Source organism: Oryx dammah, unplaced genomic scaffold, assembly GCF_014754425.2.
Source record: "Oryx dammah isolate SB20612 unplaced genomic scaffold, SCBI_Odam_1.1 HiC_scaffold_27, whole genome shotgun sequence".
In the NCBI taxonomy this organism is placed as follows: domain Eukaryota; kingdom Metazoa; phylum Chordata; class Mammalia; order Artiodactyla; family Bovidae; genus Oryx; species Oryx dammah.
The window spans coordinates 40306133-40450311 of NW_024070211.1; the positions used below are offsets into that span (position 1 = coordinate 40306133).

Below are 144179 nucleotides of genomic sequence, written 5' to 3' on the forward strand. Positions count from 1 at the left end.
ACTGCAGATGGTGACTGCAGCCATGAAATTAAAAGACACTTACTCTTTGGAAGAAAAGTTATGACCAACCTAGATAGCATATTAAAAACCAGAGACATTACTTTGTCAACAAAGGTCCGTCTAGTCAAGGCTATGGTTTTTCCAGTGTTCATGTATGGATATGAGAGTTGGACTGTGAAGAAAGCTGAGTGCAGAAGAATTGATGCTTTTGAACTGTGGTGTTGGAGAAGACTCTTGAGAGTCCCTTGGACTGCAAGGAGATCCAACCAGTCTATCCTAAAGGAGATCAGTCCTGGGTGTTCATTGGAAGGACTGATGTTGAAGCTGAAACTCCAATATTTTGGCCACCTGATGTGAAGAGCTGACTCATTTGAAAAGACCCTGATGTTGGGAAAGATTGAGGGTAGGAAGAGAAGGGGACAACAGAGGATAAGATGGTTGGAAGGTATCACCGACTCAATGGACATGGGTTTGGGTGGACTCCGGGAGTTCGTGATGGACAGGGAGGCCTGGCATGCTGTGGTTCGTGGGCTTGTAAAGAGTCAGACACAACTGAGCGACTGAACTGAACTGAAGTGGACTTAACTTAGAGGGCAGTCTTTACATTGTTCAGCATTCTAATCTTGTCTGTTTTAAATTGCCCTGAGATTTAAAGGGACAAACCATAGGGTAATGACTAAGCATGCAGAATTTGGGTTCAGATTTGGCCTATCAATTAGGAGCTGTGTGGCCCAGGGTTGGCTATTTTAATCTCTCCAAGCCTCAGTTGTTGTTTTTTTTTTGTTGTTATTTTGTTTTGTATAATGGGTATACAATTAGTACCTAATTCAGGGTATTATTATGAGCATGAAATAATACAAGTAAACCACCCAGAACAGTGCTGAGCATAAGGGAAGCTACATATATGTTATTATTGGGCCTAACCAATTTGTAGGTGACATGGAATTGAGAGGGACAGCAAATGTGTTAGATTATGAAATCAAGAACATTTTAGATTTAGATTTTTGGACAGAAAGGAAACTTGAGCTGAATACAACAAAATTTTCCAATGAATATTCCATCAGTACCATTTTGCTATAGTTGTTTTGTTACACATCTATCTAAATATCATCTTTAAGTAGCTCAAGGTACATTAAAAATTTATTGTGATATTGTCTTTAACCTATAGGATGTTTACTAGTTTATTTCTTAATTTCCAAACACATGGGGTCTTTACAGTTATCTTTAGCTATTGATTTCTGGCTTAATTTCAACTATGGTAAAATAATCTATTCTGCATAATTTCACTCTTTGGAGTTTGCTGAGATTTGTGTATGGCACAACATATGGCCTATTTTTGTAAATGTTCCACATATTTATGTTTTCTATAGGCATTAAGGGCCATACTCTATATTTGACAATTAGGTAGACATTTTGTTGATAAAATTCTTTCTCTCTTTACTTTTTTTTTTTTGTTCTATCAGTTACCAAACAAAATTAAACTCAAAAATTAAAAAAAATTAAAAAATTAAACTCAGTATGATTACAAATTTTTCTACTTTTATTCTTCTATTTTATCATTTTGAGGCTAAATTAATAGTCTTAGAAGTGTTCTCTCTTTTTGGTGGACTCATAAGCTACCCTTTTTATGCCTAATTTATTAACATAGGGTCTAATTTGTCTAATAATCTTAGATCTGATTTGTTTTGGTTACATATGTGAGATTTATCATTTTTCTTTCTTTCACGCTCAACCTTTTTTATTCCTTTAAGCAGCATATATTTCTGGTTGAAAAATTTCAAATGGTCAATATTATACCACTTCTGATCTGCAAAAATAGAAATTTCATTGTACTTGAGTTTTGCCTTTTGTTTGACACTGCCTTTTAATTGGGCAGTTTAGCTGTTTTCAGTTACTGAAATAAACTGATATACGTGGGTCTAAAGCTACCATCTTACTATTTGCTTTCTATTTGTACCAACTATTCTATTTTTTTTCCCTCTCCTTTCCTAGATTAATAATTTTAATTAATAATTTTTAATTAATAAAGGCTTAATTAATAATTTTAATTAATAATTTCCCTCTCCTTTCCTAGATTAATAATTTTACTCCTCCTCCTTTATTAGCTTGTTATCTGATATCCTTAAATTACTCTTTTGATGGTTACCTTAGAAATCATAGCATTTCTCTTTGATTTGTTAAAGTCTGATATACATTTGAACTTTTTACATGTCCTGGGGCCATGCAAAGATATGAGAATATTTTAACCCTACTTACTTCCCTACTTTTGTGCTATTTTAATTCCACATAATTTAAAATCTCATAGACCTTATTATTATTGTTTTATAGGGTCACTTACCTACAGCCAGACATCCTGGAATGTGAAGTTAAGTGGGCCTTAGGAAGCATTACTACGAACAAAACTAGTGGAAGTGATGCAATTCCAGCTGAGCTATTTCCAGTCCTAAAAAATGACGCTGTTAAAGTTGTGCACTCATGTGCCAGTAAATCTGGAAAACTCAGCAATGGCCACAAGACTGGAAAAGGTCAGTTTTCATTCCAATCCCAAAGAAAGGCAATGCCAAAGAATACTCAAATTACCATACAATTGCACTCATTTCACATGTTAGCAAGATTACACTCAAAATCCTTCAAGCTAAGCTTCCGCAGTATGTGAACTGAGAACTTCCAGATGTTCAAGCTGGATTTAGGAAAGGCAGAGGAACCAGAGATCAAATTTCCAACATGCACCGGATCACAGCAAAAGCAAGGAAATTCCAGTAAAACATCTACTTCTGCTTCATTGACTAGGCCAAAGCCTTTGACTGTGTGGATCACAACAAACTGTGGAAAATTCTGAAAGAGATGGGAATACCAGACCACCTTATCTACCTCCTGAGAAACGTGTATGCAGAGCAAGAAGCAACAGTTAGAACCAGACATGGAACAACGGACCGGTTCCAAATTGGGAAAGGAGTATGCCAAGGCTATATATTGTCACCCTGCTTGTTTAACTTATATGCAGAGTACATCATGTGAAATGCCAGGGTGGATGAATCACAAGCTGGAATCAAGATTTCTGGGAGAAATAATGACAACCTTAGATATACAGATGATATCACTTTAATGGCAGAAAGTGAAGAGGAACTAAAGAGCCTCTTCAAGAAGGTGAAAGAGGAGAGTGAAAAAGCTGACTTAAAACTCAACATTCAAAAAACAAAGATCATGGCATCTGGTCCCATTACTTCTTGGCAAATAGATGGGGAAAAAGTGGAAACAGTGACAGATTTTATTTTCTTGGGCTCCAAAATCACTGTGGACAGTGACTGCAGCCATGAAATTAAAAAACGCTTGCTCCTTGGAAGAAAAGCTATGACAAACCTAGACAGCATATTCAAAAGCAGAGACATCACTTTGCCGACAAAGTTCCATATAGTCAAAGCTATGGTTTTTCCAATAGTCACGTATGGATGTGAGAGCTGGAACATAAAGAAGGCTGACGGCTGAAGAATTGATGCTTTCAAATTGTGGTGTTGGAGAAGGCTTGTGAGTCCTTTGGACAGCAAGGATATAAAACCAGTCAATTGTAAAGGATTGACTAATATTCGTTGGAAAGACTGATGGTGAAGCTAAAGTGCCAATACTTTGGCCACCAGATGTGAACAGCTGACTCACTGGAAAAGACCCTGATGCTGGGGAAATATCGAGGGCCAGAGGAGAAGGGCACGACCGAGGATGAGATGGATGGATGGCATTGCTGGACATGAGTTTGAGAAAGCTCCACAAGATGGTTAAGGACAGGAAAGCTTGGCATGCTGCAGTTTACTGCAAAGAGTCAGACACAACTGAGCAACAACAATATATCTGTGTGTGTATATATCTTGTCATTTAATTTCTTGATTATATTAATGACAGTTATTTTAAAGTGTCAAGGGAACTGTGAACAATATGAAAAGACAACCCACAGAATGGGAGAAAATATTTGCAACCAAAGTGACCAAAAAGGGATTAATCCCCAAAATCTACGAACAACTCATGCCGCTGTTTGTCAAAAAATAAAAATAAAAAATGAAGCCAGGACATAGAAGCAACCTAGATGTCCATCAGCAGACGAATGGAAAAGAAAGCTGTGGTACATATACACAATGGAATATTACTCAGTCATTAAAGAAATTTGAATCAGTTCTAATGAGGTGGATGAAACTGGAGCCTATTAGAGTGAAGTAAGCCACCAATATAGTATACTAATGCATATATATGGAACTTAGAAAGATGGTAACGATAACCCTGTATGCAAGACAGCAAAAGAGACACAGATGTACTGAACAGTCTTTTGGACTCTGTGGGAGAGGGCGAGGGTGGGATGATATGGGAGAATGGCATTGAAATATGTATATTATCATTATGTGAAATGAATCACCAGTCCAGGTTTGATGCATGATACAGGGTGCTTGGGGCTGGTGCACTAGGATGACCCAGAGGGATGGGATGGGGAGGGAGTTGGGATGGGGGTTCAGGATGGGGAACACATGTACACCCATGGCAGATTCAAGTCAATGTATGGCAAAACCAATACAATATTGTAAAGTAAAATAAATAAATAAATAAATTGAAAAAAAAAATGAGCAGAAGATCCAAATAGATATTTTCCCAAAGAAGACAGACAGATGGCCAAGAGGCACATGAAAAGATCCTCAGTATCACTAATTATCAAAGAAATGCAAATCAAAACTACAGTGAGGCATCACCTCATATCAGTCACAATGCCCATCATCAAAAAGTCTACAAATAATAAATGCTGGAGAGGGTGTGGAGAAAAGGGAACTCTCTTACACTGTTCGTGAGAATGTAAATTGGTCAACCACTATGGAGAACAGTGTGGAGTTTCCTTAAAAAACTTCAAATAGAACTACCATATGATCCAGCAATCCCACTCCTGGGCATGTATCTGGACAAAAATATAATTTAAAAAGATACACGCATCCCAATGTTCATTGCAGCACTATTTACAATAGCCAAGACATGGAAGAAACCTAAATGTCCATTGAGAGAGGAATAGATACAGATAATGGGGCACATATGTATAATGGAATATTACTCAGCCGTAAAAAGAAAGGAATAATGCCATTTACAGCAATATGGATGGACTTGGAGATTATCATATTAAGTGAAACAAGTCAGACAGAGAAAGAGAAATATATGCTATCACTCATATGTGGGATCTAATGTTTAAAATGAGACAAATGAAGTTATTTACAAAATAGAAACAGACTCAGAGGTTTTGAAAATAAGCCTAAGGAGAAGTATGGGGTGAAAGGGATAAATTAGGAGCTTTGAATTAACATACACATGCTACTATATATAAAATAGATAATCAACTAGGACCTACTGTATAGCACAGGGAATGCTACTCAATATTCTGTAATAATCTATACGGATAAAGAATCTGAAAAAGAATGCATATATGTATATGTATAGCTGAATCACTTTACTATACATCTAACACAATATTGTAACGCAATATTGTAACTCAACTATACTCCAATAAAATTTAAAAAAATAAAGTGTATGTCTGAAAACGACAATGTCTGGATCTCTTATGGGTCTATTTCTACTATCCAATTTTCAAAATCCTGGCTTCAGGGAAATTTTGCCTTTTTATAACTCTTTGTTTTTAAACGAGTGCATGTGTGCATTCTCAGTGGCTAAGTCATGTTCAACTCTTTTGTGATCCCATGTACTGTGGCCTGCCAGGCTCCTCTGTCTGGGATTCTCTAACAAGAATACTAGAGTGGATTGCCATTCCTCCTTCAGGGGATCGTCCCAACCCAGGGATCGAAACTGGATGTCCTATATCTCCTACATTGGCAGGTAGATTCTTTACCACTGAACCACCTGGGCAGCTGGATATTAAAAAAATTTTTTAATGTAGATTAGTTCAAGGTTTTGGATTATCTTTTTGGCAGAGGTGATTTCCTCTTTTCTTCTGAAGACAGCTTGACTAGGGGCAGACTACTTTACTCCAATCAAGTATTGTGATATATCAAAGCCAGACTTTAGCCCTGGTAAAGTATTGTCTTTTTCTGCCCTCTACACCTGCCCTCCCTTAACCTCTGAGTCAACTCTGAACTGTAATATTCATACTCCCAGCCTTTTGAATTTACTGAATCCTCTGTTCACCTTCCTTTTCAGTTGTGTTTTCTGCTCAGCTTCAGAGTCTCTCAGCTTTCTCTCTGGTAATTACTTCCACTGGGATAAAACTATGCTGATTTTTTGGTCTATTGCTTTTTGTTTCCTTTCTCTCCAGGATCTAGGCATAGTGAGTTATTGCTGCATTGTTACTTCATCATGTAATTTTTATCTTTTGTCTAGATTTTCTAGTTGTTCTCGGGATAGAGAAGGGCCGGGTTTGACCAATACCAGCTAGTTGACCTTTGCTGGAAGCACACATGACAATTTTTAAGCTCTTGCTAATATACAGCCAGTGCTGAGACTATTGAGTTTAGAAGTGCTCACAGCCAGCAGCGATGTTGAATCCCACTTTTGGTTAGATTTTAGCTCAATAATTCCTTATTATCTTGTCATCTCATCAAGACTTATACCCTAGTACTTTGGTTGTTTTTACATAAAAGGAGTCTGGTCCAATAATCTAGTCTGTCATATTACTCATGCTACTTTTTATTTAAATCTCTTTTCACTTAACATCCTAGTTCCAGAAGGACGAGAATTGTGTTTCACTTAAACTTTTAGTCCCTTTCCCCATCCAGTGCTTGACAAAATAGGTGCTCAATAATTGCTGAGTAAATGAAATGATGAAGCTTTAAATGAGACCCTCTGGGCACATCTTAGTGGGTCCACCAGAAGTGAAACATATGAAGTTCAGTTTTGCCAGCTTAAAAACCAAATGACTATGTTCACAGAGACAAGATTCTGTGCATTAGCTCAGACTAGGCAAATTTACAAGGAACTAGTTTATAAATAAATCTTGATCACCGCTTAATAGGAGCTACAGCTGGATTGATAATGAAGTGAAGTGAAAGTCGCTCGGTTGTTTCTGACTCTTTGCGACCCTATGGACTATACAGTCCATGCAATTATCCAGGCCAGAATACTGGAGTGGGTAGCCTATCCCTTCTCCAGGGGATCCTCCCAATCCAGGGATTGAATCCAGGTCTCCCGCATTGCGGGCAGATTCTTTACCAGCTGAGCCATGAAAGAAGCCCAAGAATACTGGAGTGGATAGCCTGTTCCTTCTCCAGGGAATCTTCCCAACCCAGGAATCGAAACAGGGTCTCTCTCCTACATTGCAGATGGATTCTTCACCAACTGAGCTATCTCCTTCTTCCCTGATACTTTGGTACTTAACTTCTGTCTTTTCTTTAATGCTAATAGTTTTCTGTATTATATTTCCTGTGTTTTAATATCTTTATTCATACTTCCCCTCTGGAAGTAGAAGAAATAATAAAAAGTAGGTAAATAAATAACATTGATACCATATGTTAACAAACAGCAATCTTATATGTTAGTCCACTCAGAAGACCAAATTACAGATCACAAGGTTGCCATGGTAAAGACAAGTCAGAAAGGGGAAATTCAAGGTTGACAAATCACTTACTTTCAAGCTGCTAAAGTAGATCTCTTTCTAAGTGATCTTTAAAGGTCATTTAGCATCAAGGCATCCTCTACCCCAGGTCAGTATACAAGAAACTCAAATTTAACAAATTCCTATTCTCCAGCTTTCTTTCTGCTAAGCTGTTACTAGTTCCCAGAAAAGTCCATTATTTCAGACATAGTCCACTTTGTGAAATGTTACAATAGTCAAGATTACAGTCTCTCTTAAAATGTAACAAATGTAACTGGCTGTTTCCTGATAGACCAGGTAGAACCTTGTTTTCAAGTATACTTTATCTCTGTATACCATATTTTTTTTTTTCTTTCTGAGTTACTTCACTCTGTATATTAACATTATATATGGAATCCAGAAAAATGGTATTGATGAACCTATTTGCAGAGAAATAATGGAGATGCAGAAGTAGAGAATGGACTTCTGGACACAGCTGAGGAGGGAGAGTGGGACAAATGGCGAATGTAGCATCAACATATATATACTATCATGTGCAAAGTGGATAGCTTATAGAAGTTACTGTATAACACAGGGAGCTCAGCCTAGTGCTCTGTGATGACCAAGAAGGGTGGGGTGGGATGGAGGGGAGGGAGGCTCAAGAGGGAGAGGATATATATATATATAATTACAGCTGATTGGAGTTGTTGTACAGTAGAAACCAACACAAACTGTAAAAATTAAAAAAGTTACCCCTCAAAAAATACATTATCTCTGAATCACCCTGTAAAGTGGGTTCTTTGACAATATATCTCATACACTTTATGCAGATTTTGGTATTTTAATTACAGAGAATTTTGCCAGGAGCCTGAGACCTTCCTTTCTCTTTCAACCACATTTGACGTCATTTGAGATAATGCCATTTTCTCCTGCTTAGGCCAACCTAACAGAAACCAGCACAAACAATACAATGCCCTAACAATATTGGGGAAAGAGTAATATTGTTTTTAAATTTTACTAAAAATATTTTGTATGATCTTTCAAAAGTTAGCTTTTTTTTTTTTCTAAAGGTGGTGTTTATTGTAACAGATATCAGATTCTCTATAGGGAGATCAGACAAATGTTCCTTAGGAATTTATAATCTCAAAAGCGCAATGATGCCCATGAACACGGGGAAAGGACAATAACCTTTGAGAGGGGTTTAACATGGACCTCCATCACAGATCAAGAATGGATGCTGCAGAAAAGCAAAGGACATGTTAATATATGGCACAAAGGAGCCAGGTTCAATCTCACATTTTAGGTAAATTGGGTGGAGGGAGGGAGTCTCTCTCAATTATACTGAATTTTGGTCTTTATCAAATGGGATTTCCCTAGCTTCCCAGCAAAAAGGAAGAGCATGTCATATATGGGACCAGCTTGAGTGAAACCAAAATGTGGTGACCCTGATGACTGCTTAGAAAAATCTTTAAGCATTGCAAAGCAGCAGGGGGAGATGGTGAGAGATGGGAGAGGGTTTGTGAAGCATTCTGAAATGGACACTGAGGTGTTTCCTACACATACCTCCCCCCTTTCTGGGCTGCATAAATGGAAGGTTAGGGTATCTGCCTTGTTGTTGTTGTTGTTGCTAAGTTGGGTCCGACTTTGCAACCCCATGAACTTCAGCATGCCAGGCTTCTCTGTCCATCACTATCTCCTTGAGTTTGCTCAAACTCATGTCCATTGAGTCAGTGGACATGACTTGCTTACTCCTGAGACAAGCAGTAACCAGTATTAAAAACTGTGACTCAGCTGGTTCTCCTAACCATTCAAATAAGCATCCTTCTGGTAAAGAAAATTCAGTGAAATTCAAATGAGCAACCAGTCAGCAAAAAACTGCTGCTGACATTATTAATCTTCCAAACTACTCAGATCTATCATCCACATAAAAACTCATCATTGGGCACTTGTGGAATAGGTATCCCTCACTTAAAGGAATGGGCATTGTCAGCAAAGTTTGTGGTCCAGACTTTGTATCAAATCAATCTGATTCTCCCATTGATTTCCATTACTAAATCTGAGATGCATTCTGCTGTTAAATCCCATTAAGTGTATACCAAACCCTTTGGAAATGGCATGTTTAAAAGAAAAATGATAATATCCTGAAAAACATTGACAGTAGTATTTATATATTAATAGTAATGCTGGGCTGTGTTCACCATGTCACAATAGAAATCGTCCAGGATGAAACATGACACAATCCTATAAATTGCCTCACATACTGCAAAGGGCAATAATCCCTAAAACATGAGCAATTTAATTTTTCACTAGCTTCACAACTGCCTTGGCATTTCTATCATTACATAGCCAAAGAAATCCTTCTTTTCATTATTTAAAATCTTTTCTCATTTTCTACTGGCCTCTTTTCCAAAATCATTGTCCAGAAACCCCTGAATAGCTTGTGACTCTATTCTCAGATGAGGAAAATTAGCCAGACTCGATCGTAGTGGTTTACTCCAGTGCCCTGCTGGGATTCACCCATGATTGGAGCATCTCTTGGAAGGAATGTTGTTGAGGGAAGTGGTAGCTCTGTGAAAGTAGGACTAGAGACTTCAAATGCTTTTTTCTCACGTCTGAGATACAGTTCAACCATCTGACACTGGTAAATGGTATGTGCTTACCATTCTATTTTCAACCTATGCACTTTGTATAATATGTTAAACGACCAAATGTTTTACATAAGTTATGCTGAACGACTGAATGTTTGCATAATATATGTTGAATGACTGATTGAATTTAGATGATGATTTTGCTTTTCATTAGAAAATATTGACAGTTCTAAGTGCTGGTAGCTCAGGCTGGAAAAGTGGCTGTAGACATTAATCTTCACAGGCATTATGTACCAAAGGTCACAATGGCATTACATGTCCAACAGTCTAAGGTCTGGACAGGACATTCCTGACAGTGATTTCTTGCTGAATTCTTGAATTCCCTACCTACCTCATTAGAGTAAGTCAATTTTTATTAAGCAATAAATTGACTACTTAAATCAGAGCAACATGCCCATCACTGGTGATGCACCTCAGGTGTCCCCTTTAATTTCTTTAGTATAATCCACTGCAGTGCAGACTCAACATTCAGGGCTGACTTTAACATCTGATTAAAAAAAGGAAATGTTTTTATTAAACTATGACATACCCACAGAATTCTGAAAAGTCAATGGCAAGAGGCTACATGTTAATTTACCAAGAATTTTTTTTTTTGTTTCTGTTGTTTTTTTACTCAGCATATCCAGAAACCTCAACATGTTAAGAGTCTCAAAACTGGACACACCCAGGGAATCAGACCCATACTAACTAAACTCACAAGGAACACATGTACAACTAAAAGGACTGTGTGTGGACAAAAACCACCAGGACTGTCACAATGACCACCAGACTCCTATGGCTGTAACCAGCACATTCTTTCCCTGGAGGCAGAACAAGTAGGAAGCCAAATTATGAGCTGAGAGTAAGTAAAGAATGAAAACAAGAAGAGATGTGTATTCTCAAGGAATATTTTGTCCGGAACATGAGAGGCCTGATGAAGCTGCCATTTCTTTTTTCAATCATGAAATAACTCTCTGGTTGTATGTATGTATGTATGTCACTGTGTGTACGACCACAGACATTTCTTTTAGGTTCAAATTGCCTCTCAGAGTCTCTTTGGCATCTCTATTTCCATTTCCTTGGCACTCTTGTTTTCTCTGATACAAGTAAAGCCTGCTTCCTAAGTTCACATTTTCTTCTGTTATAGTAAGACTGTAAAGAGAAGCAAAAGTCAATACTACATGAAAGTATTATTAATGATACGGCCACTTATAAATTAGTGCCCCCTTCAAACATCTCTTTTAAACACCACACTCCTCGCCCCTCCCCCCCACGATGGTAAACATTTATGTGTGTGTGTTAGTCGCTCAGTCGTGTCTCACTCTTTGCGACCCCATGGACTGTAGCCCACCAGGCTCCTTTGTCCGTGGGATTCTCCAGGCAAGAATACTGGAGTGGGTTGTCATTTCTAGTACAATGGAAATACACTCAATTCTATTACAAAGTGAAGGGGCAAATCTTGCAAAAGGTATAAGATCAATAAAAGTGAGATTGGTAAAGCTGGCAGATGAGGATTTACAGAGTTAAACAAACAAATGAAGGTAAAATCAACTGGGATGACTACATGGGTGCTTCAGAAGAGAATAGTTTGAATATCAAAGGATTAACTGAGACCCTTGGGAAAACTGAAGAAGCTCTTACACATTTTTACAAATGTTTTTGATGATCCTATTTTTGATTATTATCTACAAGTCAAACATGAAATAAAGCATGTTGTTAGGTGCTTCATATTGTCCAGGAAAAATTAAGCCAACAATAATCGTCTTGATGTACTATTCATTCATTCCACAATTTGCACATAGTTGTATTTATAAATTTTGTCCAATATAGGATAGAATGTATTTTTAAAATGTTGAGTTTTATTTTCAAAAAAAGTCTTGGCAAACCTTTTTTCACTAATTGCTCTGAAATTTGGTCCCTGTTTCAAGTAGACTTACTTTAAGGAAGCTTTCTCAGTGCTAATCACACTAGGATAATAAGCACTTCCTGTACTTATGGCACAAAACTTTTCTGGTAGTAACAGTCTGATGTCTTGACTGTTTCTATTTACATATAAAATTTTTACTATTTTGGTCATAAATATCCTCATAATAAAATAAACTTATTATTTAATCTTAGGTGTTTCCTATATGATGATTTTCAAAGGCTGATATTTTAAAAAGTATCATCAGTGTCTTCTAAGGCAACACATGTGGGGGACATAGATTTTGGAGTGAACTTGGAGTCAGACCTATATTTCAATCAGCTTTTGCCACTGAGACATGTGACAATGGGCAAATTATGTGAACCCCCCGACTTTGGTATTTTCATCTGTGAAAATGGAGCAATAATAGCTCCCTCAAAAGACTGTGGTGACGATCAGACTTGAACACGTTTAAAATGCCAGGTATAGAGAAAGCATTCAGTATGCAATAGTCATAGCAGTGCTACTTATTTTTGTTTTGTTATGTTTTTTTGACTGCCAAAGTCCCCTTGTGATCTTAATTTGTTGATTATTTTGTACCTTCAGATCCTTTGCATGTGCTTTGCAATGTGAACCGAGTGTCTCTAGGCTATTAAAGTTAGCTAAACATGACTAATTTTGAAAACGTGCCTTTAAGAGAGCCTTGTTGGAAAAATCTCTTAGAATGAATTCTAGAAACTTTGAAAAAAGTCATAATGAGGGTTTTAGGATTTACACTAAAATTTTGGTTGAATTCTTCTATTAGTATGGCAATTTACATGAGAAAAACCTCAATGGAAGCCTCCCTTTTCCACACTGAAGAAGTTTTTTATAAACAAATCTTGACTTAAAATCAAGAAACCCAGTCTTTTACCTTGCAGAAAGCCCCATTCAGAACACAATCTTGGAAGTCAGGTGCTCCTAGGTTTGAACCCCTGTTTGGCTGCTTCCTGGTTGTGTAACCTTGAGCAACTTAGTATTTCCAAGCTTGGGTATCTTTATCCATAAAGTTAGGAATAATAAAAACACTTACCTTGGGATTGTCATGAAGATGAAGGGTGAAATTGCATATAAAATGTTTATGTGCCCATGCAGCTTGGCACATTGTGCTTAATAAATATTATGTGCAAATCTTTGGACTCCTAAGTTAACAGGTATGTCATATTTTGTTCAAAATGGTAATAGCATAATACAAAAACAACAAAAAAAATTTCACTTGAGTTTCCAACATCAAACATTAGGTTCTTTGGTCTTCCCTTGTCTTTTGCCTCCTGGGTTTCCTATATTTAGCTTCCTTTTCTTCCCCTATTACTTTTGAACATATCTTCTGCCCCAGTATTTCTGGGTGGTCTCCTCCCTATCCCCACCCAATGAGAATAGCATGTGGGGTGGGGTGGGGGGGTAAGGGGAGACAGTATTCCAAATAGGCAAGAAGTTTCTATCTTCCTCCTTCCCTAAGACTCTGGTAATATCCCCCCATGAGCCTGATTAGTTCAGATTTATGAACTCAGCTAAAGCCAGGAGATAAAAACATCTAACATTTAGTATTCACCTAATAGCACCAGATACAGTATGTCAGGTGAGTTACAAACATTATTTTAGGACATCTTGACTGTTCATAAGGATCAGGCAAGTAGATAACACTATTCCTGTTTCTGAGAAAGGCAGTCAGAGGGTCTGAGCCAGTAATTGGCTCAAAGACACACAGCTAGTAAGTGGCACTATCAATGGTCATAAGGACCCAGTTACTGCATTAATTGGGGTGTGATGGCTCTAAGTGGTTTTCTGCTTACAGGAAAGGCCCACATAGCCTTTGCATACTGGCAGTTATATGTGTGCTATCATAATATCACCTTATTCATGTAGGACTTTTAACCTTTTTATACCATTTATCTCCTAGTACCACGAGCGTGTATACACAACACTAAGCGCACCAAGATCCTTGTGCATTTCTTATGCATACACTTGCAGTAAGCGCACCAATTTTATACACATACACTGGATACTGTAGATCTGACCAACAGAATTCAGGACATCAAAAAGTAAATAAACTTTCCTCAATTCAATAATTCCTGTTTAATTTCCCCTGGCAAATATTGAATTTCAAATTGTGTTTGTCCTATAAAGTAGAATCTTTCAAATATTGTGGAGTTCCACATTGTCAGGAGAGAGTTGAGAAGGGCGATTAACATGGATGTGTTTCTTCCATTATGAGTTGAATTAAGTTTCTCATTTCTGAATAAGTACCAAATTCTGCAATCATTCCAAAAGTGGAAGTTCAGCTCACAGTTCATTTTGGGGAAGCTTCAGCCACACTAACCATTTAAGGTCAAGCAAAGAACTGGTCAACCCCAGCAACTGGCATAGCGCAGGGCTTTCAGCTAAGAGATAATAGGGTCTAGATCTATACATCTCTATACGTTAGGTGTATCGAAAACACACTCTGGGTCCTCCTCTCACCACCGCAGCTTGGCTGACACTTTATCTCCAAGTCACAAGAGGGGCCTCACGTTTAAGACCCCAAACAAGTTGCCTGCTTCTGCCAGCACCTCACATCTACCCGGATTCCCTCTATTGTCTTTAACACACACTTCTTGTAATACGTCCCCTTCCAATTAACTCTAACTGGCACTCCGACCCTCGCCGGGCCCCCAGCGCCGGGTCCGAGGGCTGGGGAGGGGGTGGGGGCCGCGGCGGCGCGCTCCGTGGCGCCGGCGGGCTGGGGGCGGGGCCTGCGCGCGGGGCGGGCCCCCGGCCGCTGTCTGCGCGCCGCTCCTCTTTGTTCTGTTCCATTGTGTGGCACTTCCTCCTCCGGCGCTTCTCTGCACTCTGGTAGCCTGTGGGGAATTCGTGAAGGGGTTTTGGTGACTTTTTCTTCCCCCCCGCCTCCGGTTTATTTTTTAGAAGGTGTGGAACTCTTCTGCGCTGCCCCTCCCTCGCGGTTCCCCGCCTCCGGGCCTGGGAGGGAGGCGGAGTGGGAAGTGGCTGGCCCTCTTCCCCACGCCGGCTTCCTCGTCCTCCCACCTTGCTCTTCCTCCAGGAGGCATCCTAACCCCGCATTCTGGACTTTCACCTCCTGACCGGCCGCATCCAAGCCCGAATGGCTATACGCGACCCTCTCCCTTCTGAGGGGCGCCGGCTCCGGCCGCCCGGGGCTCCATCTGGCACCAAAGCGAAGGTCGAAGGCCGGAGTGCGGCCCGAACCCAGCCGCCTCGGCGTCTCGGGAGCCGGCGAGAGTGTGGCCGCGACCCTCCCCGTCCCTCGCGCTCACGCTACCCGGCCGCGGTGCGGCCGCCTCAACCCCCTTATATAGGCCTCTAAAAATAGCTCGCCTCGCACCGCCTTGTAAGGCAGCGGGGAGATTCGCAGCTCGCCAATCGGCGCCCGCCGCCAGGGCCGAGCCCCGCCTCAGGTCCCGCTCCGCGCTCCCCATTGGTCCTGAGTGACTTCATGAGCCCCCTGTTTACCTTACATGGTCACACGCGGCCTAATGGACGCCCTCCTCCGAGATCCCACGGCTGCGCGGAGAGCGGGGCGGAGGGAGGGAGTTTGGGGAGGGGGAAGAGCAGGAGGAGGAGAAAAGGAGGAGGAGGGGGAGAGACTACAAACTAGCAAGGATGGGGTGGGGGGTGGGGAGGGAAGGAAAGGGGGGGAGAGAAGCGATCGCGAGAAAAAAAAAATGCAACCTCCCAAAATAAAGAGCAAAGATTGCATTAGGAGCGAACAGCGCTGCAGAAATAGATGGCAGCTTCGTATCAGTGAGTTTGCATCCCCCTTCCTGATCCACGAGCTGGAGTGATTAGAGCCCTGGAAGGGAATTGTTACTCCCGTGGAGAAGTCCCCTTTTCCTGGCAGCCGTCTGCACTGTACACGCTGGATGCTTCTCTCCATCCACCCCACTCAGTCTCTCCTCTCTCACCTCCTCTCTCCCTCTCTCCTGCATTGATTTTTTTTTTTTTTTTCCTTTTTAGTTGACTGAAACAAAACAAAACAAAAGGGCCACTGGATGTCTGCCTTCTTGGGGGGTGAGCCAGACAGACTGACAAACAAACAGACCCAACTGTGTTCGGGGGAGGGTTTCTCCTCCCGTTTTGCCCGGCAGCAGCAACATGGACGTGTTGGCTAGTTATAGTATATTCCAGGAGCTACAACTTGTCCACGACACCGGCTACTTCTCAGCTTTGCCATCCCTGGAGGAGACCTGGCAGCAGGTGAATGATTTAAATTACTTGTGTAAATCGTGTGGTGGCGGCGGACTCGCAAGGGGCTGCGTTGGTGTGGGCTCGGGGTTGAATTTTTTTGTTTGTTTGTTTAATTTTTTACCCCCTTTTTGGCTGTTTGTTGTTGAAAATGTTTTCGGAAACAGTCATATGCTTACCTCTCCACCCACCCCCTAACCCCGTATAGTGTGCAGAGCTGAGCAGCCGGTCCGAGCTGCCTGCGTTTCAGTCACCAACACACATCCTTGTGCACATTTTGTTGGGCTCACTGTCCCCCAGCAGAGACCTGCCTAACTTCTGGGGTTCGGAGGAGCTGGGTGGGAAGGTGGTTTGGGGCTTAACGAGCCATCGCAGACAGCTACCGCGTCCCTACATGCACTAGCTGTACCTACTTGGTACCTTAAATCAGGTTCATCTCTTTCAACTGGTGCTGACGGCCGTCAGATGCGGGGGGGTGGGGGGTGGTAAGAGCAAAGCGGGGTGTTTTCCTAGTAATTAGCGAGTGTCAATAAAGAATAGGAACTTGATTTTGAGATTAGAAGGTGGGCAGGAGGACGAGGAACCCAGTTAAAAGAGGTACTCAAGGATATCTTGGAAGAGGACGGGAAGATATATCTATCTAGTGCTGACCATGCATTTGTAGGTTTCCCCAGAGCAACATCCACGGAAAGAGATCACTCTCTGCGTGTGTCCTTGCTTCCCTCTCTCGTTTGGTGTCCCTCTCCACTTAGCACAACCTCCGACAAAGGGTGGTGTGTGCTTCCATGCCTCTGACTTTGTCTTAGAGGACTAGTTAAGAAACTCCTAAGATGCTGAAGGGCACCAATGCCAAGTTGGCTAGATGTCCCAGGGAGGGGGAAGTGGGGCTGGTGACAAGTTCACTGGGCTTTGTGAAGTGGAATAGAGAAAGTGCTGGTCAGTGGAAAGTGCTAGATCTGCTGCAGAAACAGTGGTTTTTCTCAGTAAGGATTGGGAGCTGCTGAGGGGACATTCTTCAGGAAAGATGGTGGATGGGGGGAAGGTGGAGGGACACGAGTATGCTTTAGTATTCTTTCAAAATTCTACAATGTGTATCATGGAAAGTCCAAGAAGACAATTCAGATTTGCACGGTGGAAGTGTGAACGTTAACAATCCGTCTTGGAGAAACGTGCTTGCCCTTGGGGAGGGCTGTGAGAGGCTTGGTGTGTGGCTGCTCATGTAACTTCTCTGCTTCGTGACAGCAGCTTGTTAAGGCTAATGAACGGCTGGATTTCCTCTGCCAGGATCCAAAGCGGGATTTGCCGGCTTGAGTCTAAGGATGTAACAGTCTCTGCTTTAGCGAGTGAGGTTTGGTTTTCGGTGTAAGGAGGTGATCCTCTGTACCATTGTTACTAATTGCTCTTATTCCCCTGATTCTTCCAGGCTGGAGTTTCTCTGGATACTGGTCTCTGGTGTCTGTGGGTCCAAACATGCATTCCTGCCTGAGGATGCTGGCAGATGTGTTTGACTTTGTCTTTCTCTAAAGGCACACACAGCGCACACTTTTTTAGCATAAGGCATTTCTCCAGTACATCTTTTCTTCCATCCTTGATGAGACTGCCTCATGAAGGGTCTCACTGGAGCTTTTTCCTCCTTTTATTTCACATGCTAATTAAACCAAAAGGTTGCCAGAATTTCATTTTCAGAAATAGTCTTCATTTCACACTGTCAGCCCACTGGTGTTGAATTGGTTGCCTATTAACAACTGTCTAGACTGGTTAGGGAAGAGAATCTGTTGATTTAGGCAGCCGTTGTTTGTGACTAACTGTTAAGTAGGCTTGGAGGAAAGAAAGTTGGCTTTATTTGTTACAGCGTTTCCCCCTGATGAATCACCCAACTTTGTTTTGGTTCAAGTTTTCACAGTAGTAAAGCCTGCTTTGGGGGGAAGGCCTCTCCAGAGGAAACCTGCCTTTCTAGATCTGGTTAGACCATCCATGAGGACATCTAGATCTATAAGGAAATGTCATTGGTTTGATAATTAGAGGATGTATTAGATCTATTGTTTCCTCAGAAGCCTTCTTTTCTCTCCACCTCCCAACCCCCATCCTCCTCACTTCATCTCATCTGCTTCAAGGGACCTCTAGTTTAGTTTCTATCTGTGGGCAAAGGAATTTCAGCCCACTGAACCTCCTTCCCTATTTCTTGCCTTAATCCTGTCCTACTGCCTGTTACCCTCACCTTCAGATCCTTTACCACGCTCTTTTATAAGCATGCTCATAGTCCATACTGAAATGTAGCTTGTGAGGACACAGTCCTAAATGAACTGTTACTCCAAGAAGCTTTCTTCTCTGGACTCTTTAGTCACAAATGCTTTCTGTAAAGGTGGCTGTGACTCCCAAGTTCATACTGGTGACATATCTCTGACTTCTATCTCTTCCTCTCTCTCCCTACACCCTCCCCTGTGCCGCTTCAGAGTATAAAGGAGGGGAATGTGGTTACATGCAACTGTTGGTTCCAAATCAACCATCAGATGGTGAAATTTTAAGTCTCCTTTGCTCAAATCAGCTCAGGAAGGTTGCTACAAAGAACCCCAGGCCGGAGGAAGTTTCCTGATGCTCTGGGGTAATCAGATTTTGGAGGTCAAATGAGGAGCAATTATTAGATGTACTCCTGAAAGTGAACAGTGTACCTTGAGATGAGCGAAATGCAGAGATTCCAGTAATCTGATTTGGTTCCTAAGAAAGACTAGCTTGGATGATAAACCCAAGAACATCTGTGCATTTGAAAATTAAGGATGGAGGTTTTACTTTAAACTCTTGCCTGAGATAATTGTCCTGCTTAACCGTCAGTGAGCTTGTCATGGATCTCCTGTCACAGGGGTCATCATTTTGACATTGGGTTTTGGGACAATCGTGTCTTCTCCACATCCAGCGCCAACTCTGAAAATCGTTTGCCGGTATAATTTTTAAATCCGGATGGACATCCTACATTAACAGCTCTCCATTCCTGGGCTCTGACTGCATACTTAAGCACTTGGCTCAAGTAACATCATCCGTGCCTGTCATATAACTGTAAATTACGCTGTGCTTATGTGGTCTATTATTTTATGGAATTCAGCTGACGCACAACTCCTAAGGCCACCAGCCTTAAGCCCTTTGGAAACTTGCAGGAGATTTTCCAAGAGCTGTCTGAGCAAAAGTAGAAAAAAGTCAAAGGTAGGACAGAAGCTAGCGTAGTGTATAGGGTACCACTTGATGGATAATAGGGGACCCATTCATGAGTTTTGTCGCCATCAGAAATCATGGTTTTTCTGGATGTGCTGCTGATTTGGAAGATGAAGAAGGATTTAATACAATATTGATGGTTATTTTTCTTTGGGAAGCTACAAGCATTTTAAGAATTTTGATATATTCTTCACACCTAGACTGCTGTTTCATGAGTACAGGTCAAGTAGTGATGTTCTAAGTCTTATTTACACTTAGCCTTGCTTTATGCCATTGAGGAGCATGGTGTGTTTACTGGAAAACTCTTATGGAATTATGTTTGTTGTTAATGCTGATTCATAATTGGCAGATGGGGTCAGTTTCAGGCCTCCCTTGTGCTCAGAGAAAATTTTCCACTGCTACTGGAAACAAATAAATAAATCATAGAACATTCCTCCCTCCTCCCCCACTCCCCCATTGTTTTAGACTAATGGCATACTTGGCTACTGTAAGAACTGCAGCGTCCCCATAACACTGCAATTTCATCTTGGTGACAGGCACCCTGAACCACTTTTTACAAGGGCCTTTGGTATGAAGCATCTCTAGGGGACAACCTACAAAAATGGTTGCCTTCCAAGAACAGCCTCATGGTGCAAGGGATAGGATTTGGTCTGTGAGCTACATTGCTTCTCCTACACAGGGATCGTGCCTTCACACTGCCTTCTACAGGCCCGAGCAGCCAGGTGCTGTCTCAGCCAGAAAGACAAAGCAAACTGTAGGGTCCCTGCACCCGCAGGTTTGCCTCTGTCCCCAGTTTGCAGAAAACCTTGTCGTGAATTAGAATTTCTTGGCAACAGCACCACCCAGGGAAATTTGTAGACACAAAGGAGCCTTGCTAACCACACTGAAAGGATAAAATAGCTGGCTTTTTATTTATTTATTTATTTATTGTGTGTGATTTGTGCGTTCTTTAGTTACCATAAGCCTATTTTTTAAAAAATTTGAAACAGTGACTTGGCAGATGAAAAAAAAAAATTGGAACTGTTACCCCTGTTACCCAGATTTCCTTTATAAGGATGCAGTCACTAAATAAATGTAGCTTTACAAATGAAAGCACATGTGAATGCCATCAATCACACACTTAGCCTTTCTTTAACAGATTCATTTCCATGTTCTTCTGAATAGATACATCTCTGTGTAGATTTAGGGTCTCTCAAACATGATCATTAAGTCTACCTGTTTCAGTTTGGTATTTTAAAGTGAATGAATGTTACAATGCAGATTTTTTTTTTTTTTTTACTACATCTGTCTTTAGTTGCGGGAGAGGGGGTAAAGGAAGTGGTGACTTCTTTGTTCTCCATGTAACTCCCACCCCCACTCCCTACCCTGAGGAGAATGTGATGTTGGGGTCCAATCCATTTAAAGGGCAGAGCAGAAGATGCACTGTGACACCTCACCCTGAAATGATTTATGTATGGGTATGTCAGAGACCTTCAGTGTTCAAAATGCGCTCTTCCTCTCTCTCAGCCCATTCTAAATATAAATGCCAGTGGGGGCTATTTGCCTCTCCACTTAAATGGGAATAGTTTAGAGAGGGTCCTAATGGCGCTTTTAGTTGCCATTCTCTTATAAATCTTCAGATTCTTCTCCCATCAGAGAATTCCCGCATTTTAACTTTGTGCGTTCAAGAAGGCAATGCAGAGTTCTTTAATCAGCCTATACTTACTGGGGAGGGAAGGCAGTTTCCTCCAGCCAGCCCCAAATGACTCATGTTGATAGGGTAGCTGGCCACATGGGGTGGCAGACACCCCCTATCTCTGCAGTTTGGCAGTAGCACACCAGGAGTTTTCAGTCACCTTTGCTGGCCTCCATGATTGGCAAATGCAGAGAATGCCTCTGTGATTCCGGTTCACTGTCTATCAGTTAGCCTGTATGTTGGGACAGAGATTTGCTGAAAGTTTAGGACAGCTCCCCAGCGTAACCTGAGCAGTGCCAGAAGGGTGAGGGGTGGAGATGTATCTCTCTACAAATAAACCCCTTTGTTTTCCCAGATCAGCTGAGTGCTTGCTTTGCATGAAAAGGTAGAAATATTTTAACCCAGATGGCCAGATCTTACCCAGAACAGTGATTAGGAAGGTCTACAAGCACTAAAGGTGTTAAAGTCAGTGGAACAAGATACAGCAGCTCATCATTAATGTTACGTGCAACACCTGCAGGTTAAGAAATACTCCTCTGCCCAGATACATTGTGTGCTTATTTTAGAACGTCACACACCCACAGGAGAAACTCTCCTCATTCAATTTTAAGTGTTCCCCAAATCAAGTCCTGCATTCCTAGAACAGGTTTTTACCTAAAACTGGTCATCATCCTGTTCCTCTCCCTTCTTGTTCTTTCACTTTTGTTTTCCCCTGCTAATTTGGAGAAGCATTTCTCCTGCCTTGGTACCTTTTTGTTTCCCTCACTTGGTAGTTTGTTGTGACCCTGAGAACTTGGTCCTGCTGAGTGCATTGTGTCTGCTGCACTCTCCATTAGAGCAGCTTCCAGCTGTCCCCATCCACCACGTGCGTGACATACAGAGGGACAGCTGAGGGTCAGCAGCAGCTTCGAGATCCATCTAGGATCAGCCTGCTTGACATGGGAGTGACTTATGATTTCATAGTGATTCACACTGCTGACTGAACTGGTCGAGGCACTCAGTCACACCTGTGGGCTTTTCTCTATTTATATGAAAATATGGAAAATATTTCACAGTCGGTACTTCATTCCTTTACTTTGGTTATGTGCAAAATACTGTTTGGGTGATGTGAATTTGAATTGGCTATAGGCTCTGCCCTGTATGAGCTTGACTCCAGTAGGGGAGAGTGAGCATGTTCAAAATTAAGTAATGCACTATTAGAACACCATTGCCAAAAAGAGATTTTAAAAGTAAGTCCTGAATTTGAGTACTGACCCATGCCTCTCTATATAGCCTCACCTTGTTAAAATCTTGTTTATAGAGCATACTTGAGATTTACTAAGTTCTGTTGTGCTTTTGTGTTAGCTAATGGGGTAATGGGGCTGGTGGCCCTTTGGCAGATGAGTAGACAGTGTAAATACACATGTCCGTAATGGCCAGGAAACAGCATCCGTGTCTGTGTCATTCGGAAATGATTATAGGTAATTAAAATAATTAATGTAGAGCTGTATGCAATATCTATTTCTGAATATGGGTTTATTGACATTTCCTAAGGGTCATATTGAAAGTCAGGCCCCAGGCCTGTTATCAAAGCTAGATGCAAATAATCTTAGAATTTCAAATCCTGAAAGACTCTTGGTTTCTTTAAAACACTAGGCTAGGACCAAGTGATTGTTGAAGCCAGATGAAGCACTGAACCTTCCAAGGTCCCCCAGCTGTTGTTAACATGGATGGCGGTCCTAGGCCCCAGACTCTTTCAGATGTCCACATGATCCATTTGCTTGCTTTTCATCATGTTGTTCTGAATATATTTTGAGTTACTTCTCATCTTTCCACCTCTTTCTTTCCCTGTTTCCCCTTAAAAGGAGGCAAGAAAATCCCATTTTTACTTTGAACAGCACTTGTACATGGAATTTGGGGATTGTCTGGGTCCTAAACCAAGCTATTGATATCTTGGAGAAAGCTTATGTGTGTCATTTTATCTCTTTTCCACTTTTAATAATGTGTGGTAACCTGGAAAATGTACACTGTACTAAAAAAAGCCCCAATTACAACTCCAGCCCTATGAAAAAAAGTGCTGTCACTTAAATGATAACAAATGGAGTGAGAGTAAGGAGGTGCATTGAGATGGATGTGGTAGGGAGCTGGATGGATGGTGGAACCGGGGTTTTATGTGGAAAGCGTCAAGTGCGAAATGGCGAAATGCTTTGTCTCTGACAACTTGCCAACTAAGAGACTGCGTGAAACTGTAGCAGTTATCATGTGCCAATTCAGGAAAAGCTTTTCTGAAGTGTTTTAAGATTTCTTGAGAGGGTTGGATGGGCAGTGAAGTTGTAATGGTTTACAAATTTAAACAAAAAAATATTGCACATTGTGATAAGCAGTTGGGAAGAGAGTCAACTTCTGTGTGGTTTTAAAAAAGTCCTGTGGGGCTGGACGGATTGTGCTGGCCTAATTTTGAGTGACTCTAGTGAGGAAAGGAAACTTGGGGTGCTCTTCACTCTACTTCCCAGCAACTTTTGGCCCTTCTCCACCCGATCTCTGGTACTGATGATGGTGAAAATTCTCTGTTGGAACTTGTGTCACAGACTGGCTTCACCTCTAAGATCTTAGAAACTGAAGTTTGCTTCCCAAATGGAGACTTCTTTATGTCGTCAAAGCCGTAATCTACATGTCCAGCTCTGGTATCTTCCTGAGTTCAGGCTCACAGTTTGGAATTGGAAACATGGGGGCTGACACTAAAGACTTTTGGGATTGTCCCGTTATGACCTCAGCTGAATATGCCCCGAAGTGTGAGCTCATCCAGTCTGTCCTCCTTTTCCTGGCTTCCCTGTTTCTTTTACTAATCGCCTTTCTTCTGGGATCCAGGTTTGAAGGTTCTAGCATCTTTGGCTCCTCTCCTTCCCTTGACTATAATTGGTTGAAAAACCCCCTTGACTTGGTTCTTACCGTACTGTGCCTGGTCTCCTTTCTTCTTGTTCTGCCATTGCCCCAGGGCAGCCTGGCCACCTCGCCTGGATTAACTTTCTACCTCAATCACCCTCTTTTGCGTATGATGAAGCCAAACTTCTAAGAGTCACAGTATTCCTAGACTGAGTCTAGGTAGTAGTCACAAGTTCCCCGCCTTGTTACCGTGTGCGCTGCCATACAAATTGAATGATTGTACTTTTTCTGCTTCTGTCTTCATTTATGTCATTTCCTTCAGACTTCTCCCTTCTTTTTCCTTTTCCCTCGTGAGTCTCTTTGTCCAAATTCTACCCATCCTTTGACTTTCAGATGGTTGCCACATCGTCCAGGAAACTCCCTCACATTCCCTTTGCCAACAGTAATTGCTACTATTTCTACACTCTTGTGTAGAACTTTCTACTTCCTCGTGATGCTTTTCAGTTTTGTCCTGTAATATAGTTTTTCTTTTTTCCCCATTACCCTGTTTTTCCAGTTAGGTTGTATGATTTGGAGCAAAGTCCATGCCTTGGTTATAATTCTGAGAATAAACTTTTAATACATAACCCTTCAGGTTCTTAGAAAGCCATGCACATGGTAGATAATCAGCAGATATTTAGGACTTAAGATATGACTATGACTTAAGATTTGACTCTGTGTGCAGTAATGATTCACAGCTGTGGTTGTACCCCAGACCAATTATATCAGTATTCCATTGGGTGGAACCCAGACATCAGTGTTTTCTGTTTTTTTGTTTTTTTTTTTTATAATCTTCTGGGTGATTCCAATATGCATCCAAGGCTTTGAGCTCTTAATCTATGGAAGGTTAATATCAGATATATCAGAGTAGTAGTTGGCTACTCCTTATATGGAAGTATTTTATTTCTTGTATAACTTGGAAGCTAAGTGTAAAAGAGGTTTATAATAAAGGAGGGTAGTGGTGGGTGTACTTCATCCAGCTCCTTGGTTAATAGCAACTGTCCAAGTGTTGTTTGATCTTTCTTGTTTTGCTTTCCTTTACCCTAAAGTGTTGAGTATAGTCTCATTTAGCTTACATTTCCTCTGACCCACTAGAGGTTTGCTTAACCTGGTCAAATTCCATTTCTGGTACTTTTGTGGTGGTGGGCACTAAACTCCAGCCGTGCCGTGCTTCAAATAATTCATTCTCGGCAGGCTCTCGACCATGATTTTCCACTTACCTCAGCCCGCTCTGTGGTTTTAAAGGGATGGATGCATGCATGAACATCTGTTGGATGATGCCAGATAGGTATTAGGTAGCAGTTCAACAGATTTCTTCCTGACCTCACTGTTTGCAAGTAGACTCTGTTTATAAAGAATTTCAAAGGACCCATGTTTCTAGTAAGAGGAGCAAAAATAAACTGTGGAAGAATTGCCACTGAGGACATTCAGGCAAGGAGGCCGCCTCCTCATCCATAGAAGGCTTTAGCTCTTGTGGTAATGACTGTGGCCATGTGGTGATTTTCACAAAGAAACCTTAGAAAGGCCTCGATTTCAAACTGTGATGTTTGCAAAAATGTATGTACTGTAGCTGCATCCTTTCATCTATAAACTGTCTTTGATGGGGGTATGGTTGGCAAGAGAGAACATCAGGAGAGGAGCTCAGAGCTCAGGGTTGAAGGATATCTTTTGGAAAGCTCAACCCAGCTGTGAAAACGGCAATTAGCTGTGGAGCAATCGCTCGGCAAGGGAGTGCCTGCCTGCTCCTGACCCTGCGTTCATGCTCACCTTCCAGAGCTCAGGTTGCGGGAATTCAATGGCCTGGTCACAGTGCTGGCTCTTATTTTTGGAGAGGCGGCAGATTTGCTTGGCATACAAAGGAGTGGAAATAGATGGCCGCATCCCTCCCTTTTGAGCTCTTAGTGTTTGTTCATAGGGCCACTGTAGACCCTGTTCATAGAGCACAGCTCCTGTCTAAGAGGTGAAGGATGTCATCTGTGAGGAGCCCCCTGTGCAGAGCTGATTCTCCTGTGAGCTCCCTGAGATGCTGCTCAGTGTCACACTGAGTCTTTGGCTTTGCCTTCTGCATTCCAAAATGACCCGGCCCTCCCCTGTGCATTTACCTCCCTGTATTAAGTTTCTTTCTTTCTTTCTTTCTTTCTTTCTTTCTTTTAATATGGACCAAGAGATGGTTTCCTCTGTGATGGGGATGTTCATGTTGCCTTGTAAGAGTCTAACAGACATCTGTATTGAGCTTTTGTTCAAGTACTCAGGGTGTTTTGATCAGGATCTCTTGTCACTGGCACATTCTTTCTGTAACTAAGGAACAGGCAGATATTACAGAATTTCCCATTCAGAGGCGAGAAAAATGGGGCAGAGGAAGATGAAGCAAGTTGTCTTCATGTGGCTGCAAAGCAGATGAGTTGCAAAACCCTTGGTGGAACATTCTTTCCTCTTCCTTCTTTCAAGTTGGCCATTCTGTCTATCACCATAACAAGCATCATAATAATACCTGTGCTAAGTCGCTTCACTCGTGTCCGACTCTTTGTGACCCTGTGGACTGTAGCCCACCAGCCTCCTCTGTCCATGGGATTCTCCAGGCAAGAATACTGGAGTGGGTTGCCATGCCCTCCTCCAGGAATAATATCTAACAGATATCAGATACTTCCTAGAGATGATCTCATCTGAGCACGTTATATACATCATTTCATTTAACCCTCACATGAACCCTGTGAGATACATTTTCTGCTTAATCCTCCTTTTACAGATGGATACATTGAGGTGAGAGTTATTAAATGACTTGCCTAAAGTCACACAACTTGAAAGTCTGGTTGAGCCAGATTGGGCTCAGAATGAGCCCAGGCAGTATGCTCAGGAATCTGAATTTCTACATTTATACTGACTCCTAGTTAGGAAGGAGACACCAAGGCAGAAACCAAAGGTCATGGCTTGGGACTCAATAGGACTGTATGGATTTGAAGGCTTTCTGGCCTATCTTCTTTCTGGGAGTTAGTTTTCTCATCTGAAAAAGAACTGGATTGTTCTCGGGCTCCTTAATGGCTCAGATGGTAAAGAATCTACCTACAGTGCAGGAGACCCAGTTTGATCCCTGGATCAGAAAGATCCCCTGTAGAAAGGCATGGCAACCCATTCCAGTATTCTTGCCTGGAGAATCCCATTGACAGAGGAACCTGTGGGCCACAGTCCATGGGGTCACAAAGAGTTAGACATGACTGAGTGACTAACACTTGTGTTAGGGTTTCTTAAGGTCATAGCATTTGTATTAGTCAAATTATATGAGGTGTTGAAATCAGGCAGAGCTGGAGCCTTGAGAAAGTCACCCAGCATCTCTGAGTGTATTCTGTCGTGGGTGGAATGGAGACAGTAATGCCTAAGTAAGGGCAGGCATGTTGGCTCTCTGGCCCAGTGTCTGGCACATAGGATCCACTCAACATATTATTTTCCCATTTTCAACCATCCTTCCTTCCACTGAAAACAGTGCTCTTTTTCTAAATAGTATCACTGGTTTCTCTAAGGCCCTAGTCATCTCGAGTGTCTAAGACAAGGTGAATGATGGAAAGGCATGGTATTTCCTTTATCAATCCCACCAGAGCAGCTTTCATGAAATCACTTGGGCTTAGTAGTGGGGAAACACTCGCAATATCCATTGCCCCCCAAAACTCAGCCTCCTTTGATACTGTTGGAATTTGCTTGGCTTGCTCATGCCCATGTCCAACTCATTCCCTTTCTTTCCAGTCTTACTTAGGACTTTTCCTAAGTTTCTCCAGCATGTGGATATTTTTCTTTGTGAGTCAGAATTAGGCACATATACTGTAATACAGTGCCGGTTACTATACCTGCCTTTTCTGCCTTACCTGATGACTGAGCTTACAGCAGCTTATGCGAGTGAATCAGGTTTTATGAGATCTATAAATATCTCCGATAGGATTTTTATTTCATTTTCCCCCTTCAAATAAGACATAATAGAAGCACTCACATACACAAGGAATATTCTTTCTGTGATAAAGTGGGTGTTTTTGAATTGGCCTCTGAAAAGCAATAATTTGATGTGGTTGTTCATGTTGGGAGTTTTATGGGGGAGGGGGAAGAATCATGCATATGCTGCTATAAAACTTGAAGATTATTTCCTCATATTGAAGGTTTAGCCCAGTACCTATGGAGAGATTTATGTCAGAGATGCCAGCTGTGTGTACAGACTACATCTCCTCCTTCTGAAGAGTATATGTTTGTGTGTTTCTTAGACACACAGAAACCAGGGAAGGAAAGTCCCATTGGCTGACAGAAGGGGGGGCTCCCAGAAAGAAGATTTCTAGTTCTTTGTCTCGTTTGCTTCTAGCTGCCCCATGGGAGGATCTCGTCATCCTTCTCTGGACTTCATGAATTTCCTAGGGAGATTTCACACCACTTAATATATCTCAATGAAATTTTTTCCCTTGGAATTTCACTTTTTTTTTTTTAAAGAGTCTTAAGCTTACCCAATTTTTAAAAAATGTACATTCCTCAATACCAAGAATGGAAAGGATTTTTCTTACCTTGCTTTTTGAGGAGTATCTAGAAGGAACCTTGAGCATATAACTTTAAAGAATCCATTAAAAATAAAACCGTGAGGGTTCTATGTCCCTCGTTTTTACTGCCTGGAAAATAGAAGTCAGGAACCCCAGTTGCCATCTTACTCAGGACTGTTGTGACAAAGATAATTATGGACTTAACACTGGTTTTTGAAAAACTGAATATCTGACTGACTACTTAGGATTTTTGTTTTCTTTGCACACCTCTCCTTGCATACATCTTCCCCCAATTCTCAGTAGCTCTATGTTTTAACTAGATGATAATATAATTTGGCCTCTGAAAAAATAAACTGTGTGAACTTAGTACACCTGACCTAAAGGCATGCAGGATTTTTGCCTTAATGTCATTTCATTTTTTTCCATTTAACATCATCTCGGTGTGTAATATAATCCTAGCATTTTGGCTCTGCTACACGCAAACACTATTGCATGCTTATCATCAAATGATATGAGTTCTCTGGTCCTCAGTTTCCTCATGTGTAGACAGTAGGGTAGAGTTAGGAGCAGTCAGATAATCAGATACAAACAGGAAGCTCCTAGGCTAAACTGGCTTCAAGAGCTGTTTTATTTGGCCAGCATACCTATTTCAGTTTTCTTTTTAATTGGAATGCTTTCAGACACATCATACACTCTTCAGTTAACCTTGTCTCCACTATTTCTACCTTGCTTTGTTTCTGATCTCTAGCCAGGTGAGCATGCATTTGAGTTTGTGACCCACAGACTGTCAGCTCTCTAAGTCGCCTTCCCCTCCAAAAATGCTGTGATTTGGAGGACAGCCTTTATTTCTTCATGAGTCTCAAGCTGGCTTGATTTCTGTTCTTACCCGGAATCCATTTTCATTCCTTTTTAGACTTCTCTGCCTTGTTGAATGTCTTTGTTTGGGATTCTATTTTATAAAGCAGATTCCAAATTGCATCTCAATTTCTCCGAGTCATCCAGGTTCTGTTGTAGATCATCGAAATCTGGGTTGGAAAAGACCATCTGGTTTACCCCTCTCCCCACCTGGGCTGAGCAGTTGCTGCCGAGCATGTTTATTCCTTATTGGTATTTGCAACATTTTCCAATTTGGAAACTGACTCTTAAGTTTCCTGAGCTTGCAGCCTCTTCTTGGTGGAAATGGGAGTGAAATGAGACAATACCAAGAAAAAAAGTTTTTCTGGTCAGACAACCCTCATTAACAAATGACTGCCGTTGTCTGGGTTTCTTTTGTCACTCATGAGACACAGCTGATCAGAGGTGGGGAAAGTCCTTTTTGTGGAAGAAAAATGTGTATCCATTGCCGAGGTTTCATAGTCTTGATATAGAAGCATGTTGTATAGAACCCCATCATCTGCTTTAACTGCTAATTTTTTGTGGAAGTGTATTTTATGTGACTTGTTTCACTGAGGAAGTGATGCTTTTTGTGTGAAGAACTCTAGGGTATTATAATAAAGTACTTTCCTGAGAAGCAAGTAATTGGCTTTTTTTTTTTTTTTTTTTTTTTTGCCCTTGGCACTCAAATACTGCCAGCAAGGCACTTGGCCTTCATTTTCTAATGCTTTCAGGATGCTATTCTACATTAGGGGCGTTTAAAAAAATTTATTCTTTTGTATTGGCTCCCTGATATTACTAAGGATATCATTTAGGTTGACCAGCTGGCGATTTTCAAGTCATTCTTTTCCTGTTAAAAAAGCCAGTCATTCCATTGAATTACTTGATGCTGGGTATACCTCCTTTGCTACAATCTCCAATTACTTTTTCTTTTTAAAAAACTCTTGAGTGTTAAGTAAAAGTCCATTGTCATTATCTTGTTAGCATATGTATTTATTAATTTTTAAAAACTAAATAGTTGTTTATTTTACTATGTGAATTGATAGCTATTAAAATATTTCTGGAAAGTATCTTTAGAAAGGAAGAAAGAAAGGTAGAAAATAAAAGCAAGAAGAAAAAAGCAGGCAGACCTTATGTGGCCCTCAAATGTCCTTGCACAGTTCTTCTGTGAAAGAGAAGCAAAATGCAAATCGTTTGTCTTCCTATCCAAGATGTGTCTTTTCCTCTTGTTTCTGCATTCATGATCTCTTTTTTTATGCACCCTATTCAAAGAGTTTAAGATTTCACAAATATTAGAATCTGAGGACTATTAGACATCTCATCGCAATCTCTTTTCTTTCTCCTTGATTTGCAGATAACCTGCCTGAGCTCTGTTGTTTCAGTCGCAAGGTAGTGTCCGACTCTTTGCGACCCCGTGAACTGTAGCACACCAGGCTTCCTTGTCCTCCACTATCTCCCGGAGTTTGCTGTAAAGCCTGAGCTTTAGAGAGCATTATTTAAGTCCAAGCCAGTATTGGACCTTCAAGTAATTTGCTTTACTTGAAACACTTTATTTAAAAATTTTTATTGTAGTATAGTTGATTTGCAATTTGGTATTAGTTTCACGTGTATAGCAAAGTGGTTCAGATATATATACACGCATATACATTTTCAGACACTTTTCCATTATAGATTGTTATATGATACTGAGTATAGTTTCCTGTGCTATATAGTAGGTCCTTGTTGGCTATCTATTTTATATCTAGTAGTTTGTATATATTAATCCCAAACTCCTAACTTATCCCATTTCAATATTTCAGATGTCTTCCCATGTTAACTTAATGCATGGTGAAGCATGGCTCAAGGCAGTGCTTCTCAAAGGGTGAGCTACCCTCTGTGGGCTCAGGAGCACAGTGTTAAATAACAAAATCGCCTTGGGAGGCCTTATTATTATTCCCCTTTCAGTTTTCAATCCTTCTGACTAACTCCAGGAGAAAGTCTCAGCTTTGTGTCCTTAAGGCTTGATAATCTTTTCCTTCTCTTCCTCCTTCTTCTCTGTCCTGTCCTCCATCCTGCCCTCTCTTTATTCCTTCCTTTTTTTCATTTTTCTTTCTTTCTTTCTTTTTAATGAAGAGAAAACAGAAACCAAACACAGAGTTTTTGACAGTCAAACGTCCAGCTAAAAGTTAATATTGTCATTTTGGTTATATTGTTTTTAATTTTATGGTTATTTTTTATTGATGATCATTTATAGGAAAAGTATTTTAAAATATATTCCATCTTAAATTTTTACTGTAGTATAGCTGGTTTACAATGTGGTGTTTCAGGTGTACAGCAAAGCAGTTCAGATACATATACACACATACACACACGTATACTTTTTCAGACACTTTTCTGTTATAGATTGTTATAAGGTTCAATGCCTTCATGAGGCAGTTGTAAATAATAGGGAAATGATTATACAGATGGAAAGCTGATTTGGTAAAAATGTATGAACAGGGAATGAAATGAAATATGAAGAACACTGATGTGGTAGAGAATTCAGGGGACTTGGAGTCAAAAAACTGGAATTTAGTCCTGACTTTGTAAATATAAACCAGGGCAAATTGCTAAACTGCATTTTCCCATCTGCAGTGTGGGGTTTATAATAATAGGATTATTATAATCAAATGATACATGGCTGTGAAAGTGCTTTGTAAACTATTATATGCTACATAATGTTATTGTTTTCTATGCTGTGGTAGCGGAGGCTTTAGTTTCAGACTTAAACTAGCATTCTCTGTTGACTTTCTTCTTCCTTATGATTTCTATTCAGTGTTCTGAGCACGGATATAGTAGCTTCTTGTTTAAGTGGGGCTCTTATTTGTCCCTAACTTGCAGCACTTTGAAAAATCTTCCTACTGGTTTTCTAGTGGGGACATAATTTCTAATTTCTTTGTGTGTGTATTAGCTTTTAAATAAATTTTGAAAAAGTAAATTTAGTAAATAGTTTATAGTATGTCAAAGCTAGATTAAGACAATACATTTGGCTTAATTCTTTTCAGATAAATTTTTAAAACTTAAAAAATATTTTATCACACTCATGAAAGAATTGTGTGTGTGTGTGTGTTGATGCCCAGAGATGAAGGAAGTTTGGGTTTTGTGTAGAAAGGAGAACCTTGGGGACAGTTTGCTCCTGAAAGTAGAAGTCTGTGTGGCTAAAATGACTCATTAACAATGTCTGTCACATGTGGTTCAATGATAAGATGGGAACTTGGCCTGGTTAGGAAGTCCTGGACTTACCAGGACCTTTCAGCTGACTTCCAGAAAAGCCTAGCTTATGCTGCACAGGGATTGGAGTGACAGAGCAGCATTTGTGGTCTCAGGGACATGGACTTTTATCCCACCCTAGACAACCCATGTTGGAGATAACTGTAGATAAGAAGGGAGGTTGATCTGTCTGACACGAGGACCACACTGATTGCTTTGGTCAAGCTCCATGAACTCTTCAACTCAGGATGCTCAGATCTCCATGCTGCTTCAGATGGGTGCCATTTTGACAAGAATTTGGGAACTCAAACTGTGAGGTCCAAAGGCCCTCTCTCATACTGCCTCATCCTGAGCACTGGTGGAAATGGGGGAGTATCTGGATCCCTGTCTAAGAGAGGGCCACTAGGGTTTTAGCCCATCCGTTTTAGGGGATTGAGTAGCTCTGTCCTTATTCAAAGACATCATTCAAAGCGAAGGTTTGCAGGAGCAGCTCATGTGGTGGCTTAGCACAGGCTTCTCTTACTCTCTCTCACCATGGTTGGATGGCAGACATGGCCCTCCTCTCAGCCTGGATAGAGTTACTGCTGCTGCTGCTGCTGCTAAGTTGCTTTAGTCGTATACGACTCTGTGCGACCCCATAGATGGCAGCCTACCAGGGCCCGCCGTCCGTGGGATTCTCCAGGCAAGAGCCCTGGAGTGGGTTGCCATTTCCTTCTCCAGTGCATGAAAGTGAAAAGTGAAAGTGAAGTTGCTCAGTTGTGTCCGACTCCTTGTGACCCCATGGACTGCAGCCTGCCAGGCTCGTCCGTCCATGGGATTTTCCAGGCAAGAGTACTGGAGTGGGGTGCCATTGCCTTCTCCATTAAGGGGCTCCTTAAAACTCACAGCTTCCAGTTTGCCCTTCTTCGGACTTTTAAGCGAAAGTGGAAATGGAGAGGGACAGGAATCTACTTCTGTAGGGATTTGTCAGGACATAGCTTTGGCTCAACCTCCCACATGAGAAATTTGATTCTAGGGTCAGGAATGTGACAAAACACTTGAGTATGCAGCTGGATTTTTGCCATCAATATGATTTGCAGGGAAGTGTGGCCATAAAATGCTTGAGATCATGAATTGGATGGACTCCCCATCTGGAGAGCCATACCTTTCTCTGCAGACTTAAATATTTATGTACTTTTAAAGTTTAGTTTTGATTTTTTTTTTAAAAGAGGATAGAAACTTAATCAGCTATTAAGAAAAAAAACAAAACAAAAATTGCTTCAGATCTAGTGGTAACATTTTCAAGTTTGCAACAAATAGTTCTATTGGAAAATAATGTTTTGTTCTTGAAACTGGAGCCGATTATACAGAGTGAAGTAAGCCAGAAAGAAAGACACCAATACAGTATACTAACACATATATATGGAATTTAGGAAGATGGCAATGATGACCCTGTATGCAAGACAGCAAAAGAGACACAGATGTGTAGAGCGGACTTTTGGACTCAGAGGGAGAGGGAGACGGTGGGATGATTTGGGAGAATGGCATTGAAACATGTATACTATCATGTAAGAAACAAATCGCTAGTCTATGTCCGATGCAGGATACAGGATGCTTGGGGCTGGTGCACGGGGATGACCCAGAAAGATGTTATGGGGAGGGAGGAGGGAGGGGGGTTTATGTTTGGGAACACATGTACACCTGTGGTGGATTCATGTCAATGTATGGCAAAACCAATACAGTATTGTAAAGTAAAATAAAGTAAAAAAAAAAAAAAAATCAAACCTGTCCTAAGACATTGCAAGAACTGGCCGATGCTACAACCCTGGCCAGTGAACACGGTGGAAAGAAGCAACAGAGGCTGGGGCTGATGTTGGCACACTATATTATCAGAGAAATTTGTCATCATCTGTTACTTATTGTCCTCTTACTTTCAGGTTCTTCCACTGTGGTTTTCCCTGTCAAGTGCTAACTTATTTCATTTTAAAAACGCTTTTTATTTTGAAATAATTATAGACTCACAGTAAGTTGCAGAAATAATAGAGAGTCCTATGTTCCCCACTGTGAGGGCATCTTACTCCATAGCCATCAGATGACTTAGTTCTTTTTGAGGGACTTGCTCTGAGGGAGTGGGGTGGGTATGGTAAGTGGGGATACCTTGGAATACAGGGATGATGTTATTATGGGGCAAAAGGGGCCGTAGGCAGAAGGCAGGGGTAATTGAGAAGGAATCCAGGTCATACCTCCCCAGCTTGTTTGTAGCTGGGGCCTCTTGGCTGTTAAAAAGCCAATTAGCTTTTGTGTAAATGAGAAAAAAGAAGAAATAAAATTGTCTCTCTATATATACATTCAAATAAAAGGATATACTTATTGACAGTTTGAGAGGGAAGGAGGAGAGGGTGCTGGGAATTAGAAAGGGAGATTTTATTTTTTAAACCTTTTCTGTTCTGTTTAAATGTTTTTGACCTTCATGTGTGTTCATTACTTTCAATTTTTTTAAGAGCAATCCTGTGATGAAGTGATGGGCCACTTGCATTTTCTTTGTGTTATTTTTTTTTCTTTCAGTCTTATGTTCATTTAAAAGAATACCCAGCCTCTTGAGAGGATCAATAATTTGGACTGCTGACAATTGTCTATAATTATACCATGATTGCTCTTCTTTTAGTGGGGCCAATAAATTAACTCCACTTCTCCCCTCCCCAACCCATTTGAGAAAATAGATACGGGAACCAGACAGATTAGAGGTTAAATATCAGGTTTCAAGTGGGTAAAACTGGATTGAGACCCAGTTGGTAAGTGCTGTCTCATCCTGGCGTCCCAGTAGCTGCTGTGGAATCCTCTTCCCACCCATGGCTTGAAGCTCATCCATGGGAAGGAAATGTGCCTCCAACTGAGCAGCAGGTCGCCTGCACCTCACTGCCTACCTGGCCCCTCAGGGCTTCCCTCACAGTAGGGGGTTTCCAGGAAGGGGTTAGGATGAGAAGAGAGGAGCACGGGCTATAGTGTTTTTTTCTTTTTTCTTTTTCATCTTTTCTCTTACAATACCTTTCTTAGGCAGGAGTGAGGGAAGGTGATAAAAAGAAATTTGGAAGCTTTACTTGCAGGACATCCTGGGAGATACTTACTTGGAAGAGGGAGCCCCGTGCCCCTGAGGAATTCCAGGGGAGGAAGGGAGGAGTCTAGTACAGCACGGGGACAGGCTCCAGCATAGAAGGAAGACTGGAAGCGGCAATGATGGTTTTATCTTGGTCTGACTCAGGGGAAGGGGCTGAAGGGACCTTGATCCTAGGCCCTGCTCCTTGAGGAACACTGGCCAGAAAGAGACTGGGAGCAGCTAGGGAAGGGGAGTGACCCAGGGTGTGTTCAGTTCTAGTCTGTCCTGAACTCCCCTAACCTCACCCTGCAAGTAAAAATGGAAAGAATTTGAGGACTGCAGGCAGGTAGCCTCAAGGAAGAGTGGTGGAGGTAGAGAGAGGAACAGAAGAATCCTGTGTCTCCAAAAATGCTGGTGTGGGGACTGCTTTGTCCCTTACCTGTCCACCTGTACACTTGCCTCTTCCTGGCCACTTCGCATCAAAATAGAACTCACTCCTAGTCCCTCAAGTCAGCTGGCTCTTGCCGATCAGAGTCTGTCATCCACTAACAAGGGGTGAAGGAGTCGAAACAGTCATACTCCTCCGTAATTAACCATTGGGATGCTTGAGAAGGAAGTAGGGAATGCTCAGTTTTGTAGTTATGCTTCGTTTTTCTTCTATGATTTTTGTTTGGTTCTCTTTCTTTGTGATTTACTCAGTTTCTATCTGATTTCTCAGATAACGACTATTATCTCATGAATAGTTGATAGTTGCACTTCTTGTGAAGCCGGGAACCACCTATGTTGCTATCCTGGTGCCATCACTCTCTTGGTTCCTTTTCTTTAATTGATTAATTTAATTCATCCCTCTCTCTTTCTCTTCCTTCCTCTCTTCTTTTCTTGAAGGCTTTTGATATGCCAAGCATTGTACTCGGTGCTGAGAATGTATTAATGACCCAAACATGAATACTGTCCTTGCTAGAGTCTAGAGGTGGACCCACAAGATAAATAGATATGGACGGATGCATTGTGATTGGCATCTAAGGAAAAGAACAGGGTGTCAGGAGAGAATATTTCTTCCGTGACTTTCCCAGTCACATCTGTAATAGTTAAGGAATTTTCCTGCTCATCTCATAGCTCTGTTATATACTCCCCAAAATGTTCTTCTCAAAACTTTTTCCTGGAAGTATGTAGTTGACACTCAAAAAAGAAATCTAAAATGGAACAAATATTTTGGGTTTAGTATACTTATGACCTTTGTTTCATTTATTGCATATATTTCATTTATCATGAGTCTCCTCTTGAGTGTGTAAATTTCTTGCTAAATGAAAAGGCTGTCACAGTCCATATACTATATGTATTGTCAGGGTTTGAGTAAGTGTATTATTGTTTGAAGGTTTTTTTTTTTTTAACTTCATCTTCTTTTCCAATAGATTTATTTTATTCCTTTCATAGGAAAAAGTGAGGGAAGTAAAGAAAAGGAAAAGCTAATGGTCTTTTCATGTCACAGCAAATCATGGCAGGCAGGAGATTCTGACTAAGCATGTCAGTTAAAGCTTTAATGGTACGTTACTATGCAGCGCTTCCTTATAAAATCTGTATACGTAAAAGCAGGAGGTAATTTATGGTCATCAGTGGCAGTTTTAAAAAATATAGATGTGATAAGCATTCTGTTCCTTAAGTTCTGCCTCAGGACTGATTGGTGAGTTGCCATTGTGTCCTGTTGAGTGATGTGAATAATACTGATAAACATATCAGGTCGTATTTGTTTGATTCCAGCTAAAGGAAAAAAACCTTTGTGGAAAGAGTGATGCTTCTTTAATAGCAAATGGATTGAATTGATGTAGGTATGGTTTGCAACAAGGGATATTTAACCTTCTATCTAGAATCAAATGCCAGAATCAGAGATGCTGAAGACAACAATGACTTTACAGAGAAGACTTTCGCTTAATCTGCATGATGGGAGGAAGGCTTTGGGGATAAACATGCATCTGAAAACTTACTTTGCTTACCTTTGTGCTGTGTGCTTAGTCACTCAGTCGTGTCTGACTCTTTGCGACCCCATGGACTGTAGCCCGCCAGGCTCCTGTGTCCATGGGATTCTCCAGGCAAGAATACTGGAGTGGGTTGCCGTGCCCTCCTCCAGGGGATCTTCCCAGCCCAGCGACTGAACCCAGGTCTCCCACACTGCAGGCAGATTCTTTACCATCTGAGCCACCTTTCAGCCTTGTAGTGACAGTTACAGGCATTCCTGAGAGATGGTGGCAGGATACTGTAGAGACCAAGGTACAGCCTCACATGAAGGGAAGGATGAAATGAACCCTGTTCCTCAGGCATGCATGCAATGTGTTGGTGATACTGACTTGGTGATAGAGGCAGTTGAATTGGGTCATGTGACCTGTTCGAGGGAAGCTGTGACCCAGCTGGTTGGGAGTCAGAAGGGACACAAGGATAGGACTGGTGGTTTCATTTCCCTGCAGGTATAACAGAGGCTCTGTGTTCTCTTCTGCTGACATTTGAAAATGTTCGTTTTGGTACTTGTCGGTGACCCAGGAAAACAAGGTGAAAAATTAGCAACAGCGGGATGCTATAAAGCTTGTGACTGAACATTTCTATGATGTTTTTGAAACTTTTGCCTTGGGTTAGCCCCCTGGCGTGACTTTTTGGAAGTCTAAACCAAACAATAACTCTTTGTCATTCAGACCTAACTTGTCTCCCTCTGTGACTTCTCCTTGACCAAGGGCACAATTTTTATGGGAGTGGAGGAGGTGCTGTATCAATACTGGGTTTACTGTAGAGCTTAGATGAATTTGCCTCCCGAGAGTTCAGACTTTAATGAAGCATCCTTTCCCTTGGAGCCAGCCTGCCTTTCTGCTGTCTTCACTCTCCACTAAGGCAGAGAGCAGAGCCTTCTCTTATGATATTGCCGAGTTAATAACGCCGCTCTATTGATTTTGTGAGCCTCGCAGTCACAGGGGAATGTGGGGGCGGGGATGGGTCCAGTGCTCATAGTACGCTTCCTCCAACTCTCTTTCCAGCCTGGAGCTGTTGTTTTGAATCTGGAAGCTTCTAACCAGGGCTGGATTTCCAAAGGTCAGATGTGCCTGCACATTTTGTCCTTAATGAGTTAGCTCTGCCCTGGAGTCCTCCCTGAACTTGCCAGCATTCAACCTGAGCGGTAGCAACAGCAACTTCATAACCAGGTCCAATTGCTTGACGCTCCACCCTTGAGAGGTGCCAAAAGGAGCCGCTTAGTGTTATTGGCCAGGAGAATGTGGTCATAAATGCATGTCTACAGGAATGGGTGAGGTTTCCTCTTTGCTTAGAAAGCCAGAAAAACATCAACAGAAAGGGGCTACAAAGGAGAAAAACACATCCAGGCGCTGAACCTTTGGTCCTCTCACCAACAAAACATTTGATGGTTTTAGTGAGGAAATTTCATTTTTTTTTTCCTTAAAAAAATAGGGAGATATACTTTTTAATCATCTCCTTTTTTCCTCTTGTTCTTTTTGTTTTATTCCATATTTTGTCATCTTCCAGCTCTTGCTTTAAACCTGGCATACACAGATCAACTGATATCTGAGGAACTGATGTTTCTTTTTCTTGATGATGATAAGTTCTTAACTTATTGTTGATCATTTTGCCTTGACTGCCAGGAAACTCAGGGCTGAATTTCATTTTGTGCTTGATATACTAGCATTTTTTAAGCTTTCTTTTTAATAATATTTATCTCTTCTTTCGTTCTCATTTGAAGGCTTATTATATGTGTGTCTTAAACTAGGAGTATAAATCTGAAATGGAAAAAGCCTCGGATAACTTTGTAAAACATTTGGTTCAGAGTATTACTTGGTAGCATTAATATGACCACTGGGCCTCACTAGTATTTTTTGAGCTCTTTATCTTTCCCTGAATTATCCTAGATGTGCTAGAGAAACAGCCATTGCTGTTTAGTAAATTATACTGGCAAAATTGAGCCCAGAGTAAACAAGCAACATCATTTTCAGCCGGAAGCTGCATTTTCTAGGCCCTGGGGATGCTGTTGCTGCCCCTTTATAGCTACCCCCATGTATCAGAATCACTAGTCTGCTCATCCTTTTCCAGGCACACAGTGGGGCTTTCATGTGTCCGTGTGTTCTTTCTGGGATGCCATTATCCCCTTTCTCCACTTAACAGAAGCCTGCTTATTTTTCAAGGTCCAGCTCAAATGTGACTTTTTTCACGTGGCCTTTACCAGCCTCTCCAGGAAAGTGAGTTGGTTCTTTTGCTGCAGTGCCATCATACATGGTTTGTCCTAATTATCAGTCATACACATACTTTCTTAGAGTTGAACATATTTCTATCCCTCTGTCCCTGCTATACTGTGAGCCTCTTGTAGGCAAATACTGAGCCCTAGGACTCCCCAAAATCTCTAGCAAAGTGTCTGATGTAAAGCAGAGACGGAGTAAATAATTGTTCAATTAATTTAAAAGAAGGACAAGACCCAGTACCTGCCCCTAAAAGGCCAACCAGGTTCAAATGGGTGTAACCTGCATATCCCAGCAAAGTTCTTTCTCCCTGGCTGTTATCCTGCTTGACCAAGCTACCAGTTTGATCTGGTCACTTCTGAGAAGAACACAGAATGATAAGTAATAGTGGCTCCTAATCAAGATTTCTTTAAAAAAAAAAATTCATTTAAGAAGAATTTACTGAGCAACTGCTGATGATACTGAGCACTGTGCGTAGCCCGAGGGAGGTTTAAACCTTGGTGCCTGGCCTCCAGGCTCCTGTAGATTTGTCCGCGCTTGCCTTGTCCTGCTTGATGTTTCTTGGTGACATCTCTGCACATTTCCCTCTCTTGTGTCAAGATTCTTCTTGAGAGCAGGGATTCCAGCTGTGTGGTGCTGGGCAAGGGTAGCTGAGCAGAAGATGAATGGAAGTGCTGCTCATTTGTGATTTCCTCCGGATGGGTCTCTCCTCAAGTAAGCAATTTCATAGGAAAACTTGGTGGAAGGTTTACTGCAGTTCCCACCTATCTCTGTTGTCATATTCTTGCCACTAAATCCTGGCCCCTGTAGGTGTTTGAGTGTGTAAATCCTGACCTAGATTTATCAGGAAGGGCCTTGATACCTACTCGAAGTGTGTGTGTGTGTGTGTGTGTGCACGCGCGCGCACACGCGTGCACGTGCATGTGCACGCTCAGTTGTTCAGTCATGTCAGACTCTCTGTGATTGTATGGACTGTAGCTCATCAGGCTCCTCTGTCCATGGGATTCAGTTCAGTTGCTCAGTCGTGTCTGACTCTTTGTGACCCCATGAATCGCAGCACGCCAGGCCTCCCTGTCCATCACCAACTCCCGGAGTTCACTCAGACTCATGTCCATCGAGCGCGTGATGCCATCCAGCCATCTCATCCTCTGTCGTCCCCTTCTCCTCCTGCCTCCAATCCCTCCCAGCATCAGAGTCTTTTCCAATGAGTCAACTCTTCGCATGAGGTGGCCAAAGTACTGGAGCTTCAGCTTTAGCATCATTCCTTCCAAAGAAATCCCAGAGTTGATCTCCTTCAGAATGGACTGGTTGGATCTCCTTGCAGTCCAAGGGACTCTCAAGAGTCTTCTCCAACACCACAGTTCAAAAGCATCAATACTTCAGCACTCAGCCTTCTTCACAGTCCAACTCTCACATCCATACATGATCACAGGAAAAACCATAGCCTTGACTAGACAGACCTTAGTCGGCAAAGTAATGTCTCTGCTTTTGAATATACTATCTATGTTGGTCCTAACTTTTCTTCCAAGGAGTAAGCGTCTTTTAATTTCATGGCTGCAATCACCATCTGCAGTGATTTTGGAGCCCCGAAAATAAAGTCTGACACTGTTTCTACTGTTTCCCCATCTATTTCCCATGAAGTGATGGGACCACATGCCATGATCTTCGTTTTCTGAATGTTGAGCTTTAAGCCAACTTTTTCACTCTCCTCTTTCACTTTCATCAAGAGGCTTTTTAGCTCCTCTTCACTTTCTGCCATAAGGGTGGAGTCATCTGCATATCTGAGGTTATTGATATTTCTCCCGGCAATCTTGATTCCAGCTTGTGTTTCTTCCAGTCCAGCGTTTCTCATGATGTACTCTGCATAGAAGTTAAATAAGCAGGGTGACAATATACAGCCTTGACTTACTCCTTTTCCTATTTGGAACCAGTCTGTTGTTCCAGGTCCAGTTCTAACTGTTGTTTCCTGACCTGCATACAGATTTCTCAAGAGGCAGGTCAGGTGATCTGGTATTCCCATCTCTTTCAGAATTTTCCACAGTTTATTGTGATCCACACAGTCAAAGGCTTTGGCATAGTCAATAAAGCAGAAATAGATGTTTTTTCTGGAACTCTCTTGCTTTTTCCCATGATCCAGCAGATGTTGGCAATTTGATCTCTGGTTTCTCTGCCTTTTCTAAAACCAGCTTGAACATCAGGGAGTTCACGGTTCACGTATTGCTGAAGCCTGGCTTGGAGAATTTTGAGCATTACTTTACTAGCATGAGAGATGAGTGCAATTGTGCGGTAGTTTGAGCATTCTTTGGCATTGCCTTTCTTTGGGATTGGAATGAAAACTGACCTTTTCCTGTCCTGCTGAGTTTTCCAACTTTGCTGGCATATTGAGTGCAGCACTTTCACAGCATCATCTTTCAGGATTTGAAACAGCTCACCTGGAATTCCATCACCTCCACTAGCTTTGTTCGTAGTGATGCTTTCTAAGGCCCACTTGACTTCACATTCCAAGATGTCTGGCTCTAGATGAGTGATCACACCATCGTGAGTATCTGGGCATTCCCAGGCAAAAGTACTGAAGTGGGTAGCCGTTTCCCTCCTCTAGGGAATCTTGCTGACCCAGGGATCAAGCGTGGTTCTCCTGTGGCTCCTGCATTGACAGGCGGACTCTTTACCACGGAGTCACCTGAGGATCCTTAACAACAACACCTGTCTACCCCAGCACCTCAAGGACAACTGTGTGGCTTTGTTTCCTGGGATCTCACCTGGGAGATTGGGCAGAAACTGCAGTCTACAATCTGAAATGGAGGGATCAGAATAGTAAAATTTCATCTTCCACAATGCTTTGCTTCCTTTAGACAAGCATGATTTGGTCATGAGAAAGCAAGGACCAAACAGGAGGTGACTTGAAGAAGGCCGCAAAGCTGATTACACGGGAGGAGCTGGTTACAGTCCTCCTGACTTCCGTCTGTGTTCTCTCTGTGACCCCACATTGCCTTTGATACCTGTAAAATAGTCCCACAGTGGAAAGGTTTTCCTATCCAAGATTGATTAGGTACCCCATCCCAATAAGATGCTTAATTCCTTGATTTTTTAATAAAGATGGTCTTCCACAACCACACCTTTCTGAATCACAATAATGTTCCAGCCATCTTTCTTCTTAGCTGACTACCAAATGATTATAGACAAAACCACTTTAAAATTAAGGTTTAGTTTCCATGTGGGGAGCAGGGCCAAGTGTCTGTTTTACCCTTGAGTTGATTTGCTGCCCAAAGTTTGATGGATCTCCTTGGTTAGAGGTGTGTCACCTGAGAAGAAGTATTGGCATCCAGGGTTTTTACGCAGGAGTGAAATGCTTGCTGTTCATCTGTTTTGCATGCTGCTGTTTTTCCTCCTCTTCTTGCTGCTTCTATTCCATGTCCTTTTTCAAGCTACACTTTTTATTTGAACCTTATACAAAAGAAATGAGTGATTGATAGTACTGGTGTTGAAAATAGCTTGAGTGTTCTGAAGGGCACTGGTTGAGAGGGATGTTGAATCTGGTTTGGTCAAATATGCATTTTTATGTTTATTAAAACTATGAAAAAGCTTTTTAAAATGTTGAATGGCAGGTTCAACTACCCTTTTAAAAAATGTATCACTTATAGTTTCCATATATTTGTCATTAATCCAATAAAAAAATAAAATTAGGTTCTTAGTAAACCATAATTATAAATTTTCTTAGTTCAGATCTTAATGATACTGATGCTATTTCTTTCTGTTTCATTGATGACACTTGATGTTGATAGATTGGAATGACTAAAAATCTAATTACTTTTAACAGTCCAGCCAAGGTTTGGAACAGCCAGAGAAAACTCAGAAATTTCCTAATAAAGGGTGTCATCAAAACTAAGACCTCTTGTTTCCTTCTCAACAGGAGAAATTACATAGAAATTACACAAATAGTTGAAAAGCTTGTGGAATGAAATTTGGGTATTGTGCTTACAATTTGGGAAGATCCTGAGCCTTTGTCAGGAATCCTATTCCTTCAAGCTTGTTGCAGATGATTTGTTGAACTTTCTGTGTTTTGAGATCATGATAGAGGGTTCAGAGTTGGACCAGAAAAAGAGCCTAAGGGAAAAGCCCGAGAATCCTTTGGTTCTGTTTCTGGTTTTGTTGGTAGTACGGCTATAGAAGTATGGAAAACCCGTTTTCTTTACCAGAAAGGCTTCCCCATTAATAGGAAGGGATTTTAATCCTTGTTTTTTAGTTAGACTCATAAGAGGACTTTAAGTTTACATGAAAACATTGACAACCATTTTCAGAAGCTTTGCACAAAACAGTTCTCTATAAAAAAGTTATATGTCATTTCATATGGATTGGATTGGAAAAGTCCCAGTTTCACCTGGCTGCTATATTTATGATTTGTTCCTGATTCTGTCAGCCTGTTTTCTAGAGAAAATGGAGGGTTTCTATGGATCTCTGATTCAGTGAATCGTGGGTTCAGAGCTCAGAGTGTGTTTTCAAGAACAACATAGATAATATATCCCTGCCTCAGCAAAAGTAATCCTTTCATTCATATAGTTGTTTGCAAATCCTGATTGTGTGGATGTCATTTTTATTTTCTTTTTCCAAAAAGCACATTCAAGATCTCAATTTGTTGAAGAGCAAGCCAAATATGACCAAATTTTATGACAATTGCAAATATAGACACAACATCAGAATATCTCCTTAATTAAGGCTGTGGCTCTGCTGGGGCCCACATTCCAGGATTCTCAGTTGAGAAAACATGTTTTCTTTATAGGGGAGTTTTATTAGCAGCAATGTTCCGGTATGTGGTTCAGGTTAATTAATGATGTAGTCACACTGGTGTCTTGCCATGAGTTTTATCCCAGTAAGCAGGGCACTAGGAAATCTCATTGGCATATCCTGTCATGCCAAAATGGAATCCTTAATTTGAAGTATTAAAATACATCTCAGTGAGGTCTGTCAACAATGTAGTTTAAGAATTTTTAATGTGGATACCACCTTACACTGAGATTTCGTCCACCATAAACTATTAAAAAGTATGTGTATTGATGTCAGTGAATATATACCATTTTGAAATATTTTGTTGGCTGATATGATTGAGATCTCAAAGACCGAGACCACCCACAAGCTCTGGTGGAGTTGACCTTCAGTTGTGTAAGGAGACTTGTACCAAAATCCACCTTTTCCCCATGAGAGTTTTTATTAATTTTAAATCACGATGGCGTTTTAAAACTTAATTTATGTTGTGCATATGTAGCGACCTTCCTTGGAGGTTGAAACAACAAAGCAACTGGATTGGAAATTAGATTTTCCCCTTATGCTGCTAATGTAGTTCTTGTTCCACTGGGAGTTCCCCTTTGCATGGGCTGATGATTTCTTTGAAACTGTATGGAAATTGGTTCAGACAGGAACAAAGAGGAGAGGGGACGGCGGTGATGATTCAAATTAGTGTCTCTTCTTCAATGAGAAGAATGGTGCGCCTGAAAGTGCGTGTCATGCCGTACCAGGCGAGCCACCTACGGTTAAATGAGATGCCAGAGCTACTGGAAACCAAACTTCAGGGCCTCAACACTTGATTCCTGCCTGTCAAGTTGGGTTGAATTGTTAATTTGAAATCTGCAACATTGGATTGTGGTTCAGAAATGGGCCAGGTACAGTTTTCTTTTCTTTACATGATGGAAAACTGTCTCTTCCTTTCTCCCTCATCTGTCCCAGCCATCGTTGAAAGCTTCCTATTGCCTAACATAATAAACAAGAAAGGGAATGGCTCTGGGATTCTGGAAACAACAATGGGTTTAGAGGAAAAACATCTGAAAGACATGAAAAAGAATCTACATTTCATTGTTGGTGACACGTGCACACGCTCACATACACTGGGACCCGGTACAGCTTATATTCAATATTTTCACCCTTAGTTCTTGCCTAGTTCAAACGCCATACCCTCTTAATTGGATTTTGGCTTACTTCCAGGTTCAGTATTTGAGAGCTCGGTATCTCTGAGATAATGATCCTGAAATAAATAGCATCTCTCAGTAGAGATATCTTTTTATGTAAAATTCTTAAAGGGAATGGAGAGGAACGAAATGTTTTGTGTTTAGGAATTTATGGGAAGGTCACCAGAAGGGGCCAAAACAGGAATTTCCCAGGACCTCACCTATGTAAGTGGAGTGTGAGGCTATTTAAGATGACAAAAAACAGGATCCTCACTGCCTGTGAAATTGGAATGCACTCTTTCATGGAAAGACTAGTGAATATGCGGAGACCCACATTGGGGACCAAATGGATGTGACCCTCAAGGGCTGCAGAGACCAGCGACCAGAGTTGCCTTTCCCAGGGAGGCCCTTTTGGGTGTAGAAATGGGAATAAATGATATAAGATGCTTGAGCCTCTGCCCTTAGTCTGTTCCCTTGGGGCACCAGTTAACAAGCTCCTGGTGCGGAAGCCAGGAGAGGGTGGGTTTGCTCATCTGAGTGACACTCTGAACACATGATGCAATACCGACTTCTCAAAAGAAATGCCCTCCTTTCCTCTGTTTGAAATGGGCAAGTGTGAGGACCCAAGACTGACCCCTTTGTCTTGAGCAGAGACTCCATCCTGCTCAGTCCGATGAGAATGAATCATCAGCATATGCTTTCTTGGTGCTAACGTGTGAGTGGAGGAGAAATGTTGATGGAGCCCTTTGACCTAGTAAGGTACACTTTTTAGAATAGATTTCTTGGCTAGAGAGACCAGCTATCATTCTCCGTAGAATGCGGCATTGACTAATGGCTTCATTGATTCCTTTACCCATTAAACTAGTATGTGTAGATGGCCTTTTCCAAGCCCTGTGCTGAGTGTGGAGATTCACTGGCACATAAGCTGGAGGTCCCTACTCTGCTGGAACTTCCTTAATAGTAGGGAAGATAGACAGTAAACATAAAAACAAATAATTTGGATCTTTCCAGGGCTTGGCAAGTAACTGAAAAACAAAACAAGGTAGTCTGATAGAGAATGAATAGGATGTTTGAGTTATTTAGGCAGATCAAAGGACTCTGAATAGGTGGCAGTTAAACCAGAACATCATAGGTTAAAAGAAAGCAGGTAATAGCAGGCACTGCGGCTCTGAACTTGGTGTGTTTGTGTGCATGGGAGAAGGGTAAGAGGTGAGGAAGGCAAGACAAGTTCACATAGGATCTGATTGGCCATGGCAAGTAAGTAAGTGTGATGGCAGGCCACTGAAGGATTGTCAGCAAGGAATTTGAGCTGGGAGGAGTCTTTGCGAGGATGGTTCACTCATTTTCCAGAGAAGGAAATGAACTCTCTGCTCAGGGTTAGTAGTTTAGTGGGAAGGGGAGAGGCAGCATCAGAAAGGGAGTCATTGAACCTGATCCCCAGACCAGGCCCTTTTACCAACAAAAAATGAGATTTGGACATAGCAGCTTGTCCACTTGTGTTTTTCTGGCGTCTCTTCCTGGTGGTTTCCGGAGGCCAGAGGAGAAACGATGAAGTGGCCAAAGGAAGAGGAACATTCTCTGAGATGAGGAAATGACTTTTACTTCCTACACAGGGCTACCCTATGGCCTTTTAGGAATCTAAATATGCCTCTCATTTAGGAATGCTGGGTATATCCCAGACAGTAAGCATTTTGAGAAGTGGATTCCAAGTACCTCAAATGAAGTCAATGTACAACCTTCTATGTCAGGAAAGGCAGCTCAGGGCTTGGTTTTCATTATGTTTTTGGTTGTCACTTTTGCAGTCTGAGGAGCAGAACAAACATTCCTTAGTACCTCCACCTTTAACATTCCACAGTGGAAGTTCTTGAAAACTCTCTTGGTTTTGAAAATACCCTCTGTGATCACCAATCACTAAATTGCATCTACCACTGAGGGCCCTGATAAGAACTGAACCTTTTGTTCTTGGGAAATTCAAGCTTTGATTGGGTATGTGTATGTGTGTATACTCTACACATGGGCAACTGTGCTCCAGGGTAAAAAGAAGCAATCATATATGTATATGTAATTTTTATGGGAGGTAGAGAAAGGATATATTTAATATACCCGACTGAGGAGGATATAACAGTTGTCCAGAAGGGAGTCCATAAAATGAGTTTGCTTTAAAGGAAAAAAAAAAAAGTCCCAGTAGCCTGAGTCAGCCTGTGCAAGTGATTTGGGAGAGGAAGGGGAGATGATGTCATGGGTTCGGCATGTTCCCATCTTGGCCACTCGATGCAGAGGGGCCCAGGGAGTTTGGGGAGGGTGTGTGCATGTGTGTGCAGAGTTCACGGGAGTGAGTGGGGGAGTGAGTAAGAGCGCCTTGTGAAACAGCATTAATAACCCCTTGTCAGACCTTTCTCTGTTACTGTGTTTTTCAGCAATTTTGGTTTGAATGAAGGCTCTCTAGCCAATTAATGTTTATTTGTTTCCTTTGGCAAGACCCGTTGGGGGAAGGGATGAGATTGGTGAGTTGAAACATTTCTGTTTTGTTTTTGCATTTTGGAAGAAGAGGCAAGTAATGTGAGTCTGGGTTTTCAATGAAGGCTCCCTTGCCCACCCCGCCCCTCAGCCCCAACCCACCCCTTTAAGAGGCAGGAGGCAAGACATGGCCAGCTGGTGCCTTGAACTGACACAGGTGCAGAGGCTGTGGGGGGTGGGGAGCCAAGAATAATTACAGGTTTTTGAAGCATCAGGCCCCTCCTGACACAAGCGCTCTTTGCAAAAACTGCTCTTTATGGAAAACTAATGGTGAAGCTGAGCAACTGTCGGGATCACTGTTGTTTCCAGGAAACATCACTCCTTGGACGGCATGCCTTCTCCCAGGTCCGTGGGCCCTTGTGAGTCGCTGGGACAGGACTTAAAGCAAGGACAGTTGGCCCTCCCCTACATGGGGATGGGCTTTTCCTTCAGGGGTATCTCTTATGCAGTTTTGTCTTTCTTAATCCACATGCTCAGCCCAGAGCTAGGTCTTTGCTCTAATGGAGGATGATTTTTAATTGACTATATTAAGGCATGAATTTTATTTTGTCCATGAAAGTGTGATGACTGAAGCAGAGACATCTAATGAAACTTTTTTTCAAGCTATAAAGTAACAAATGGGATTTTCTCCAGTGTGTGTCAAGCTAAATTGAGGCTTCTTTGGGAAGTATGTTGATAGCAGACCCAAGCATCTTCAGTGATCTAGCTATGATGAGCAGTGGTGTCTCTCTACTACTCGTAAGTTGAATTTAGTTTTAGTTCAGTGGCCAAGTAATAGTGAGTGCCTCTCCTAAAGGGCTGATGGGAGGGTAGTTGCAGTAATTGTGGATAGAAGCCAGAGTGATAGACTTCTAATTGGTGTGTTCTGAAAAGTAACATGTGGAAAAACAACCCTGAGCCAAGATAGGAAGACCTGTTATGCATGGACCTCCTTATCCCTGCTGCTGCTGCTAAGTCGCTTCAGTCATGTCCGACTCTATGCGGACCCCATAGACGGCCTCCCACCAGGCTCCCCCGTCCCTGGGATTCTCCAGGCAAGAATACTGGAATGGGTTGCCATTTCCTTCTCCAATGCATGAAAGTAAAAAGTGAAAGTGAAGTCGCTCAGTCATGTCTGACCCTCAGCGACCCCATGGACTGCAGCCTTCCAGGCTCCTCCATCCACGGGATTTTCCAGGCAAGAGTACTGGAGTGGGTGGACACTTAATTTTAAGGATTACAGACACTGTGAAGGAAGAAAGTGCTATTCTAAGTTGTTGGAGGTGTGGGGAGCCTTCCTTCAAGGAGCATAAGACCTGGATCCCAACTTTGCCTAGGTTATGTGACTTTAAAACTCGCCTTAACACTTAATTTGGATTTATGTTGAGTTTTGTTTTTTTTTTTAAATGTACCACAACTAAGACATCCTTGGGAGATGAAACGGGTATTTGAGGCTGTTTATTTTGAAATAAACAGACATCACCCTCTCCCCAAGCCTTTAATCTGGTCTCTTTTCTCCCCAGACTCCCCATTGAAAAATATACAATAAATACTTTTTTTGTATGTTGAAAATAGTTTGGGGAGGAGAAACACTGAAGAGGTTTTGGTAGAAATTTCCCAACTTTGATGTTTGTTTTGAATTCAATTAATTTTCATAGTACTGTCTCTCAGAATGTACAAATTACTAGAGGGAAATATTTAATTTGGTTTCAGCTCCAGCAACCAGTTGATGTGAGAAACAGTGGAAAGGAATGCGATGTTACAGTGATTTTAGTACTGTGGTTATTTTGTGGAGTTCAGCAGTTCTGGTAGTGATGTGTAATTCTGTTGTACCTCTGGGGTGTGCTATTGATGTGGGTTGTTTTTTTTTTTTAACCTAATAACTGAAAAATGCAGTAAGAGATTTTCACTTACACCATATACTTGCTTACCCACAATATCTAGATAGAATTTATTCTCTCCTAACCTTCCACCCTAATGTTTTCCCGCAGTGGAAGTCAAGAAAAAGTGGATGTTGGTTTAAAATCATCAGAGAAATCACTTTCTAGATCCTACAAGGTTAATTCTTGTCACTGGTTCACGCATCCTGCCTGCCATGAGTTAAGTTCAGTGTTGCCCTCTCCTCCTCAAACCTGCTTTGAAATGTTGAAACCCAGGAAGATGGGCAAAGAGTTGAGGTGCTTCTCATGTAAGGTTCTCCCATATGCTTACTGAGCTTATCAATCATGGTGCTTCCTTTCCCTCCTCTAGTTCTTGAGAAAAATGGTACCAGAACTCTCTGGCCATGCCTTCCATTTCCTTTTCTAAACTCTGACCTAATTTTAAAAGACTAGAAATGTGACAGAACCATTACATCATATCACCCTTTGAAGGGAAAAAAGAAATCACAAAGTTCCCGTGAGTATCAACTTTGCAATCCTATAGAGTTTTCAAGTTGGCTGTAGGAGTTAGAAGAATAAAGATTTTGCTAAAAAGTGTAAAGTGTGAGCATAGCTAATAATATGTTAGAAAGAATGAGTATTTTAAAAGATTGCTTTACAGAAGAAGGCCAAATTACCCTACTACAAGTAGCTTGTTTCGTGTCACTTTGAATTTCCATTCTGGGATGTGTGTGACGATTTCAAATCACAGAAAAGTAATTAAGCTTTGGGATACTCCCAGGAGAAAGGTAAGAGGTTCTTCTCCCTGTTTCTATACTTCAGACTCTTTGGGGACTGTGGCACCATGGTTAATAGCATGTGACCAAACCACACTTAAAAAAATGTCACAGGGAGGGACTCCCACGGGCAGCCAAGTACAGTTCACTTGTGTGTGCAGTTACCTGGGTGAGCATTCTTTCTGGGAACCAAGGTTCACCCCTTTCTTCCTAGAAGCATCGTCATCATCATAACCATCAACATCAGAAGGTCAAGGTCTGATCTCAGAAGAAGCATGACTTTGCAAGTTTCCGCAAAGGAGAATGCTGTGTCTCCCCATATTTTTGCATCTGTATTCTTTCCCCAGATTGTTTTATCTCTTTGTATTTTTAACTCTTACATTTTTTAGATCAGTGAAGTAAGTGGGATACTTGGAATGAAGGGCAGATGGCTAACGGGAACATAAATGACTGATGATTGAAAACAGGTAGTAGTAGGTAGCATTTTATTTTGATGACTGTATGTTTCCAGAAAGAAATCATTAGCAACATGCAATTTCTTTTATTTCTTTTTTACTCACTAACTCAAGTATATGTGGATACTTGAGTAAAAGTACAAAGACTACAAATAAATATTCCTAATGACACAGCTATGGTGCCAAGAATATTGGACCACTGACTTTGTCTTATGTTCTAATTAAAAGACACAGAAATATTTACAGTGGTGGTGATGGATGGGGGTTGTGAGGTCAGGTTAATTTTTAGAAAGTTCTTAACAACTCTACACCACTTCAAATACTTAAGATATATCTCCCATCTGAGATAACAAAGGTAGTGTTTAGCTCTAAAAAATTATTTTTATTGTTTGAGGCTTAAGTGATTTAAACAATATGATTATTGCTTTTAAGGAGATCATAAATCTTAATAAACCAGACATGTCACCAATTTGTGGCCCCTTAGATTCATTTTGCAGATACTATTTAATTGTCCAGGATTGAAGGGGAATGTTTTTCAGCACTTGACAGCCAGCATATTTTCTTAACTGTATTTTCTAGACCAGGCTCCTTAAAGAGATAGACTTTATGTTGAACTTTGAATGAAAGGGTAATTAGTTGGGGAGAAAATAAAAGATTGTGTCAAGTATATGGGCATGAGGGAAAGTTAAGGAGAGGAAAAATAGGCGAGGGAAACCCTTTAGGAGAGATGGCAGAAGTGCCTGGAGATGTTCGTAGTCTTCCCTGGCAAGTTTCATGTAAATTATGGTGAGATAAGGACTGGTTAAAAAAGAGCTGTTTGGTAACCTTGGCATCATCTTGCCTGCATATGACAAGTTTCTTGCATACTTCTTGATCCTATGAAAGTAACTACCACAGGGAGATTTTGGTGAACTGAACTTGTGCTGCAAGACTTGGATTATCTTATTTTCTATCAACTTACGCCTTTGGATCCTATCATAGAAGTTGCAGATATGGCAGTAACAGATCTGAATTTTTTTTCTTTTTTAGAGACTATGTCTTGGATTGGGGCTTCCTTGGTGGCTCAGATGGTAAAGAATCCACTTGCAAGGCAGGTGACCCAGGTTCGATCCAGTATTCTTGCCTAGAGAATTCCATGGACAGAGGAGCCTGGCCAGCTACAGTCTTTGGGGCCACAAAGAGTCAGACATGACTGAATGAATAACACTAATAACCCTGGGTCTTGGATGATGGTTTTTAATAAGCATGTTTTAACAAGAGGGCTATGAAGAGAATGGAGAGAGCATATTAAAATATTTCAGAGTGATCAGTTCAAAACCAAATTCAAGTGATATTTGTTAGAAAACTCAAAGAAGCCATGCATTTTGAAATCAGGATGTTAGAGAGCCTTCACAAAACTCATCTGTGACTCATAAATAATAAGAAATTCACTTTGCACTTGGGCACCTTTCCTTCTCACTGCTTACGGTAGTAGATTTTTGAGATGGTGGAGGCTGATACAGTGTCTCAAGCCTTAAGCTGTACTGTAAGCTCAGGCTGAGCAAAGCCTCATTTCTCTAAGGTGAGGTACCAGACAGCCATGATTTATGTCATTAAATTGACATCTGCTGACTCCAGTTTGAAGTTTACTGGCTAGAGTGTCTTTGGGACAGAGTAAATCTCTGTTTCTGGTAGAAAAACAAATATTCAAACTATATGAAAATTGACAATCTGGAGACATTCCTAGTTTGCTGATGGGTATTTCTTTTTTCTTTCTTTCTCATTTGAAATAATTTAGACTTAACAGAAGTTGAAAAAATTGTACATAGAATGCCTATATACATATTCCCAATTTACTTTGATATTACATAACTGTAGTACAAGTCCCCTGGAGGAGGGCATGGCATCCCTACTCCAGTATTCTTGCCTGGAGAGTCCCATGGACAGAGGACCCTGATGGACTATGGTCCACAGGGTTTCAAAGAGTTGAACACTACTGGCGCGACAGCCCGCACACATGCATACATGCAAATCTGTGGTTCTGATAGAAAAACAGACATTCAAACTCTGTATCAAAATTTGCAATCTGAAGACACTCCTGGTTTGCCAGTCGGTATTTCTTTTTTCTCTCTATTTGAAATTATTTACATTTACAGAAGTTGCAAAAATTGTACATAGAGTTCCTGTATACATATTCCTAGCTTACCTTCATATTATATAACCACAGTACAGATATCAGAATAAGAAATTAACACTGATAAAATACCATGAACTAAATCTATACACTTTCTTTGAATTACATTGGTTTCCCACCCCTGTTCTTTTTCTCATCCAGGATCCAGACAGGGATATGTTGCATTTAGTTGTCTTATCGTCTTAGTTTCCTCCAGTATGTGACAGTTTCTCAATCTTTGTTCCTCATGACCTTGGTACTTTTAAAGAATACTGGCCAGTTATTTTGTAGAATGGCCCTCAGTTTGTATTGGTCTGATGTTTTCTCATGATTAGATTGAGGTTATGGAACTTTTGGCAAGAGTGGCATAGAGTAATGTTGTGCCCTTTTCAGCCTAGTGTACCTGTGGAATGTGATATCAGTATGCTGCTAAATTTCATCATATGGTTAAGATGGTGCATGCCAGGTTTCTCTGCTATAAAACTATTATGTTTTGTCTTTATAATTAATAAATGTCTTATTGGGGGGGATACTTTGAGACTAGACAAATACCTTGTTTCTCATTATACCTTCATCTATTAATTTTAACATCCATTGGTGATTCTTGCTGGAAGTCGTTATTCCTTTGTTATTTGACTAGTAGTGATCTTCTATTTCCATCAATTCTTCTATGTTTATTAATTGTCATTTTACTATAAGGAGGAGCTGATCTGTCTCCTCCATTTTTTTATTCAACCATTTTTTTCTGTCACTGAATTTCTTATATATTAATTTTATTCCATGGGTTAGAATCTGTTGTTATCATTATTCATTTTTATTGCTCAAATTCCCTAGATTTGGGCTTTGAGAACTGCTTCAGGTTGGCTCATGTGTCTTTTTGACATACACTCATCACTTTATGAGCACTTCTTTATCTTATAGTACAACAAGATATTGCACACTCATCTTTATTTTCTATGCCTAAGGCCTTTCAATCAACTTTTCCCTCCCGGGTTCTCTTTATTGGATAATGATATTTAGAAACCAAGATCTTGATGCCAAGTGTGCTAACTACTACTGGGGTGTCTTTGCTTGTGGATTCTTCTGATTGACAGAGCCAGGAAGTACATACATGTATACACATACATGCAAACACACCTTTGTTACTATATATATCTCTGTGTGTATATGTATTGAAATCTCTAAATAAATACTGAAACCACAAATTCCAATTAAATACCATAGGTGTTCTTAAGGGACTTCTTGTAATTATTTTTTTAAAGTATGGGAGATAAATTATCTCTTTTGCTTGGAAATAATCTAACAATGAAATAAATACTCCTCATCCTTAACATTTTATTCTCTAGCACTCCTGATGAGTTTCTAATTGACAAAATCTTCTTTTCTATCTAAGCTTCATCACCAGCAGATATTACAAGAAGTAGATTTCTCAAGACAACAATATTCCATAATGATTTCAGAGGGCTATCCAGCATATTTTGATGGGTTCTCATGCTTCTGTAGCTCTCAGATGGAATAGAATGCCTTGTATTAGGACTGCAAGAGATAGCCTCTCTTAGTGATCCAGATTTTCCCATATTTAAGTGATGAGAAGTATCTCCATCCTTAGATGATTAGTATGATCCATGTGTTCTGGGATTCAAACAAGGGCATACTGGGTAGGTTAATTTTTATCCTCCCTGAAGAGTGTGTAAATGCATTTAGAATATCTCAGTTCCTCAGAACTTTGAATATGAAGAGATCTGAGCCTCCTATTAGTAACAATCACAGTTTCTTAGTGACTTTTGAACCTTTGAGCTAAAAACTATACAAGAGGATATGACATCCAAAAGCCCTATCGATAGACACTGGTGACTGTGAAATAGTTCCTGTGTGTGAGGACCTGTCCCGAGGACCTCTTCTAACCCATGATTCAGCTGACTTCCCCCTGGAACATATTTGTGTCTCAAAGGTCTGGTTCTACTCTTTGAACAAAGCTAAAGGAGGATTATGTTCTAGAAGACATGTATTAGTGGTCATATCTAGCTTCAGCGTAGTCCAGAGTAAGGTCAGCAGGTAGCTTTTGTACAGTGGAGTGGAATAGAATGATTAAAAGTAATAGTATATAGTTGATTTATCTTTGGTTGATAGACATTATGTACCTGATGGGTACCAGACACTGTTCTTGGTAGGTGATGGTTTAAAAAGAGAAGGGAAGGCTAAAGGGAGGTTTTTTTGGGGTAATATAATTCAGAAGTGAATTGACTGGGGCTGAGACTCGGGGTTTTAATACTGGGAAGAAGTAAATGATAATTTTTAGCAATGTGATGGAAAAAGGAAAGGAAAAATCTTTGAAACATAGAATTCAGAAAAGGGACAAATAAGGATAAGAGAAATTTCTAGACCAGAGAAGGTGGAAGTATTGGTTTTAGATATAAAGTGGTGGGAAGCTACTCAGCAAGAGTATTTATTTAATCAATAAGCAAAATAGAATCAAGCTTAGTTTTCCAATAAGCTTTCCTTGATTAACACCTCCGTAACATAAGAGTACAGAATTCATTGTCCACTCATCCCTTAAGAACTTGTCAACATACTTTATTGTTATATTATTTGGTATCACTTTGCTTGTAAATTCATGTAAATTTTAGCTTGTAATTGTTTATTCTGTATGTATGTCACATGGATCTGTTACTATGTCATCCTCTAACAACAGAAAGGCTTGCACCTTGCTGTGAACACAGTCGTTGAATGAACACTTGTGACATGAGTATTGAATGGAGATTGGAACCATTCATTAGTTTATACTATTAAAAATCAGCAGTGAGACCCAAAGGTGATTCATCGTTAAAAATCTGCTTTTCTTATTCAGTAATGCAGTTTTACCAGAAGGCTGATTAAAAACCAGTCTTTTGAAATGTCACCAAAATAAAATCGTTGACAGATACAACACAACCAGGTATATCATTAAAATATATTCTTAACAGAATAAAAGCCTAGAATCAGAACACTGGTTGAAAACATAGAAGTGCTAGAGAGCCAGAGAATTAGGAGCTAGTCAGATTTTACATTTGCCAGCAGTGTTTCTTTGTTGAAGCCCCAGAAGTTACAACAAATTGAACTGATGGCATAAGTTAGGACTGGGCTTCCCAGGTGGCACTATTGGTAAAGAACCTGCCAGCCAGTGCAGGAGACGTAAGAGACACAGGTTCAACCCCTGGGTCAGGAAGATCCCCTAGAGGAGGGCATGACCCCCCACTGCAGTATTCTGGCCTGGAGAATCCCATGGACAGAGGAGCCTGGCAGGCTACAGTCCATAGGGTCACAAAGTGTCAGACACCACTGAAGTAACTTAGCACACATAAGTTAGGACTATGGTTTTCTACCAGATTCTGAAAGAGCAGGATTAAGGGAGGAGAGCTTTCAGATTATAAACTTAAATATCCATTTTTGCCATAAAAACACTTCTACCATCTTACAAAGACGAGCACCATGGATGAAGATTTGTTGAAACTCTGAACTTTTCTGATTATATTTTTCTTGCCTCACTTCTTTACCAGGTGAAAACTTTATATTGAAATAGATTAGTGTCTTTTTCTTTAACAATTCAAATAGCTGTGTTTGAACTTATTTTTATCACGTAGACAGAGATGCCAAACTGTTGTAATGGGACTCATGCTTCTTGCCTTGCAATACGTAATGATGGTGCTTAGTGATTTGCCAAAGTCTGTTTGAAAAATGAAGTTGGACTGTGGGGAGTCTTACCTTGCTATGAAAACCTCATCTGATTTTGTTTGCTTCTTGCTTGCATAGTGGCTCCTAGGGAGGCTAAGAGCATCTCACCTACCGAAGTGGATTGTGGGATGTGAGATCATTTTAACATTGAATCTTCTCAGGGAACTTGATGGTGTGAGATAGCCCTTCTGGGTTTCTAGTTCCCCATTAACTGTAGTAGTTGAGCTCATATGATGTGACCCTTTTGAACCCTTCAGAAGTGTCCAGGGAGAAAAATAACAAGGTCAGACCTTTCACCAAGAAAATTTCAGATACGAGCCAGGAAACATCCTCTGTTCCTTCCTGTAGATTGCTCCTCTGCCTGTCAACATGTGGTCCCCTGGTGTTCTTTGCTTCTGATGGCTGTTTCTCTCGCTCCCTCCTTGCCCTCTGCAGACATGCCTTGAATTGGAACGCTACCTGCAGACGGAACCCAGGAGGATCTCAGAGACCTTTGGTGAGGACTTGGACTGTTTCCTCCGTGCTTCTCCTCCCCCGTGCATTGAGGAGAGCTTCCGGCGCTTAGACCCCCTGCTGCTCCCCGTGGAAGCGACCATCTGCGAGAAGAGCTCGGCCGTGGACATTCTGCTCTCTCGGGACAAGTTGCTATCTGAGACCTGCCTCAGCCTCCAGCCAACCAGCTCTTCTCTAGACAGCTACACAGCCGTCAACCAGGCCCAGCTCAACGCAGTGACCTCATTAACGCCCCCATCGTCCCCTGAGCTCAGCCGCCATCTGGTGAAAACCTCACAGACTCTCTCAGCCGTGGACGGCACAGTGACGTTGAAACTGGTGGCCAAGAAGGCTGCGCTTGGCTCAGTCAAGGTGGGAGGGGTGGCAACAGCGGCGGCAGCCGTGGCGGCAGCTGGGACAGTTAAGAGTGGACACAGCGACAGTGAGCAAGGAGGGGTAGGGGCTGAGGCGTGCCCCGAAAACAAGAAGAGGGTTCATCGCTGTCAGTTTAACGGGTGCCGGAAAGTTTATACAAAAAGCTCCCACTTAAAGGCCCACCAGAGGACTCACACAGGTAGTGGTACAAGTTGGCCGCACGTGGTTTCTTCCTTTTCGTCCTTTAGCCTTGTGGGGGGAAGGGCTTCTCTCTGCTCCGAGAAGTGGCATCCATGCCAACGAGGAGGTGTAGAGAGGCAGGCGGGCCTGGGAGGGAAGCCCAGCGACTCACCCGTTAACCTTAGGATCTCCAGGTGTCCCGGGCATCAGACGTGGGTTTGTCACTCACTGGCTCGGAGATCCTTTCAGAGGGCAGGGCCAGCCTTGGTGTAGTATCAGACACTGCTGAGGAGGCCTGAACAGGGGTTCTGGTGGTGTGACTCACAGCCGTACGTGATGTATGCACCTGTCACTTCCCTGACACTTTTTGTTGTTTTATTGGTGTGATTCGGCGGTTTTGCTCAACACTGGAATCTGAAAAGTTACCTTGGAGAGAATTGCAATTGAACAAGGTAGCCAGGGTGTCCCTATTTACTCTTTTCCCAGCATCCCTGATTTTTCATCAAAGTCACCAACAGCAGGAGGGTTTCAGAGTTCATTAGATGTGATCATTCTGTAATTAATTGGCATCTCCTCTTTTGCATTGTTCTCTGGCGCGTGCTTTATGGAGAGATGGCAGAATTGCTTTTTAACGAGCTTGTTACTGCGAAGTTGCTGAAGTGATTACATTGCTGTGTGTGTGGTAAGGGCGGTGGGGCCCGGCAGGGACTGTACAGTTTACTCGGGACTTCTGTGGGGACTCCCAGGACTCACACTGATCTTGGGAGCGATGGGATAATTTAGAAGGGTGGGGTTTGTGAAGGAAAGGATGAGATTAGCATTTTCCTTGAATCTGGTCTTTGTCCTCTGCTTGGAGGCAGAAACTTAGGGCTGGTGTCTCTTCTTGGGGTTAGCATTGTAGGAGCAATTACTGTCATTAGTGGTTTTTAAATGAGTCCCTGAAAGTAGATTGCCAGTATGGTTTTTTCAGTCTGCATGCACAATACCAACTGAACTGGGAAGAGCTCCGAAAGTGTAAGTAGCAGAATCAGAGTGTTGCTGGGAAGAAATGGGTGATTAGATCTAGGCTGGGAGATGTGTCTGCAGAGAGTTCTTCTTCTTGGGCTTGCTGCTTGCCTTCCGGGTGCTCTGGGCTGACTTGCGGGATGTGTCACCAGAGAAGTGTGCAGTGCAAGGATCAGTGGTTGGAAAATGGGGAAACCTAGGTTCTAGTTCTAGTGCTGTCCCTAACTAGCTTTGTCACCTTGAGCACATCCCTGTACCTCACTGGTGGCCTCATTTTCTACATCTGCCAAACAATTTGGCTTTTGAGGCCCCTCTCAGCTCTAATGTTCTTGGGGGAGGCGGTTTTGGGAAATGTCTTTGTGTAGAACAGAGGAGCTTTCCTGAGATAGGAGTGTATAATGTGTGTCTAGAAACCATCACCACCTTGAATTTCAAAGTCATTCCCATGGGAGGATGATAGCAGACAGTGTTTCCTCACAGCATAAGACTCAGGCATGTTCTCCTCTCATTTCAAACTGACTTTTGCTTGTGGTCCTTGCTTGCTTCATGGAAAGTTATCCAAAGGTTACTTTTGAACCCGTGGCTCAGGTTCAAGTCCCATTCGTGGTTCCTTTTGGAGTTTGAGTTCGAGTCCTCTAGTTCACATACTTCAAGGCAAAAGCTTCCTGCTACTGTCAGCTTTTTCTTTTTTTCACCTGTCTGGTATTGTTCTGGAGGTTAGTTTTATTTATTTGTCTTTCTCAAGTCAGTGAGTAAAGTAACTAGAAGACATTGCAGTGCTCCCAGACTTCAGCCATGCCTCATCTCTTGTTCCCCCCAGGAAACCAGAGAAGGCAGGATGAGGCGAGAAGGTTGAGCTTTGTTGAGGGTATGGAATTCATGATGATGAGCACATTTTTTAAATTATTGACATGAAGACAGGCTATGTCCTGCCTAGTTTGGAGGCTGGGTATCTCTGGGAAAACAGAGATTCTTTTTTTGGGGGGGTGAGTCCAGAGCATTTGCTTCCTTTTCCTGACCCCGCTTTCTAATGGATGTATTAGGAGGATAACTGAGAAGTGATGCATCTTCTGTGCTTTGTTTTTTGGGCATTGTCTACTCAGAGTGATTATCAAGGTGGAGCTCATTATGTTTCCCAGCACCTGCAACCACTTGCCCTATAGTGGATTAAAGTGGAAAGAATCCTCCCTGTGGGGAATTCATCCAAGAAGGCATTTTGCATTATTGGAAAGGCAGTACTGCAGAGTGGTTAAGAGCAGGGCTTTGCAGTCAGGGAGACTCAGGTTTGAATTCTGGCTCTACAGCTTCCTAGGTTTATGACCTGGATACCTGATGCATCTTCCCTGAGTCTCAGTTTCCTCATCTGTAAAACAGGGATAATTTACCCTCTATGATTGTTTTGAAAATTAAATGAGTAAATGTATGTAAAGTGAAACTTAGTCGATCAGTTGTGTCCTACTCTTTGGGATTGCTCCTCTGTCTGTGGAATTGTCTAGGCAGGAGTACTGGAATTGGTTTCCATTTCTTCCTCCAGGGCATCTTCCCAACCCAGGGATTGAAACCAGGTCTCCTGCATTGCAGGCAGATTCTTTACCTTGAGCCACCAGGGAAGCCCAAATGTATGTAAATTACTTGGCGGATGGTAAGAGCTCATTAAAGACAGTAATAGGGTTGATTGTAGTCCTGACTATTGCCGATGATATTGATTAAAGATGATTTTGTGGAAAAAAAGAAAAACAGCTTTATGTAAACTAGAAATAACCACTTAAAGTTAAATCCCACTGAAAAGCAAGAAGCTTTTCTTTCCTCACTTCCGTAATTTCAGTGTTGGGGTGGTGATGCACAGCCACTCGTCATAGAGGATGAAGTTGGACATGCAGGCATGGCCCATTGAAGTTGGCAGTAATGTAGAGCACAGCTTTCCTAAAACAACACAGGAAGCAATGACCTTGCACCCACCCCGAAGCATTTTGCCAGTAAAACCTTCTGCAGAGACAAACATGTAGGGAAAAGTAGGTGCTATAAGAAAGAGAAACAGACCGGAGGGGAGGCAGAAGTGGAGATGGGCAATGAGGAAAGGGAATCTGAATTAATTTGGATTAAATAGATGAGAATCAGAAGTATTTATTTGGAATTGGTGTGAAGGGGGCACAGGGGAACTGAAAACAAAAGTGATAATTTATGTGGTGTGGATGAACTAAGAATAATGAAAAAAGCATGAAGGATGGAATCAAATTAAGTGCAGACATATCAAGGAAGTGGACTAGCAAAAGCTTGGGGGCAAAGGTATATGGTGATGAGAATTCAGGTTGGAGATGAGGCCATTGATAGAAAGAAATGAATAAGGGAGGGCTGCTGACCAAGTGTTGAAATGAAGCTCTGGTTGGATTCAGGCAAGCTGTTTTAACACAGGGCTCACTTTAATTCAATGAAAATATTTTCTTATCTTTCAGCTGGGGAAGTGTTTTGGGACATAAAAAGAGAGAGAGAGGAAAAAAAAATATAAGAGAAAGAAAGGAAATACTGGCATTTTGTTCTCTGGAGTTATATATATGCTCTATCTCTTCTATATGGTAATATGTTGAAAAAGAGACACACTTGCAAAAATGAAATAAACTGTGTGGGTCTCAGTCTATGCATAAAGAAAGACAATACGTTGTTGGTAACATGGATTTCCTTGCAGTGAATAATTTTTAAAAGTGTTATTCATTTCATCTTTATATAGATAGAATTTACTGAGCTGGAAAAGATATGCTGCTGCTGCTGCTTTTTTTGTCCTTCTGTGCCTGTTTTTTTGAGGATGCTGAATCCTTCAAACTTTTTGCCCTGGAGGATGTTAAGCAATGAGGTGATTTTTCTTTTTTTCAGGTAGCAGATGTTCAAATTGGTAGCTAGGGCACAAATACTGGTTGCCCAAGGAGCTGAAGTGTGAGGGATTGGGGAGCCAGGCTGGGGGTGGCTGAAGATGAGGCAGGGGCTGGGACAAAGGGAAATTGTGAAGTAGCAGAATCTAAGTGAAAGGAAGCATATAAAAATGGACATATGGTTTATTCATTGGGAAGAGCACTTAGTGCTGGCATGAGGGTAAAAATGTCCTTTAGCAGCCAAGCCATTACAGACCTTTCTCTTCCAATGTTTTCTGGTCTTTGTATAATATATTTTTCTTTCTCAATAAGTCAGCCATTATGTTTACAGTTTTATTTGTCCTCTTGGAGACAGCTGAATAATCCTAAAATTTTGTTGCAGGGAAGTCCCTCACTTTCAGGTTTTAAAATACTACTTTATTATGTTTATTTTCAGCAAAAATCAATTTGTTAAATTGTTGGTAGTTTCTATTCAAAAAAACAAAGAGTAATTTTCCACATTTCTTCTTGATCATTTCTGAGAAGGAAAAAAAGCCTGTGATTGAAATGGAGTATTATGTTAAGTGAGCAGACTTCTCTAATATGAAAATTCATATAAAATCATGTTCACATTTACACTGTTAAGATGAGTCATGTTGGTACAGTCAGGACAAAGGCCAGCAGTGAAATCTTTGATTGTTGGGCATAGAGGAAGGAGCAAAGAGGCCATGTCCTGTCTTCTGCTACAGGACAAGGGCTCTCCATAGACTGGATTTGCTTTTGCCTAATCCATGGGTGGTGATAGAACATTCTAGGTTTTGCACTGAAAGATGTAACGGTATGCTTTTTAGGTGAAAAGATAAAATGCCCATGCAGTTTACTTAGCATTTGATACCTGCTTTGAGGCAGGTCATAATGAATCATAATGTGGCACAATCTCTAAGTTTAATTAGGATTTAGGGAAATAGTTTATTTTTAAATGGAAAGGTGGCTAAAAAGATTATGAACAAAAAGATGGGTATCAGTTCAGTTCAGTTGCTCAGTCATGTCCAATTCTTTGTGACCCCATGGACTGCAGCACACCAGGCCTCCCTGTCCATCGCCAACTCCTGGAGTTTACTCAGACTCATGTCCATTGACTCCGTGATTCATTCCAACCATCTCATCATCTGTCATCCCCTTCTCCTCCCACCTTCAGTCTTTCCCAGCATCAGGGTCTTTTCAAATGAGTCAGTTCTTCGCATTAGGTAGCCAGAGTATTGGAGATTCAGCTTTAGCATCAGTCCTTCCAATGAATGTTCAGGACTGATTTCCTTTAGGATGGACTGGCTGGATCTCCTTGCAGTCCAAGGTACTCTCAAGAGTCTTCTCCAACACCACAGTTCAAAAGCATCAGTTCTTCGGTGCTCAGCTTTCTTTATAGTCCAACTCTCACATCCATACATGACTACTAGGAAAACCATAGCTTTGACTAGACGGACCTTTGTTGGCAAAGTAATGTCTCTGCTTTTTAACATGCTGTCTAGGTTGGTTATAACATTCCTTCCAAGGAGCAAGAATCTTTTCATTTCATGGCTGCAGTCACCATCTGCAGTGATTTTGGAGCCCCCCAAAATCAAGTCTGTCACTGTTTCCATTGTTTCCCCATCTATGTGCCATGAAGTGATGGGGCCAGATGCCATGATCTTAGTTTTCTGAATGTTGAGTTTTAAGCCAGCTTTTTCACTCTCCTCTTTCAGTTTCATCAAGAGGCTCTTTAGTTCTTCATTTTCTGCTCTAAGAGTGGTATCATCTGCATATCTGAAGTGATTGATATTTCTCCCGGCAATCTTGATTCCAGCTTGTGCTTCATCCAGCCCAGCATTTCCCATGATGTACTCTGCATATAAGTTAAATAAGCAGGGTGATAATATACAGTCTTGACATACTCCTTTTCCTATTTGGAACCAGTCTGTTGTTCCATGTCCAGTTCTAACTGTTGCTTTCTGACCTGCATACAGATTTCTCAAGAGGCAGTTCAGGTGGTCTGGTATTCCCATCTCTCAAAGAATTTTCCACAGTTTGTTGTGATCCACATAGTCAAAGGCTTTGGCATAGTCAATAAGGCAGAAGTAGATGTTTTTCTGGAACTCTCTTGCTTTTGTGATGCTCCAACGGATATTGGCAATTTTATCTCTGGTTCCTCTGCTTTTTCTAAATCCAGCTTGAACATCTGAAAGTTTACAGTTCACATACTGTTGAAGCCTGCCTTGGAGAATTTTGAGCATTAGTTTTCTAGTGTGTGAGATGAGTGCAATTGTGTGGTAGTTTGAACATTCTTTGGGATTGGAATGAAAATTGACCTTTTTCCAGTCCTGTTGCCACTGCTGAGTTTTCCAAACTTACTGGCATATTGAGCGCAGCACTTTAACAGCATCATTTTTTGCATCATTTGAGCTATTGAAATAGCTCAACTGAAATTCCATCACTTCCGCTAGCTTTGTTCATGGTGATGCTTCCTAAGGCCCACTTGACTTCTCATTCCAGGATATCTGGCTCTAGGTGAGTGATCACACCATCATGATTATCTGGGTCATGAAGATATAGTTTGTACAGTTCTTCTATGTATTCTTGCCACTTCTTCTTAATATCTTCTACTTCTGTTAGGTCCATACCATTTCTGTCCTTTATTAAGCCCATCTTTGCATAAAATGTTCCCTTGGTATCTCTAATTATCTTGAAGAGATCTCTAGAATTTCTTATTCTATTGTTTTCCTCTATTTCTTTGCACTGATCACTGAGGAAGGCTTTCTTGTCTCCTTGCTATTCTTTGGAACTCTGCATTGAAATGGGTATATTTTTCCTTTTCTTCTTTGCCTTTTGCTTCTCTTCTTTTCATAACTGTTTGTAAGGCCTCCTCAGACAGCTGTTTTGCCTTTTTGCATTTCTTTTTCTTGGGGATGGTCTTGATCCCTGCCTACTGTACAATGTCAGGATGGATATAGTGTTTAAGAGATAACAGAAGTGCTTTAATGAAAGCTTAAACTATAATTTATTTTATTTATTCAACAAACACTTATAAAAACTTGTTATATGTCAGATAATGTTCAGAGTATTAAGAAACAAAATTCAACTGAGTAAATTTTAAAGATCTCACTGGCTTTATTCAGTGATTCATGAATTGGGCAGCATCTCATCTAGCATTTATAGGAAAGAGCTCTGAAATGTTATAAGAGACTTCCCTGGTGGCTCAGACGGTAAAAGCGTCTGCCTACAATGCAGGAGACCTGGGTTCAATTCCTGGTTTGGGAAGATCCCTTGGAGAAAGAAATGGCAATCCACTCCAGTACTCTTGCCTGAAAAATCCCATGGATGGAGGAACTTGATAGACTCCAGTCCATGGGGTCGCAAAGAGTCAGACACGACTGAACGACTTCATTTTCTTTCTGATATGCTATGCAAAGTGAAAGACTTTTATAGGCAGAAACCTGGACAAGGAAGTTATACCAGGAAAGACCTGATGGTTTGTGGCAGGGTCAGCTTCCTTTAGGGAATGGTAGGGGTCTGTGAGTCAGATAACCTCACTAGCTCTGACCTGGCCATTCCAGATTGCTTGGTTTAAGATTCTATTCCTGGGAGAGGCTGAATCTATATTAAATTTATAAAGTTTTAGCTTGGTGAAGTAGGGCTTAGCACAGTTCAGTTCAGTTTAGTTCAGTTGCTCAGTATCCGACTCTTTGCGACCCCATGAATTGCAGCACGCCAGGCCTCCCTGTCCATCACCATCTCCTGGAGTTCACTCAAACTCACGTCCATCGAGTCGGTGATGCCATCCAGCCATCTCATCCTCTGTCATCCCCTGCTCCTCCTGCCCCCAATCCCTCCCAGCATCAGAGTCTTTTCCAATGAGTCAACTCTTCGCATCAGGTGGCCAAAGTACTGGAGTTTCAGCTTTAGCATCATTCCTTCCAAAGAAATCCCAGGGTTGATCTCCTTCAGAATGGACTGGTTGGATCTCCTTGCAGTCTAAGGGACTCTCAAGAGTCTTCTCCAACACCACAGTTCAAAAGTATCAATTCTTCGGTGCTCAGCTTTCTTTATAGTCCAACTCTCACATCCATATATGACCACTGGAAAAACCATAGCCTTGATTAGACGGACCTTTGTTGGCAAAGTATTGTCTCTGCCTTTGAATATGCTATCTAGGTTGGTCATAACTTTCCTTCCAATTTCATGGGCTTAACACAAGTGACTCCATTTGGGCCAGTTGTGTCTTTTTTTAGCAATTCTCCTATTTTGATCAGACTTAGCCTGAGAGATGTGATAAAAATTTAAGGTATCAAATGACATTCCCAGCCACTGCTCTGAAGATCTCCCAATTTTTGCTGATTCTCTGTGTGCTATTCACAGATCATGACTTAAGGTTCACATGTTTTAAGTTGATCTTCTCTTCATCCGTTTTATGACATTTCAGTCTTAGGGTATCGTTTGGTGGTTAGTGGCTACAAACATGCACTTAAACATGCATTTAAAGTGCACCAGAAAGACTATTATGATTATTATAAGCAAGACAATTCCCAGTGTCTGGAGTGCACTTCAGAGCCATGGTCCCCAAGACCCACGCCAGTCAAAACTAAATATGTCAAAGAAAGCTCTTGTTAAAGCAGTCACTTTTTAAAGCCAAGCGACTTGTTCAGTGATTTTATGAAGCTGAGTTTCAGCTTCCCCAGAAAGGTTAATGCAGGTGCAGCAAGTGGTATTGGATGCAGCACAGACACCTTCTTGTTAAGCTACAAGATAATCAACGGCTATCCCATCATTAAGAGCAACATTGGTCAGAAAGTCTAAGGATTTTTCTTGGGCAGCTTTAGCAGTGGATTCTGAGTTAATGATGGTTTCTGATCATTTGTACTCACTCCTAACCTGGGAAGTAGGGTTCAATCTGTGAGTTGGTAAGATCCCCTGGAGGAGAGCATGGCAACCGACTCCAGCATTCTTGCCTAGAAAATTCCATGAACCTGGCAGGCTATAGTCCATAGGGCTGCAAAGAGTCGGACATGACTGAAGCAACTGAGCATACACACACACACACACAGGCGTAGAGAGACAACCTAAGAGGCATTGCCTGGTTACACACCAGCCATCAAGGCATGTATAAGCCCAAGGAGAATGATAATCAACACAGACCAAGATTAATCATGTTGGGGCACAAACCATTCCTACTAATGGATTCATTTGCAGGAATTTGTTACATTTGCCCATTCAAACCAGGGTTCAGTTAGGTTTTCAGTGTATTTGGAAAGTAAATCTAGCTCAAAATAAAATGTTGTTCTAAATTTCTGGCAAAGATGGGTGCTGCTGGTAAGATCTTTTCATGACTGGGGAAGAATCATAGTTAGATAATCATAACAATATGGGAGTGCAGATACACTGTGATTTCTCTAGGCATTCTATCTAGTTGTGTCTAGTGCAGCTATAATAAGAGAAAAGTAAAAACGAGGCACTAGTTGTTCTGGCCATAAAAATCAGACCCTCTAAATGATTTCTAAGGGAGTTTCAATTGTAGTTTACAGGACATTCGGAATAGATGAAAAAGTGGTCATAGGGAAGACCAGTGGTTCTCTAGTATTATGGATAGATTGGTATTTTTAATGGCAGATCCAGTAGTCTAAAAGGTTATCCCCCTTAGTAATGGCCTGGGAGACATGGATGATAGTGTTACCTTTTTAGGACAGTGCCAAAGTAAAAGAAAGAAAAGAAGAAAAGGTTTTTGTTGTTTAGTTAAAGTATGAAGTCTTGATCCAGCATCTTGGGTGGAGGCAGTCTACATTGATTTCAGCTGCTTCTCTTCCTAGTCAGTTTTATTTGCATGTCTCCAGAGTTTGCCCAATTCTAGATGCCATGTGGAGCCTTCTTCAGCTGTAAGATATGTACTCAAGGTTTATTACTTTCTAGTTTTGTAGCAGTGTCAGTGGTCAGGAGCACTTGGTAAAGTCCTTTCCATGAGTCTCATTTTTGCAAAAATATTAGAGAAAACAGTAGCTGTCTGTAAGTTACAAAAAACTTTAAAATGCCCATTGTTGAAGATCTGATGCCAACTCATTTGCTAAAGAAGTATATTTATTTCTGTGATATACAGCATTTTAAGATAGTAACTAAAATTTTGACTGATAATATTTTACCAGAACATATGAGAGTTCCAGGAATGTTATACAGTTTCTGGAACACTTGTAACATATACCTATACAAGTACAAAATAAAGAAGACTTAATATTACCTTTTTGACAGTGCTTCTTTGTGAATTTAACACAGTAAATAAACCTATTTAGTTTAATATCTCTTTTTTTATAAAGAGAGAGAACAAATCTCTTGAGATGTTCCAGGGGCCCTCTAGAAAATTCCAAAAAAATTTGAAGTCAAAAAACTTCATTTAGAATTTGGTTTGGGGGAAGTTTGTCAAAAATATCCATTTAATAAAATGACAGTAGATATTGTTAAAGGCAAAACAGAAAGTTACATAATTGTGAGCAAATCTTAGCTCTTTAATTTTGAGAAGATTGGGTTTTCTTAAGTAAAAGACCTGATAAAGACAGTGTGAAGCACAGTAAGTTATTTTGGTATGACATAAAATCTTCACTGTTCAGGCAGATTACTTAAAAAATAAAGAAAATTTCACAGTCTGTTATCAAAAGTAGACCAGAAGTCCAGCAACACCTTAGTAATGTTAACAGAGAGAATAAAATTCTAATTTTGCACCAGTGTACTTTTGATAGTAAAACTCATTTTTTAAACAATTAAGTAAATTTATTTTAATCCTAGCCATCCTGACTACACATAAAACCAAGGTTCCTCTTACACAAACTGTCTACAATTTTGTTCCATTTTTTTTCTCTTTCTTATTCTAAAACAACGAGTCATTGCCTTACCTACTCTTCATACACAGTTATTTTCCTTCACCTTTATTTTTCTAAGTAGTTCTAACTACATACTTGATTTGAATGACTCTTAGAATGGTTAATTCATAGTGAAAACTGAGATGTAGGAAGTTGTGGACTATTTCTGGACTATCTCTTACATGGGCATTCTGTGGATTGGAAAATTTAGAAATACATGTCATAATTTCTAGAAATACACATCATAATTTCTAGAAATACATTCTTCCTCATAATAAATTTTCCAATGTGGCAAACAAAAAAAAAGTTTACTAATAAACCCAAATATCTTAAGTTTCTCAGTAATAGGAAGACAAAAGTAGATAAACCTACATTCAGGACTAATGTTTCAATATTTATTTGGGAACAATCTAGGTATTCAATTAAATATTCATCATTTAAATTAACATAGAAAAACTCTAAGGTTTCAGGTTACTGAAAAAAATTGGGGAATATATTTAAATAAACATACCATAAACTATAGTTATTACTGGAAAGTGGAAATACTTATCACACTTATATCTATTCAAATCACTTGCTCTTAATAGTTATGTTTAGATTACTCATGAAAATTTTAGTATACCAAATTTTTTTTCTTGGTGAAAAATTCTGTAATAGAGATAACCCAGGTAGAATAAAAATGGTATGCCTGCCTTATTTTAATTAAACCAACTAACTTAAACTACCCTTTATTTAGTGGAGATAGTACTAGGTCTTGTGAACTTGAAACGTTTGGGATAGTTTTTTTATTTCTGAGACTATACATAATTTATGTAGCATTTGTTTGTTTTAAAAGCAATTGAATAAAGCCCTTTGCAAATTAATTTTAGCCTTACTACCCAAAGGTAGATAATACCACACATCCATAACACATATACAGTTGACCTTTGAACAATGTGGGGTTAAAGAGAGCTGACTCTCTGCATAGTCTAAAATCTGTGTATAACTTATAGTCTGCCCCCTCTACATGGTTCCAGTATATCCGCAGATTCAACTAAGTGCAGATCATGTAGTACTGTAATACCAGCTATTGGAAAAAACCTATACATAAGTGGATCCACACAGTTCAAATCTGTGTTGTTCAGGTGTCAACTGTGTGTGTAGATACACGTACAGACAGGTCGGTTCAGTTCAGTCGCTCAGTTGTGACTGACTCTTTGTGACCCCATGGACTGCTGCACACCAGGCCTCCCTGTCCATCGCCAACTCCTGGAATTCACTCAAACTCATGTCCATTGAGTTGGTGATGCCATCCAGCCATCTCATCCTCTGTTGTCCCCTTTTCTTCCTGTCTTCAGTCTTTCCCATCATCAGGGTCTAGCTTCCATTCTCAAATTTTAGCCACAAATCAAGTACAATAATATAAAACTCACTAGTTATATAAAATAAGTTGGATCCAAATTGTGTATTTGCCAGGTAAAATAAATTACGGCTCAAGTGGCTAAAGCTTTTTACTAATATTGGTGGAGAAGACAATTAAGGTTTTTCATTTGTCTTAAGTTCCAAATAACTCCATACCCCTCCCCCCCTTTTTTCCTTTAATAGGAATTACCTCCCTGGAGTTTTCATTTAAAAGAGATGGCCTAGATAAGATTTCCTAGAGAAGACCAGGTAGAATATTTACATCTAAAAGCCCAGGGAAAGAATGCAAGTTCCTCCTAGAAGGACTCTTATTTCCAAAGGCCAGGATTGGGGAACCTGCAAGTCTTTTGAGATGAATAAGAGAGGTTTGGGGATTGGACTTCATATTGTTTCTAGAGCTGCATTTCTGGTTTTGCAAAAATTTGTAAGATGTAGACAGTTGCTTTTAATTTTTATTTCTCTAAAGAAGTTATAGCCTAAATGATTTTATTAAGGGGTTGATTTGCTTATCCAACCACATTATGTTCAATTTACTTTTTTTATATTGGGGAGAAGATTTCCAACTAAGATGGAAATGAAAATCCTTGGAACATTTTAGTAAATCTTTCCATAAAACCATCAGAATTTTTTTTTTTTCCTCCTTCTGGGTACATGGTTTCATTTTATCTTACTGCTAAGGCACTTCAGTCGTGTCCGACTCTGTGTGACCCCATAGACAGCAGCCCACCAGGCTCCTCCGTCTCTGGGATTCTCCAGGCAAGAACACTGGAATGGGTTGCCATTTCCTTCTCCACATTTTATCTTAGGGGAGAAGGTTTAAAATTTTTTTCCATCAGGCTCTGAATATCAGCTTCTAGTTTGGCCAATCTCTGATCACAGAGCTGCTTAAAAAATGCTTTCAAATATCTTGTCAATTTTCAGCTAAACAAACAATAAATATAAATAAATAAATACTGGCAGTATTGAATAATCCTATGGACTAAAGAAGTTTCCCCAAAAAGAGAGCAAAAGATATACCCTCCCAAGATCCAGAGCCAAAGATAGCCAGAGGAAAAAAAAGTACAGTTCCCCTGAGGACTGGCCATATATTAGAGCTGCAAATGAAGTTCAACCATATTTCCGTCCAACCATATCTAACTGCAAATGGGGATATAACGTACATTTTCTGCCCAGTCATATTTTGGGGCACCCAAATTCCATGGTAGCTCAGTTGGTAAAAATCTGCTTGCAGTGCAGGAGATCCCAGTTCCATCTCTGAGTCAGGAAGATCCCCTGGAAAAGGAAATGGCAACCCACTCCAGTATTCTTGCATAGAAAATCCTATGGACAGAGGAGCTTGACAGGCTACAGTCTGTGGGGTTGCAAGAGTCGGATACAACCTAGTAACTAAAATGAAAGTTGTTCAGTCGTGTCTGACTCTTTGTGACTCCATGAACTATACAGCCCAGAATACTGGAGTGGGTAGCCTTTCGCTTCTCCAGGGGATCTTCTGGAGTGGGTAGCCTATCCCTTCGCCAGCAGATCTTCCAGACCCAGGAATCAAACTGGGGTCTCCTGCATTGCAGGTGGATTCTTTACCAACTGAGCTATCTGGGAAGCCTAAACCACTACCAAATTGACAAACCAAGCTCTCAGGACGTAAAACAAGACAAGTAAGAAGGTAACAGCTGTCCTTGGGAGAGAAAGAATCAATAACCAATGTATCTGGATTTAGAAAGGAAAGGACCGTGTGAAATTTTAGTTTCCTTTTTCATCTGGGCATAACAGGCATTCAGGAGAGCTGATTCTGTTAAGAATTCTCACCCTTTGCTGGTCTCCCAGTTTTCCCATAAACCCATCTGCAGGCTTCACTGGTGGCTCAGATAGTAAAGAATCTGTCTGCAATGCATAAGATGCTGATTCGATCCCTGGGTTGGGAAGACTCCTTGGAGAAGAGAATGGCTACCCACTACAGTATTCTTGCCTGGAGAATTCCATGGATAGAGGAGCCTGGCGGCCATTGTTGTAAGATATTCATAGCTTCTGGGACCACAGTTCTTAGACATAAAATAAGCAGGTGTGCCAGAATGTAAGTTTCTTTGAAACTTAAGGATCTCAGTTTTTTTAGTTAAGCCTTGGGTCTCTTGGAGCCAGAATTAATACCTGAGAGGAATGTGGCTCTGGATTGGGGATTGTGTGGTATTTTACAGCCTACCTTGTTGTGTGGAAATTTCCTTGGGATTGGCAGGTGACCTGGTATCAGCCTAACCGATTTTGTGACCAGTTTGTCCTAACACAAGAGTCTTTTGAGGTAGGTGACAAGTACTCTGACAGCTTTTAAGTGCTCAACGATACCCATCAATTTTGTGACTTTGGTCTTCTGAGATTCCCATTAGCAATAGTCTTTCAGTTCAGTTCAGTCACTCAGTCGTGTCTGACTCTTTGAGACCCCATGAACTGCAGCACACCAGGCCTCTCTGTCCATCACCAACTCCCAGAGTCCACCCAAATTCATGTCCATTGAGTCAGTGATGCCATCCAACCATCTCATCCTCTGTCGTCTCTTTCTCCTCCTGCCCTCAATCTTTCCTAGCATCATAGTCTTTTCAAATGAGTCAGCTCTTCACATCAAGTGGCCAAAATATTGGAGTTTCAGCTTCAACATCAGCCCTTCCAATGAACACCCAGGGCTGATCTCCTTTAGAATGGAGTGGTTGGATCTCCTTGCAGTCCAAGGGACTCTCAAGAGTCTTCTCCAACACCACACTTCAAAAGCATCAATTCTTCTGCACTCAGCTTTCTTTGTAGTCCAACTCTCACATCCATACATGACTACTGGAAAAACCATAGCCTTGACTAGACGGACCTTTGTTGACAAAGTAATGTCTCTGCTTTTTAATATGTCTAGGTTGGTCATAATTTTCCTTCCAAGGAGTAAGGCTGACTTCATTTTGGGGGGGCTCCAAAATCACTGCAGATGGTGATTGCAGCCATGAAATTAAAAGATGCTTACTCCATAGAAGGAAAGTTATGACCAACCTAGACAGCAATAGTCTTTACATGCATATTTACATACCAGCAGTAGCCAAACTGATGGTACAGTAAGCTGGCCAAGAGAAAGCTTTAGGTTCACACCTCCAGCTGTTCTCAATGAGGAACTACAGGCCAAACTAACAGACCCTAACAAATGGGGACTGTGGACTAGCCAAGGGCTAGGGACTTGAGTGATCCACTGAGGCCTGGCCTGGGACCATGGACTAACCAAGGGCTGAGGACTGACACGCTGTTAGAACCTCCTGTCAATCTCCAGGGGATCTTCCCCACCCAGGGATCGAACCCAGGCTTCCCGCATTGCAGGCAGATTCTTAACCAGCTGCCTTCCCTGGTGGCTCAGCTGGTAAAGAATCTGCTGCATTTGGGGAGACCTGGGTTCAACCCCTGGGTTGGGAAGATCCCCTGGAGAAGGGAATGACTACCCACTCCAGTATTCTGGCCTGGAGAATTCCATGGACTGTATAGTCCCTGGGGTTGCAAAGAGTTGGACATGACTGAGCAACTTTCACTTCAGTTCTTTACCACCTGAGCCACCAGGGAAGCCCTCTGTCAGTCTAGACTGGCCCATTAACCCTAGTCTGGAAAGCTAATTAGATCAGGAGCTCAACGCAAAGAGAGTGGACCTCAGAGCTCAGAGGAACTTACCCACAGCACTTGGAAATGATAAGAAAGATAAAGAACTCAAAGTTTACAGGTACCAGCACCTGTGTTTCTTGTTCTCTGAAACTGGCTGAAGTTTCTGCGGGATCCCACCACTGCCCCCAAATTTGTTTTTTTAAAAAATTCAGCTGAGTAAATTTACGATCTTATTGGCTTTATTCAATGATTCATGAATTGAGTGGCATCCCATCTACCAAATAGAAAGGAGCTCTGAAGAGCTGAGCAAAATGTGAGACTTCTATAGGCGAAGATGGCAGGAGTTATACCAGCGAAGAGCTGATTGTTTATGGCAAGGTCATCTTCCTTGCAGAAATGGCTGGGGTCTATCAAGTGGATGACCTCAGTAGTGCTCACCAGGTAATTCCAGATTGACTGGTTTGAGATTTCATTCTCTAAGGAGGATGAAACTGTACTTTATTGTTGTTGTTATTCAGTCGCTCAGTTGTGTCCAGCTCTTTGCGACCCCACTGACTGCAGCATGCCAGGCTTCCCTGTCCTTCACCGTCTCCTGGAGTTTGCTCAAACTCATGTCCATTGAGTTGGTGATGGCATCCAGACATCTCATTCTCTGTCTCATTCATCTCATTCTCTTCTCCTCCTGCCCTCAATCTTTCCCAGCTTCATGGTCTTTTCCAGCTTCATGGTCTTCACATCAGGAGACCAGAGTATTAGAGCTTCAGCATCAGTCCTTCCAATGAATATTCAGGGTTGATTTCCTTTAGGAAACTGTACTTAAGTTAGGTATTAAGTCTTGGTTTGATGATACAGGGCTTAGCACAAATGACTCCATTTTGGCCTGCTGTCTTTTTTCTAAACAGAAGTTTTTTATGAATATAACCCTTTATGAATATAACCCTTTAAGCCATATTACCCTAATGACACTGGTACTATTCTCATTTCACAGATGAGAAAAATGAGACCAGGAGAGGTCAAGTAACTTGCCCAATATCACACAGCTCCTAGGTGGTTGGGCCAGGATTTGAATAAAATCCTGTTTGATTTTGTTTCTCCATTTTGAGCTTTTAACTTCTTTGCTAAGTCATAAGGGGAAATGCTGTCATTTAGATATTTTTCTTAATAACCCATTATTTAGAGGAAATGAGAAACTTATAGTTTAAATACAAATTGACAGTGAAACTACTTTAAGTATCTTCTAAACAGATAAGAACTGGGAGGATCCTTAAACATATTGCTTCATCAAGTGACTAAGAACCAGAACAAGGAAATTACGAAGGAATGATCTTCCGTTTCCAGTCCCATTATTGTTACTGCAATAGTTACTATTATTATGATCATTACTATGAAACCATTTTTTTTACTTTAGTATTAAAGAGACTTGTAACATTCTCAATTCACTCATTAAAATGATAAATGTTAGTACTCTATTCATATGAAATAATATAAACAAGCATTATCACCTATAGGAAAAACCGAGGACCAAAAATATGTAAATACCTTAACCCAGGCTATACAACCTGCCACTAAATTAAAATTTGTCCCATGTCCCTTCAGCTTGTATTCTATTTAGTATTAATATAGTTTAGTAGTATTCTTACTTTGTTCACTCAGCCATCTTACAGTCAGGTATTAAGTGCCCGTAGATTTCAGGTGCTGTGCTATGGAATAACCAGCAGTTAAGATAGGAAGGGCTGTTCAGATAAGGAAGGCTAAAGAAAGACAGGGCATTAAATGAGATTAGGGCTCCTGTCAGTGGTCAGAAGCAGCATGGATGATTCTGAGATACAAAGTCACTTTTCTCCTCTGGAAAGGGTGTTTTTTATTGATGCCGTTCATCTTTTAAAATTATGCCAATGTGATAATACACTAATTTATATAAATAGAAGCCCTAATTCAAGGTCAGGCATATCAGCAGGACAAAATTAAATACCTCAGTCTGGAACTGTAGGGGGCCCATCGACCACTTTCAACCTCCTCAGCGCTATAGATAAGAATTCTTTGAATTTATACAATAGCAACTGAAATAGGGCAATTTTAAGACATTAAAAGGCCTTTAATATGCTGAGACACACGGCTGCTAATGAAGTTTATCCATGTGTTGAGGCAGAAACTCATTAAACCCCTATTATGGGATGGAAACTAGCATAGGGGTTAACTGTTCAGTTCACAAGGTGGAGAGAGTTTAATAGGAGGGTTTGATAGTTTGGACTTAGCATATTCAGGGACTGAGGAGAAAGAGTTTGAAAGAAGGGGTGTGAGTGAGGTTGTGGAAAACAATTGATGGGAGAATCTTAGAGCTTCCCCATATGATGATTTAGCAATATGCTAAATCTTCATACTATTTATGAGGATAAATTTAGATAAATGTATATTGAGTGGAATGGCTTAAACTCAGCATATACACGACAAACACATTTATTTTATTATTATAATATGGTAATAAACATAGGCTTTGTAGGATGCCTATTCCAGATGTCCTTTGAATGGATAATTGGTAGTCACAAAGTGTTAAAATAAGAATTGAAGAGAAAGGAAAAACCGTGAAATAAATACTGCACCATAGACAGTATTTATGGAACACTCACTGTACTAGACACTATTCCTTCCCCATCTCTGAGAACCTCATTTTTTGATGCAAAAGCCTGAAATATGGTTTCATAAAGTCTAAATATAATATTTAGAACCTGATTTCAAAAGAGAGCATGGATTGAGGTTGGGAGGTAGGAAAAGGGAAAAGAGGAACCTCATTTTAGAAAAGGCTGTGGAAGTAATGGAATATTATAAATTTTAAGATTTTAAAGCTAGGCCAGCTCTGTTTGCTCGAGAAGAGGAAAAGAGAGTCACGAGAAGTCTGTGCCAATGACAGATTGGCATTGGGAAGGCCAACTTAAAGTGTTGCCTTTAATAAATAAATAATGTATAGAAGTTGTTTCTAATATAATAAGAGTATTAATAACCATGATCATCAGAGTTATCCTGTATATATTATAGTGAGAGGTTGGAAGAAAGTTAAATAGAGCTTTTGTAAAGACTGCAGGTGAAGAGAATATTGTTAAAAGCCATTGGTGGTAGGCAGTACTTCTGTCTCCTGAAGCTGAAACAGTAGTGGAGTGATTCTGTTTGAATCAGGAAACCAAGGGGAGTTTAAGGAAGTCATGTATAATGAAACCAAAACCCTTTTTTCCCTTAAACTTTGGAATAATCCTTTTGAAAAAAATTAGTTGAAATACAAGCATGATGAAAAAATATTTGTTAAATGATGTGTCTTTCTTTGAAAAATATACATTTTCAATTCTGTATAAATTATAGTTGAAGCCCCATAAATAGATCATGAGGAAACAAGCTTTTCATATAAAGAAGCTAATTCTGGGCAGCAAATGGGGCTCTGGGAGTCCAGGCTACTTTGGTTGTATGGATTCAGCTCAGTTCAGGCACTCGTCGTGTCTGACTCTCTGCGACCCCATGAATCGCAGCACGCCAGGCCTCCCTGTCCATCGCCAACTCCCGGAGTTCACTCAGACTCACGTCCACTGAGTCAGTGATGCCATCCAGCCATCTCATCCTCGGTCGTCCTCTTCTCCTCCTGCCCCCAATCCCTCCCAGCATCAGAGTCTTTTCCAATGAGTCAACTCTTCGCATCAGGTGGCCAAAGTACTGGAGCTTTAGCATCATTCCTTCCAAAGAAATCCCAGGGCTGATCTCCTTCACAATGGACTGGTTGGATCTCCTTGCAGTCCAAGGGACTCTCAAGAGTCTTCTCCAACACCACAGTTCAAAAGCATCAATTCTTCGGCACTCAGCTTTCTTCACAGCCCAACTCTCACATCCATACATGACCACAGGAAAAACCATAGCCTTGACTAGACGGACCTTAGTCGGCAAAGAAATGTCTCTGCTTTTGAATATGCTCTCTAGGTCGGTCATAACTTTTCTTCCAAGGAGTAAGCGTCTTTTAATTTCATGGCTGCAATCACCATCTTCAGTGATTTTGGAGCCCCCCAAAATAAAGTCTGACTGTTTCCACTGTTGCCCTCCATGAAGTGATGGGACCAGATGCCATAATCTTCGTTTTCTGAATGTTGAGCTTTAAGCCAACGTTTTCACTCTCCTCTTTCACTTTCATCAAGAGGCTCTTTAGTTCTTTTTCACTTTCTGCCATAAAGGTGGTATCATTTGCATATCTGAGGTTATTGATATTTCTCCTGGCAATCTTGATTCCAGCTTGTGTTTCTTCCAGCCCAGCATTTCTCATGATGTACTCTGCATATAAGTTAAATAAGCAGGGTGACAATATACAGCCTTGATGTACTCCTTTTCCTATTTGAAACCAGTCTGTTGTTCCATGTCCAGTTCTAACTGTTGCTTCCTGACCTGCGTATAGGTTTCTCAAGAGGCAGGTTAGGTGATCTGGTATTCCCATCTCTTTCAGAATTTTCCACAGTTTATTGTGATCCACACAGTCAAAGGCTTTGGCATAGTCAATAAAGCAAAAATAGATGTTTTTCTGGAACTCTCTTGCTTTTTCGATGATCCAGTGGATGTTGGCAATTTTATCTCTGGTTCCTCTGCCTTTTCTAAAACCAGCTTGAACATTTGGAAGTTCATGATTCATGTATTGTTGAAGCCTGGCTTGAAGAAATTTGAGCATTACTTTACTAGCGTGTGAGATGAGTGCAATTGTGCAATAGTTTGAGCATTCTTTGGCATTGCCTTTCTTTGGGATTAGAATGAAAACTGACCTTTTCCAGTCCTGTGGCCACTGCTGAGTTTTCCAAATTTGCTGGCATATTGAGTGCAGCACTTTCACAGCATCATATGTATATGTATATTATATGTACAGTGGGACTCAAAGCCAGACTCCTCAGGTACCAAATGACGAGGGTCTGGCCATTTCCAACAAGGCAGTTTCAGTTTTTCCCACACTAAGATGAACTCGCTGGCCTTGGGCAAAGCTGTTTCCTAAAAATTTTAGCTCCTTCCTTCTTCATGGCCCACCCAAGAATCTTATACTTGATGCTTTCCTATACTGAGTCACTTCCTGCCTTTTTGGCCTTCCTTTGACCTCTTGGGGCTTCCCAGGAGGCTCAGTGATAAAGAATCCTGCCGGCCAATGCAGGAGACTCAAGAGACTAGGTTCAATCCCTGGGTTGGGAAGATCCCCTGGAGGAGGAAATGACAACTCACTCCAGTATTCTTGCCTGGAAAATCCCATGGACAGAGGAGCCCAGTGGGCTACAGTCCACGAGGTCACAAGGAGTGGGACATAACTGAGCGCAGCAATACCCTCTTTTACATCAGAAAGGATTTGGTACACTACTGATTGATAGATTACATATCCTTTAACCAGTCTTTTATAAAATAAGAATAAGAAATATTTTACTATTTTTTATTCTTCAATTCTAGGAGCCTCTTCATGGAATTTCGGGAATCTGCAGGCGAGTAGGCAGACAAAATGGGGGAGCTGTTAGAAGCTGGAGCAGCATTCTCTACTTCCCACTCATTCCCTTCCCCCTGCTACCAGATTTTCTACATTTTCTAAGAGTAACCTATTTTCAGCCATTTAAAAAAATAACATATTGAATGTTAATAGAAACAAGACCATTCAGAATAATCAAAAGGTAGTGGCTTTTTAATGTGCTGGCTATTTGGGCCGCCAGTGACAGAGTCACTCCCCATTTCTGCAGTGTCCCCATATTTGGTTGCCAGTGTAAGGACCTGCCTAGCTTATATAATGGAGGTCAGCCCATTTAAATTATTTAAGTGTGTCTGCAGAGAGAATACGCTTTCCTTGGTCTGTCCCATATTTCTCTTCACTTTGTCTTCTCCTTTACCATCTGTGCTTATTGAGGTAGGTGAGTCAGGCACAGATGCAGGATTGGACCCAATAAGGTTTTAGAGGTAGAAGACTAGGGCACCCCATTATTAGTTTGGGCCTTGGATCTTTTCCTTTCTTCCCTTCAAAAGTTATCTGTATTCAGGTTAGATTCCTTTTATTTTATTTGCAAAATAAATAGAACTTATAATTTAAAATTCATTTTCTGTAAGTCACTCATCTGGTTTCAGCAGACAAATACTTTAGGCTTCTTTTGTTGTTTCTGTCTTTAGAGTGTATCTTCTCTCCGTTACTGTAATTGACATTTAACTTATGGAATTCAGTAAAATGAAAAGTCCCTGTTTTAGGAAATAGGTTTGACATTTAATTAATGGAGTTCAGCATTGTGCATTGGAGAAGGAAATGGCAACCCACTCCAGTGTTCTTGCCTCGAGAATCCCAGGGACGGGGGAGCCTGGTGGGCTGCCGTCTATGGGATCTCACAGAGTCGGACACGACTGAAGCGACTTAGCAGCAGCAGCATTGTGCATACTGTTGTCAAACAAACAAGGTAACATTTTTTAACATCCCAAATTTATTGGGATAGAATAGTTTGAACCATTTCACTGGTGAGCTAGAGCTGACAAAAGCTATCAGTCCTTTGGTGGTGGGCAGGAAGCCAAACACTGTCCTCAGTGGGGAAGGTTCTTTTCCTTCATGGGAGAGCATTGCCCCACTTAAGTGTGTTACAGTGTCTAACGTCTTCTTCTGGAGCCTTTACAGTGTTCAGAACAGGATAATTTTGTAAGAAGGATAATAGCTGGTTCTAAGAAGATACTGTTACGTGACAGAGGTTCTAGGAGTCTAATGGATGCCTTAAATAAAATGTAGGCTTACATAAACTGTGCCCTGATGACTAAAACCCAGGAAAATGGTTGATGCCACTACATGTCCTAGTTTAGAAGAGGCGCAGTATGCAGTAGAAAATATTTTAGAATAGCGGTGCAGTAGGCATGTTTAAACATTTTCTGTCTTCGTTTTGTATGTTCATATGGTTTAACATCACCTCACTGGAATTCATTAGTGTGATTATGAACCTACACATGGTGTTTGAATCCCCCAACTGCAGAATACACACTCTTCATCTGTACTCCGCTTCCGTTGTAGCGAGGAAAGAATGATTCCTCATGTCCAATTCTCAATTGGTCATGAGCTTATTGAATCCAGTATCGGTATTTTAAAAAGAGCAACAAAAGATACATCTCCCTTCTCTGATATAGGTAATAAGACATTTTATGTTCCTCATGCTCAGGAGAGAGTGTCAGAAAATCAATATGAATAAATTCAAGTACACAGAGGATTCAACCTTTTCGAAAATGCAGTGTGTAGCAGAATGACGGTATGCATTATTAAATGTTTTTTGCTTCACTCACATGTAAATATTAGCATGAAGAAAAGGTACCATAGGTTACTTAAGAATTTAGGCAGAAAGCGATTTGCTGGCTTTTTTTTTTTTTTTCGTTCTTTGTTGTTGTTGTCTAGTATCTCAAGGCTTACAGCTAATCTGAATTTGAAACTAAATACTGTCATTACAGAAGATTTTTTTCTGAGTTCTTCCAATTTCTCTGGGGACAAAATAATGGCTGCTTGAAGCACTGGAGAAACAGTAATTAGGGCAAATAGTAATACTGTGCATGATTGAGGAAAATGTGAGGAAAGGAGGGAGAAAATGCAACAGACAGACTTGTACAGCCTGTTACTAGGAAACCACATCAGCATTAAATACAGTGTGCTAATTGGCTATCCTTTTTCTGCCTGGGTACCAGCCTGGGCCTGCTACACAGCTGTTTCTGCTCCTTCTGGTTGCTAGGTAACTGCATCAATTTTTTTCTCCCTCTTTGTATTCTGGAGGCTAATTGGCTACTTCTGCTCCTGGTGTTGCTGCTGGGTACCAGTCTGGGCCTGCTGCTCTGCTGTTTTCCAAAGGGGATTTAACGGGGGGAAGGGAGGAAAAAGGGAAAGGAAGATATGCTGGCAATTAATGGAGCATAAGTGCAAATTCTACACAGTGTCTGGCACCTGCGTCCCCTCAGCCTGCTTTCTCAACTAAATCCTTTTGCTGTGAAAACACATTAGAATCTTGAAGTCTTTCTTCTGCTTACCTTTTGAATATCGTTTAAAAGAAACAAGACATGTGAAGACTTATTACTTCAATGATGGATTTGATCTTCTTAAGAAAGAACTGGCAAGTCATTACACATCTATAGTTGATATGGGCACTAATAGAATTTGTGCAAACATGAACTTTCCTAACTTAGTAACAAAGCAGCATCTTTAACATCTTAAGGAGAGTGCCACTTTATCTCTTAAATGGACCAAATTTTTTATAGCCATTCTTGATATCACACAGAGTATAAAGTAAGAAATCAAATGGACTAAAAGCAACTATAGGATTTTCCCAACTGTTTTATTCATGAAGAAGTAGAGAGAAGCTTCTAGACCCATGATTTCCATTATGGATATCATTTGTCTGATGTGTGCAGCACATGTCCTAAGTGCTTTTTGCTGATACATTACATCTACATAGAAATAAATACGTTTGCATACCTTATTTGTCTTTCCTTATAGGAAACAAACAAATGTGGTGCAAAGTAAACCTAGAGTCAGTTTTGTGATTTTTTTTAAGTGTAATTACTTTCCATATCATTGCATTTCCTATCTAAGTAGAGGTTTCTGTTTCATCATTATTGAAATTCTCCCTGGAAGTGTGGGAAGGAAGATTCTGCAGAAGTGAAGTGATACTTCAAGGAGGTTTCACTTTAAATGGTTGAGAAAGTGTATGTAAATTGAGGTCCCTTGAAGAGGCAACTTTGTCCCCCTGGGAAGGAGCTGTTTTATTGAGAAAACTCAGAGCATGTTGTGTGACTGTGCACAGAAATAGTTAGCAAAGGCAACTCTTACTCGGCGCTAATGGCTGGTACTGGCTTCCCATACTAATGAGATCTACCCTCCACTGTTGAAAGTGAAGCAGGAGAAGCTCTATTCTGAGCAGCAACCCTGTCACTAGTAGATCAGACCAGACTCTATAGAATCATTTCTGCTCAAATTATCCTTAAAATAGGTAGAAGCCCTCACACAAGGATGATGGAGAGAAGAGTGCAGCGTTTGTAGTTCTCAGGGCTTCCCCCATGGCCCCAGCGGGTAAAGAATCCACCTCCAGTGCCGCAGATACAGGAGATGTGGGTTCAATCCATAGGTCAGCAGGATCCCTGGAGGAGGGCATGGCAACCCACTCCAGTATTCTTGCCTGAAGAGTCCTATAGACAGAGGAGCCTGGAGGGCTGCAGTCCGTGGGGTCACACAGAGTTGGACACGACTAAAGCAAGGTTGCACACACACACACACACACACACCAGCACACATAAGCATGCTTTGGGGGTTGAGGGAAGGAGATACTCCACAGCGATTTCAAACTTTGCATTCTCCTCAATCACAAAACACCCCGGCTTTGCTAATTCTCATCTGCATAACAATACTACTTCCTGTATGAGGTGCATCAGTTCACAGACCTGGAAAAGAGGAATCGATGGCTGCTAGCCACCCCGCAGGGCTGCTGCTGTCCCAGATCTTGCTTTTGTGCGAATCAGAAAAAGGTGCCCTGTGGAGCAGGTGCAACCTGTACTTGGGTAGCAGAGCTAGCGTCAGCCCCCCTCCACCCTTCAGCTGGACACCCGGTGCCCACTGCCTCACATGGCTGCCTCTTCACCACAGGAGCTGATCCACTTGGCCAGCCTTCCCTAACCCTCCATGAACTTGAGAAGCTAATGAGGTTCCGGCAGGAACATGAAAGTCCCATGACTGTTCCAGGGTGGATATTGGGACCTTCTCTTCAGTGGTTTGCTTCCAAGGTGGTGCAGTGTGGTAAAGGTTCTGCCCGCAATGAAGGAGACACAAGAGAGGCAGGTTCCATCCCTGGGTCGGGAAGATCCACTGAAGTAGAAAATGGCAACCCACTCCAGTAGTCTTGGCCTGAGCCTGGTGGGCTACAGTCCAAGGGGTCTCAAAGAGTCAGACGCAACTGAGCACGTACAAAACTCAGTGGCTAAAGAGGCCGGCCGTTATGTGTGAGAGCAAACCTTTCAGCCCAGCCACTAGCCCCAAATATGAGATCATTAGTTGCCTAATGTTGTGATTCTCAACTTGGGCCCATTTTCCCTCCCTGGGGACATTGGATGATGTCTGGAGATACTTTGGATTTTCACGTCTTTGAGGAGGAGGTGGTTGCTACTGGCTTCTGGTAGGTGGAGGGCAGGGATGCTGGTCAGTCTACTACACAGTGCAATTCAGTGCACAGGACAGCTTCCACAGCAGACCCTCGCTGGGCCCCAAGTGTCCACAGGGCCGAGATTGAGAAACCCTGGCCTCACGCAACTTTAGCTGGCTTTCGCTTCTCTTTGGGCTCCTCTGCACCTCTTGCAAAATATTTCTTCATCCTTTTAAGATTACTGACCACGTCTTGCCTTCCCTTTTGTGCCTTTTTTTTTTTTTTGATGTGGACCATTTTTTAAAGTCTTGATTGAATTTGTTAAAATATTGCTTCTGTTTTGTGTTTTGGTTTTTCGGCCGAGAGCCATGTGTGATCTTAGCTCCCCCCAACCAGGGATCGAATCTGCACTCCCTGCATTGGAAGGCGGAGCCCCGACCACTGGTCTGTCAGGGAAGAAGTCCCCTTTTTGTGCTCTTATAAAAATCAACTAAATATGACTATTGTATAATTATTTCTTTTGGGTCTTAGAATAGGTTCTGTCCCCCCCTCCCCCGTTACGGTATGAGGAAAGTCTCTCCACCTCTACCCAGTGCTTAACTTCCTTGAATTAACATTCATTATTGTAGTTGCTCACAGGCAACATCCCCTCCCTTCTTGCTGAAGGCTTCTGACCTGTAATAATTTGAGATTTTGCTGAGGCAGGGGTTTAAATCACATGGACTGCCAGGCTGGTAGGTGGAAGAGAGGCTTTTAGCCAGGAAATGGGTCCATCTGACCAGGCACTAACGATCGTTCTCTACTCATCCTCTCATGTACAGCAGTCTCGCCAAACTGTAACAATTGCTTCCTTATTGTCAAAGAGAAGGTTGATTGTTAGGGCAGAAATAAGGCTGAGAATAAATATTTTTAGTCAGAAAGTAGACCAGAATTTTACTGGGAAAACTGTATTGCATCTGCTCAGTGCATCTCCTATCATTCACGGTTGGGTTCACACCAGTACCCTGAGGAAAGTACCGTGAGGCATTTTGAGTTCTCAGGGAGAAAGGTGCTACCTGAGGTAAAAGGATTTTAAGTGGCATTATCTGATGGACACATACTTCAGGCTTGCATTTTGTCAGGAGATGTGAATTATGCATTGGCCCTTTCAGCTGCATTCACATGCATAGAAAATAACATTGTCAGACGTGTCATCCCCAGATACAATGGACAATATGCTATTATAATTGTGTGGCATTGTCCTTGCTGTTTGGAGATAATACTGCTGACATTATTCCTCTCATACATGTGAATGTGGCTGTAGGGAGGACGTGACATCTGTGTCTTTCACACAGATTAGCTTATCCCTTGCCACTTGGAGAGACTGCGATTAGTGAGCTAGCCTCCTGGGGTCATGGTGAGTGCCATGTTTTGGATCACAGTTGTTATCGGACCTTAGTTTTAGATTCAGTAGGGAATTAGTAAGATTTATCTTGATGACCTGAAGAGGCAGTGGTTATTTAGTTAGCTCCCCAGAGCAGATGTGCTAAAGAAAGGGTAGGCTGAGACCTTCCTACTCAGATTAGAAATGATGAAGGCAGGTGGGGACCAAGCCTGGGAATGGTTGCCTGCGCTTGATTGCTTTATCCAAGGAAGTGAGCAGTAAGATATCACTTACACTGATCATCGTAGCTCATGTGCTTTCACTTACCTCATTTTATTTAACCCTCATTCACCTATGAGGTGTTCTCATTCCCATTTTATAGATGAGGAAACTGTGGCTCTGAGAATGATTTTTCAAAGATTTCTGTGATGAAGCCTAGTGTGTACCCCGTTCTATTTGTCCTTTGGAAATCAGGTTTTTTGTGGGGCTAGAGGGAAGGGACTAAATTCAGACAGAATATAAATGAGTTTAGTTGTTTAGCAAAGTAAATGACTTTATACTTACCATCCTTCTTGTCTCACACATATGCTTAGTAACTGATGAGTTGTTATCTTGGATCCAATATGACAAAGTTAGAATAGTTAAGAAAACTGAATGATTGTCTCATCTAGTCCTATATTCGGTCTTGATTGAACTTAATGATCTTTGATCTTGGTTTGGGTTTTTTTTTTTTCTTTTTTCTCTTTTAAGAAATAAAGCTAGTTTTGAAGAACCCAACAAATGCAAAGCATTGATTCTCGAGATGATAGCTCAGTACTAATACACTTACATATTTAAGAAAATTTGAGGAGAGAAATAAATCATAAATAGGAACTTCTCTCCAATCCCTTAAAAGAATGCACTTTAGCAGTCCTCTTTCCTTACTAAACTGTAAAATCCAAGTGTGGAGGTACCTTAGATAAGAGATGGGAGAAGCTATGGATGGATAGATCTTGGTGTGTAGGTTGCACGTTGCTGTCTTAGGCATACCAGGGCTTTGCTTGGGGAGTTTGAACAAATAATTTGTGCTCTCATTTTTATTCGTATGATCCTCTTGGAGTTAAAATTATTTCTGTTTATCTCTTTTTTTTTTTGCCACATTTTTTGGAGGATGTTTATGGATGTGTAAAATATCTTAAGGAGAAAAACACGTGGTCGATACAGAAATGAGAAATCCCCTAGTTAGCAGAGATACCAACACAGGTGAAGATTCTGCTGCTGTGTGCAACGATCTTCCCTCTGTATTCAGGAGAGCATGTGGTGGAGAAGAATAGCTGCTTTCTAGCATTCTGCCTTAAGGATCTACAGGAACCTCCGAGTGACAGGCACTTGCATTGTCTTCCAGAGATCTGAAGAGTGAAATGGTTTCAACACTGAAAGACAAATTCCTGGAAGGTGGCGGGAACAACACACGTGACCCCAGAGGGCTCTGCTTTTAGCAGATTGTTTGCCTGTGGATTTTCCTTTGTCTGATCCTGGGTTCCTGTGCATCTTTATATTTTCAGATTTACTTCCCTCTTCTATTTATTCTACCTGCCAAAGAATTAACCTAATAAATCATTAGAACTGGCAGGGCCCTCATCCTCACTTAATATGCGTCTCTTGCTTACTTAGAATTTGCTGCTAAGCATTAGAATGCTTTCTAACCCATGTGTGTTTTTCCACTTCCCCAGAGTCAGATCTTGAATTTTTTTGTGTGATTTTCCTTAGTGTCCATCTTTTCCACAAAGAATGTTAAATAAGCAGTGACAGGGACTGGAAATAATCCTTTCAACTAAGGAAAACCTTTCATGCATCCTTTCCACTGCTGTCATTGCACAAGTTAGAAGAACTATAGGCACCAAGTTTGCGGGATCAATTACAACGAGCTCACTGTTAAACATTTTTTTTTTAAATCTGTTGTGAGAAGAATAAAGCAATAATTAAAATTAACTGAACAGCCTTTGCTCTATTGAGGCGTTAAACCTTTGTGTAAACACAATCATATTGTGCAAACATGGGTCTTTTCACTTGGCTGATTTAGACAGTGAAACCACTGAAGTTTTGAGGTCTCTGGGTCAAGGGCCCGTTTTGACACAGTTTGAAAGGTCACCTGCTCATTTGTGTCTCCGCTGTGCTGCACACAGTGCCGGGAGTGGGTCTGATTCCTATTCCCCCTGCGGCACAAAGCGGAGCTGGCTGGCATTTGGCAGATTGTGGGTCTGAGACCAGCACACAAAGCCGGAACGCTTCCCACGGGGAGTGAGGGGTGTGTGTGTGTGAGGGCAGACACTGGTGCCTCCCAGCCCCTGGGGCCCAAGCAGGGAACTGGTTTGAGCGTGGAGAAAACAGCAGTTATAAAATAGAAATGTGTTTATTATTACACTGGGCCCCGTGCTATATAATTTTACACATACTCATATCGGTGATTTGTGGCTGCAGCTCTGTATGGAGAAGCTTGCTAATTCACCCAAATTGATAGGGAGGACTCTGAAGATGATCAAACTGGAAGGAGCAGTAACTGAGAAAAAATGGTCTCCTAAAACAACAACAAAAAAAACGTGCCTGCTATGTCAGAGGCTCCTTTGTTCATTTATTTTGATAAGCAGAGCTTCGCCTTAATTATTCACGCTAATGCTTGCTCTGAGAGGAGTGTCCCCCACGTGTCCTGGCAGCCTGGCTCAGTGCTGGGTGCTCTGGGAGATTAATGCCAAAACACCCAGCCCAGCTCTTCTTGAGCTTTTCTTGAGATGGTGTTGTGCTTTTCATCTGTGAGAGGTGAAGACAGGTTTGGGGATGGCGGGTGTTGAATGGGTTGGAGGAGAGGAGAAAAGAGGGGAGGTCCCAGCCCCAGTTTGGGGCACTCCTATGCAACTCAAATCACCCTGAACCTTCCCAGGGTGGGTGGTGATTTTCCCATCCAAGGAATGAGAAACAGAAGCCTGGGAAAGCCCAAGGGTACCCAACTAGTGAGGGGCTGAGCTGACTTCTGAGTCAGAGTCTGACTCGAGAGCCCATTCTCCTGCGATATTCTGCAGGGTTTTCTAGGAAAGAAGCCAGGAAGGGGCACAGGAGCAAACCGCTACTCTCCCACCTCCACTGCAGTCCATCCCATTTGCTCTGCATTCAGCCCATTTCCTGATCTTAGCAGCAATTATCATTTCCTACAGCTTTCCCAAGTGACTCTTGCCTGGGCAGAATCTTGAGTTACTTCTTCTGGGAGCTCTTCAGAAGGAAAGCACTTTGGAACAGCGTGCGCTAGTTCCCAAGTACTCAGAGCATCCATGATTCATGCCTCCTGCAGAGGAAGCTTCATGCAGACACAGCGCTGAGGCCCTGGGATGACTGGATGGGCCGTTTTTTCTTGGATGTATAATTACTAGAGGGTGGTACCAAATGGCCCAGCCACTCTATTCATAGCAGAGCCTCGGGAAGCATCCCTGTACACAACCTTTTGTTTCCCCCTTATTCAGTCGTTTTCTATAGTTCGTTGGCACTGTTTTCTAACTATGTTTTTTATTTGTTCAGCTCTCTGCCTCTCTGCTGCTAGGAGTAGTGCCATCCATGTTCCAGCCACCATCTTTTTTCTCCCAGATGGTTGTAGAACATCCAAGAGGGTCTCTCTCATCATCTCATTTCCCTCTGCAAGCCCATTCTCTATTTTGTAGTCAGGGTGATATTTTAAAGATTCAAATCTGATTGTGCTATATGCCTCTGCTTAACAGCTCACAGTGGCTGCCATTGTTTTTAGGATCCTGTCCAGATTCTTAAACGTGGTGTACGAGACCACTGTCCGATAGAAATATGTAATACAAACCACGTGTACTTTATTTAAAAAGTAATTAACTATACTAATTAATTTTAGTACTAGACTTTAATTTCCACATCATCAATATTAACATTGATTAATGAACACTTTACATTTCTTTCCATAGTAAGTCTTTGATACCCAGCATGTATATTACATTTAGAGTGATCTTTATTTATACTGCTCACATTTCACATGTGAGCCAGATGGGATAAATGGCTTCCAAATTGGACCAAGCGGTCTGGCCGCTGCCTGATTGTCTCTCCCCATTGTGTCTCTCTCCCCCTGCTGGACTCACACTCCAGATACCTGTCTTTGGCTTTCTAGGCTAGATGTGGGAGATGTGCCAGAAGGTAAGAGTTTGAGGAACTAGCCCAATATGGAGCCTTCTTCAGGCTACCTTTGAACCTGCAGGGCCTTCAGAAAGTCAGAGGTATGGGTTAAGAGTGAAGTCCTCCCTTGTCATTGGCCTTGGGGGTTTCTGTTTTGGTTTATCTAGGGCTGAACTGATGCTTTTTTGGGAAAGTGAAGGGAACGAAGTGGAAAACCACTGGTACAGTTGATATGTGGTATCGACTTTGACTGCCTACCCCACACAGAGGTCCTGCAGTGAGTAGTAGCATTATATGAGCTAAAGATGAGAGCATGGGACCTGACAGAAGTGAACAAGGGGTGGTTCACACCTCTGGCTTCTAGTTTCAATAGATAATATTCCTTCACTTATTCATTTTAAAATAGTTAGAACAGCTATTGTGTGGGTGCCTCTAAAGATTTGTGACATTCTCTCCAGTTGAAAGATTTATTTTATCAGAAAATATTTCCAAAAGGAATATGAACATTTATTTTTATTGTTGACATTTAAATAAGAGACAGAGTGAGATAGAAGGTATCATGTGGACTCTGAAGGTGAGATTGCCTGCGTTTAAATCTGTGCCACTTTCAAGCTGGTGAACTTGGGCTGAATTTCTTGGACTCTCGGTTTCTCATCTATAAAATGGGGGAGGTTGATGGCCTGTATCTCACAGGGCTGTCGAGAGGATTAAAGTAGAGAATAGCCCTTAGTGGCTTGAAGTGACAGCACATAATGAGTGCTCAGTAAATATTAGCCAATAGCTTGTTTCCCCAGGATTTATAAACCATCATTATCAATTGAGGATTGATAGAATTGGGCCACAAGTCTTGGCTCAGGATGATCATTCAAGATGTTTTCTCAGGGAAGATACATTTATTGTCTGTTTGTATATACAAATGTTTTGTGTTTTTCTCTCTCACTTGGTTCCCTACTATATATGTGTGTGTGTGTGTGAGTGTGTGTGTGTGAGGAAGGGAAATAGAGACATCTCATCAGGGTTTGATTTTGCCATTCGTGTATCCAATAGAAAAAGTCGAACATATTTCAGTGGATGAGATCTGAGACATGGTGAAATACATACCATGTATTAGTGGTATATGGACTATGAGCTATTTTTCTGTTAAAAAGGTTTTGCTCTTTGGTCCAAACACTTTGTCTTTCTAATCAATGACACAGTACCAGTTGAGAAGTAGGGGCTTAGGGTGATATCTCTGATCATTAAATGAAAGACTAGCCCTAGGAGGTGGTCTGCTCATAATACTATAACACTGATCTCTAACCATCTTAGGTAGAAACAGGTGATTGCAGGCCTTTTACTTACCAGGATGGTATGTCTGGGCACTCAGCATTGGTATGAGCCACCTTGCATAAAGAAGGAAGTTTATTTGGGAATATTTTAATAATAACTTTGTTTACATGGTGTTTTATAGTATACAAAGCACTTGCCCAGACGTCATCTGTCTCAGACTTCATAGTAATCCTGTGAGGCCAGCTCCAAAGAAATTAGCCCCATTTGGCAGAGGAAGAAAGTGAGAGTATGTAACTTTCTAAGATGAAATAGTAAGTAGGAAGAGTCAAGTTAGAACCCAGGTCTCCTGATTGCAAGTCGTATATGTGAGTCGACACATAAGTGTGTTATGTGTGTATTTTACGCTGCTTGCAAGCATGATACTCCATTTTCAGAAGTTCTGGCAACCTTTCTGAATTTAAAAAAAAAGTGAGATTGAAATGTGAAATAAGGTTTGTACTGCGGGTTTTCCATTTGGGCATGTATCATTTTCATTCATTGGTTTCTGTTACCCTTTGAATTAACAAGAACATAAATGAAGCTATTTGTGACAGAAACCCAAGCTAACAGAGATTTAAAGAAGATGGAAGATTTTTTTCTCTTTGAGTCCAGGCTCCCAGACGGGTGTTTTCTGAGAAGCAGTCAAAAGCCCAGACTCCTTCTGTCCTGTTGGTTCCCATCCCTGGGGTTTCTGCCCTTAAGAAATAGCCAATATCCATGCAATTCAAGATGGCTATTCCCAGGCCTGCTTTCCAGGCATCTAGTTTTCATGCAGCTATTTGGAAAGTGGGAATGGGAAAGGATGTCCCAACCTTTAAAGTGCAACATGGAATGGCACTTTTCACTTCCACTCGCATCTCACTGGCCAGAACTTAGTCATATGTTGACATGCAACTGCAAAGAAGTTGGGAAATGGAATCCTCATTGTAGATGGCAAGGAGCCCAGCTAAAATCTGGGGAGTCTCTTATGATAAAAAAGGGGAGAATGAATATAAAAGGACAACTGGCTGTTGCTTCTCTGTCCTTAGTCTTAAGAATAGTCTCTTTTAAAGACATTTAAGCATGAAGCACTTGGGTTCAGAAATTCTAAATGTATAATAGGGTAAGAAAAAAAAATCCAAGTGCATTTTAGTTTGTAGCACATTGCACAATCCAAATAACTGCAGGAAAACTAGGTTCCTGTGATATGCCAGAAGTTCTGAATGGAAATTTAATTTACATTTTGCATTTTATGAGAATATTGCGTTGTTGGCATAATATGAAGTGACTGGGAAATGAATAACTTTGACATAGTAAGCCTGTAGGGTCAAATTAACCTCATCTTAATATTCTTGCACATTTTTTCCCTTCCAAAGTATAAAGTCACACTGCATTGACATTTTTGTCCCAGGATGAAAATTTAGTAGGAGAATGAAAAGTATTTTGTAGCTATGGGTTTAGCACAGACAAAATTAAGACTATTTGAGGTTAGAGGTATATAGGCTGACAGATTGTGTAGGGGTGTTTTTACATATGTGGGTGTCAATATGTTTGTGCTGAATTGTTTGCAGATTTGAGGGGAGGTGGTTGCGTGTGTGTGTGTGTGTGTGTGTGTGTGTGTGTTAATATAGACTCCATGGGTAGCTTCAATCATTGTGTTTTCTTCCTAATTCCTACTACAGAGCAACAGAAAGAGAGTGTAGGAGGATCTAGGTTACAGAGTTTTGAAGGAAGATTTGAATAAGGACTAGTCATAGGATGCATGTTTGTTCAATCAAATTCATCAAGAGTGTGTGGAATGTCTCCAGTATTCTAAGTCTTGGAAATACTAAGGTGAATAAACCCAGCCTCTGCCCTTGAAGAGACCAGTCTGTGAAGCTACAGCATGTAAACAAATCACTCAAGTAGTAAGATAAGACTCTTCTAAAAGAAGTTTCAGGAGCAGAGAAGAAGGGGTGCCCACCTCTATCAGAGCTGGCATAGAATCACTTACCCCAGAAGGTGCTTTGTGAGGTCCTTGTGCCACACATTAGATGAGGCTCTGAGGATCCGGCTATGTAAAGACATGGGCTCTGTCCCCAAGGCAGTCAGCCTCCTGAGAGGGGGTGGTAGTATGTCATCAAGGCCCCGAAGGGTGTGGTTCTTACCACCACTTCAGGCCATTCTTGCAATTCTTCATATGCTCATCCTTCACCTCAGCTATGACAACCCCCTGTTCCTCATCTCTGGCCCTTTGCATCTCGTGTTCCTGCTCCCTGAAATGTCCACTGTCCTTGTCCCCGACATCCTTCAATTATCAGTGAGACATCTCTTTTCTGGGAAGCCTTCCCCAATGGTTCTGCGGAGTCTTGGGGATGACCTTTTCCACACATCCACGCACTGATCAAACACATCGGACCTTGTGTCATTTGTGTGCACTTGTAGGGCTTCCCCACCTGGGAACTCTTCTGACACAGAGACCCTTGCTGCTTTAATCTCTAGCACTTTCATTGCTCAGTGCATATTAAAATCAAGAATTAATATTGGTTAGATCCATGTTGTCACACTGAAGAGGCCAATGGTATTTTTGACCATCAGCAAGTTAGACCGGAAGTCTTGCTATTTAACTTTGCCTGCTCACCTGCAAACAGAGATGAGGTGTGTTGGAAACAAAGCATGTTAGGGCTTGTTCATCTGGAAGACAGTATGTTACTGTTGATTTCTGATTGATCACTGACCCATTCATTAACAGGTGCCATACTGAGTGCATATAACGTGCCTGAGCTGGTGCTGGACAGTGGGTAATGACGAAGAGGCAAGTGAGAAAGCATCCAGACCTGTACCCAGACACACATTGGATACTCAGTTGAATTTATTGAGTTGGAGGTGTAGGATGTCCCTGCTTTAAAAGCAATTTCCATGTAATGTGGGTAGGGAAAAGTAGGGTAAATGATCAAGGCATAAAAGGATAAGTATCTACAGGAAATAGCAAAAAGTAGCCAGAGAATGAAAACTCAGACAAAGCTATAGGTTTCTGAGGGGAAGAAATGTTTGGGCTGGGGTGATGTGTAGAAGACACGTCCTGAGTAGATGACATCCCAGTAAGCAGGATGGGCTGGGGAGGGCTGCTTGGGGATGTTGGAGAGTGAGGGGTTTGTGGAAAGAGTAGTGGATAGATGAGGGTAGAAAAAGAAGTGAGATGGTTTTGTGGACATTTCTTCTTAAGTCCAGGCAGTGGTATTTGAGGAGCATCTTGTTTAGGTTATCAGTTGTCAAAATAAGAAACTACTATTTTCCTTCTGTGTTAGTCTTTTCTTAAACTTCATACCTGGATAAGGTACCTATTTGGGATGCTTTATTTAGTGGGAAAATTCAGTCTCTGGGAAAAAAAACCTGGGGTTAATCTTGGAAGAGAGTTAAGTTATATAGACAAATCAATGTTTTAAATCTTGACTCAAAATCTCTAGGGAATTGGATTCATATCTATTCAACTTGAATGGTAACTGGTCCAGGGGAGGGCCCATATCTCCATCACCTGTATGTAAATGATCAAATTTGGGCTTTTTGAGGATTGATAAAGTTACCTTTTTGTTTATTGATTTAAGGCAAATTACCTTATCAAATATTGATTCGCCCAGGCCTCTTCTCTACCATCTCTACTGTCTACATTAGGGAATAACAATTAATGATTGCATTAGCTTAATCAGAACAAATTCAAGATGCTGACACTAGTCATTAGATAATTACCAAAGTTAGATCTAACATGGTTTTTGGATTATCCACTTTTATGGGTTTTGTATACCACTGGTTCTTCTCTTTTCATGTATACCACCTGTGTAGCAGAAAATTAATTCTGTACTCTAATAGTAAGTGTTTTGTGCTTACTTTTTCATGAGGAAAAAAGGAAAATTACAGTTACTCTAAGACAGTAGGCTGGGCATCATCAACTGATGTGATGTGTGCCAGTTGATGACTGCCATGTGTCTGGGATCTGGTAAGATGTGTTTCAGCCTCCCTTCCCTACACACTGGTACTAGACCTCCATATATCTATTTTTGCCATGAATCCCAGATACACAATCGTCTCCCAGTGTCCTCAGGCTCCCCCAAATCCTCCCCAATATCAGGTCTACTCTCCTTCAAAGCTCTGTGCTCCACAGTTACTCTTTGTCTTACTACTTCCCTCCACACAAGAAGAATAAATTCCTGCCGATTTTCACTTGAAGTTTTACACCTGAGTTCCCAGCCTCTGAAACATACTGGATCTTTTGGGGGAAGGGGTGCTGTTCTACGTTGGTTTGCTTCTGAAGGGCACACTCTTGTATTAGAGATATTGTCACTCTTACAGTGGCTTGGTGATTCTTTTCATGTCAGTTAATGTTGTTTGTGGCTAAAGTTACACTGTTTTTCTTGTCATCCTTAAAATTAAATTTTTTTAAATGATTAAAAAATGAATACTTTAGTCATGGTTATAGTAATAGACTGTTCCTGCATGTATCCTTTGCAATCATGCTATCTTTATATTTGAATGTGAAAATTGAAGATTCGCCATGAGTTTGAAATTTATAGGTCTTAATCAAATTCCTACCTAAATATCACATTGAATTGTGGGAACCTGATTTACAGAGTAATATCTTTATTGCTAAATGGAAGAAATGTCCTATGAATTAATTTCAAATAATTCACATGGTGTAGTTATGGTGACCTAGAAAGAGACAAATGTTTTAACAACTTTTCAAACCTAATTTCTATCTAGTTTTTAACTTTGTTGTAACTTTGGTAATCACTAAAATGTACTTCAGTTTCCAAATTGGTATTAAACTTTCTTTGAATTTATCCTTAAAAAGCTGATAAAACTATTTTTAAAAATTAATATTAGGTGATAACAACCAAATTAAACCAGTGAGAATCAAAGCAAAATAAGAAAAAAAATACAGAAAACATTAACCATGTTGCCAGAAAATAGTTTAGATACCCACGAGTAAAATATGAGAAACTACTTCTTTTAAAACTTGAGCACATATAATTTAAGGTATGAGTGTTGAGGTCTAAATTTTTAAATGAGTTTATAATAGTATGAGAATTATTCTCTTAAGAGTTGCAGGAGTTTGTTTTTGTTTTGTTGGGGGAACGGAATTAATTGTACCTCACTGAAAATATTAGAATACTATATACATTTTGATGAAATTTTTAAAAAATCAATTTGACTTTGAGAATATTATGATACCCCTAACCTTAGGGGAAAGTGAAAGTGCCTCAGTCATATCCAACTCTTTGTGACCCCATGGACTATAGTCCATGGAATTCTCCAGGCCAGAATACTGGAGTGGGTAGCCTTTCCCTTCTTCAGGGGATCTTCCCAGCCCAGGGATCGAACCCAGGTCTCCCGCATTGCAGGCGGATTCTTTACCAGCTGAGCCACAAGGGAAGCCCAAGAATACTGGAGTGGGTAGCCTATCCCTTCTCCAGCGGATCTTCCAGTCCCAGGAATTAAACTGGGGTCTCCTGCATTGCAGGCAGATTCTTTACCAGCTGAGCTCTGGGAAACATGCTGCAGTATCTAAAATACTTATATTGGAATCACAGGTTGCACACTTGCAAAAATTCTAATTGCTGAGAGCTGTACTTGCTCCAGCATCTGTGATGGTTGCTGACCAGTTTCATGACCAATCCTCTCTTCCTTCAGCATTTCAAACAAATTCATCAAGAATCTAATAGTTCACCTCCAAAAGGAATGTTTTGGAAAAAGTGTGTTAGTTGCTCATTTGTGTCTGATTCTTTGTGACCCCATGGACTGTAGCCCGCCAGGCTTCTCTGTCCGTGGAATTCTTCAGGCAAGAATACTGGAGTGGGTCGCCATTCCCTTTTCCAGGGGATCTTCTCCACCCAGAAACTGAACACGAGTCTCTTATGTCTCCTGCATTGGCAGGTGATTCTTTACCACCAGCACCACCTGGGAAGAAGTCCCCAAAGATTTATTTCATCCTGTGTGTTTCCTGGCTGTGTTTCACAAAGCTTGGTGGGTCTGAGGAGTAATTTGGTGCGATGCTTAGGCTCCAGCTTAAGTCTTGTGGAGGAGCCCTTGTGCCCTTGCCTTGTACATAGAGGTGACAGTGGCCTCTGTTCCTATAGTCTTCCCAGGCCTCCTGCACATCTGTGAACTCCCTTTTGATACCACCATCATCGTCAAAACCTTTTATCCATCTGGGACTTTGTAATTGACCAATCATTTCTATGTATTGGATTCCACTGAATCTTCATAACGACAAGGGAAGCAGGACAGATCTTTTATTATTTATTTATTTTTTATTTTACTTTACAATTCTGTATTGGTTTTGCCATTCTTTTCCACCCTGGTGGTTCAGACAGTAAAGTGTCTGCCTGTAATGCGGGAGACCCGGGTTCGATCCTTGGGTTGGGAAGATCCCCTGGAGAAGGAAATGGCAACCCACTCCAGTACTCTTGTCTGGAAAATTCCATGGGCAGAGGAGCCTTGTAAGCTACAGTCCACGGGGTCACAAAGAGTCAGACACGACTGAGCCACTTCACTTCAAGAACTGTAAGTTGGGATGAAGAAGTTAACTGACTGTACAGGCCATATTACTGATATGTAGCAAAGCCAGAATTAGAAGAATCTGTTTTTGGATGTCTAATCCATTTTCCTCCACCAAACCAGTGATTCAGGTTTCACTGAGACATCAAGGAATGCCTACCCTGATGGTCCTAGAGAGTCGTAGGGATGGTCTCCTCCACACATCCACACACAGGTGTTTATTGGGTTTGTATTATTTGTGTGTACACATGGGGTTTCCCAATCTGGGAACGCCTCTAATGCTGAGACTTTTTCACTTTAGTCTCCAACACTCTCATTGCTCAGTGCATCTTATTAATAGAATCAACAATTTAGGTTGGTTGCATCCAGATTGTCACACTGAAGAGGTTGATGGTATCTTCACCGGCAGTGAGTTAGATCACAAGTTTCATTATTTGACTTGACCTGCTCACACATGAACAGAGGTGAGGTGTTTTGGAGATGATGCACGTTAGGGTTTGTGAATCTGGAAAGCAGGGTAGTAACGTAGCTTTTGGGCTGGGCATTGGGAAGAGTTTAGAAAGGATGAGCCCTTACACTTGAATTAATGGTAGGAATTCCACATAGAAGATATATTTTAACCTGTACTGTCCAAAGTAGAAATATATGTAAGCTATATATGTGACTTAAATTTTTCTAGTAACCACATTTTCAAGAAGTAAATAGAAATAGTGATAATAATTTTAACAATATATATTAACTAACCAAAAGTGTGAAATATTCTTTATATTGCTTCAGTTTTTAAATTTTAATTAAAATTAAGTTAAATTAAAAGTTCAGTTCTTTAGTTGCCTTAGGCTCACTTTAAGTGCTCACAGCCATATATGATTCGTAACTACTGCACTGGACACCACAGGTGTCAACAGTTGTGGGATTAAGTCAAAATCCTTTCTCACCTCTCTCCACGTTCTAAAACAGGAGCTATAACTACTTAAGGACATAAAGTTTAAATTCTAGATTATAGATTTTTAAAGAACCATTTTAAGGTGGTAATCCAGGCAATGAAGGGGCTTCCCAGGTGGCCCTAGAGGTAAAGAACCCACCTGCCAATGCAGGAGACATGAGTTGCCGGTTCGATCCCTGGGTTGGGAAGATCCCCTGGAGGAGGGCATGGCAACCCACTCCAGTATTCTTGCCTGGAGAATCCCATGGGCAGAAGAGCCTGATGGGCTACAGTCCAAGGGGTCACAAAAAGTCAGACACAACAGAAGTGACTAAGGACACACGCATGCCAAGCGATCAGTTAACCTAACCTAAGCCAGTTTTTATTTTATTAGTTGTTTTAAAAATTAAAAAAATAGAGTAAATGTTTGCATGCTCTATAAAGTGACTAGTGCTTTTTGTAAATTCAGTAACTCGGGTCATAGCATCTATTTGGCCTTTGGATGAGCAAGTGATTAATGAATGAAAAGAATCAACATATAGCGTAAATAAAAGAGTATGTGTTTTATTTTATGTAGTCATTATAAATGCTTTTGAAATTATGAAAAATAAAGTCCGTGTCTCATTTTTCCATCAGTCACCTAAAGAAAGTATTTAAGATTCATCTGGAATCTAAGAGGAACTCTGAGACAGTTTTCCAAAGCAGAGTTAAGAACTTGGAGTATTTTCTTGTTGTAGCAGGTACCCCCTGAGAAGGAATTGCCAAACTATGGAGTGATGTTTACTGGTTACTCTTTTTTCCAATGTTAAGAAAGCGTAGTGACATTTTCTCTCTCAATGTCTTTATTCCCCAGGTAGCTTAAATTCTCTAGTGCTGCTGAATGTGATGTGAAAGCAATTGATAGGTCTTTGCTGGTTCCCTCTAGATGTACTCAGTAGCAATATAAACTCATTACAGAGTATTCTTCCTCCTTTCCATTTTGCTTTTCTGTTTCTTGATCCTCAGAATTACAAATTCCTAATCCAAGTCCTAAGGGGACTAGGACCCTAACATGCCTAGACAACAGAAATCTAGTAGCTACATTTTTTTAAAAAAGAAAAGTAGATAGATGAAATTAGTTTTAACTGAAATCTGGGTACGTCAAGGTCCTAGTCTCCTTAGGAATTGGATTAGTAACTTGAAATTTTTCAGATCAGGAAATGAATGCAGAAAATTTGCATTAGCAATGTCTATTTACAAGAGACTTTTAATGCAAGATTCTGATACCTGTTCATACTTCATGCTACAGTCTTTGTCTTAAAGGCAAATGTATAGTGCAATACATTTGACATATCACTTACACTCTCCCAGACTCATCTTCAGTGAGAACCTTTACAAATGAATTCCGTAAAATGACGCACATGGTTTCCCAGAGGAGATGTTGCTCAGGAGACCGATCCCAGGTGTGAGTTGAAGGTTACAGGAAGATTTTCAGGATACTCCTTTTTTAGGCTCAGGGGGATAGGGAAGAAGTGGGGAGTGATCTGTGATGGTAAGGAATACTTAATCCATTGTAGAGTTTCACACTGTGGTCTCTGACACAGAGGTATGGCTGGGTTTAAACAAGCCAGCAATCATTTTCTGCTCTTAAGTCAAGTCAGAACATAGAGAGGGACTGAGATTGCTTAGACCTCCTGCTCCTCTGTGTGGACTTGGGTCTTTGTTGCAAATCAGAAAGGATACCTCATTCATGCAGTGTGTTCTACAGGGTTGAGCCAGGCCCCACTTTGGTACTATTGGTATCAACAAACAAAAGAGATGCCTGCATGAAGCTTACACTCTCCTAGGGGAAGCAGACAGTACTGCACACAAACAATATGCAATCTCATTTCAAAGCGACTCAGTTCAGTTCCGTCGCTCAGTCGTGTCCAACTCTTCGCAACCCCAAGGACTGCAGCACACCAGGCCTTCCTGTTCATCGCCAGCTCCCGGAGTTCACTCAAACTCATGTCCATTGAGTCGGTGATGCCATCCAACCATCTCATCCTCTGTCATCCCCTTCTCCTCCCACCTTCAGTCTTAACCAGCATCAGGGTCTTTTCAGATGAGTCAATTCTTTGCATCAGGTGACCAAAGTATTGGAGCTTCAGCTTCAGCATCAGTCCTTCCAATGAATATTCAGGACTGATTTCCTTGAGGATTCACTGTTTGGATCTCCTTGCAGTTCAAGGGACTCTCAAGAGTTTTCTCCAACACCACAGTTCAAAAACATCAATTCTTCAGTGCTCAGTTTTCTTTATAGTCCAACTCTCACATCCATACATGACTACTGGAAAAAACATAGCTTTGACTAGACAGACCTTTGTTGGCAAAGTAATGTCTCTGCTTTTGAATATGCTGTCTAGTTTGGTCATAACTTTTCTTCCAAGGAGCAAGCGTCTTTTAATTTCATGGCTGCAGTCACCATCTGCAGTGATTTTATAGCCCCCAAAACTAAAGTCTGTTGCAACTAAGTGGTCCCAGAAGATGACAGAATATGTTGCTGCTCAACAGAGAATGCTGAAGATAGATCTCTCTGAAGTGGAGACAGTTGAGCATTGACCTGGTGGCAGTGAGGGAACAGGAGCATTCCAGGCAGAGCAGGGAGCAAATGCAAAAGCTCTGAGGTGGGAGCAGTCAGGTAGGGCACGAGTAATCAAGTTGGCCATGGCAGATCATGGGGATTCTATACAATAGGACCTTACAAGCTTTTGACTTCTATCCTAAAAGCAGTAGGAAACCATTGGAACATTTACGTTTTAATTTCTTCTTAACCTTTTTTGGGTCATGAACTTCTTTAGCAGTCTGGTGAAGCCTGTGGAACCCTCTGCAGAATAATGTTTTTCAATGCATAAAATAAAATCCCAGAGGGTGTTAAAGAAAATAATTATATGGAAATAGAAAGATTAAAGTCCCCTGTAAGGGACATACATGCTCCGATTTATATTTTCAAAGGGTTCTTCTGGCTGCTGCAGGCAGAATAGACTGTAGGGACCAAGGCTGGAAACACAGACACTAGTAAGCGCGGAGCTAAGATCTTCTCATTTACCCTGTAGGTCAGTGGTCTCGAAGTACAGTTGTGCAACACTGTCGTTTTGAATGCAGGAAGAAAACTTGATAACTTCTGTTTATATTTGTGGGGGGGGGCACGGTTCACTGCTCAGTTTTGTCCAGCTCTTTGTGACCCCATGGACTGTAACCCACCATGTTCCTCCATCCATGGAATGCTCCAGGTGAGTTTCTGGAGTAGGTTGCCATTTCCTTCTCCAGGGACTCTTCCCAACCCAGGGATCGAACCTGCGTCTCCTTCATTACAGGCAGATTCTTTACTGCTATGCCGCCGGGGAAGACCCTGTTTATATTTAAATGACCCTAATTCTTTTAAATTTCTATATTGAGTGTATGTTTTATAACATCCTAATGTATTAGGACATTAGTGCATTTATATAATTCGTGGATTAATCTACATGTATTGGAGGTGCATGTTCAGAAGGCAATGGTGATGGTACTTTTTGATCAACCAAATGTGATGATCACGATGTAGGGAGAGTTACTCTGTAAGAAACTGAATAAAAGGCCACTCTGCTTTGGACCACATTGCATTTCAGAGGCCATTTTGTAAGGAAGCCTGAATTCGTGCCCTGCAGTATTAGTGAGCTTTAAACATGAAATTGTATTCCCCATTCTGCTTTTCTTGTCCCTCTGATTTCTGAATTCCCCCTGTTTCAGGCACTACTCCTTCATTAGGTTGAGTTCTTTCTTGGTTATTTTAAATTTTTTATGAGCATTTGCAGAAATGGCAACTTGTGGGTTAATTAATCAGATGTTGGAAAACTAGCTTGACGAATCGCTCAAGCATGGCGTGGCCAAACTGGCAGGGCGGGGGGCTTGCCCTCAGTGGTGCTCTGTGCAGTGCCTGCTGAAGCAGGAGACAGTGTTAGGCGATGCGGTTCAGAGCCAAGTTCAGCTGCCTGCAGCTTCTGTCTTTGCAGCTGCAGCAGGGACACGACCACTAGAAGCATGCTGTGAAATAGCTACTGGGCAGAGTGACTTGGTTTGTGCCGGGAATTAACAGAGCATCCATATTATCTTCTGGGAAATAACTAAATCCTTGACATTATTTGTCAGCATAAAACAAAACTAATTTTAAAAAATTCAGCAAGGGAAAAAGCAAACAGAAATTAAAAAAGAAAAAAACCCAGAGACATCCACTTTAATCTCCATTTTGTCTCTGTCCTTCCTGTGTCCTTCAGAGTGTGGTTGCCTATGATGGACTGGTCTGTTCGATTGTGGGATTGATTTTGGGGACCGGATGTCTCTGCTTGTTGCTGCAGAATGTCATGGCATTTCCAGATGCCTCGTTGTTGCTTTGGAGGTGTGCTTGGTACCCAAGGTTCCAGGACCCTCCAATGTTACTTGTAAATGAAGGCCTTTGGGAGTAAGGGGCATTTGGAATTTTGAAGTCTTTGGTGCCTCATTCTCCATTTCTTGTTATTGTGTTTGCCAGATTTCTTTGAAGTAACAGAGGCTCATGGGTGATCAGTAGCATTAAGTAAATGATGCCAACAGCCCTCTCTGGTACTTCTCTCTCCAACTTGGGTCTCTTAGTTCCCCTTCAACATCCCACTCATTCAGAGCAGATATAAAGGACACAGTCTTTCTGGTCCATTCTCCATCAGTATACTGAGGTAACACTTCAGACTTAAAAAGACTCTCTCATTTTTCAATATTTAGGTTGCCCAGAGTGACTCCAGGCTCAGCAGGCTGGAGCCTGAGTCCTGGAAGTTTGTATTGACCACCACTTAGACCTGTCTTCTCAGCCGCCTCTGAGAATGCAGGCTAACGGGGAGGGGTGGGGGTTCAGATTAACCATTTACCTTGCTCCAGGCTCCAGAAATGCCTGATACACAACACCTTATGTCAGCCTCGCAATAGACACAGGAATCTCACCCCCATTTGACAGATGGGGACCCTGAGGCCTCACGTCTGTAACAAACAGAATAAGATCCCAGGTGTGCTAACTCTGAAGCTGACCTGACCCCATCACGCTTCACCTTCTCTCTCTGCAGCAGGCACACTTTTCTAAAATTGTGGCTGTAAGGATCTAGAAGGTGAACTTTTAACACCGCTTAGTGATTCTTTTTTTTTTTTTTCCTGGTTTCCAAAACTGAATGGGTTTCCTCCTGCGCCTCTGGCCCTCCTTCATGTCCTCTTGGTTCAGTTGAAAAGAGATGCCTGTATTTCTCATTTCTCTTCTCCATGGGCCTTACAGAGCGGCGGCTCACTAGGGCACCGATTTAATGAAATAAAATTTTCAGTCCTGTTTGGTTCAATTCTAGGTGATACAAATAAAGAATTGTGAACACTTTGTAGTTAGGTTTAAAGGGAAGGAGAAAGGTGGAAAGAAGAAAGTGGGTCAAGTATAGTATCTGGGCAAGGTCTCCTAAACTGCTGCCTAGTGAAAGATTGAACTATTAAAAATGGAGAAATAATGGGGCAGCTGTACTACTTTGGCACTTGTGTATCTGAAATTTTGGGTTTGGCAGTTTATACTGTTTACCAGTTATGTTAATCGTATCTATGCCAGGCATTGTTCTGATTAATATATAGTACATCTGTATATTAATTTATCCTCTCCCTTTGAGGTACATACTACTATTATTTGTAAAAGAAGACAGAGGCACAGAGAGGTTTATCATCTTGCCCAAGGATAGATAGTTAAGAATCAAAAGTTGAGCCTAGGAAAGTTGGCTTCAGAGGGCTGTTGACCTCTATGCTAACGGGCCTCTCAGTGACAGGGCTCAGTAACTCTCAAGATTTCAGAGATCACTTTCTTTTCTTCTTTTTAGAACCAGCCCACCATACAGTTGGAAGGGTAAATATTTGTCATGTTTGGTGACAGACGTTGATGGGTTAAAAAAAAAAAGGTCTTAGGAAAAGTCATGTACTTTCTCTCCCATATTCCTCCATCTGTATTTACTGTGCAAAAAGGTCACTTGAGCACAGAGCTTGGATTTCATGCTTCTAAGCAGCTTCAGCGTGGCTGAAACCTTGCTCTACAAATTGACTTTAAAAATATTTTGTAATAATGTGTATCGCTCTCGAATATGAATGCGCTGGAGTCATTAGGTGATGATCTTCTTAAATGGGACTTTTGTGACTATATTTTACATAAATACCAGGAATCATTAAGTGATTTTTTGTTTTACTCTTAAATTGTAGCCTTTCCTCATGAGGTACCATCCACTCACATTTACTGGAAGGAACCGAGGTTCTGGGAGCCCTGAGCTCTTTGCCTTGTCAGTCAGCTGCCTGGCTACACTTTGTGGTAGGAGGGAAGAGAGGGGAGAAGACTAAAAAGGCTGAAATGGTAAATTACTCTCAGTTCTGGAGAAAAATAGAATTAGAAGCATTTGTGGTTCTGATGAAAATAGCACATTTCCTTTCTGCTTGGAATGTGGGGGGTCAGAGAGCTCCAGAGAATAGAAAATAAATAAAAATTGATCCCTCTCCAGTCGAAAGAAATGCTTTGACTCTGGGAACTGAAATGACAGCTCTAGATTTGAAGATCTTGTGAAACCACTTTTGAAGGTTAAAAAAAAATAACAACAACAAAAGCACTAAGAGGCTTAAAAAAAATGTGACACACTATGTTAGGAAATTTAGCCTTTCAGGAATGATTTTATAGCCCTTTTCCAAGACTGAAAAGTAGGTAACAGACCCAGATCATGTTGTTCCTGTCACTGACCATGGTCATTCCATCTCTCCTTGCAGGTGAGAAGCCTTATAAGTGCTCATGGGAAGGGTGTGAGTGGCGTTTTGCACGAAGCGATGAGCTCACAAGGCACTACAGGAAACACACAGGTGCAAAGCCCTTTAAATGCAACCACTGCGACAGGTAAAGAAACTTAGAAGCTGGCGGGAAGGAAAAGGGAGATGGTGAAGTGGGTGGGAGGGTGGGTTGGTCGTGCGCACAAGCCTCTCTTGAAGAGACTCGGGCCTGGAGATGCCTCATACTTCTCCATGGAGAAAACCAATGAGATTAAGGGTGCCTCCTTGCATACAATCAAGAGATGATACAGATTCTTAGGTCAGTTACATGAGTATTTCATGAACACCAGAACTGTGATGGTCTCTAGATATCAGTGAGACCTAACTCCTACCCTCGAGGGGATAATGTGACAGATAATTCTAGTATAATAAGAAAATTAATAGACTAGAGAGAATGGTCGCCGGTAGTTTCTGATCTTTTTATTAATATCAATACCATTTTTCTCAATGTGAGAAGTAGAAAGCCTGCATGAAGGAGGGGAAATTAGTTATAAGACTCCTTTGAAGCATTGTTAGAAATGAATTTACTGAAGAGAGTTCCCATTCTTTTGGGGGGCCTGGGCCATCCTTTCTTCTTTGAAAATAGGTACAAAGGTCTAAAAGATGGTGAGGCTTTGAGAACTCATCCTATAATTCAATTTCAAACCTTCAGCATTTGATAGTGGAAGAAAGAGCACGTAGCAACAGACACTACACAAGTAATAGTATCTGACAGCCCTGGCATTATCAACCAATAAACCCCAAAATGGAGACTCTGCAGGCCAAGGTGAAGGCAGGATTAGGTTTAGACGTAATCAAATAATGGGCTTGCATCTGAGCGTGTTATCCTTCTAATCCTATTTCTGTGTTTAAAAGGAAGCTTAAGAAAATTAACCATCTTTTTAATGCAATATTAAAGGTCTCGGTTATGATGAGAAAAATGCTTCTAATACGATAAAAGCCCTGAAAGCCTCAGGGTTCCCCGGCTCAGCCCCTCGCTCGCAGGGTGGCAGGGGGGCTGTGCAGATGTCCGCAGAGGCCTGGCTCTCCAGTGGAGGAAATGCGATCGCTTTTGCATCCTGCCCCTCCCCCAGCCCCTTCACCAGACCTTCCTCTGGTGCAGAGCAGGACAGAAGTGGCCACGTTTCATGGGTGGCCAGTGCCTTGGTGCTCCTTTAAGATGCTTATAAAGAAGCATTCACGTTGTTCCTCCTTTTTTTTATTTTTTTCCTTTTTCCTGAAGAGCCTATTTTCCTCTTATCTTCATTCTTGAAGAACTAAATAAAGCCCCCATGCCTCCTGGAGCCCAAAGATAACCTCCCACTCCAAGGCTGAGGAAGTTTACTCCATGAAGCTATTGTCTGTCCGTCCCTTAGAGCTCTCTTCTGCTACTCCAAAATACAACCTGTTTGTCATTTCTGCCCCATTCACCTCAAAGTCCCCCTGAATTTATAGAAATCAGCAGCTATTCTCCTATAGATTATATTTCAGTGATGTTGATGGTGCTCCACAGTCCTTTGAGGAAGGGCATTCTATCAGTGGGGATGAAGATATATTCTTTGTGAGTTATCAGAGTGTGGTGGTAGTAGGTACACATGAGTCGTCCTTCCCTGAAAGGTGGTGAGGCTATTACTTGGAAATCATGCTTTATGGATAGCCACAAGCCTTGGAAACAGGCAAAGAATTGTTATGGGGAAATTGCCAGACTTTGTATTCCTCTTAAGTCAACTGAGTTATTAAGCAGTATTAACTGTCTGTACTGGAGAAGGGGATGACAGAGAATGAGATGGTTGGATAGCATCATCAGCTCAATGGACATGCATTTGAGCAAGCTGCAGGAGATGGTAAAGGACAGGGAAGCCTGGCGTGCTGCAGTCCATGGGGTCACAAAGAGTCAGACATGACTGAGCAACTGGACAACAGTGCATCTATCCAACACTTAGCATATTAGGATTAAACCTGACTGATGTACATGGAGAAATAATTTCAAACTGACCGGATACTTCAGCATAGGAGATGTCAGGGATGGGTAGTTCAGTTAGTCTTTTGCTTGATTTTCCTCATCAAAATATACTCTGATTTCTGGAGCTAGAAGTTTGCTGAGCAGATGGTACAAACTCTGTGACATGATATTTGGGGCAGCTGGCGAGTAGCTCAAACTTCTGTAGCAGCAGAGTCAGTGCTTTTCACCAGTGTCAGAAACCAGGGGGTGGAGCCTCGTTAGTGTCTCCTGACAGGCAGCACCTTGTACTTCAGCTGCAGGAACTGTGCTGAAAATAGAGCAGGTCTGGGAGGTGGCGCGGGGAGCTGGAGTGGTCCCAAAGTGATGGAAGGAAAGCCTGGAGTGACCGCGGACTTGGCATTCCTTAGAAGACTTTTACCTTCAAAAAAAAGAGGACATTTATAGCCCTTAGCAGAGCACTGGATCCTGTTGGTGCCACAATATGTATGAGCCTGGGAAATTTATCTCTTGCCTCATATAATTGAATAATCAGACTACCCTTTGGGCATACGTGCTAAGTCACTTCAGTCGTGTCCGATCCTTTACGATCCCATGGACTGTATAGCCCACCAGGCTCCTCTGTCCATGGGATTTTCCAGGCAAGATTATTGAAGCAGATTGCCATTTCCTCCTCCAGGGGATCTTCCTGAACCAGAGATCAAACCTGCATCTCTTAGGTCTCGTGCATTGAAAGGTGGGTTCTTTACCACTAGCGCCACCTGGGAAGCCCTCACTATGCTACTTAGAGGCTGAACTAAGTAAGATTGGGGTTTCTTGACCTTAAAGCAGGTACCAAGTCTAACTTATACTTTTATTTTGCCTATAGGGTAAATTTAAAAATACATGAGTTCTTGTTTGTTTTGCTAACATTTCAAATTGCTAAATGTCACAAAAATCTCTGTTTCTGGCTTTGAAAAATTGGAAGATCTGGTAACGGTGGACTCACATTCCTAGGTGGCCATAATTTTCTGGAGCTGCCTTTGGTAATGGTCCTCTGATTATTCATTTCACTCTGTTCCCCCTCCTTCACCACAGTCTCCCCAGTGTGAAGGCAGAGCATCAGTTGCCGTGTAGCATGTCCAGTTATCTGCTCTTAATGAAGAGCAACATTTCTTTATATTCACAGAAGTAGAATCAAATGGTTTAAAAATGCTATGTGTTTCTTACTCTTGACCCATTGCACCCATTTACTTTATCTGCCTGGCCTTAAAGACATTAAGTTTTGTGACCTCTGGCTTCAGGTTTGGGGAGAAAGCAATGAGGTGTTTCTGCTATCTTACCATCAAAGTACGCAGTACAGCCCACTCAGTGATCAGCTGCTTAAAGGGATGAGTGTTGTTTCTCAGCCCATAGAGCAAGAGGCTGCTGATGGTAGTAAGCAGGGCTATTTCCCCAGTAGCCATATGCAGCTATAACCCAAGGAGCCTGCTCCCAGGGTTATAGTCAGTCGCTCAGTCGTGTCCAACTCTTTGCAACCCCATGGACTGTAGCCTATCAGGCTCCTCTGTCCTTGGGATTTTCCAGACAATAGTACTGGAGTGGATTGCCATTTCCTTCTCCAGCAGATCTTCCCAACCCAGGGATTGAACCCAAGTCTCCCATGTTGTAGACAGACGCTTTACCGTCTGAGCCACCAGGGTAGTACCTCCAAAATCCTAGGAAGTTTAGAGGAGGCATTTTGATCTTTGATCTCCTGGTCAGCCCACTTATAGGTGGTGAGAAACAACCTATATCTAGCACTTTGGGGCCCTGGTGCGTTGCTGTTGGCTTAATGCCCATGTGACTTTAGGGGGCCTTTTTCATCAGCAAGAGAAATGACAATAGGGGTTTGACTAGTTCTCTGCAGTAAACAAATTTTAGTCATTAAGAACTTTCTTATTTAAGGTCATCTGACTGCTGTAGAGTCCTAAATACCCTCTGGGGGTATATTACCCTTAGAATTACTAGATTCTGCGTTTCTAGATGCAGAGTTTATCTATTACTTTTCACTTTACTATTCCTATGTGGAGCTCAGTAAGTATAATTTAATAAATATAAATTAGTCATGACTAAGTATCCTACTGGTATATTGGATTTAAATAAGACCTCAACGGTGAGGGACCCAGTCTCATTCTAAATCCATGCACTTCCTAGAATTTTAACAAATAATGATGCTAGTTTGATTCAGGAGGGGTGTGATCATATTTTATACCATGTTAAAAAATTGGTTGGTTTTTCACTTTTTTTTTTTTCTGAAAGAATTTAAAGAATAAAGATAGATGCTTGTACAGATTGCTAGGTACTCAGCACAGGTTAAGCAGTTGGTTAAAGGAGAATGCAAGTATGGAACACATACAGTACTGAGTGGTTATTTCAAATGAAATCCTAAATCAAGAATGCTGTTGTTCCATGCAACTTCCCTGGTGATCCAATGGTTAAGAATCCACCTGCCAATGCAGGAGACATGGGTTCAATCCCTGGTCTGGAAAGATTTCCACATGCCGTGAAGCAACTCCTGAGCCCCATGAGACCTAATGCTTGTGCTCTGCAAAAAGAGAAGCTACCGCAGTAAGAAACCTGCATACCTCAACTAGAGAGTAGCTCCCATTTGCTGCAACTAGAGAAAGCCTGCGTGCAAGCAACAAAGACCCAGCACAGCCAAAAATTAATTAATTAATTAATTTTAAAAAATACTGTTGTCCCGTATGTTCTCAGGATGTGGAAAAGAAAAGAGAAAGGTTTTGTACTAGTAGCAAAGACTTCTGCTTTGCTCCTTACCATCTCGAATCCCCACTTGCCTCTTTTGGACACACAGGGTTCTTGGTACATGCTCTGTGGCTTTCTTGCAGGGCCTGGCTGGACCAGATTAACTTCTGGATTCATTTTCTAGTTGCTGACGTTGCCAGTTGTCACGAGTTTAGTATCACCCTTATTTATCTTCACAGATTTATCATCTTATGGTTCCTTGGGTTAGAAGTCCAACACAGATCTCCCTGGGGGTAAAATCAAGATGTGGGTTGCTCTCCATTCCCTTCCTGAAGCTTAAGGGAAGAACCCATTTTTCTTGCCTTTTCCACCTTTCAGCTTTGTCCATGTTCCTTGGCTCCTGACCCATTTCTTCAGCATCAAAGCTATTGAGTCCTTTTCATGCTTCCATCTCTCTGGTTTTCTCTTTTAATCCCCTTTTCCATTTTTAAAGACCCTTGCAGTGACATTGGGTCTACCCAGATAATCCAGAGTAAGTTTCCTATTTGAAAGTCAGCTGACCAGCAAATTAATTCCACACACAACCTTAATTCTCCTTTGCCTTTGAACCTAACATATTCACAAGTTCTGGGGATGAGGTGCAAGTGTTTGGGGAAGACCATCCATCAGTTCTGCCTACTACCAATTCTTTAAATGGACAGTTCAGCTTGACCTTCTGCTCAGCCTGAGAACTGGGTATGGCTGAAAGCAGGGGCTCTGGAGTCAAGGCTACTTGGGTTCAGATTTTGGCTTTGCTTCTTTTTGATGAATATCTCATCTGGTAATGGGGCTAAGAATCGTACCTTCTTTATGGAGTTCTTGTAAGAATGTTAACTTTAGAAAGGAAATACCTACAAAAAGAACTTCCCGACTTAGATCTTCTTTCTCTACGCTGTTGAGATGAAGGAAGGATAGAAGGAAGAAAGGAGGAGGGGAAGGAGAAAGGGAAAGAAAGAGAAGAGGCAGTGGATAGTACTAAGTGTGCCCTCGGCACAGGACAGTCAAATACTAAGTTCCCCGCAGGCTGTACTGCTTTTTCTTGTACCAGTGACATCAAGTACTTGCTTTTAAAGAAAATTTATCACTCTTCTATAGTAAATCAAATCCCCTTTAGATGCTATGCCAAGGAATTATTCGAATATCTTGCTTATACCAAATCAGAGCCCGAAATAAGCAGTTATGGTTAGAATTACTGCTATTCAATATGTTACTGAATTAGATCACTTTCTACCCTTATTTTTCCTGTTATGGTAATTTTTTGTTTCATTTTACTTTGTTCTATTTTGCTTCATTTTCTTGAGGTTCTATCTGGCATGTGTATCTGAGAAATGAACACAAACAGTGCGTGGAGAGTGCTGGGGTCAGCAGATAGGGCCAGGGGTTTTGTCTTTCTTTAGGAATGAACAAATACAGGGAAATTCTGCCCTGAACAGGAACTCTTGCTGACCTGAGCAGAACAGCTTGCTAACACACCAACTAGAGTTTTGAACTGGAAGGATGTCTCAGGCAGTGTCTCAGGGGACCTGGGGACTTTCTCCCAGGTAGGATGGAGACCAGTTTCTAGAGCTGGATCTGAGGGAGAACTCACACCCAGAACTCAGAATGACTGCTGTCTGATGCACTGACTTCCCTGGGATTCCAGCCCAAGAACCTGAGACTGTATGTAGCCCTCAGAGATGTGGAAATGGCCACTCCATTAGTTATAAGTAGAGAACCCTGACTCAGTCTTGAGTTAGCTTCCAGGGTTTTTTATTAGCTCCTATAACTAAGAAGAACAGAGTTCGATTTGTCTTCACACTTGGCAGAGTCCAGGTGCTTAGATGTTGTCCTCAGGACTAGAAACTCTCTTCCTTCCTACCCCTTGGCCTGTTTTTCTCTGTTGAGTTCATTCTCAAATAGGCTCTTTCCCCTGTGGTCGCATGGACACTGCAGCTCCTATCTTAGTGTCTAAGCCCCATTGGAAAGACAGCATCTCTCTTCCAGTAGTTTCAGCAAATGTCCCAGAACTCGCTCTTGTTGACCTTTGTGGATCAAGTGACTGTAACTCAGCAGATCACTGTGGCCATCACTTCAGCCTTAGGAGGTGGGTTAGCCACATATAACTGAGAATGTGGAAGAGTTACTACCCAGGGCATAATCAAGTGGGTGGTGTTAAAAGAAAGGGGAAGGAGTGAAAACAGCCACTGCTTTCACTCTGAGAAAGGGATTCAGTGGCCAACCTTGGGTACTAGAAACAGTTCAGAGAATGGGTTTACACATCTGCCTGGCTTCTCACCCGACTGCCACTCACTGGCTGTGTGACCCCAGCCTCTGGTTCCCTACCACATGCATGCCCACGAAAAGAGTGTGAAGATTTACCATGGAAGGTTGCTGAGGATATTGTTATTGTTTCTGTTCAGTCGCTAAGTTGTGTTTGACTCTTTGTGACCCCATAGACTACAGCATGCCAGCTTCCCGGTCCTTCACTCTCTCCCGGAGTTTGCTTAAACTTATGTCCATTGAGTCTAGGGTAGTACTGGAGAAACACCAAGCACATGCCTGCATATGACACCATTATTAATAAACATGAGCTTTTCCTCCCTTTGAATGTGGAGTGCCTATAGAGACCTTCAGATATCACAGGCAGCATTTCTGGGCTTCCATTGTAAAACTTAAGACTGAAATCTGGGTATTGAAATGTTAGGAGTGTCATCATTTGATAGTACAGGCTAATCGTTCTTTGTAGTGTATGAGCATGACACATATTATTTCCAAAACACTTTTACATTAGTTTCTTCTTTAATAATGACAATCACAATAATAATAGTTAATATTAATCAAGATTTTACCATGTACTGGGCAATTTTCTAAGCACTTTACATAGATCATCTCACTTAATCCTCACAACCAATCTGTGAAGTAACTGCTCTCATTTTCTGCATTTTATTGAGGAGGAATTAAGATACCAGGCTTCCTTGATGGCTCAGATGGTGATCTGCCTGCAGTGCAGGAGATCCGGGTTGGATCCCTGCATCAGGAAGATCCCCTGGAGAAGGGAATGGCTACCTACTCCAGTATTCTTGCCTGGAGAATTCCATGGACAGAGGAGCCTGATGGGCTACAGTCTGTGGGGTCACAAAGAGTCAGACAGAACTGAGCGACTAAGACTTAAGACACTGAGAGGTGACTTAAGACACAGCTGTTGCAGGAAGTGAACCCAAGCAGTTTGACTGCGGAGCCCACCTGCCCTATATACCTTGTTCGTTCCTCAGTACACATGCACTGCCTCTCTCTCTTTTAGGGCTAATCATTTTCTAAGGGGTGATGGAAGTTGAGTTCTTTATGCAGATCTCTCTAATATCCTTGTTTTTCTTATCTTCCCTAGGTGTTTTTCCAGGTCTGACCATCTTGCCCTCCATATGAAGAGACATATCTAAAAAACCTGAAGGCCAGAGTTGCCATGGCGTCGGCCAGCCGTTGTCTGAAGGAAATGCCATGAGGCAGGGGGCTGGACTTCAGGCGGGGACCCATTGCCTCGCAGAAGAAAGTTCTCACTTATTAAACCTCTGTGTACACACACACACAGACACACACACACACACGCACTCACACATAGACACACACACACAGTCATGCACTCAGCTATATTTAAAATATATACGTCTATCTTTATGCCTTGCCCTAGCCAGATGGTAGAAGAAGAAGAAAGAAACCAGGTGAACTCAGCAAGGCAGTCTGGCTGCTTACTTCAGCGCTATTGGAATTATTTCCCGCTGTTGCCAATGGAAATCAAAGAAAATGGATGTGACGTCTCTACAGGTGGACGGCAGTAAGAGGGGCTTATTTAACTTGCTTCTCAGTGCAACTTGATAGGAGAATACAACGTCTTAAAGTTGCATATGTGTAGCACTAATGTTTCTTTTTCAATAGTTGGGGGAAAATGACCTAGCAAACCAAATTGCAGTTTGGTAGCCAAAATTAACTCTCGGTTTATTTGTCCTTTGTGTGTGAAAAGTCCTACTATTCCGTGCGTCCAACTTCCTCACAGAACTGTTGATCAGTTTTGGTTCTTAGTACTATTGAGATCTTTCCAGTCGATACCAACGGCCTTAGCGGCGGCAGACTCCGGAATAACACCTTACACCTTTCTGGCCTGCATTTCTCTAGACTTCACTCTCCAGGTCTCCAGGGAAGAGTGTTCTTTTCTTACTTTTTGACTCTTGCACACCATATGCACTAGGGATTCTGGAAACTTCTAGCATGACTGCAAAATGGCCAAGAGAATAAAGTCCTTGATGATCAATCACAGTGTATCCCTTGAGCCTCACCTTATTGCCAGTGCTAGATTTTTTCTTTTTAATCTCTCTGTTTTTTGCTAACGAAAACTTGAAAAGCTTATTTGGAAGCTTAAATGTTTTATCTTTTCTCCATGGACTAAACCTCTCCAGGACTCTCTCTCTCGTCACCTGGATGTCCAGCTCTCGAAGCAGCCAATCAGATGGGACATCACACTTTTTTCATCCCCCATGAGGCATCCTGACCTCAGCTCATAGTGATCAACCCCGTGCTGTGTGTCACTGCTACCCTAACAACCAGTTTCAGCATAGATGTCGCTAGTCTCAAAGGGCAGCTGCATATTGAACGTAACTCTGGGTTATGACCTAACAAAAAAGCCAAAAATATCCCTTTTTCCAGGAATGGGGAGAACGGAGGATGCCTCCCAAGTCTAGTGGCTTCAAAAACCATCACCCTCTCTTCCTGTCTCATACCCACTGAGTCATGTCACCCCACTTGTTAAAACACACAACTCAAATGCTGTTGTGGGAATAAAGGGTGGACATTTAAGGAAAGGGTTGAGATATTTCTCTCATGGTCCGTCTAAAAGGAGAGAGAAATTTCTGATTTTTTTATTTTTTTGGCTAGACCCACCATGACTTTTGCCCTAGAGCACCTGGGATCAACAGAGGCCTCACTTTTACTCTGCAAGCTGACTCCGAGGGGATTCCATGCCTCACTTTCCATCCCCCACACACATCCAATATCAGTCTCCATCATCTACCCGCATTCTTAGCTAGCTGGCACTGGCCTCAACTCCAAAGACTGCCTTTAGGACCATTAAATGGCCTATGCAAGCAAGTGGGGTGGTTATTAGGGCAGATTGTATATTTTGTATATTCTGGGACCATCCCTTCAAGACACGTCTAAAAAAACAAAAATGGCATTTGGTCCGCCCATGGTTGCTGCTCCTTCATACCAGCTGGCTCCTCTCCTGCCCTCCTTTGACTGTTTGACTCATTGACTGTTAAAATGCCACCCCATACCTATTTGGGATGCAAAACTGAAGTCTTTGAAAGGAAATATAAGAAACACAGATTCATTTATGACAGCAAACTTCAAGATCCTTGGCATTTGGTTTCTCAGCTTTCTGCAAACTTTGATTTCACTGAAATGTTGAAACTACTCGTCTGAGGGCAGAGGAGCCTCCTTATCACAAATGCTGTAGCTGCCAATTGGACACTTGGGGCATTCTGAGGTCTGGCCCTTCAAGTTTTCTTTCTCTTTTTTCCTTTTTTCAATTTAGACCAAAAACAAAAAAGAAAAACCACCCTAAACACACACACAAAATCTGCCCATTTGCCAGAGGCAATTATGTATATGTTAGAGGGTATTTTAAAAAATCAGTTTTATTCCAAAGATTTAAAACTAGACATGACTTAGAAACATTTCTGGAGCACTGCTTGCTGACAATCTCGTAGTTCTCGACTGCATTCGAGTGTGTTTGTAGCCAGTCCATCAGGGCGGACCATGGGATTATATTTGAATGTGTGGTTCATCCTTTCTGGATGAAGGATGTGTGAGGGACCTTGAACCTCAGCTGTATTAAAGTGTAGCGCCTCCAGTCAGTGCACTAGATGAAACTTTAGACACCCCAGATTTTGTTGGTTCGTTGATTTCCCTTTCTAGAGCAGCCTTCAGCACGACTGCACGCACGGTCCCAGTGATGGCATTAGCCGTGGCTGCCACGATTTATAAATGTTCTCTCCCCCGCTGGAGCTGCTCTTGCCTCTCGAAATGCTATTATTAAGGGTTTATAATACTTAATTTAATTTTTGAACTGACCAATGCAAGGCTCTATTAAAAAGAAAGTTTAAAAACATGCAAAAGAGTAATCATTGCTTGTTCGCTCCCCGTTGTCATCTGTGGTCTTGAAAAGATCTCATTTGAATGTGACAGAACAAAGGCCCTTGGGTCTTCATCAGTGTCTGAAATATTGGGCAATTCTTCTCTCTTTTATATCAGTGAGGTCCTTTGTAATCTGCTCCTGACCTTTCTCCAAGCAGGGTGCACTGAACCTTGATGGTGGGGCTTGCTGGCTCCAGGCATTTGTTGACCGAGAATTGGCCTGAGAAGTTGGTGGGTGCTAAGCGTATGGCTTTGAAACTGTTCTTGTGTAGCCCGATTGACACCTCTGAACAATAACCAGTCCTGTCTGTTGTGGGGTGGGGAGAGCGGTAACCCCAGTCATTTGGGCATGTTATCAAGTATCCATCCTCTCTGAAATGGCAGAGATGGTTGGAAGAAGCCTGCTGGAGTAAACAGGCTTTCTGGGAAATAACCTGAAGCTAGTTTGCTTCCAAGAGGACAGGTTATTCAAAGCAGTGCTTTAGTGGACAGTTGAAACACATTAAACCATATTCTCATTTAAATTGTTAACTCCCAGCATTCCAGGAGGTCTCCAATTTGAAAGGAAAAACCTGTCATGGTGTTTCTTATAGTGATCCTCCGAAGCACGCTTTATCCAGGGTTCAGAGTGTAATGTATAGAAAAAGAGTGTTTCGAAGCCATTGACAGTTTTCTTTATTTCAATTTGTGCATCTTTCTTCTACCACATGACTGTAAGTCAAAGATGTGGAAACCTGAAATTATAATGCTGCTTCTAGCTACTGGCCTCCTGCACTGATGGTTCATTGGCCCAGCTTAATGCCTGGTGGTGATGAGTATTATGTCCAGAAAAAGAGATGTTTGGATTCCACGACAAAGCTGCGTTTTATAAATATATCGGAGACCCCCCAAAATGAACTTCATGCTGACCATTTCCTTCTCCTCTCTGTGCTCTCCCTTGCAAAGCCCTTCAAGTATCCCTTGTCCGCCCCTCCTGCACCTCTTGTGCCCTTTTTACATCTTTGATTGCCTGACGATAACAGGGTAAAAAAGACAGCCAACCTCACGCATGATTAGTAGAACTGATTCCTATGTTTTAAAAAAAATCTTCTTTGAATCTAGAACCCAGAGAAGATTTTTTTTAAGGACATCAGTTTGGGATAAGCGTCCAGATTAGCCATGTCTATTTGCATCAAAGGGGAAATAAATGGGACTTGCAGGGCGGCTCACCCAGTGCATTCAGGACGTCTGCTTATAGCCCCAGCTCCTGAATTCTGTGGCAAAGTCAAAAGACATGAACTCAAATGGCAAGAACAACAGAATTTAGTGATTAATGTTACTGGTTCATAATGGTTTCCTGTATGGAAGTCACTTCATAAAATATAAAATACAGTGCAAAGTGCAAAATGGCTTTCTTTTGCATGAGTTGGTTTTAGGAGAAGGAAGGTTGGGAAAGTTGGAGATGCAACATATTAACTACAAAAACCAGGTTCATTGTTGTTGTTGTTGTTGTTTAATCTTATGAGGTCCAGCATTTCTGGCCACAGTTTTGCACCCAGATCTTTGCCAAAGTGAAAATTCATTAAGTAGAACCTGGTTGACATCTACCTAGGGATGCTTTCCCTGGCATCTTCCGGAAGTGGCCACTGCCAAGTGGGGGGTGGAGGCAGGAGGAGAGAATTTGCATTACAGCTCTGGATTGTGTTTCGGTAAACATGGTGATATCTCAGTTTGAAAACTAGAGGGGCTGTTCTGAGTGTACATCAATGCCTCTTTGATGGTCTACTTTCCTCAGTGAGGATCTTTGGGAATACTTGAGATGGAACAACGAAAATGTGTCAGAGGAAGCAAAAACTCCTTGAAAATGTGAGATCCCATGACTCACTGCCTGAGGCTTCAGGGTTTTCTCTTGCTTTTAACACTCGCTTAAATCTCCTCTGTTGGTTCCTAATGGATCCCGGTAAAGGGAAAAATAAAGCTGCAATTTAACTTTCTTACGTGCACCCTTCCAAGATAGTACTGTATTCTTCAGGTGTTTTGCATTTATGTATAAGTGCTCGGGAAACAGGTATCAAAAATGGAGAGAGAAATCCCAGGCCGTCACTTCACAAATATCCCAAACGAGATACTCTTTTTCAAACAGGGCTCCCTCTCAGCAGTCACGAGGGGACGTTGATGCGTTCTTTGTTGGGGACTGTTTATACAATTTTTTTTCAACTGTGAGCTTTGGAATCGTAAACTGCTTTGACTCCAGCTTCTGTCTACTGCCATAAAAAAGGACCCCACATCAGAATAATGAGGGTGGTATGTGTGCATGCAGCTAGACACGTGTGCACATGTACCTAATGTACCTTCGCAGAAGGAAAACAGTTAGGCTACTGACGTTTACGAGGAGTAGCCACCAGTGCCTAATATCTTTTGGGGGGATGGATGCTTATAATTGCCAGTATATTGAAAACACACTGGGAGTTCCACATAGAGGGGAGGGGCTGAGGGTGGGGAGAGGGGACATTTTAACCCTAGGCCTTTGGACTCCAGGCAGAAAGATTTCTGCAGATCTCAGTCCTGAAAGGCTTTGGGGCTCATTGGCTGGTCCTCAAGCTTTTTAATTTTTTTTTTTTTTCTCAGCATGCATTTTCTATCTGAACCCAGACTTAGTTGAATTTCTTTATCTTTCACTTCTGCTTCATTCCAGGGAGGAAAAATACACCTGTTATGGCCAAGATCTCCTTGATAACACAGAGGCAAAAATAAATGTTTAATGTTTTTGAAGCCTCCCCCTTCCTTTCCATAAATCTCCCCAAACTCCTTCTCTCTTGTCACCCCCTCCCTCCTCCCACCACATGGCTTCCTAGCCACCACCACTTTTCTTTCAAATCTCTCTTATCCTCTTAACAGTTGCTTGAAGAACTTTGTTTTTGCACTATACATTTTCTTTTTGCCAGATGTGTCTAACAAGTGTGTTTGGAGAGACCTACTCCCAGCCCCCACCCCTCCCCCACCTCCCTCGGTCACATGCTCTCAGGCCTTCTCTGGTATTTATAATATATCACAGAAGTACCCAGTCTTATAGCCCTCGGTTATGCCTTTTTTTGACATTTTATTTTTTTTAAGCTTTTTATATATATATATATAAATATATTACTTTGTCAAGTTTTTTTGCTGTACAAAAGTCTTAAGATTTAAAACTATTATTTGTATTATATGATGGTGGTATGTTAATGTTACAAAATTATTAATGAAGAAAAAATTTATTTTTGTTACTGGTCTGTTTCATAATTCTTTTTTAAATTGGTATATTGTAAGATATCTATGCAAAAAATGTTATGTGACGCATTTTTATTTAAGAATGTAATATGTGTAATAAACAGTAGAATGTGTTTGGCCTTGGAATGCCTTACTGTATTTCTCCTTAGCTTATTTCATTGGAGAGGAAAAAATATCCTCAAAGAGACTAAAATGGGCCCTTATATGCCTCATGAGAGTTTTCTTTCTCAGAGAGAGAAAAGGAAGGCGAAAGATTGTATTAGGTCATTTGTCTTCATTTTGGGAGGCTGTTGGGTGTGTGTGTGTGTGTACGCACATGTGTGTGTGTGTATTTTATGGTTTCAGTGAGGTAGCTCAGAGCCCAAATAAGAAGGAACACTGAAGGCAGTTTATTTCTTCAAGGAGAGGAAGACAGCAAATGGTTGAAAGTTATGAAAAGCAATATTTTAGAACGAAGTGGATTGTGGGATGTTATTTGTTTTGGGGGTTAGGAGCAACTTATTGAAAGCAGTTTATTTGGTGAGAGAAGGGGAAAGATTGTTATGGGATGGCATTAAATACAGCAGCTTTGGAAACGATAACTTGAAGCAGTTGGTGGAGGAGGGAAGAAGGACAGAGGTGAGTGAGAAGGAATAATTGAGGTAAGGGGTTGGTGAGTCAATATAAATTGAAGGGGAAGATCGGTAACAAAGTGGGGACGAGATGGCTCACCAGAGATAGAGCCATTATGTGGCTAGGCATAGTACAAGAAGGTAGGTGCAAACATAAGCAGCCTCGAACACTGAAAAGGAGGAGCTGGAGAGCCTGGGAAAGAGTCTCAGAATAGAAAACAATACTTACTAAAATTTTTCTTCCATACACTTCCAGGAAAGAACATCCACGTTGGCAGGAAGGCAGAGAACCTAGTTGATGTTAGAATCCTGGGACCCCCTCACCCCTCACAGAGCAAATCTCTGAAAAAAAGTGCAATCGTTAACTGGGAGCAACAACAAACTCCTCCCTTGTCACCTACCAAGGACACAGGGCTCTCAAGCTTTCTTTTCACACTTTGGGTTTACAGAAACAAATACAATGGCGAATCACTTCTATCCCTCCTCCGATGAATCTGATGAGTTTTCTATTTTCCCATTGAAGATCCTGACTATAGTGACTGAACTTGCTGCGTGGGCACAGGCATGTCTCTGAACAGGAACACGGGTGTGAAGAGTGCTGCAGTGAGCTTGGAAGGGGAACTGAGTGATGTGGCCTCACTCCAAGAAAACTGAAGGGGAAAGAACAGTAGATGCTTCAGGGGTCAGGAAAGTGGTTGTGACTTGTAAACATCTGCGCCCACATCTTTCAAGTAAGCAGGTGAGCTGGGCAACAAGGCAACCAGGCAACTCAAAGCCTTCTGACAAAAAACTACAGGCTGCGATGGGAAAAAAACACTGGCCCGAGAGTCCGTGGCCCCACCTCCTGGTCTCTGGTCATTTAGTAGATCCATGACTTGTGAAGTCATTCAACCATCTCATAACCAAAGTCATTGGCTTAGAAATCAGTCTGTTCAAGGAAGGATAGGATAACATTGCTGTGTTACTTAGAACAAGGCTTATTTTTCTGTAAGAATGAGCCTGACATGTCAAAGCATATCAAATTGAACATTTCAAGTGGGCGACAGCATACACTGTGCTGAGATAATAAGAGGGGAAGCTGGTAAGTCTAATCTTTTTGCCATAAGGAAAGGAGATGGTTTGCATAATTGAATATTCTCAGTTCAGTTCAGTCACTCGGTCGTCTCTGACTCTGTGACCCCATGGACTGCAGCACACCAGGCCTCCCTGTCCAGCACCAACTCCCAGACTTTGTTCAAACTCATGTCCATTGAGTCCGTGATGCCATCCAACCATCTCATCCTCTGTCGTCCCCTTCTCCTCCCACCTTCAATCTTTCCCAGCATCAGGGTCTTTTCAAATGAGTCAGCTCTTCGCATTAGGTGGCCAAAGTATTGGAGTTTCAGCTTCAACATCAGTCCTTCCAATGAATGTTCAGGACTGATTTCCTTTAGGATGGACTGGTTGGATCTCCTTGCAAGGGGCTCTCAAGAGTCTTCTCCAACACCACAGTTCAAAAGCATTAATTCTTCAGTGCTCAGCTTTCTTTAGAGTCCAGCTCTCATATCCATACGTGACTACTGGAAAAACCATAGCTTTGACTAAACGGACCTTTGTTGGCAAAGTAATGTCTCTACTTTTTAATATGCTGTCTCAGTTGGTCATAACTTTTCTTTCAAGGAGCAAGTGTCTTTTAATTTCATGGCAACAGTCACCATCTGAAGTGATTTTGGAGCCTCCCCCCCCCCAATTAAAGTCTCTCACTCTTTCCATTATTTCCCCATCTATGTGCCATGAAGTGATGGGACGGGATGTCATGATCTTAGTTTTCTGAATATTGAGGTTTAAGCCAACTTTTTCACTCTCCTCTTTCACTTTCATCAAGAGGGTTTTGAGTTCTTCGCTTTCTGCCATAAGGGTGGTGTCATCTGCATATCTGAGGTTACTGATATTTCTTCTGGCAATCTTGATTCCTGCTTGTGCTTCTTCCAGCCCAGTGTTTCTCATGATGTACTCTGTGTATAAGTTAAATAAGCAGGGTGACAATATACATCCTTGACGTACTCCTTTTCCTAAATAAGCAGGGTGACAATATACATCCTTGACGTACTCCTTTTCCTATTTGGAACCAGTCTGTTGTTCCATGTCCAGTTCTAATTGTTGCTTCTTGACCTGCATACAGATTTCTCAAGAGGCAGGTCAGGTGATCTGGTATTCCCATCTCTTTCAGAATTTTCCACAGTTTATTGTGATCCACACAGTCAAAGGCTTTGGCATCGTCAAAAATGCAGAAGTAGATGTGTTTCTGGAACTCTTGCTTTTTCAATGATCTAACGGATGGTGACAATTTGATCTCTGGTTCCTCTGCCTTTTCTAAATCCAACTTGAACATCTGGAATTTCACAGTTCACATACTGTTGAAGCCTGCCTTGGAGAATTTTGAGCATTACTTTACTAGCGTGTGAGATGAGTACAATTATGTGGTAGTTTGAACATTCCTTGGCATTGCCTTTCTTTGGGATTGGAATGAAAACTGACCTTTTCCAGTCCTGTGGCCACTGCTGAGTTTTCAAAATTTGCTGGCATATTGAGTGTAGCACTTTCAAGCTTCATCCTTAGGATTTGAAATAGTTCAACTGGAATTCCATCACCTTCACTAGCTTTGTTCATAGTGATGCTTCCTAAGGCCCACTTGAGTTTGCATTCCAGGATGTCTGGCTCTAGGTGAACGATCACACAATCATGATTCTCTGGGTCATGAAGATCTTGTTTGTATAGTTCTTCTGTGTATTCTTGCCACCTCTTCTTAATATCTTCTGCTTCTATTAGGTCCATACCATTGCTGTCCTTTATTGAGCCCAGCTCTACATGAAATGTTCCCTTGGTATCTCTAATTTTCTTGAAGCGATCTTTAGTCTTCCCCATTCTATTGTTTTCCTCTATTTCTTTGCACTGATCACTGAGGAAGGCTTTCTTATCTCTCCTTGCTATTCTTTGGAACTCTGCATTCTAATGGATATATTTTTCCTTTTCTTCTTTGCCTTTCACTTCTCTTCTCACAGCTATTTGTAAGGCCTCCTCAGACAACCATTTTGCCTTTTTGCATTTCTTTTTCTTGGGGATGGTCTTGATCACTGCCTCCTGTACAATGTCACAAACCTCTGTCCATAGTTCTGCAGGCACTCTGTCAGATCTAACCCTTGAATCTGTCACTTCCACTGTATAATCATAAGGGATTTGATTTAGGTCATACCTGGATGGTCTAGTGGTTTTCCCTACTTCAATTTCAGTCTGAATTTTGCAATAAGGAGTTCATGATCTGAGCCACAGTCAGCTCCTGGTCTTATTTTTGATGACTGTATAGAGCGTCTCTATCTTTGGTGGCAAAGAATATAATCAATCTGATTTTGGTATTAACCATCTGTTGATGTCCATGTGAGGAGTCTTATACCTTGTGTTGTTGGAACAGGGTGTTTGCTATGCCCAGTGCGTTCTCTTGGCAAAACTCCATTAGCTTTTGCCATGTTTCATTCTTACTCCAAGGCCAAATTTGCCTGTTACTCCAGGTATTTCTTGACTTCCTACTTTTGCATTCCAGTCCCTTATAATGAAAAGGACATCTTTTGGGGGTGTTAGTTCTAGAAGGTCTTGTAGGTCTTCATAGCACCATTCAGCTTCAGCTTCTTCAACATTACTGGTCAGGACATAGACTTGGGTTACTGTGATATTGAATGGTTTGCCTTGGAAATGAACAGCGATCGTTCTTTCGTTTTTGAGATTGCATCCAAGTACTGCATTTTGGACTCTTTTGTTGACCATGATGGCTACTCCATTTCTTCTAAGTGATTCCTGCTCACAGTAGTAGATATAGTGGTCATTTGAGTTAAATTCACCCATTCCAGTCCATTTTAGTTCACTGATTCCTAAAATGTCAATGTTCACTTCTGCCATCTCCTGTTTGACCACTTCCAATTTGCCTTGATTCATGGACATAACATTCCAGGTTTCTATGCAATATTGCTCTTTACAGCTTTGGACTTTACTTCCATCACCAGTCACATCCAGAACTAGGTGTTGTTTTTGCTTTCTCTCCGTCTCTTCATTCTTTCTGGAGTTATTTCTCCACTGATCTCCCATAGCATATTGGGCACCTACCGACCTGGGGAGTTCATCTTTCAGTGTCCTATCTTTTTGCCTTTTCATACTGTTCATGGGGTTCTCAAGGAAAGAATGCTGAAGTGGTTTGCCATTCCCTTCTCCAGTGGACTTCGTTTTGTCAGAACTCTCCACCATGACCTATTTGTATTGGGTGGCCGGCCCTACACAGCATAGCTCATAGTTTCATTGAGTTAGACAAGGCTGTGGTCCATGTAATCCGATTGGTTAGTTTTCTGTGATTGTGGTTTTCAGGCTGTCTTCCCTCTGATGAAGAAGGATAAGAGGCTTATGAAAGCTTCCTGATGGGAGAGACTGACTGAGGGGGAAAACTGGGTCTTGTTCTGATAGGCGGGGCCATGCTCAGTAAATCTTTAATCCAATTTTCTGTTGATGGACTTCTGTTTAGGGCTTCCCTTATAGCTCAGTTGGTAAAGAATCTGCCCACAATGCAGGGGACCTGAGTTCAATCCCCGGGACGGGAAGATTCCCTGGAGAAAGAAATGGCAGCCCACTCTAGTATTCTTGCCTAGAGGATCCCGTGGACAGAGGAGCCTGGCGGGCTACAATCCATGGGTCATAAGAGTTGGACATAACTTAGCGACTAAACCACCACCACCAATATTATGCGTCTTTCTGAGTCTGAATATTCTAGATGACTGAATTTTCCATATTTAGAGATATAACTTTTGTTTAAAATATGTCTAAAAATACATTACCCACTTCACAACACTTCAAGCATCTGTTTTGGTCATATAACATAAATTCAGGTATGAGTACTAACTATCAGGTTGTCTGACCCAACACTAAATGACTCCAGTCTTAACAATGAATGATTTGATTCTACTTCCTCTGTTACAGCCTCCCTATTTATAAATTACAAGTTCTTTGTGTTTCCCTCTAGCAATGTTTTTCTCCTCCTCAACTCACAGATCAGGAAAGCAAGCTTGGTAACTTAGTACATGCAAAAAGTAACTATAATTCTAGTTTCAAAGGCAGTAGTCACAAAGTGTACCCTGGGTAACCTGGGGAGTAAAGTGAATAGGTTTTGTGACGGCTCTAATCTGAGGTTACATATTTGGTTGGAAATTCTGTGCTAATAGAAAGGAACCTTGTAAAAAGCAAAGCTCAGTGGAATGGATAAATAATTTAGTATAGCTAGCTCATCTTCTACTTAGGATTATGGGTTTAGAAGAAGACATTAAAACTTTTAATTGAAAGAGGATTTTGAGGTGATTGGTGAATGATGATGGGTTTGGGGGATACCCATTATGAACCAATTGGTGATTCCCTCTTCAGCATTAAACCTTTTATCGCTGCTGTTCAAAACTATCAATATTGACTCACTTGAATGTAACCTATTGTTTTCTTAAAAATTCTGCTTAACCATCATATGGTTAGATACCACCCCACTATATTTAAAAATACTGAAACAACAAAGAGCTACAAGAGGTAGTGGAGAATAAGATTTATATTTGATTAGAACTTTCCCTTCATATATACTGCATGTGAGCCGTGCAGCAAGACTGCATGATAATGGCATAGGTATCATTCACTACCATGGCCCTTCACCTTTACAGATAGAGACACTGGAACTCAATAGATAGAGGGCATGTGACTGTGATAGAGGGCCCACAGATGGCATGTGACTTTGTGAAGGTCCAGGGGACAGCGATGGCACATAGGTCTTCTCACTCTGGATTTTCCTCTACCCCTTACTCTTCTTTGGTGACTCAGGAACCAAGTTGCTGCTTCTGCATGTTTAGCCATGACATCCCCATTGACAATAATGACTTAATTTCCCAATTTCCTTCCTTTTAGTCACAGATGGTAACCTATAGCGTAGATAAATCATCACTTGCTAGAACTGGAACAGATCTTAGTGATCTCTTTTAAGGCCACCATTGTATTTGAGTATACTGGTGTTCCCAGAGGAGGAAATGGCAACCCATTCCGGTGTTCTTGCCTAGAGAATCCTATGAACAGAGAAGCCTGGCAGGCTGCAGTCCATGGGGTTGCAAAGAGCAACTTGGCAGGCACTCATGCACATACTGGTGCTCAGAGAGGTTTTTTACCCTCCCAGTGTCATACAGCACACCCTCTGCAGAACAGGAAGCAACCCAGGGTTGTTGATATGCAGTAATGATCAACTAGCCTCTGCCATACTTCTTAAACTTCAGTCGCTTGAGTATGGCCTTCGAGATTCTTGTGATATCCTTGCACAAATACTTCCTTAATATTTTTCTTCAAGTCAACCCCATTTTAAAAATCTTAAACATCTATTTTAGCTTTGTCCTAGGCAAAAATTTCCTTTGTCCTAAGTAAAAATACTGATTTGACTGTTTCCCTTCCCCGTTAAGTATAATTGACAATAAATGTATAACTCAAAAATAAAAAATTCACATAATTGTGTTACATTGTAAGACTCAATTACTACTGGCAGTATTGGAGAGGCATCACTCTGTGCCATTCTCTAAAATCTATTCTGTGCCATTTCTCTTTAGCTAATTATTTAGTCCATATGATGCTCCTTGGAGCACATTTCAAATTGAATCTAAGACTAAGTGCATGTGAAAATTTAATAAAGACTGATTTGATGACTGGGAAGTTACTTAAAGACCCAGAGGTCTCTTAGGAGGAAGAAGATAATGCAGCCGTGAGTAGAGTGAGAGTGTATTCTCTGCCTTGCTTTCCCATCCTTGGAACACCCATCTTTCCTCATGGAAAGGCACTCTCCATGGACAGGCTCATGGCCAAGTCATGCCATTATTCTGGGAATGCAGCCCTGAACATCATGCGTTAACCGCATCAAGGAAATCACCCTCTCCTTGTGTCCCCCAGTCAACAATCAATGCCTGGAAACAAATGCATGCCATGAAATATGGCATCAAAGATGCATTTAACCTCACAGCATGTTTCCTGGGATTCCCTGCCCACCACATGTATATGCACATATACACACGATTCAGCCCCCAAAAGATTCTTCCAATCGGCTTTCAGGTGCCAGATATTCTACTATTAAAATCTTTTTATTTGCCTAAACACTTCTCTATTTTAAAATTTCAGCCAGCCCAGAGGAGGTAACTCTATCCATGATCTGCACTTTAATGTGAATAAGTGCATCCTGTCATTTCACAAGAAAAGACTTCAACTGCAAAGAAGACGAGTGACATGGGGACCATGGATAGGAGAGTAGGTGGCTAACCTCAGGACTCAAGAGTGGGGAGGGGAAGCAGTCAGTCAAGCAGTTCTCTGTCCATCACTGCAGAGCTACAGGGTAGGCAAATTACTTCATAAAGAGAAGGAAGCAATTATTTTGTTGCCAGCAAAGTCTCCTATGTGATCAAAATGAAAGTTTTCAGGAAATTGGGTCTGCAGAACTAAACACAGGAAACAGCTACCAGCAAATGTGTGGCCTCTCGTTAGATAGCAATGAGAGATTACTGGTTGCTGGGCTTGATTCTGTTCCTTGAAGCAACTACTTCTGGAGGCCTGGTCTTGTAAGCAGAAAGTCAAGGTCCCTTAATGGAGATGGAAATGTACTTGAGTCTCTGTGGCAGTAAAAAATCATCATTAACAGACACTAAGAGACAAAGCAATGATAATATATTTTCTGCATTTCTACATCATACTATGTTCTTAAGGTTAAGCTTGCAGACTGTTCTGAGAAGTACATGGTGATGGGATTACCTTTCAAAGAGCCCAGGCTGTAAGAAATAAGCATCTAATCCTACAAGCTCTGGTGAGCTCATGGAAACAAAGAAAGATTTGCCACTGGAAATCTTAAATGAGTTGACTCAGTGTCACATCCATACAAAGTCATTTTCTATACCTGCTTAGAAATATCTGATCACACTCTATTCCTCATGTTAATATGACTATATTAATGAATGGCCAAAATTTGCATCTTATCTTTGGTTCATGGAAATTTTAATATCTTTCTGTTCCAAATCTTTATGTTTTTCTTTTCATTTTTGTTCCTATTTATTCTTTTTCCCTCTTTTCTTTCTCCCTCCTCTCTGCCTCCTAGTATCTGGCATTAGAAAGTAGCTCCCAAGCTCATATTGGACTTCTGTCTGATTCTGTCCCAAAGACCTCGCCCATCATCCCATAAGCTCCTCTTTCCTCCTCCCCGCCTCCTACATACGTTTGTACTGTCACTATATCCCAGTTGGATGGTGTCCATTTTCAGCATTATTTAAGATGGCACTACTAAGAGAATGGTTGTGGTTGTTTTCCTGGTTTCCTTGGTACAGTTAGAAACAGAAAACTATAGTATGACATGGAAGTTTCCAGAACATCTTCATTTTTTAAACACTATGATCTGCCAGGCAGTAGGTCAGTGACTGCTTTGTGTGTATTGTGTAAGATGTGTCAGCCATATACACACCCACTTGAATGTTTCTAAGACACATGTGCAATAATAAAATAATAATAAAATAACTACTTGATAATCTTAGACAGTCAGGATTGTAGAATACTGAATATAAATTTTTCCCACTACAATATAGGTGGGTTTTGATTATGCAATATAATTATCCCTCCCCAACCCCCCAATAGAAGTGTTAGTTGCTCAGTCATGACCCCATGGACTGTAGCCTGCCAGGCTCCTCTGTCCATGGGATTCTCCAGGCAAGAATACTGGCATGGATAGACATTCACTTCTCCAGGGAAATCTTCCTGACCCAGGGCCCCACAATAGAAATTGACTCCTAAATGTACACAGAAGTTGTGTCTAGTATTACTCAGGGTGCAAACCAATGACCACCTGCATCAGAATGACCAAGTGTGCTTCTTAAAAAGACACTTTTCTGAATCTCCTCCCAAACCTGAATCACATTCTTTGGGGGTAGGTCTGGATATCTGCACTTTGAGAGGTTTTCTTAAGGTCATTTTCAGAGCATCTGAGAGTCTGAGAAACATACGAAACAAAGCCACATTTAAAAGTAGATGATTTGCTTTATGTTCTTAGTTTTGATTCTTAAAAATATGGATTTTCATAGGTACCTATGACTCTGATTTGCTGAGAGTGTGGTATGTCTGTTCATCACACTGCATATGTTTGTAATCTGTCACAGTAAGGACAGCCTGTCTGTCATCAGTTACACTGGGTGACTTCCAAGGAGGTAGCGGATCAGATTAAGTCCCAGGAACCCTCTCCCAAAAATGTGCTGAGATGGAGGTCTTTGGTAATTCTTTGGGATAGTGCATTTTGATTTTGCTGGTTTTGATTCAGTCCTCTCAGTTGGCCTTGGCAGCTCATGCCCTGTGTTGAGACAGTCCCTGGCAGAGTTCGTAACTGGGGCATAGGAATACCAGCCTGTTATTAGGACCTAACAACTTACCCACTTTGGGCTTAAGGCCCCAGTCTGGGCCCTGTCCCTGGCTTCTGAGACACCAACAACACCCTCTCTGAGTCAAGCCTTATTTGTTTCTTAAACCTTTGCAGCCTTTACACCATTGAAGTTCATCCATAGAGTAGAAGTCCCCTGCAACTAAGGGCTTGGAGGAGCCTGTAGGAATTCACTGTCAGCAAAGCCCTGTGAGCTAAGCCCAGTTTCCCATCCAGATTTTATCAACTAAACTAGTGGAAGGAATCTCTGTCACAGTTGGAGAATATGGGCTTTTCTATATTCTGAGAAAGTTGTTCTAAAAATAGGCCCGTGGAAGACCTAGCAGGGAAAAATAGGAGCAAAGAAGGCATTTTACAAAATGATTGTGAAATCTCTTCCTGAAAATGTACAGATACAGCTTCCTGTTTATCTTCTTCCTCTGTCCCGCAGCATCCCACCAATGGGGGTGGGGTGGGGTGGGGAGTAACTCAGGGAACAGGAAGGGGGAAGGAATCACCATAAATCTGAGCTGATTTGGAAAGGGAAGGACGAAGCAGATACTCCTCAATCGATAGAGCAACGACTTGTTTTGCGGTAAATGTTTACGGCTCTGTTGCTGGAATGAAATCCTGCTGCATCAGAACATGGACCATTAGAGGTGAAAGGAGTTCACCTAATGCCCTCGGTGTGTAATTGGTATGCATCCCTCCTGCACAAACAGCAGCCCAACGTCCCTGGTTTCCAGCTAGAGAGAAGGTTTTAGATGATTCTTGACATCTTCTTTACCCTTTTATTACTTCAGGCTTCCACAGAAAGAGAACAATGACCAGTGTCTCTTTCCTTAGCCCTTGCTTGCAGGACGGGATGGACAAATGGCACTTAATGCTTCCTTCCACTCCTGAAAGTGAGGAAATGCAAACAATGAGAACAGGAGGTGGTTTGTTCCTCCACTGCCTACACTCAAGGAGTGAGGCCTTGCTCAGCCTCGAGGGGAGAAGAAGCCATGCAGTGTTTCCTTGTCATGCAAACCGAAGGGTGTGAAAAATGCTTTGACTGAAAGCGGAGTGCACTAATTGATTGTTAATGACTACGCAGCCCTAAATGTCTGGAATTTGGTTTAGATTCAATGTAATTTGACATTTGCCAACCATTATTAAATCCCTTTGATGCTTTCCCTGTGCAGCAGTGATGAGCAGCTGATTGGCTCTTGGGGTTGGAAAATGAGCCTGGCTGGGCACCGAGTCAATGGGGTATCTGGAAGGCGGCCACCGTCACCCAGCTCCCGTCAGCCTCGCCAGCCTTTCCCGCGCTGGCATTCCCAGTGTCCTATCTTCTCTGGCCCTTTCCTGCCTCTGTAGGCTCTCTTCCCTTCCGTTTCCCCTCCTTCTCCAGGTCATACTCCCTTTCCAGCTCCAGTTCACCTGCCCCTTTAAAAGCAAACAATCTTCTATTCCTTTGCTTTCTCTAACTGAAAAGCCAGCCTCTCTCTGAAAACCACAAAAACAGTAGAATTGTATCAACATTAAAAGATGAATAAAATTTTGTAGGAGGTTTACATGAAAACCCACTGTGGGAAAAATAGTCCCCGAAAGAACGGGAGAGTCCTAGCCTTCTTCAGATTTCATCTCTGTTTTCCTTTGCCTGTTTGCTCTGTCCTTCCTTCCACAAACAAGCTTCTTTGCTTCCCCATCCATTGTATACTGTCCAGCGTCCCGTTCACCTGAGCCACCCCTAAATATTAATACAATTCCTTAGTTCCAGCCTCAGCAGAACCTATCCCCTGGCTTCCCACAGGAACCGACAATGGTCTCAGGGTCCTAATTCTAATTTCCCGTGAGAAAGAATTTAATGGGCCAGGCTCAGATCTAGGGCTCATCACTAGCTGCATCAGCTGTTGCTGGGGTGGAGTGGGAAACAGAGGCAAGGCATGTAGCATTCACTTTTCCAGAGCTGAGAGTGGGGAGGTAGGAACGATGGCAGACCCTGTGCAATGTCCAAGAGCCAGCCTCTTCATTTTGAAATCAACTCTCTGAGTATCCAACATGACCTTGCATACAGTTCTGTGTTTTCTGTGTCATAATTTTTAATATATCCAACACTTGTATTAACCTATTTACTTTATCAGAACCAATCCCTCTCCACCTACACTTCTGTCAGATCTCCTTTCAAAAGATTTAAAAGGCAGGGGGAGGGGGAGAATCAGAAGATCCTTCAAGACAGATCCCTGAGAATTAAGAGAAGAGCTGCAGCAATGAGAGGAAAAAATGCATAATTCCGTGACAGTAAAGACAAAGATGGATTTCCTTATCAGTTCATCTCTGAAGCAGCATGAAAGGGGTCCAGGCAGAAAGGACAGAGGAGGAGTCAGGAAACCTTTTTCTGGTTCTAACTAGTTCTCTGATGAGCTGTGTGGCCTGAGGCAAATCACTTAACCTTTCTGGGCCTCACTTTCTTTTCTTGAAAAATATAAAAGAATAAATCAGATGAATTTTTAAGTCATTTCCTCTTCTTCAGTTCTGGGATAATATAACTTCAAGAAATAGTTGATAGAGAAATTATATGACAGCCAAAGAATCTGGTTCCAAGGAGGTATTCATCTTTCCATTAATTCTTTTAATTCACTAGGCAAAAATTAGTTTTTTCATGTTTTAATTCATTTAATTAGGGCCTTCCCTGGTGGCTCAGATGGTAAAGGACCTGCCTGAAATGCAGGAGACCTGGGTTCAATCCCTGGGTCAGGAAGATCCCCTGGAGAAGGAAATGGCAACCCACTCCAGTATTCTTGCCTGGAGAATCCCATGGACAGAGGAGCCTGGAATTTTTTAATGCTAGCTCATCTCTGGGCTAGGCTCTAGATGTGCAAATGGCAATGTGCAAATATGATCCCTATATTCACCAAAGGCACAATTTAGCACTTTAAGGAAAATGTTTACCATCTGCATCACAGTATTTCTGAGATAAACCTGCTTTTATGTAAATACAATGCGGTTTTCTCCTATAGCGCTCTTCATACATTGATGATGTATGGCTTCTTTTTCTTTGTCTAACTGGGCTAGAAGCCTTCCCTCTCTCAGTGAGACACTTTGAAACCGTAACACTCAGCTGCTAAGGAAAAACATGGCTATAACCAGATAGAGAAATTTCCCTGCTTTTCCATCTTCTTAAGTATCAGGTCTTTCTAAGCAGACTTTCTCTTTAGGTTCAGAAGTTCCAAAAACATCGGAAGCCTTTATATTCAAGGATAAATATAAAAGCATTGTGAAATACCAGCAGACACTAATTACGAATTATCCCCCACGTGGACTGTCTTGGTCTCTCTGAGCCACTTGGAGATCATTTCAAGAATTACACAGATGAATCCATGGCAATGATGGGAGTCGGGCCTGGTGAATGTTGCCTACTCCCTAGGTACTGGAGTCATTATCGGTACTAACAGAAAGCTGACATTTTTCAGGGCAGAGTTTCTTAGTGTGTGTTGCTCAGTCATGTCCGACTCTTTGCAACCTCATGGACTGTAGCCCACCAGGCTCCTCTGTCCATGGAATTTTCCAGGTAAGGATACTGGGATGGGTTGCCATTCCCTTCTCTAGGGGATCTCCCCCACCCAGGAATCAAACCCAGGTCTCCTGCATTGCAGAGGGATTCTTTACCGCTGAGCCACCAGGGAAGCCCACGGAATCTAATTCTAGCCCTTGAGAAAGTGGATCCGCTGCTCACATTTACCCCAAGACCTGGATCAGGGGCCTCTGTTTCGGGCTCCAGGAAGGAGAGAGGGCATGCTGGCCCCTCTCACCTCTCCTCTCCTGCAGCCACCCCAAATGTGTGCCCCTATTCCTCGGCCAGCCCAGATCCCCCATCATTGGGCGGACCAGTGTTTCCCAGGCTCAATCCTGCTCTTCATCCCCATGAAGCGAATCAATGTGTTCTCAGAAAACACAACTCTGGTGGAAATGTTTGCCATTTTCTTGGCTAAGTGTTATTTTTTCCATACTAGAGGTCTGATTTCCTGCCATTCTTGGAGAGTACGGGGAGGAAGAAGGGTCAGGAAGCTGGGCCCAGAGGGGAGCAGTGATTAAGCGCCCACTCATTTCCATCCTTTTCCTTCACAACTGCGGGAAAGGACTCTGCGGTGTTTCTGCATTGGTTATTTTTGTCCAGAAAAGGACAGTGTCTTTGTGAAGAGATCCTAGATGAGATGCACAGCAGATTCAGCATTTTCCCTTTGGTTCTGTCACTCACCAGCAGTGTGGCTTTCCTGAGCGCCGTCTCCCTGGGCTAGTTTACTCAGCCCTTAAAAGGAGACAATACCAGCCTCAGAAATGACTTGGATTTCCTTCCAAATAAAATGTCAGGCAAGTCTAACATACTATTATTTTTGTAAAAGGCTTCTGTCTTGAGAAGTAACACTCAGTTAGAAGTGAAGAAAAGAGAGGGCAGCCTTGAAAAGGGAAAGGCCCCGGACAGGGTCACGGAAGAAATATTCTGAGACATTGTCTCCTCCAGCCCTCCCCTCTTTCTAAGAGGAACTTAAGAGTCGTTTTCACCAACCAGTCACAGACTGCACTGCTGGCAAGAGTAAAGCTGTTTTAGTCTAATGGACCTGATTGATTCGATTATGTAGATTTTCAGTTACAGCTCTCCACTCATGTGGTTCAGTGCTAAAGAATCTGCCTGCCAAGAAGATTTGGGTTCAATCCCTGGGTGGGGAAGATCCCCTGGAGAAGGAAATGGCAACCCACTCCAGTATCCTTACCTGGGAAATCCCGTGGACAGAGGAGTCTGGTGGGCAACAGTCTGTGGGGTCGCAAAGAGTTGGGCACAAATCAGCAACTAAATAACAACAACTCCACCCACAGGTACAAAATACAGAGAACATGATTTATCCAAGTGTTCACTAGTGATATAATGAGATAATGGAGAAGGCTATATACTCTTCTTGATGATGGTTTTAATACTTTGTCCATAGCTTTAATGTATTATCTCATTTAATATTCATAACAAACGTGTAAGGTCAGGAGAACAGATCTTACCCAAGTCCAATTCCTCATCTCCTTTTTGCCTTGTGAATGAGGAAACACAAGCTCCAGGGAGCTTGAGTGACTAGTCCAAAGTCCCAGAAGTGCTAACCAAAAATCAGCGAAGGGGTACATGACTCTGAACCAAGGGAGGGAGAGGCTGTAAGAAGGGGGAAGGGTGCCAACCGTAGCAGCAGGTGGTAGAGATTTGACCCATGAGGACCACAGTTGCCCTTGAGGCTGCATGCTTAGGTGCTCTCCCATCTCCTTCTTATTGCATTTGGATGCTCCTGCTACTTATCTGGTCTTGTGCCCACAAGCTCCATGTATTTCTTGGTCACCAAATCATAAGATTGTATCCAGTGTCAAGGTCCTGGAGCCTGAGTGATGGTTGAGTATCCTCAAAAGAGATAACAATCATATGAAAGCCCAGTACACTGGCTAAAAGAGTAGAAAAAAACCCATATTTCACTCTTGTTAATACGATTAATATGGAGCCTGTTCTGGAAAACAGACTGCTTCTCTTGAATAGTAAACTCTCAGGGACCCAGATTCCTGGCATAGAAAGGAAAATCTATTTTCCGCCCAGCGCATAGCGCCTGAAATGTAGTAAGAGTTCAGCAGACGTTAGCTGTTCTTATTAATATTATCATGAACAACTTTCCCCCAGGAGGATAAAGTCGTCGGCCTAGAAACATCATGACTGATATTAGACCACAGGGCTGGTGATCATTACAATAGTAGTCTAGGACTTTCTATGGGAGGGCAGGGGGAAAGGAGGAGGAGAGAGAAGGCAAGATGACTGGTGACCTGGGCTTCTCTCTAATGAAGAGGCTCAAACTGATACTTCAATCATTTCATCAAATGAGCTGGCATCCTCAAGTTCAGAGTCACCCTGGCAGAACCGAACGAAGCCGTTCATCAGACAGTTTTAAACTTGTGTTCTATTTTCGGATCAGACTGCCTATGGTTCCCTAAGAATAAATATTTTTCATAAATCTTTAATTATCTTGTGAGATTAAATTGCATTACAATCCTATTTAACTCTGATTAGGTTAAATATAAACACAAGTTATGGGATTCAAGATGTGCTAAATTTTTAAATGATTTTGAAGGCCCATTTTGACTTTCCTTCATTTTTACAAATATCATATAGGTGCTCCCAAATGTCAGAAATGATTGAGAGTTCCTGGCTAGAGATTGTCTAGTTTAGTGATTTTTTAACGAGAGGTGCACATCTGAGTCTCTAGGAGAAATTCTGGAAAAACAATGCCCCACCCGCCCCAAAAGTCTGATTCAGGAGGTCTAGGTGTGTCTAAACCTACACCGATTCTGAGTTTCTGGTATTCTGACCTCCAGTTTTTATTATGATCCACTGATGGGGTCCAGTAGGCTCCGCCAAGTCTCGGTCCAGGGCTCATCCCTTAGCTCACAAGCAGAGTGTCAGGTACCGACAGATGCCCTGACCTGGAGGGCCTGGGGCAGGTGTGTTGCACTTTTCCAATATTAGCAAGCGGAGTCGTTTGTTTCTTGCCATCCTTATTAAATCAGAGCCCCGAAGCAAGACATGAGGGGGGAGGGGGCTCTTAAAAGCCACGTGTATCTGATTTCAGAAACAAAGGAAAAGGCCATCTTTCTCTCTTTCTTGAAACTTGATTTGGGAGGCTTATGTCCCCAAACTTGAATTGCTGATGAACTGGGAAACTTTCTTTACAAATGAACTTTAGTTCCTAATGCCACTGGGCACAGAATTGTGAGAGGTGAATTTCCACTTTCTTAGAGCTTCAGCCACCACCACTCCCCCCAACTCCAACTCTGTGTCTTGCCCTGGGGTCACTTCTCCGGAAGAGCGGCTGAAGTCAATAGGCTCAGCTTCTCCCCTCCAGGACACACAGGACAGCTGGCCTTTGTGCTCCAGGAAAAGATGGGCATTTGTTGCTGTGCCTTAGATTCCTGAGGGAACGGTACAGGACACAGATGCTGCCTAGGAAAGATTGACTGTGTGGAATCCTTGTGCTCTCAGAAGGTCATGGCACATTAGCATTGGTCTTGGTGACTCTCAAAGGGACAGGGCATTCTGTCTCCTGATTTCATTCAAATTCTGGACTTCATGTCTGCATATTTGACACTAAATCATATCCTGCCTCATGAAATCAATGCTTGTGTCTTCTGTTGTTTTGTAACTTTATATGAGTGACTCTCATCTTCCGCATTCGATGGTAGGCTCCCAGAGCAGGAACTGTAAGCTGTTTGTCTTTGTGTCCTTACAGTCTACTGCACAGTGTGGGTGCAACTGATTTCGGATCAAATGAATAAAAGAGCTCAGGAATTAGTCCCAGTTTAGTTCCTAATTGCTAGCGCTAATAATATTAAGTCATATCCAAAGATGTGGTCCTTAGGCCTTGTCTCTAGTTGGCAGAAAAGTGCAGATCAGGAAAGCAGATCATTGAATACAGCCCTGTGGTTAAGGGTGGGACTTTGCCAATAAATAGATCTGGGCTTTGTCCATTATCAAGGAATCATCAATGGACATCACTATTTCAAGTTCCTGAAGTTTCTTGAATATTGGAAAAATGCAGAAGAAAGATAAGAATGGATGGTAATTGAGGTGTTAGGCTTTGGGTTTTTCTTACTTGTGGTCCAGGCTAGGTTTACATAGATGATCTGTCAGTTGAGGGCCTGAGAAGTAGCACTCTGAAACACAACTGGTCACCTGGTGCAGTCAGGATTAGCACATTTAATCCATCAATTCTGCTTCTAGAAATTCAACCTGAGGAAGTAATAGGACAAGTATGCAAAGACAGACATTAAGGAAAGTGTTGTGGTAGTCAGTCAGTCATGTACAACTCTATACATCCTCTATACAACCCACCAGGCTCCCTGTCCATGGGATTTCCCTTCTCCAAGGGATCTTCCTGACCCTGGGATCAAATCTGGGTCTCTTGCATTGCAGGAAGATTCTTCACCATCTGAGCCACCAGTAAGGAACTTCATGAAAATTTGAAAATATTAGAAACAATACAAATGTCCACTAATGGGGGACTTAACTAATTTATTATATGGCCACACAATGCAATATGATGCAGCTCTCAAGAAGGTTAAGTAGAAATTTTAATGCTGTATGTCATTATTTATAAGATGTCTGTTTAATATCTTAACATCTATGAAATTAGGACATGTCTTAGAATCCATAAAGGGCTTCCCAGGTGGTGTAGTGGTGAAGAATCTGCCTGGTAACGCAGGAGACACAAGAGACATGGGTTTGATCCCTGGATTGGAAGATCTCCTGAATGAGGAAATGGCAACCAGCTCCAGTATTCTTGCCTGGAAAATCCCATGGATAGAGGAGCCTGGCTGGCTACACAGTTCATGGTGCTGCAAAGAATCAGACACAACTGAGCACACACAGAGTCTACAAAACCTGCTGATTATAATCTATAGCAGTTTTTCCTTCTTATATACAAGGTCCATAGTCTTAGAGTCACAAGCATCTTTCACTCAATGAAGTATGGCATATTGACATGGAAGGATGGTCATCACACATGAAATTAAAAAAGGATCCTACAGATCGCTACCTAGATAAGATCCCATTGATGTTCATGCTGCTGCTGTGAAGTCACTTCAGTCACGTCCTACTCTTTGGGACACTGGACTGTAGCCCGCCAGGCTCTTCTGTCCATGGGATTCTCCAAACAAGAATACTTCAATGGATTGCTGTGCCCTCCTCCCGGGGATCTTCCTGATTGAACCCAGGTCTCCTGCAGCTGCTGCATTGCAGCAGGATTCTTTACTGCTGAGATACAGGGGAAGTCCCATTTATATTCATATGTACATTGATTTCTGGAAACATGCATAAAATTCTTGACAGTGATGGTCAGGTTAGGGTTATGAAAGCTTTCTTTATATTTTGGGGTGATAATTTACAACATTCATGTACTATTAGGAGGAATTAAAATATTTTCAAATTTATCCATTGCTTTGCCTTTTTCTTTCCACTCACTGTAAGAACTTCTGGATGGACTGCTTATAAATGAGTCCGGGGAGCAAAATGTCTTTCTCTCCTCCAACGACCATCAGCAATGTAGTCATGGCCACAAGACTATGGTTCCTGGCTCTCAGTGACATGATCCCAGCAGCTTTTTGTGAAGGGAACCTGCAAGGCTGAGCTCCTATGTGACTTGTATTATGTTTAGCTTAACAGGATTGGCACCACGTCTTTATTGTAACGACGGCAGGGAGGTGTTAGTGAGAGGAGGAAGGAGAAGGAAACAAGGTAGTCATTTGAGGACAGAAGCCACCTATTCTGATAATGGAAAAAAGAAAGATGGAGAAGAAAAAAATAAGGCATTTAGAAGCTAAGTTTGCCATTATCTTCTGATTCAACAGCTACCTCTGTTTGGTAAAAGTGTAGTCAGTAGGGTATTATTACCTTCACCAGGACTGCAAGATTGAACAGTAAATGCTTCAGAGGAGAATTCAGAACATAAGAGTGATCATTTGAAATTATTAAGGCTTTTTTTTAAAACATTTAATTGTATCATATTATTTAAACACCATAATTAGATGATAACCAGAGTCATTTAAATTTATTTAATGTGTGATTTTTAAATTCCGAAGCATTATGCTAAGCATAATGTTATTATCAATTAAATTAGCATTCTTACCACTTTTGCTCTCCATAACTTTTCAGCTGCTATTGTCTGGAATTTTAGTAGCATCTCATCAGTAAAGTCTCATTGTGGCTGGCCCGTCTGTTCCATTAATAATTTCTTAATTAAATGAGATGACAGCTGTCCCTCCTTGTCCTCACTACCTTGTCACTCTCTTTCTTTCCAAAGTATTTTTTTTTTTCTGGTCTTTCTTATTTTTTTTTCCCCTACAGACAGCCTTAGCTCCTGTTGTCGTTCACAAATGGATCTGGAATTTCTTCTCTGATCCTCACTCCGCCTACCCCAATCTGTTCCCTCTCTGTCTTCTTGATTGCAGTTCCATAGTCATGACTCTCCTTCAAAAGCTTTTCTCACTTTTCGCCATCTCTCATCCTTTCAGTTGTCTTTGGTTTCTTTTCTGCTGAGCTCTCATTTTTTCCCCCTCAAACAATTTAATCATGTTACCTTCCTTTTTTATTTCTCTGTGTATTTCACCTTATGTTCTAAGTATCCAGTAATAGGAACACAGTTCTTATACAAAGAGACAAAATTAGTGCCAGCTTCATCATGGAAACCCCTTATGACCTGGCAACTGTCAGCATCATATAAACAATCCCCACTGCAGCCATCATTTATTTATTCAATTCCAAATATTTTTCCCCTGGTGATTTTTCTTAATGAGAGATGGAGAATGTTAACTTTGGAACAAGTATTATACTTGATATAAAAATGTAACTCCCAGGAGAATGTATTCCATAAGTAGTTCATCTTCTAGGATTGCCTTTTACTTGAGACTGTGTTGTCATTGTTTTAAAGTCTTTCCTCTTGTTGATAAATAAACCAGCTATGTATAGAATTATTTTTGATTTGAGAATAATAAAAGTAACTCTGGATTCAGTTTTTATTTTATCCAAATTGGCTTACCCATTTCTGAATTGTGTATGTAGAAGCAGAGAGACACCTAGAAAAGACCTTTCAGTTCAGTTCAGTCGCTCAGTCATGTCCGACTCTTTGCGACCCCATGAATCACAGCACACCAGGCCTCCCTGTCCATCAGTCCTTATCAGTAAAATGAGAAAATAGAGCTTTGGATTTGTACTGTGCAATACAGTAGCCACTAACCACATGTGGTTATTTAAATTGAAATTTTAAAAATTAAATTTAAACATAGTGTTCCTTTGTCACAATGATCATGTTTCAAGTACTCAATAGACACAATGACTAGCGGCCACCAAGTTGGACAGGAGAGATATGTATTTCTGTTTCAGCAGAGAGGTCTATCGGACTGTGCAGGTTTTGACTATATAAGGCAGAGGTTCAAGAATCTGGGACTCAGTCTTCCTGTAAGCTGAAGATCCCAATGTCCTATAATAAAATTTATTTTGTGATATTGTCTTATAGTATAGGAACCTGAGAGGTCATGTGCAAAGGAAAACTGAATTAAATACAATTTCATATAGTTGATTGCTCATGCAAAGATGCTTTTCAGCTTACAAAGCATTTTCCCATACATCACCATGTTTGATGCTCACAATAACCTGTATGGTAGAAAGGACAGGGTGTTTACATCTTCATTCCCCAGAGGAGGAAGCAGAAGCTCAGAGAAATTAGAACTTGTCTAAAGCCATCACTGACTCGATGGACATCAGTCTGAGTGAACTCCGGGAGTTGGTGATGGACAGGGAGGCCTGGCGTGCTACGATTCATGGGGTCGCAAAGAGTCGGACACAACTGAGCGACTGAACTGAACTGAACTGAAAGCCACACTTCTTAAAAACCAAGACATCAACCCAAGTCTCCCGCTCCAAATCCCTTGATATTTTCATTGTGTTGAAAAGTACCAGAAGGATGAGTATTAATTTTTAAGAATGTGTGTTAAAAACATTCTCGAAGTCAGGTGCTGTGCCGAGGGTTTATGTGTGCTATCTCATGTAACCCCAGCTTGAAATTTAGTTTTAAATGTTCGGCTTCCTACCTCATCACCTCTCCCCTTGAAAGTCTGGTCCATTCTTACACTTACAGTGTCTAAAGTAGCCTTGCAATAGCTTAGATCAGGAAAGATAGATTAGAGTGAAAGTCACTCAGTCGTGTCCGACTCTTTGTGACCCTGTGGACTATAGTCTGCCAGGCTCCTCTGGAGAAGGAAAGGGTTACCCACTCCAGTATTCTGGCCTGGAGAATTCCATGGACTCTATAGTCCAAAGGGTCGCAAAAAGTCGGACACGACTGAGGAACTTTCACTTTCACTTTGCATGTTCACTCTCTTCTCCCTGGATATTCGTCCAAATGTCACCTCTTTAGAGGAGGCTTTTCTTACCATTCTGTCTAAAGCAACCTACAAGTCCACAATTGAGTCTGCACTACCCTGATTATTTCCTTACAACGCTGTGTCAAAATTACAATGAGCTCATTCACTGATTTATTGCCGTGTTTATTACCTGGGGCCCCTGTCTCCTGTGTTTTCTGAGCTATCTTTCTGAACTTTAAACAGTGCCTGGCATATAATAGGTGCTCAATAAAATTTTATTCAATAAATAAACAACCTTGGGAGCAAGTTCCATTATTCATTTCCCAACTAAGGAGATGGAGGCTTAGGCAATAACTTGTCGATTGTTGCTTATTGAATATGTGGTACAGCCAGAAATTGTTTCCAAGTATATGTGACAACAAGGCCTGCTCTTCACCATAGATCTATATTGTATTCTTATTTTTAAATATTTCTTGTGTTCATTTATTAGTTTATTTGTCAAACATTTATTGAGCATTTATAAAGTAAAGACTGGTTACAACAGCCACATTGGGCAAATTCTGGCTCTTGAAAAATGTGATATATCCCTTGTCTTCATGTAGCTTAAAATCTAGCAGGCTTTTTGTTAACGTGAAACTCAATATCAGTTCCTTTTATGTGTCTATGAGATCTGTTTAAACCTTCATGTACTGGTTATAACTAAAGAATCACAGGAATGGACAAATTATTGAAAAGTCATTTCTTTGTCCTCTTCCCCTCCCATTCCAGGTGACAAGGATCTCTCCTTTGAAAATCTGAAAATGGAGGTTTTGCAAGATACTTTAATAAATGACTGTAATTAAATATATACAATTCATTTGGGACCATCCGAGTGGTTTGTCATAGAAAACTGAATGATTAGTGACCCAGGTGTGATCCCTTAAATTGGCACTAAAGGAAAACCCCAAGAAGAGGCAGAATGAACACTGAGTTGGGAACTGAAAACCTGGGTTCTAGTTCTGGTTTTATCCCTAAACGAACTTTAGTCAAGTCATAGTCCTTTAAAATTTCTTTTCTCATCAACAAAGCAGGTGGGGCATGGGGGCAGGGAGGTGCTGCTGCTGCTAAGTCGCTTCAGTCGTGTCTGACTCTGTGCGACCCTATAGACGGCAGCCCACCAGGCTCCCCCGTCCCTGGGATTACATCATGGCAAAATTGTGTGAACCCAATGAAAGAGTTAATGTGAAAGTCCTCTTTTTTTCTAATTTATTTTTTGACTGGGGCAAATTGATTTACAATGTTGTCAACACACCACTTGTTTTTGTTGTACAACAGGGCAAATCAGCCATAATTACACATAAATCCTCTCCCTCTTAAGCCTCCCTTCCCTCCCTTCATCCTATCCTTTTAGGTCATTTCAGAGCACCAGGGTGGACTCCCTGTGCTATACAGAAACTTCTCACAACACCATTTACGATAGCCAGGACATGGAAGCAACCTAGATCTCCACTGACAGATGAATGGAGAGAGACGTGGGGCACATATATACAGTGAAATACTACTCAGCCATAAAGAGAACAAATTTGAGTCAGTTTCAGTGAGATGGGTGAACCTAGAGACTGTTCCACGGTGTGAAGTAAGTCAGAAACTGAAAGATTTCTTTTACATAAACAAAAATACAAAAGTGCCACACAATGTGCCTCTATCCTTTCAGAATCTCATTTGCTCCTCAGAGGATGGAGAAGGTGGATGGGTCAGAGGTACGAAGGGACACAGGGGTCTGTTGCCCTTTCCAGCCTCACCTTTTCACTCCTTTATGTCATGATTTCAAGCCCGCCAAACTTTTGACATGCTGGTCCCTCTGCCTGGAGTGCCCTTTCCTCCTTGATGATCCTTTTGACATTTTTTGAGACTCAGCTTGAACCTGACTTTCTCTGTACAAACTTCCTGATACCCTCTGTTTTTAAAGCCATCTGATATATTTCTCTAACTGAATTCATGTAACTACAGTGTCATTATCTGTGCATAGATCATGAGGTTGGAAGCTTCATGAGGGTAAGGATTGTCCATTCTTGACGGGATTGTCTTTCCCACATCCCTCTTCTAGTGACAGCTTGTTTCTCCCTACAGCCATGTAGTCATCAGAGGATCCTCCATGCTAGTCCAATGTAATCCCTCCCCTTTACCTGCATGGATGGATGGACTGGGAGTGAGTACCTTCCTGAAGCAGAGTATCCCATCTTGAAGGGCAGTCATTTGGTTTAGGGTGAGCTCCTGGTCCAATCTGGGAATTGGAAATGAGAAAAGGAGCTCAACCTTTTTTGGCTGTGAAGGAGTAAGCTTTAGCATTACTGGCATCCATGTTTTCATGAGAGCAAAACAATGGGAGTCTTGAGAAAGAGAAAGATGGAATAAATTACCTGAGAGGAAGAGAGCTGAGATGGAGGGCCCCGAGGTCTTCAGTCCCCATTTTCAGAGTTCTAGAAGGTGTGTTCCACTTCTAGGGTTTTCACAAAGATACTTTAGTGTTCCTATAATAAATTATGTTGTTTAGTCTTGCCTGGAGAATCCCAGGGATGGTGGAGCCTGATGGGCTGCCGTCTATGGGGTTGCACAGTCGGACACGACTGAAGCGACTTAGCAGCAGCAGCAGGAATAATTTAGGAGAAGGCAGTGGCCCCCCACTCCAGTCCTC

General features: G+C 41.6%; 1 protein-coding gene across 2 annotated transcripts; it reads left to right on the forward strand.

The window, feature by feature from the left end:
• The first annotated feature begins 15591 nt into the window (after positions 1 to 15591).
• KLF7 (Kruppel like factor 7) lies at positions 15592 to 119641 on the forward strand. 2 transcript variants are annotated; one of them, XM_040228683.1, is made up of 5 exons: positions 15592 to 15868; positions 16082 to 16321; positions 57833 to 58466; positions 105346 to 105469; positions 113472 to 119641. In XM_040228683.1, exons 2-5 carry the CDS (start codon positions 16220 to 16222, stop codon positions 113521 to 113523), a joined length of 912 nt encoding a protein of 303 aa, XP_040084617.1. In that variant the 5' UTR covers positions 15592 to 15868; positions 16082 to 16219; the 3' UTR covers positions 113524 to 119641. The 2 variants fall into 2 exon arrangements, with proteins under 2 accessions (XP_040084617.1, XP_040084618.1); XM_040228684.1 differs by having other exon boundaries at positions 57833 to 58463.
• Positions 119642 to 144179: the final 24538 nt, after the last annotated feature.

Coding starts and splice junctions, on each gene's coding strand:
- KLF7 (XM_040228683.1), top strand. CDS start 16,220: ATGGACGTGTTGGCTAGTTATAGTATATTCCAGGAGCTACAACTTGTC. Junction 16,322..57,832: donor TGGAGGAGACCTGGCAGCAG/GTGAATGATTTA, acceptor TGCCCTCTGCAG/ACATGCCTTGAATTGGAACG. Junction 58,467..105,345: donor CCAGAGGACTCACACAGGTA/GTGGTACAAGTT, acceptor CTCTCCTTGCAG/GTGAGAAGCCTTATAAGTGC.